The following is a 125,029-nucleotide window of genomic DNA, read 5'->3' as shown; positions in this document are numbered from 1 at the left end:
GTTCACTAGTGAGCAATGTCCTCTCTGGTGCTTTGTTGTGCCATTTAAGTGATCATCTGCCTGTTTTTTTTTTGTGTTTTTATTTTGTGTTAACATGTTCAATAGCTAGAAAGTGTCCAAGACCGAAATGTTGTATAGATGCATCAGCGACGGCATGATTAATTCATTTTGCCTACTTGTGTCTGATATAAACTGGGATGGTGCATAATATAAACAAAACCCGAGTCATGTATATGGCTTATTTTTTACGGAAGCTTCTCGATTGTTACCACTCATCACTTCCACTGCAGAAATTACAAAAGCACTAGAAGGGAAGAAAGCCTTGGATAACGAAGCACTCTATAAGCCGATTAGTGAGCGAAACAAATACGAAAGATATAATAAGAGCAGAAAAAAATGTGTTCTGGCGGAGTATAAAAAAGTGAGAAATAAAGTAAAACGAATGGAATATTACAAGCATAAGTTTTTTTTAGCATTTACAATTCAGCAACATTATAAATAGCAATTAGACTTATTAATTTCCACGGAGATGAGAACCAGCGGGTCTATAGAAATATACCCAAAGAAAAATATGATGAATAATTTCCGGCATGAGACACACACATGAATGAATCCACATTAATTACGGGTCACAGAAGTAGAGCTCTTTGATTCCGGAATTTTAAACAAGTTTTTATAGGATTTGGATTATAAATTTATCTTCTTCTTTGCAGAGTTTTAAAAATAAGATAAGGGAGTCCATTTGAATGCCCGAGGGTTGAATATTTAGGCTACTATTAATTCCTCCCAGACACTCAGTGGTTGACATTTTATGCACCTATTGATTTTAGACATATCACCCCACTATAAGTTTCATTTAAACTTAATCTGACATTGCAAAAATATTTTCGACTTGTGTAAAAAAGATATTGTGTTTTCAGGTGCATGATGTATATGTATGTACGTTTTGATCTATCTCTGATTTCAATATTACTGCTCAGGTAGCTTCGGCAACTTTTTGCCCCTTCCTTCCCGACACTTTTGGATGTCAAACTTCATTCATTCATATGACAAAAGCTTTGTTTTTTTATCTAGATGAAGAATCGAAATTTTATTACGATTTGGGAACTTAACGAAAACATCGATTTGTGTGCTCGAAATTATAATATTTAAACTATTTCAGTGGAATACACTATTTGGTTTACCTTTGATTTCGTGCCTAAAATTACAATGCAAAGTAGTTGGTATTACCCTTCACCATGCAAGCAGCATCTTGTTACCGTGCCTTGTGCTTCTACGCTCAATTAAACTGCTAGCTAGGGAATATACCTGGCATACTGTTGACAAAAGGTTTCACAGAAGTAGGAAGGCAAAGTAGACAAACGCGAAAATCTTAATACTATTTGCACTGGAATGAATGAAAATTAAATGTGTGCTTATGCCCAAAAAGTACTTTTTGCTGCTTTAAAAGGTGCTCGAAAATGACTCGGACCAATCAGGTCACTGCATGCCGGTGTCCGGGGAAATGGGCATCCTGGGAGTTGAGCGGAGTCCGGTGTAAATTCGAAACCTTCAAGCCCAGCCTCCCCCCTCCCCCCCCCCCCCCCCCCCCCCCCCCCCAACGAGGCAGTACACAACCTTGAGAAAACGGTTTATTGTTGAACCATTTTCGAATATAACAGGGAGATCCCGAAAATAGTTGACAACTGGCAATAAAAAAGTGTCACAAAGAAAAGAAAAAAAAAAAAGAAAAAGATATTTCCAGTTAAAAATTTACCTTTTTTCCGGTTAAAACCGATTCGTAAAATCGAATTTGGCATAGGTTATCGGTCGGGATCGATTTCAACCGAACACGCAAAATCCTACATACAACACATTCTGTATTGAAGGCGTGCGGTAATTCGAAGTTGAACCTCTGGAACCGGTTAATTTGAAGGATCTCTTTTTTTTTTTGGTGTGTGTGTGTGCGTTCGAGAATTCCCTGAACTCCGGGAGCATGAAAAACCCTGGCTGCAAGACGAAAAAAAAGTTAGGCAGAGGCACTTAAGACTGCTCACGTGTAGGAATGCAAAAGCATTCCTACACACAGCGCAGTCCTACAAGCAGCGCGCCACGTTTTTCTTTTTCACACGGCGCTCCGGCGGTGACGGGCGGCGGAGAAAAGCTCACCGGAGAAAAGCTCACCGCAAAACTGGCAGATGCAGAAAAAAGCTCACCGATATTTTTTTTTTTTTTTAACTTAGCGGATTCTGCGTCAAATGTGGCAATTTAACACAATTCGCATTCGCCACTTCATTAAAAAAAAGTTATATATATGTCCTCTTTCTTGTAATATTCTTGAAGGTCATTGGGCATATTTACTAATTCCTCAGAAATTAGTAATCACCCATTCTGTATATTAATGAAGCCGCAAAAATAATATCAGAACATCGTACACCGGTAAAAAAGACAATAATTTATTGACAACTGAGGGTGCGCCGTCGGTAGCTCTGTCAAATAAAGAGGTTTGTTCTTTGTGAGCTAATATGAATAGCGGTGTGGTGAGCCGTTCCAGCTCTAGATATTCTGTAGTGCCTAATAGTTAAGTATAGACATTTGTTGATGCAGTCAGTGTCGGCAACGCTGTTTTCTTTCTGTTAATTTCACTAACAAAACTTTAGTTGCGAGAACAGCTTCGTCCTGTCGTGTTTGTTGTCGTCACTCCGTCGTCGTCGTTTGAGCGGTTTTCATCATGTATAACGTTTACCAACTCGCTCTATTCGCTACCTTACAAAAGACTATTTCTTATATAGGTCGCGAGTAACAACGGTGCCAGTGTGCAGCTCTGAAAGTCATGAGTGGCTTACCTTAGAAGGGCACTATCACACAAAGGCAACGTGCGGAAACACTGCAGCACGAACGGCCAGAAAACTTGCATGTACGTGGAAGAAAGAAGCCTCGATCATCCTACTGACTGTTCTATCCTCTTTTCAAAGGTTAATAAAAGCTTCAAAGAGAATTTCGGGCACCGCATTGTTGCGCATGCGCTTTCGGATTTTCGGTGTTTACAGTTTTGATTTTTAGGTTTTAGGGAGACATAAGTTTTCGAACTCTTTCATGTTATTCAAGTTCATAAAATTTTCAGTTAGGCTTTTGTTCAAGCCGCAGAAAACACTGGCCCGCCATTATTAATTTGGGAGCAATATACTTAATAATCTTGGCAAATAATACAAAAAAGGACATTTTCTTTTTGACAAAGCTGACGAACTTTAATGATAATAAATTGATATATTTACGCATGATCCAACAGCCTCCATAAAAAAGAAAAAAAAAATCGGTGAGCTTTTCTCCGCATCCGCCGGTTTTGCGGTGAGCTTTTCTCCGGTGAGCTTTTCTCCGGTGAGCTTTTCTCCGGGATTCGGCGGTGACATCCACCTCCCCCACTGAAAAAGCGACGAACCCCGCCGGCTTCACGACGGCTTCCGCGACGAAGCATCCGCATTGGTGTGCTTTTCTTTGTGTTCTATTTTCTGAGGCGCGTCCGCCCTGCAGCCAATGGGAATTGGTGCCGTTTCCTCAACCAATCAGAATTAACGTGCAATTTCGCTCAGCCAATGGGAATTTAGATGCCGTTTCGCCCAGCCAATGGGTATTTAGGTGGCGTTTTTCGCTGCTACAGACATCAGATAACGCCGGCTTCGCTCCATGGAACAGTTAATGCTTTTGCATTAATAATGCGATGCCTCCTTCGGTGCGAGATGGGAACGGTTTACCCCTGTTCCGTGCAAAGGGGATGTGGATATACACATTTTTAAATGGTCGTCGACATCTTGAATGGCGGCACTTTCTGTACGAGAAAAAAATATGGTGGTGTACTTTTTAAGCCAATGGAAAAAGTTGACATTTTATCCGTAAATGCCATTCATTCTTGTTATGGCTCGCCTATTTGTTTCTATATTTTATTTGTTTTTACAGGTTGAAGCGCCTACTCCTTTGTCGTTCATACTTGACTGGGGACGCCAGTAAACAATAAATATTTCCACTTTTTCCGAAACGGTACTGACTAGGGTTTACTGACTAGACATCTCAAAAGCATTGACGACACTTCCTGTTTTGCTTTTGCCCCGTCAGTATTACCAGCTGATCAAAAACAACAATAAGTCATCGCATAAACAGTAGTTTATTTGAAACTTCTAGCTCGTTGATCACATTGAACAGCGCATTATTCGAACAACCGAGTGGCAGGGTACTCTTGACAGAAATGATCCCATAAATACAAAAGATATCAAAATAGCTTCACTGATCAAATCAGAGATCAGGGTGTTTCGAACGCGTACACTTGTCACAAATGCCTATTGTCACGGAACGTTCTTGAAACGATGCAAGCGATTAAGGCTGCGGTCCCACGGCAGCCATCTTGAACAAGGCGTTAGTTCAACCAATAGATGGCGACACGCACCCGTGGGGTGGCCGAAACATTGGTTCACAGTGGGATGGCTCGAGCACCATCACGTTCCCCTCGTGGCCTTGCTCGCGCCGCTCCCAGCTGTGCTCAGCTAGCTCAAGTAGCGTGGCCCAGCAAACGGATGTATGCGAGAATGTCAGGCTGGGTATAAATTGTTGTCTGATATAGGGAGATGCGGTCGGCGGTTGTAACGTGCTTTCGCAATAAATCTTACCAAGAAGGAATCAAATGTTGATTGACGTGTCAATATTGTATCAATGAAAACTTCCTCTGCAGGAATGCACGCTCAGTAGACTCAACCAGTGGAAGCGGACGTCAAGTAAACTGCTTCGCGATTTACGGTACTTACCTCACCATTTTAATGACGACTAAAACAACGTCACGAAATATTGTGTTTCACGGGGTCCGGAAGATGTTGTAAAGGTTGTTACATTATAGTTCCCTGAAAACAAACGCCGTTGCAATATTTTCGGAAGTACCGACACACATTATGTCGTAAGTACAGCTTAGGGAAACCATCAGAAGAAATAGGCAGACGTTTATTTGCAATGAAGACGCTATGAATGAACGGCGTTTAGCGACGGCAAGTTATGAGCGTTCGGGAATTTATAAGTTGACGTGATTGCTAACCATGGACATGCGGACAATGAAGACCAGTTTTGTCGGGATATGGTGTTGTGGTGATGACCGGATATCGGACGACTCATGGCAGACGAACAAGCAAGTTTCTTCTCAGCGATTGGTAAGTGTCCAGTTTCAAGCACAACACGTGACTACCGACGTTGTCGACGTTTCGAACACTTACCGCTTTCGACAAAAGTCCTGGCACCTGGGCTAACTTTGCGGAAAGACTCGAACAGTAACTGAAAACGATCCACTATTCAGTTGGTGGGTGGCGAAACGTATCCACATCTGCGGAGTCATGTACGATGCGTACTCTAAGTGGCTGGAAGTTTACACGATGTCTGCCACGACGTCCAAACACGTCATTGACGTTCTACGGTCTCTTTTACCTACTTTTGCCCTACCGAAAATACTTTTCTCTGATAACGCGCCAAATCTTGCTTCAAATAAAATAAACAAGTTTTTGAAGAAAAAAAAAAAAAAACGGCATCAGGCATCACATTAGTGCACCATACCATCCTGCAACTAACGGGCAAGCAGAACAGATGGTGTGCGAAACGAAAAAAAAAATCCCTTTTGAAGCTTACGGAAGAAGCAGTTCAGTGAAGAAGCGCCAGGTTCTTGTTCCGGCAGCACGCGTCGGTCTCATCTTACACGGAAAAAAACCCGCCGAAGCAATATTTGGCGGAAGAATAGCCACACCCCTCGATCTCATGATACTATCGCTTACGAACAAAGATCGAGAGATACCCACATCGGGAGTAATGGCAGTTTATTCGGTCGGACCACTCGTCTACGTGAGGAATTTTAGCGGAAGTCTGGCCTTCCATGTAAAGCTTGAGTAGAAAAGGCTCTATGTTGGTTGACCAGGAGGTGTCATCTTTCTGAATAGGTTGGATATCAATGCCCTTAAGTGTAAATATAACTAAATCACAAACCTTTCTTTGTGTATTGTGTAACTGCCCTTGTATTTGATAGTAGAAGCTACGGTGGTGATCTGGACCTTTCACACCAGACTCCTTTTTCTTATTTTTCGCCTCATACTCCTTTGCGGTTTAAGTATGCTTCAAGAATCTTTTGGAACGGGGACACTTTACGTCAACGAGGCCATTTGTTCCAAGTAGTCAATCAGGGAATGCTGCTAGAAATCCGTCCCTCATATTAACGAATAAGCCGCGCTTCTACACAGTGCAGTTTTCCTGTTCCACGTACAGTTGTAAAGCAACATCCTCATTGATTCTACCATATACTGTTGCGGGTGAAGAAAGTCTTTGGGTACACGATACTTGAAACAAGTCTGGCACTGTACGTTGTGGTTCAACACCCATTAATGTCGTCGTCCTTATAGAGCCTCATCATTTAATCATTACCTCGTCACCTCATATTGCTCTTCATCAACAGTAAGTACAATACGCTACCGCCACATTACAATCCAAGAATTGAAAAATTAAGTCGTTCAGTCCTTCAACCAGTTTATAATTTATATAATGTTATTACGTTACATTACCTTGAGACGATCGACGTCCATTGTCGATCTTCAAATACTTATACCTGTATATAAATTAGACGCACATGGGGGGGGGGGGGGGGGGGTTGGTTGCCGAGTGCATGGTCTAGCCTACACCAGCTCGGAGCACTGGGAGCGAAAGCTCGCGCTGCAGAACCCACCCCGCCCCTGCCCGTTTCGATCTGGAAGAGCATCGTACCGGCGTGCGGTCGTGCATCATTACTGCGTGGCGCACGTTGAAGACCCCAGGTTTTCGGTTGTACCGCACTGGCTAAATTGCTTATCTACAGCTGAGACACCAGACGCCCACTAAGGCAGACTAACTTCCGGCTGAATAAACATACACACAACAATTTGCAATTAGTCGCATAATAACAAAGAACACAGTGTGCCGCCTCTTTTCTTTGGATGCCTTTTTTTCTAAACCAGCGCAAGCTCGTGCGTTCTCTCTTTTGAGACGGTTAGAACGGTCGCGTATAAAACCCGCGTTTCTCCTACCCGCCCGCTTCCTCCTCTCATTATGTGTATTTGGTTATAACTAAATAAGCTATAATAATGGTGTATTATTCATATTTACTTTCAGTTTCAGTCAGGGAAAAGGAGGTTCGCGGCAACTAGAGCCAATAAATGAGCTGCGCTTAGAGTATCGGCACTCTCTTCCCCGACAGTGTTGTGAACGCCGCCATTTTGGTGCTTGTGCAGAGCAGGCGCAACTGCCGATCGTCATGATTCAAAAGTGCGACATCGTAAGCATTAGATTCGGTGTTAGGAAGCTCATGTAATGTTGCTTTGCTTTGCCGCAAACTGTTTAAAGGGGGGACGGAAAAGCGTTTCTTGTGATTTCAGATAAAGCTTCAAATAACTGGCAACCATAATTTTAAGCCATACTAAGGCCAAGCGTGGCTACTCTGAAGCGTAGCTTATTTAATAACACTATTCATGCTCTTGTTCAAGAGGCTTGTAATACCTAGAGTACTATATAGCTCCTTCGGAGCAGAGTAGCGCAATCTAGAACGCCGTCTCTCGGCGACTAGCGGCGAACGCCCGGAGGTTCCAACTGCGGTCAGAAATGCACGGAGAACGTGAGAAAATCGTTGTTTCTTCAGTTTTGTGGGGATGTGCGGAATGGAAATCATTTTTGACATAATAATGAAACATTTTAGAATAATATGCGATAAGTTTTATGCCATACAAGGACGTAACTTTTTTTTAAAAATTGCCTGAGTGGCATCATGCAGCGGACGACACGGCGACGTCACACCATTCACGTGAGCCGCTCCGGCCAACCCGAAAAGCCCATCTCCGCTGCGAGCAAAAATCGTCTGCTTCAAACGCCATTGCCTTGGAAATTGCCTTCTCAAAATTTGCACACGCATCTGATATTATTAAAACTTTGATAAAGTGTTTAGTGCTTTACTAACTTCACGGCAGACTAGTTTTGAAAAGTGTGAACTCGCCGTTCATTTTTTAATCAGCCGTGTTGTATCGATCTCCATGTATTCTCCCATAGGGCGGGCCGCCTCCTGGAACCCTGAGTACCACGTGACTCGCGCCGAGTCGCTCTGTCGGCCATGTTGTCGGCAAAACACGGGGTTCAAAGGATTGCGCTACTCTGCTCTGTAGGAGCTATATAGTGCTCTAGTAATACCTAGGGTGCCTCAATGTCCTTCTGTTTAGGGTGATGCCACCTAAAGCCCCTTGATATGTTTTCGTTTGTCTTTGCAAGTAGCGCCAAATGCGCGAGCGCACGTGGCCCAGGTCTCGAGCGGCCCTTGGAAGCGAATGGCGGCGGAGCGCCCGCTCGTGGCACGTGTCTTGCGCATTTCCACAACAATGGTTGGCGGTACTTGTGAAAACACCTTTATCAAGGGGCTTTAATGCCACCCTCTGTAGTACCCGATGCCGACAGCACGCGCTCACGGGGAAAATACAAAGAAATCGACGAAAACAAAATGTCGCCATAGCACAATCAGCACCACGAGCGCGTGCAGGGACACGCTCTTTCACGCGCTTCTGAACAAAAAATAAAAATAAAAGAGGGGGACAAAATGGCCAGATGTCGTGCTCCACCCTAAGCAAAGGGCACATGAAGTGCTCCACCCAGCAATACCTGGAGGGGTCATATCATAAGCCCCGTGGATTCCACAAGCCACTACCTTTTGACACCTGCCTCTTCTTCATTGTTCCCGCTTGTGCCAGTAAATTAGCTACGGTTCAGAGTAACGACACTTGGCCATATTGTGGCTTAAAATCATTGTTGCCAGTTATATGAAGCTTTATCTAAAATCACAGGAAACGCTTTTCTCTCCCTCACAAATGTTTAAACAACCCGCGACAGAGCATTGCATTATTGCATCAGCTTCCTAGCACCGCATCTAATGCTGAGGAAGTCGTACTTTTAGATCACGATGATCGGCAGTTGCGTTTGCTCTGAGCAAGACCCAAAATGGCGGCGCCCAAAACAATTTTGGGGGAACGGAGTGCCGATACTTTAAAGCTCATTTAGTGACTCTAGGCATAAAGTGAACTCGGGTGTATTCTTTTCCTCCTCGTCTTCATTGTTTATTGATTTCAATCATATCGAATAATGAACACATTATATCACGCTACGCTAGTGTAAATATTGGTCTTAGATTTATTAGCCTGACCCAGTACTTAAACGATTCAGTTATCGAAAGTAAATCTTCCAATATATTTTTTAAATGTGAGGGTAAAAAGACACGGAGATTGATGATGATACGGACGCCAACGCCGCCCTCGGAAATTTTTTGAACATTAGAATTCAGCAGTTCGTCTGCCATCCGCCAGGTAGCGCAACAAAACACCCAAACAGTTTTTGATTGTTTTTAAAATTAGCTAAGCTCTACACCTATTAAGAAACCAAAGCAATATCATTGTGAAAATTTAATACATCGCAATGTATATCTATTCCAAACTATAAATGTTATTAAATGCCAATAAATCTGTTTGATGTCCAAAACAGATATGCGTCAAAAACAGGTAAGTTTGAAGGGCTCCTGGAGCGTTATGACTTTGAAAATGAAAAAAAGCCATCGTCCACCTCTTGGGCAACCATTGTAGCTCTAAATGTTATAAAAGATTTTATCATAGTTTAATTATTTCTTCAGCGGCATTTGAACTACCATGACACGAAGCACAAAAAAGTGCTACGTTTGATATAAAATATCTAAACAAAAAAAATTTACACAACATTACATTTTTTTATGCATATTACCAATTATAAGCACTACATCTGTAGCTAATTTCATTGCCCTAGCTCTTGTCATTAAAAACATATTTGTGCGGAAAAATGTCAATTTTAGGGCAATATTTGGAGGGATGAAAAAAGTGAAAGCCGTTTACAACTTCCTGTAACGCCGAATTGGAGCGCAGCTCTTGAGGAGGAGGAGTGGAGGGTATATTCCTCCTCCTCCCTCGTGATCATGCCTGCTAGTCCTCCTTCCCTCCTGCTCCCCCTCCCTCTCCTTTACCACGTGACTTCGGGGGGGAGGGGAGGGGGTAGTCACGTGACCCTCCCGAGGCCACGTGACCCCCCGCTGAAGTCATGTGACCCCCTCCCCCCGAAGTCACGTGACCCCCCCGAACCATACTAGACAATGACGGGAGGAGGAGGAGGGCAGAGGTCCGGGGGTCACGTGACCTCGAGGGGACGGGATCACATGACCTTGGGCGGGCCGTCACGTGACTTCGGCGGGGGGAGGGGAGTCACCCCCCGGGGTCACGTGACCTTGGCGGGGGAGGAGGGGGGAGGAGGAGGAGCGGAGGGGGAGGAGGAGGGGGAGAAAGAGGAGGGGGAGGAGTGGAGGAGGAGGGGGAGGAGAAGGAGGGGAGGAGGAGGGGGAGGAGGAGGAGAGGGAGGGGCGCGGTTACGCCGACGCCGACGGCGACGGCGACGCCGACGCCGCTCAGGCTGGAAACGGGCCCCTAAGAGCTGCGCTCTAAAAAACAAAATAGTGCAAATATCAAAAAAGTGGATCGTTAGATTCTGCTCCGACATCATCTTAACAAAACTGCTATATTGGAACCGTGCTATCTTTAATGGATCGTTCATAAAACATGAACTAGCGGAGCAAGTGAGGGTCCGCGCCATCATATTCGCAACGCTACAAACGCGCATGAACAGTAAAAACCAACACATACATAATATCAAATGAAAGAGGATTGCATTGCCTTTCAAATGACATCAATCCCACAAAACAGTACTTAAAAGGAGATGAGTAATGGCCTGCCGAAAAGTACCTAAACTGCCACATTCAGTGGGACCGTGGCCTTAAAAGGGATGATTATGATCGCCAGACAATTAATACACAATGCCGCAGGAACGGATTAAGTTAAGTGTTCAAAGGAAGCTCCTCCGTACTTCTTTCCACCTTAGCAGATCTCAAGCTGGAGAGGAGGCGACCTCCTTTCCAGCGTTGGCACGTGCGTTCCAATTCATCATCGATGGTATTCGCAAACTAGGGTCAGCAACAAAACCTTGATAATAAAATTTAATGTAATAAAAAAAAAAAAAAAAAACCGGGGGGCTGGCGTTTCCAAACAAGAGTGATTTCTCCTCCCGCAAAGTTTGGCGTTCGAACGCCAGACTCGAACCGACGACGTTTTTGTTCGCTTTGATTGGAGAGAAGATAATGGGCAAACACGGCAGCTAGCCTTTGCGCCTACCCACTAATCCTTCCAATCAGAGCTCGGCGCTCTCAGGGGCGGATCCAAGGGGGGAGGGGGGGGGGGCGGGCGGCAAGGGCGCGCCCCTCCCCCCCCCCCCTAAAAGAAAATAAACAAAGTCGACCCCCTCTCCCCTTCTCAGATGGCAATTTGACAAGGGTGGACCCCCGGGTGCACAAGAAAGAATGGGAGAATAGTATCCTGACAAATTTTCCCGCCCCCCCCCCCCCCCAAAAAAAAACAACAAAAAAACAAAAACACGGAGTTTTGGATCCGCCTTTGGGCGCTCTGACGTCGCCGCACGCTCTCATCCCCTCAACCGGTCACCCAGATGCGTTGTTTCCCGACCGACTGAGACGAGACTAGTTTCGAAGCCTCTTGCGATGGCTTCCGACTGCCCGCATCGCTGTGCAACCGATCGTAAGCCGTCACGAGAGGCTTAAAAACCTGCCTCGTCTCAGTCGTTCGTAGTAAAACGCATGTGTGCAAACGGGCCTTTATAATTTCTCACCGTATTTTTTTATTATGAGACATCGCAGTGTCCACAAAACAGTTTGTCAATGAGCCATATAGTTCGATGAACGGATAGCCACAGGGAAACTGCCGTAGTAAGGGCATCAAAATGTGAAGACAGAAAAATAAATAAAAGAAGCAGACAGCTTGCGCACAGGTCCGTCTAATTCGGCAAGAGCCTGCCACATTGGGAAGTGTGTTTTCTGTTTCAAACCCCTTTGCTATACTGGTGAAATTTCTACAAAAAAATCACTTCCTTGTGTCGTTACTCGTATTAGAATTATTAACGTAGAATCACTTGACGAGGAACAAAAAATAGAAAGGAAACGCGATTCTTTTCTTGGTAGTTAGGTCCCTGAAAGCAAACTTTTCCTACGGAACCCTAGCTTTCAACCTTCTCGATATCTCACACACACACACACACACACACACACACACACACACACACACACACACACACAAAGAAAAGAAATACTTTCATGGCATTAAGGTAGTATACCGATGAAGGTTTTACAAGTCGTCTACTAAAATGGACGTCGCCATTCTGATGTGATGGGCCAAGGAAGCTACTAAAGGTGCCACCAGTGAAGAGTTGCTGACGAGGGCCTCTTTGACAGCTGTGAATCTCGTTCCCACGTTGACGTCGTTGGCACTGATTCCGAACACGACGTGCTTGCTCATTTGCGATGATTGGTTTCTGGAAAGAGAGAAAGACAAGTTCTCATACTATTAACTTCAAACTATTTCTCTTAACTTCAAACTACTTCTATAAATCATTAACTTGTGTTGGTCATTCTGGTAAACCTGGGGAGTACAAAATGTCTGTTGCATGCATTATGCTTGGGTTAGAATTTGTTATGCTTGGTTACAGGAAGGTCTGGGTTGATTGAGATACGTTGCACACACGGCGCACTCACGTGCTTCCCGGTTTTATGAAAATAACCGAGAGAATTTTAAATTTATTTAAGAACAGTGATGTCATGAGATTTACGCGGGGAATGTAAGCTTCATCATTCGAGAGCCAACTGCACGGATTGACGGTTGCCTGCTGCTGCAGGTTCCCGTGAGTCGTATACTTCGCCTAGAGCTGCTGGCTTTCCCGGTCGCCTAATTTGGCGCCGTGCCATAATAATAATAATAATAAAAAGCCTCATTTGGCGTTGAGTAGGTAATCCCGTCGTGCTGCGGATCGCATAGATCAGAGTCCGATTACCGTTGCGCCGTTTGGTAAATATAAGTAATTACAATTAATGATGTTTAAGTGTACATAATTATGACTAGCTATGCCTTATACTTATACATGCTTTCTTCAAACAATGCTGCCTTTAGTAGAGGAGACGGAGGCATCTTCGAAAGTATGCGTTTAGAACTCTGTATGCTTTTGCATTGCCTATGGAGTGTCTATGGTTCATGTTGTTTTGGCTTGTGTGTAACGGCTTTCCATAACACTCGAGCCTAACGCTTTTGCATGAAATCCACTCCGTGTTACAAAAAAAATTGTTTTTGTCTCTACTTTTTTTTTTAAAGCACGTTATGGCCCAATCACAGTGATCTACGGAGCGCGTCCAGTGAACGCCAAAGCTCGTAACATTGTTTGACTCATAAACACTATTTGTGATAGGACAATAGAACGTTTCAGTAGATTATACGCTGCGGGTTACAGGCCCAGAAGGCGCGTGCTCAATCCATGCTTCAAAAGGACTACACAAGCTCCTGACAGCAACGCAAAGCTCTAGCGTATGGTCGAAAAGTCTCTAATGAGAGTGACGTTTCGCTTAACTGTCCGCATACCTATAGGGTGTCTGAGTCCTAGCGCTATTCTAGCGCCACGTCATTCGCAGGGCGATCTCAGTGACACCGCATGTTCTGCGTGAAACTGTGCGTGCAGGAATCCTTTAAGGTGCCACTTCGCAATTAAACTTTAATATTATAAAACAGCGGATAGTCAATTGTTGGGACTGACGAAAAAATGCTAGCGAGTCAAAAAGACCATTGAACTGAATACAATGACCTGCACTGAGAGATTGAATGCAGCGTTGCCGGGTTCAGAATGCCGGAGCTGATCGCAATCTTCGCTCCCATCCGTGACCCGTGCTCGTTCTCTGGCTGGAATCTATTGAGAACTAATCACTTTCAAGTAGCACAGATGTCGGCCATTTCGTCGGCCATTGTCCGGCTATTGCTAGGCAAACGCTCGGATAACTCTGCCTTTGCTGTGCCCCGGTGGACGAGCAAAAACCAAGGGCCGGCAAATGCCAGGTCTTGGAGATCTTAGAAAAACTATAGTAAGGGTGCAGGCGTGCTGTTGAACAGTAACCATGTTGAATTAATCTGATACTGGGGTTGAAGAAAAACTTAAGAACGTTTTGATGTTTGTCTTGTACCCCAGTCTCAGGTCAATTCAACATGATGAAGACCTTGCTACCTGAAATCGTGCATCAAAAAAGGTTGAATATTTTATTTTTACAGAAACAATGTATGGCGGCACAATCGGCGCTAATTTGTTTATCTAGAAGAAAAGGATCGAGTTATGAAGCGTTCGTTCTTGACTGTCGAAGGTCGCATGTTTGACTCAGTGTTCCTCCGTAGTTTTTGCCTCTACGTTTGTACTAAATTAAAGTAATCTTATCCTAGACTCTGGTTCTCCTGAAATGACGTCCCTCTGATTGGTACACACAAAGACAATTATTCTGCCGTTCCTGCGTGAATTGATTGCCACGACATTTTCATTCGACGTACGCAAGCATTGCAATAACTCGCATCAATTTATTAGCGAGCTTAGAGAGCGCCGGAATGTTAGCACCAACGAGCAATTCGAGTTTCCTTTTCCTTTTATCTCGAATCTGAAATGCTGTCATCAAATTGAATAGGCAGCATTGCTGAAAATGCTCATGGTGGGGGTACTGGCCGCATCGGTGGCTCCGAGGCAAAAGCGCCGGCCGACGTGCCCTCAATCTGATGGAGGCTTATTGCGGAGAAGGAGCCGTGTATTTCAGCTTCATGCTGCACGCCAAAAGACCCCTAGGTGGTCCAAATGAATCCTGAGTCGTCCGCTGGGGCGTACCAGATGCCCGTCGTTGGTTTGGCAAGTAAACCCTTAAATTTGACTTTCATGTTGGGTACTATATTTCGTTTCACAGTAACTTGGCAAAACGTAAACGTTACGGCCCCCTCAAGCTAATCAAAGCCATAAAGGGCGAAGCACGTGAAAGCCCTTACCAAAAGTACAGGGGTGAGAGCGAAGCAGTTAACGAGGAGGGAAAAGAGAAAATTTCCTCTTACTACAACCATATTTTGCTTGTCCCAGACATACATACATAAGTTTATTGCATAATCAACTAGCAGATCAATTATCCAGGTCCGCAAAAGCACGTGTGTGCTTGTGGACGGGACACTGTTGCAATAGATAGGATGGTATTACTCTTACACAAAACAAAGTACCAGCATGCTTTCGGCCTAAAAAAAACAAAAGCACTTTGTTACATATTACAAGTCCCAACAAGTTACAAACTCTAACTTTGAAACTGAAAATCACAAGATGCAAACACACAAAACAGCGCACCAACTTAAAAAAAGAAAAAGGAAACAGACTAGAGGTTGCGAATTTGGTTAACCAGCAAAGTTATTGCACCACTCTCTCAGCTCAATCCTAAGTGACTGCAAATCCAAAAGTCGATCTGGCAACATGTTATAATAATGCGGAACATAAAGAAAGCCGTACCCTTTTACTGTAGTTTGTGAAAACCCTTGGCAGAACGAAACGTTCTATTTTCCACAGGACCCTTTGCTTTTTTTTTTTAGTGGGCTGCTTAAACGTGTATTTGTAGTAATTGTGTACATATATAGTGTAGGTATTCAATTTTTCAACTGGCAAGATCCGTAGCGAATGCATCTTTAAGTGAGTTTTGAGTTCAGCAAATTTGGTTCCATAAGCAATGTTTCGCAGAATAATATCTAATTTCTTTTTTTTTTTTTTTACTATACGGGCAGGAATTGTAAACCGTTATTCTGTGTCGTAGTATAGACTCTCGCAGTACCCGATATGACTTATATCTACTAGCAGATACCGTTCGTAGGTGTCCTGCCATGTAGTCCACATGCGCTCCCCCCTCACCCTCCCAACAAAAAAAGCAGCTTTCATCTTTCTCTTCAGCCCGTCGCGTCGACAGCATTGCACGCAACAAGTGAGATATAGAGATAGACTACAGTCACGTGACTCCCTCTGACACGCTGGTTGGATCACTGGGACCGTATATATATAATATGTAGCCTTTGCCGTTTGCCAAATTACGCTGAGGCGGAATATAATCAGGTGGAAGAATTTTGTTTTCGTCAATATCATTTATGAGCAATCTTCAGGAGAGCGCCGATGTCGCGTTCGCGCTGTGTTGCACACCGCACTCATGCATAATGCAAACGCCGGTGCAGGAACAAAAAGGAAAAAAAAAAAAGAAAGAAAAGATTACCTGAAGATGTTTCCCGCGAGGATTCCTGGGATGTCGATGAACGCTCTTTCGACCAACATCAGCTTATTGTTGATGTTCCTCGTCCTGGAAAGTGTCAGTGACATGAATATAGTAGCGTAAGGGAAAAAATAGCGTAAATTTTAAAGATAAAAAAATTGCAGTATGAAGGTGGCATGTGTAAATCAGTAACTAAATGATGCTTACTGTTAGGTAATTTACAAAAGAAAAAACGGTGTAGATAGGAATAAATACATTAATTAGGCGCTTTAAGTATACCGATCTGGTAGAAGCGACCAGGCTTCCAAAGTTAGGGAAATTCCTTTTAAGGGCGACATATTGCGACCTTTTTTTTTTCTTCTTTTTTTTCTTTGAAGACACTACACGTTATTGGAACCCCCTTCCGTCACGCAGTCACATCACCTCCAATGGCGTCTTTTTTTTTTAACGCACTAAATATGTGCCGCAAAATATTGAGCATCTGCCCATTACACAATTAACGCACACCCCTCAATTTTATAACATTCGGAAAATACACGAAGGAAATATCTTTACGTATTATTGGCCCAAGGAGCACCCGCTCCCCAGTTTTACGTGAGTACCTCCAAATTTTGAGAAGGCGCAGGCCCAGGAGTTTACGGTAGTCATTTTTGCGTCATGCTAGTTTTCTCGTCTGTACTCTCCCCCCCCCCCCCCCCTTTTTTTTTTTTGTACTGAAATTCCAGATGGCGAATTAGGTAATTGAACAAAGATAAAGATGTCCGAGTAATTCCAAACAATATATACAATGGTGCCTCGTTAATATGGAAACCTCCCCCACCCAAAAGAAAAAATCCATAATGCAAGTTGTTTATAATAACGAGACAAAATTGAATGCATATTCCCAGTTTGTGCCTCAAAATGGTCTCTATATAGTACGGTATCCCTCTCAAGTTAACGGGGTCCATATAAACGAGACAGGACTGTATCGGGTTGTGCACTTACCCCTCGCCAGTTTGCTGAAGTCGCTGCTGATCGATCGTATCGGCGGCCTTGGAAAACTCTCGAACTGCTTTCACCAGTGAATCTGGAAATGTCACGAGTTGTTGGTCTCCGGAAAAGATTACATCCAGTTTTTAAATGAGTGAAGGCGAGGTTTAATAAAGTAAATGTACTCGGGCGATTTCATTTCAAATCGTGCAGGAAGGAGGAGTCAGGTCTCAAAAACTTTCGAAAAAATAAATCTATATGCTGGGCAAATGTTTCACTAGGACAAAAGTGAAAACCGGTTTTGCGTCATAGTTTTAGTTTTAAAGTTTCTGACTTCTAAAGGATCAAAGTCAAATTTTTGGATTTAAGCGATCGTGACAGATCAGGTATATGAACTTCTCCAAACTCAAATACCGTTCGCAAAAAAAAGAAAAAAAGACTTCGGTATACGTGGCTTTTTAAACTACATTAAAAACAAAAGGTTTACGTAAATGTATTTTGTTGATTTTTTTTTTTTGTTTTGTAGAAAAATCCAGAACCTGGCCCATTTGACGACAATTTACCAAGTTTGGATGGTGTAAACTTTTGTTAAAATGGCAAATTACATATAAAATAAAGGCATAGACAAATACATATATTCAACAAGCACAATATTGTTAAAGGTAAATAAAGTCATCTTGGCGAAAAACGTCTTTGAGCACCAGAGGAAACTCTAAAAGTACAAATTTCTACATCAATAAAAAAACATTTTAAGTATTTTTGTATGCTCTATAAAACATCCAATAAAAATCAGATGTAATGTATAGTTTGAACTTATAAATTGGTACATTCGAAAACACGACATACATGAAGTTCTATTTTCAGATGCGAAGCTATGTTGTCACCGTTTGTTTCTGCCAGATTGTTAATTATTTGTTTGGACTTACTCATAGTGTTGGTAGGCTTCAATTTACAAATGATTAAACACATTATGTATAATATATGCAGGCTCTTATCGCACGTCCAGCTTGCTTACTTAAAAAATCGAAGAAATCGCAAGTAAAAACATTTGCCTAAATGGAGTAAATTCAGATCCCAGAGACAAAAACAAATCATACTGATGTGCTGAGAGACCTAGCTTAAAATTTCGCTTTTTTCCAACTGGCGCTTCTCCACGCACGCTAAGTCTAATGAGAAGCTGGGCTCGTTTAACTCTTTCTATCTTAGTTTATTTCTTTAAAAAAGTGTTCCCCAAATTTAACGTCATTTTGAGATTGTCAGTTTTGGTCACTTTTTGTGTTTCTTTTTCTTCCACCCCACCTGGTGGCGTTGTGATCCCCGATCACAACCTAGCATGATGAAGACATACCAGCTGCTGAAGTGACCAATTTAGCTTTAAAAGGCGGCGATAGATCAGTATTTGGGTAACCGAGTGGCAGTGTAAAATTTGAAGAACACTGTACATACAATTACATAAAATATATAATAACGCGAGTTCACAACAACGTTTATTTTGAGCACAAATCGACGTTAAACTAGGTTAAAGGTTCACTCGTAAAACTTAGTGAACCATTTTAACATAAAAACGGAATGTTGCAAGTTTTGTCAAGAGCATTCGGTCGTGTCACTTAAGGACGAGAGCTCAAAACAAGGACTGGTTTCTCAATGCTATGTTAAACGAATGGCTAAGCATCGAGAGTAATGTTGTAACCCACTTTAACTGTGCGTTTCGGTCACACATTAAACGTTCTCGTGAACTTGCGTTGCAAGATATTTTACGTCACTGTATTTACTTCCCCACACGATCTATGCAAAACTTTCTCTTCCTATAAAGAAGAAAAGAAACGAATATCAGTGGGTTTGAAGACTACCTTTTTACAATGCTTAGTGTGCCTGGAAAAGCGAGAGTTGGAAAAAGCAGAAATTTCGGGCTAGTGCTGTCGGCACATCGAAAATATTTTGTTTCACTCAATTAGTCTATCATTCTGCATAGAACACTTGGAGGGAAGTATCTATAACATTTTTATCCTAACAACCGAATTTAAAAAAAGTTAATTTTATTGGTGTTTCATTTTTAAGTTAATAAATTGGACATGCATTAGAAAGCCCATATGTATTAAACATAGCATCCCGTCTACGCATCACTTTACATCATTTAATTGTATGTTAAATCGAAGCCAACGAATACTCTAACAGGGTGCCAAGTATTAACTAATTAATAGGCAAACAAATGACGACGACCAAGCTTCGCATCTTAAACTGGAACTTCAGACATTTCTCCTTTTTAAATGTACGGATTTATAGGGTGTCTGAAATACCGAGGCTGGATCAAAAAATGGGCCGAAAGAATAGGCGCTAAAATTTTCGTCAAAGGTGTATTTCACAGGTGGGATTTACCTTGTATAATTACAAAGCGTAGCTGCCTTTCTGTAAAGAATAGGGCAAAAAACTAGGCAAAACCTAGAACCAAAAAACTCTAGTGGCCAAAAAACGGCCACTCAAGCCAGGACTAAGGACGTCATGAAGGAGGTTATTTTTTGCTTATTTTCGTAATATTAATTTGCCTATAACTTTTAAGATAAAGCGAAATTCGAGAAAAGAAAAGTTTCATAAAGTTACTACGTTCAGTGCGCTCAGGTTCGGTGCAAATTAAAAACCAGTCAAAAAGTCATTGCAGGGCCTCTAATTTTATTTGTGTTACTTCAAGTGTAGCTCTCGTTGTTCGCATTTATTTTTAAGCCAAAGGTACATCGCAACCATATTATGCCCATTTTAATAGACCACGGCCGTGGCGAACATTCTCGATAAGGGATAGCGCCATCTATGAATATCTGCGCCAAACTCGCTCCGCCACTCGACTCGGTCGTCTGCGTCGCCGTTCGCCATTGAACCTGGCTAGTTTTTTGGTAGTTTTTTTTTAGGAAAAGGGAGCTACGCTTTGCAATTTTCCAAAGTAAACTCGTCTGTGAAATACACATTTGACAAAAAATATTACAGTCGCACGTGCAGGTGCTGATTTTACGGCCCATTTTAGATTCGGCCTCAGTACTTCAAACACCATATATATTTCCAAACCATATATTACACTTTATTCTTATTGGATGTTTCAGTTCAAACCAAGGGCGCTTTATGCGAAAAAACGACAACATCTGTAAATGGTCTTTTTGAGAAAATTGATGCCGAAATGTGTACTTTTAGAGTTTTTTTAATATTCGAAGGCGTATTTTATTAAGCTAACCTTATTTGATTATACCAATATTGTGCTTACTGAATAGGTATTTGTTTAAGCTTTCAATTAATATATATTTTATGTCATAAAATTGATTTTTAAAAAAGCTATCTTCATCCAAACCTGGTAAATGATTGTCAAAAGGGCCAGGTTCTGAATTTTTCACACACCAAAAAAACAAAAACAAAAAAAAAAGGAATATCTCGGGCTTTTTATGTAGATATGAAGCCATGTAAAACGTTTCTTTGTTCTGTGGAAGGTATTTGAGCCTGGAGAAGCTATCAAATAAGCGGAAATGACGCAAAAACAGGTTTCAGTTTTATCCTTGTGGAGAATTTGCCCGGCATATTCATTTATTTCAAAATATTTTAAGGCATGACCCTTTTTTCTGCACCAATTGAAATGAAGTCGCCCATTGGCAATTCTAGTTGGTATATATGCATCATGATGATTTTGATTCTTTTCGGTTGTTTTCAGAAGTTTACTTGTCGTCTGTGTTCGAGGAGTTTGCAACGCTGCGGCACGTGCCGAGACAAGTATCTTCGCGAACGAAAGGAGTTTCTACGCGACGATGTTAATACAAAGATTAGGTTAAAATGCAAATATTATTTACACTGTATACAGTTTATAGACCAAGTCTCTGTTTACGTGTGATCCGCGCTTTCCTACACCAGGTTGGCACTGCGCACGCTCAGAAACAAGATTTCCGTGATGCTTCTGCGCATGCGCCGTGACGACACCAGCACCACCGCGGCAGTGCGACGTCACAGCCACATGTTGGTGCATATATCTTATAACAATTTCGGACAGGTTTACTCATTAGCCTTGGATCAGGAAACCACACAACTTTGGTGGTACGTACTGGTGCTCACTCTCTGTTCCTTTAGGTGCGTTCCGTAGAGACTTCGGAGTTCGCTGAGGCTCTGGTTGAGAGCTGCTGCGTACGGCCTCACCGTCATCGCCAACAGCGGCCGCACGGCCAACTCGTAAGCCGCCAGACTGAGGACTTGGGAGACCGCCCTCAGAAACTGCGCAGGCCGAAGAACACGGTAACAGACCAGCCGCCAAAATCTCGGACGGTAGCGCGCCGAGCGCGCAAGGAATTATGGGAACGTCCTATGTAGAGAGGAGGCTGATGTTGTTGAGCATAGGGTGACCACCCGTCCCGCGACTCGCGGGACTGTCCCGCATTGAGAGCGCGAGTCCCGCGTCCCGCAAGAAATACCAAAATTTTTAAAATGTCCCGCATTTGACACTGTCGTAGCATTCACTACGCAACTCATGGCGCTTCCGAAGAACGGGCCACGGGGTAGCGCGGAGGTCGCTGATGAACATGTGAATATCGATGGCATGCCATTTTCTATACAAGCACTGCGGGAAGCGACCGTCGTTCTTGCAGGAAAAAGACGCACATGTGCCGTTGTGCCTCTCCTCTTGATGGCAAATTATTGCGAGCGAAAATTGCTCGCCAAAAGTTGAAAAATAAACTATTGTAATTATTTTCAAATCATACTCTGTCATGCGAAAGGGTTGTTGTGGAAAGCTTTTTTTTAGTCTCAGAAGGGTTGAAAAAAGAGCATGTTAGTATTAGAGTAAGTATCGACAGGAAACAATAAGCCGAAAAAGATTTACGATTTCGTATTTCCCTTTCGTGCATTTTGGTCTGCTGCAGTCAATTTTTATGGTTTCAACTGAGACATCCATAATAAAATATTTACCATTACAATTACACAAAAATATATCACTGTGAATGAAAATTATTTTAGCTTAATTGCCGCCACACAATTTTCATGTGTATAATATGCTTACGGAGAGCACAGGATATCGGTGTGCGCGTGATGGTGACTTTTTTTAAATATTTTTTTTTCTTGAGTTATGATAATACCATCCTCTTTTTACCCTCCCCTCTCTCTCTCTCTCCCCCCCCCCCCCCCCCCTCCGTTTAGGGTGTCCCGCATATCGCCTGCCGGAAGGTGGTCACCCTAGTTGAGCACACAACCAACACCACCTAGAATCCTGCGAACGACCTCCTCTTCCTTCATGGAATCAGCTACAGCGGGTTCTGTACAGCCAGTTTCCATAATTCCTTTCGGCGCCGCGCAGGACGCTGCACATTTTGCAACAGATCTTTTGCCACCAACTCCCTAATCTCTGAGGAGGCCTTGAGTGTACACTTCCCAGCAATGTACCGCAAGACCAATAATCGGCCGCTTTTTAGTTAGTTGGGCCAATCAGAAGGAATGGCAATATCAAGCTCCAATGGTCACATGGTCTCAGTGGCAAAAGGAAGTCCATCTCTTTTGCCACAGAGACTCTACTGCCATTGAAGCATGATAACCGATCGCCCTTCTCATTGGCTGAACTGATGAAAGAAAGAAAGGAAGACCAATGATTTGTGCTTTGAGCGTATCGCGGTACAGTATACACTTATGGACACCTGAAAATGTAATGATGATATGTTTGATCGTGCAGATTGAGATGACGGAGTTATCAAATTTCTAACATCAGTAGTACATATCTCACTACATCGCTAACATCAATTTGGAGAAAATTAAAAAAAAAAAGAAAGAAAAACGACAATACAGACAAAAGGTACTTCTAGCTCGCCACGTAGAGCTCGGATTACAGTCACTGACAGTTTAAGAAATGCAGGGCGTGGCAAGGGTGAGATTATCAGACGATAATAATTACATAAAATAATTTTAGGGGAAGTCCACAAGGTGGAGAGGATTTGCATGAGAAAAAACTGAGTTACACCTGAAATGGAGCGCAACTTGCGCCCTCTAGGGGTGGAAGTCAATTTATTCTTGCATAAACCTTCCCCTTCTCCAATATAAAAGCAGATTAAAAACCGTCATTTATTTTGGAAACTTACCTTAAAGTTGTTGTCAATTAATTTGTAGGCCATTTCTGTCTCGTGGTTCGTGTGGTAGAGTGGTAAGCAAGAATCAAAACTCTGAAACAAAGACATGTCAATTTCACGTACTTGTTTCGAAGATATAGCACAAGTTTAGGTAGTTTATTATTGTATACTATATCAGCCGTATGCCTGCCAAATGTTACTGGTACTCAATGAGCAGACTGGAAAGTTTGGAACTAGATAATTTTCTTAAGCCCTTAGTGAACACAAATAACTTCAAAGAAATGTCCGTTTACCTTCCAAACATTATTTGCACGCCATTAAAAAACGACAACAACAACTACATTGGCTTAGTAGTTGAAAATCCGTCCGGTAGATTGAACGAGAGATGCGTGAAGGCAAGACCGGCGAGGCGTGCGAGACACTGATGGACCGACGATGGACCACCGCGAGAGGACGAGCCTAGCCGCTGAGCAGTTTGAGTAAACGAAAGTGTGTGGCGTTGCCGAGACCGAGATGGGACTTTGCAGTGTAAACGGCTGCAGAAACCTTCCGCGGCGAGTTTCGTTCACCGGCACGTTTCTGTTGGATTACATCCTGATCTTCCCAGTAATGTGAACTCATAAGCGGTTCTCTTAGATTTTCGAGAGCCACCGAGCTGCTCAAACGATGGATTTCGGAGCTTTGTTCCAACAGTGAGTGTACTTCATCGAAATGGAGTTTCGTTCGCTTTAAACCCGATGACTTCGACAGTCGTGCCAGGTGCGGCCCTGCCAAATCATATTGAGTTGATCCAACGTTGGTCACGAAACATATTTATAAAACGCCCTAGTCAAACACAACTGCATGGTTCAATGTTGGCTGCGATGCAAACCAAGATCACCCCGAACCGTATTGTGAACTTTTTTACGTGTGAACGCTCCACAAAATATTTCACACTGGCGTGCACAAAATAACCGCCGTCAAAATTCGTAAGTATTTAAATTTCTTTCGATGCAAAACACATTGCTTAAGTTGAATGAAGTTACGCATACCGTTGCAATGCTTGTATCCACTGGCACAATGGTAACGGAGTGTGAAAAAAACATAATTTCTTAAATTTATTGTTACACGACCAAATAAAAAGGCAGCAGGCGCAGTCAGCTGCCGCGATCCTGAACAGAACTACGGCAGAACCTGGTGCCACTCAGTTCGTAGACGTAACCATGTACCATCTGCAGTGGTAACGTGAGGTTCGTATTTAAAAGGGAAACTGGGGAGAAAAATGAGAAAGAGGCTAGCGACACGGGAGGATGTCTTGCGAAAGGTACTACGCGGCTGACGTCATGCCCTTTACGTGGAGTTAGCGGATGGCAATGAAACTTTTCACACTGATGTATTTATGTGGCGTATTTCTCATACTCAAGTTTCATGGTTCTAGGTCTTGACAACCCACAGCCACGAAATTTGAGCAAAATAAATAAAACAAACAATAAAATGCAAAAAAAAAAGAGAAACAATTCCTAAGTACAAAACATTTATCGGGTTTTTAAGTTGTTTTTTTTTGTGTGTGTGTGTGTTCTGTTGTAAGCGTAAAATAGCAGAGCAAGCCCCTCCCAGAAAATTCTCTGCTCGCCATGATTTTTTTTTCCTCTCCACTTGCCTCCTCTCCAGCGTTCTTTCTGCTAAAAAGGAAAGGGTGGAGGCTTCTGTAACAGCAGCCTGCCCTCCTTTTCTTAAAGGGGCATGAAATCAACTTTGGAAAAGGTCGTTTTTGATCTTATATTGTTTAAAATGTGTTAGTTCTCACAGTTACCAAGGACTCCTATATTACAAAACTGTGTGTTCACCTCAGGGCAAGAGAAAAACATGTGGACTCTTTTTTCTCGTGGATTTCACTGTATGAACCAATGAAAGCCCTACATTACGCGCAGATTCTGAATGATTTTATTATAACTGGTTTCGGAAAAAGTCTCATTGGTACACATTCAGACAAGACTCCTCTGTTTCACCGTGGGCGAAGCCATCGCTCGCATCGCGTCGACAAGCGCCGTCGTCGACCACTTCACTCGGAAGAAATTCTTCCCAGAAAGTGCGTGTCGCGATATTTGAACACGCTTTTAACGAGGAAATAAGCTACCCACGATTATGATTTTGGGCTTATTGGGATGCTTAGAGCGTCTAGATTGTGTGGTTAAAACAAAAGGACGATCTCAAAATCGACTTCACTGCCCCTTCAACCTGCAACAGACTATCCACTAGATTAGGTTGTGAAGCTGAACCCTGCAGCGTGAGTTGCAATTTGGTTTCCGTATTTTCGGGGTTTATTTTTCTTCAAATTCTGAGGTTTTTTTTTTTTTTTTTTTTTTTCGGGGTTTACTTTGTTTTTTTTTTTTTGTAGATTCGGTGTTTTCCGGTGATAATTTTTGGTGTCGGGGGAAAAAATATCGGCGTTTATCGGGGGTATTTCGGTCGCCCGAATACTTGAAAAGAAACGCCCCGGTACAGATATATGAAGGAAACGAGGAGAGTGGCGTGGTTTCGAAGAAGAAAGCAGACTTCAGTACAAGCTGTGTTTAAATCCCCCCCCCCCCCCAAAAAAAAAAAAAAAAAAAAAAAAAACTATAGCTAGTTTTGTCTTTCAAGCTTCGTTTTCTTTTCCTTGTTCAAGGGCAGTTTTAATTCGAGGTTTTTCGTTTTCTTTTTTTATAATTTTGGTAAAACAGGCTTGGAGGTGTATTTCCAAGATTTATCGATATTTGCGGAAAATGCGGAAGAATAACTACAATCCGTTCTCACGCCTCGCGGGAGAGGTACTCGCGGTCCTCACCAGGTTGGAGCAGGTGTAACGAAGGTCCACCGACGGAATCCCGAGTTCATGGAAGAAGGGGGCGTAGTCACTGTCAGACGGAAGGTCGAGAAACCTGATTGATAAAGGAAAAAAAAAATGTTATCTTTATTTACAAATAGCTCCCTTCAATAGATCGCACGTAAAAAGAAGCGTCATTAGTGTATACTTATGATCAATTGTCAAGTTTCCGCTATATTGTGGGTTGCCATAATGTTAGATTTGCTGTAGGTGACCCTGGTCCCAGCAAAACAGGAGTCGTAGATCTAAAACATGTTCACGTACGGCCACTCCAGCCAGAACACTTCGCAGAGCGTCCTCAATAAAGTCTGTTCCCTTACCTGAATGCCTCAGTTCACTGCCTTCATGACCAGTCTTGCTACCCCGTTGCGAACTATTCCTTTTCCACGATCTCGCGGCCGTCTTTCTGTTGTTCGGGGAACCGACACTAAATAGCAACCTATTGAATGTACGAATGCATTGTTCTATTAGCATGAAAGCCAGTTTGACTCAGGTGCGCCTCGTCCACAGACGGAATATGGCAAAACCCCTCCAATATGGCGGCTCCGAATGGCATGATGATAGGATGCAGGAATTTTGCATATGTCCCGTAGAAAAATCTCGTACTCTGCAACAATGCCCGAGCACCTGTATTCCCGTAGAGCACTCAAAAAAGGGTCAGGGGATCGCTTGATCTAAGGATGTCACAAACTTCTAGCAAATCTGAGATTCGACGGCGAACCTCCAGGTTCGTCTAATCTGTGGCGGACTTCGACCTTTTAGCGAAATTCGACGAAGTTGGACTTCTTGGACAGTTTCGTCCGACTTCAAAACAAAGCAATTTCATATTTTCGGCAAAAATAATTTGAACGGTAGTTTGTTACACGTTTTAGGGAATAATAACCAGTGTCTGCACGATACAGAGGCACGCACACACGCATTTAAGGATGGGGCTAACTTTTAATGCAAAAAAAAAAAAAAAAAGAATACACCCAGTAAATATTGCTCTTTTCGTCCGCCAGGCGGCATTCGTTCGTTTGCAATTTCTGTGAATGCGCATAATAGACGAATTTCTGTCGAACTTCGTATTAAAATTTTGAAAAAGGTTTCGAACTCGCCCACGCTTATTGTCCCAAAGAAGACACGTTTCTTGTGTTAGTTTTTCTTAGATATTATTTTTTAAATTATTAGTTTGTACTTTTACAAAAAGTCAGCGCTGTGTGTGTCAACTCCCTTAACTTGTTAATTTCCACTTGGCACTGTTTTTTTTTTTTTGGGGGGTAATACAGCAATTAGCCCAACCTTTTTACAGTGCACTTCACTTATAACGACAATGAGAAAACCCGAAAATTCAATCGTTAGAACCGATTATTGTATCTGGACTAGAAACTATGCGTTTCTAGTCTAGAAACTCTAGAAACTGACCGTTATAAGCAGTACATCGCTATATCTAATATCCTTATAAATGGATTACACTGTATACCTCGCTACGACTGGAGGATACTGGTCTAAAGTGGAAGTTTGGGCGAGATGCTTCAAGATGTTTCGACTTACGCTAAATCAGTACTGCGTTCTGCCGCGCTTGCCTCATATACAAAATAATGTACCATCACAATGTTGCACGGGACATAAGATAGAAATGCCAATGTGTCATGCCTGGCTTCCGACTCAGGGTTGTTGTACGAAGGGGAGTGAGAGAGCCAGGTGTCGAAGACGGTGGACCTGCCGCGATGGACCTCCGCTTGGTCTGGGTTCGCCACCTGCGAGGATAGCAGTCAATATCTCGCCTGTATGTCAGGGTAGTTTTGTTGTTATTTTTATGAAAAGAAACAAAAACAACCGAGACATTAACAGGCGAGATATTGTCGCGAATGACCATTGACGAGGAAGGAATAACAGAGAAAACGAAATGTTTAGTGTGGCAAACTTGTGCCAAAAACGAAAACACAAAAATGGTCTTCGCGGGCGTGGATGTCGGTGCATATACTGCAGGAATGTGCGCTAGCGTAAGACTGACTCTATTCTAAGGTGCCCTTTCTGACTCTATCTAAGGTGCCCTTTCTTGACACTCTATGGTCAGGAAGGTTCCAAACAAGAGCAGACGGTAACTGTCGAGACGCTGCCCAAAGAAATGCTGTTGTACTTGGAATCCCAGAGACGAGCCATTATTTTTTACTAATACACCTTCGGAGGATCGAAGGACTCTAAAATCACGGAGCATAAATTAACCACCCAAAGAATGAGGCCACGCATAAGGTCGATTTACCATAATTAGTAAATACCATAGTCACATCTGCTGGTGCATGCGAGCACTATTTCTCCCGGTCCTTTTTGTGCTAAGGAGTTCCCACCTTTTTCGTAGTGTCCCACATTAGCTGTCCAAGCAAAGGAGTGCTGGCAACCTCCAGCGTCCCGTTTCCTTGCACCGAAATGTCCACGTTGAGGTAGGCGACAGCCTGGTGACTCAGCTGTACGCGATGCTCCTTGAAAACAAAAAAATAAACAACGTTGCAGGCATGGGCGTAGCAACCGGGGGGGGGGGGGGGGGGGGGGAAGGAGGGGCACTTGCCCCCCCCCCCCCCAGTTCTCAAAGTGGGGGGGAAAGGCATGTGTTCCGCCCCGCCCCCCCCCCCCCCCCCCCCCCTGAAACAGCCACCGCTGGGCAGAGCAAACACTGGCCGGCGGCGGCCAAGGGATACCAAGGGCACCGCCGCCCCCCGGCCCTGGGGGGGGGGGGGGGGGGAGGGGGGGTCTGTTTTGCCCCCCCACTCAAAAACAAGTTGGTACGCCACTGGTTGCAGGAGACGGTAACTATGCTTAAGAAATTGCAAGGACCCACTTTGCACTTTATACGTTGAAAAAGAAAAAAGAATGAAATATAAAGTCAACGTTTATATTCTTATGCCAATGACTCAATAGACCCTTTTCCAAACCCCTTCAAGTACCATTGGCCGGTGCCATTTGATTTGTCTTTTTTAGACTTGGGCTAGGTGGCGCAAGCCACCGCCCATTACAAATGGTATAGCCATTAACATCCATCCATCCATCCATGAACATGTAATGTGTGATTGATGAGATCCGAGTCCTCTCCGGACACTGACGGAGGCCCCATGTTCAATGCACGCCCAGGGTACGTGCCCAAACAATGGCGGACTTGGATAGTTGGCGCAGCGGCTACCAGATGGCGCGCACTTTTGAAAAGTGTATATTAGTAGATCTATAAAGGCTTTTGGTTTATGAGTGACTTGATTGCGTGATTCACGAATTAGACTCTATCACGAACCAGAAAGGAGAAAATCATTGGGCATATTATATAAGGACGGAATTCCTCCGCTGATTAGTGTTTTATAGGTAATGAACACTTGTAGGCCGGGAGGCATAAAACTAAGATATTTCAAAAACAACAAACACTATACTCGATGTCACCTCAAGAAAAAAAGCAGGTTTTGCGTATTGTTCAAACGCCGGGCGAAGTATAGTTCGTACAAGAGTTGGTTGTCAAAGGAATGAGCGACGCTCTTAACGCTTGAAAACTGTGTACGTCATAAGATCGACAACATATTTCTAATTTAAAATACACCTTCATAGATATCGTAATTCTCCACACAGAGAGGGAAATTAGTAGTGCTCCGCTTGGAGCCGGAACTCTTTTTTACTATACGTTTATTTGGGGTGAAAACGAGTATAGCGGGCAAATAACATTCTTCGCTCTTTTGTGCGTCGCCAGGTTTAGCGGACAGTCAGGCTTGTAATTTATTAAATGCTGAAAACGAAAGCATCATGAACTCATACGCACACCATAATTATATACAATGTGATGCTTCATATACAATGTCTATGTATATACTATATGCCCTACGTAAAGCGATCTTCAACGAAGATTACTGTTTGCACCTCTACGCATGCATCAAGCAAAGTTTTCCCGAAAAATAAATTGGGCAAGTTGATGGCATGGTTATCAACGGCATCTCACGTTGATACACGTTTTGTTGTCGGTTGGCAAGATCACTCGGACATCATGGGAACAAATCTGCCAGGTATTCATGCGCCGTCTGCGAGCATAGCTGGCCGGGTGCGTGCATGCGTGATCCGGTCGCAAGAATGCAATAATCATGCAGGTACCTCGACCCACTCTTGTGACCCGACAAGAGCAAACTCTTCGGATCCCCAACTGCAGAAGACCAGAGTGCGTCGTGGTTTCCAACCTGCGGGAACAAAGACACGCACGATTGCAGAGAGGCAACAGATCTTTACGCGTCACTAAAAATAGCGAAGTAAAGTATACTGTTCTCTCGCTACTCAATTGCAGCCTTCTCTCAATATTTTCGAGATGTAACAAGTGGGGGCCGATGTTGAATAAAACAAACAATGCGGATGCGGCAAGAAAAATGAAGCGTGTGCTGCTAACGGAACAAACCCTCGCTTATTTTGGTGATTCTCCGACTTGCGAGGGGCGATTGTAGGCTGGAGGCCGGCCCGTTCGATAAACACGCCCTGCTTTTCTTATTCTGTAAGTGATTATAGGTGGGGTAAGGACATGGGCTGATGTAAGTACAAGCTTCTAAATAATAATTTCCTAAATTATGTTACGCTTTACTCCGACAAGAGAAACTAAAAATTCCGCGTTTTCAACGTTTTTTTTTTGTTTTTTTTTGCAAAATTTGGTGGGCGTTTTTTAAAGCTTGATTTTTTTGCTGAAAATTCAGGGTTTATCGACATTTACTTTTTCAGTGATTCGCGATTCTCCGAAGTTCGAAGTTTAATTTTGATACGTTCCCAATTTTTCAAAATATAAAGCAAAAATAAATAATGTCCAAACGCAAAACACACTAGTATTAAATTCACCTGTACCGAATATTTCTTTAGTTGGGTGTGGCATTGGCGCCCTTGCCATTGGAATTACTAACTGTCCCGCGACAAGACTTGCAAGCAAGCGTTGCTTGAATACGCGTCGATGCTTTGAAACCACTAAACACCTGGACTGGTTGCTGGGACAAATCAAAGCTTTATTTGGTTTTTGTTTGGCAATTTAGGGTCGTGAAAAGCGCAAAAAAAAGCCAAGGTACAACCTAAGTTGATATTCTCCAGCCAGGGTCCGAATAATTCGAACCTAAATTTAAAAAAAAAGAAAAGAAAGGGGTTTTAGAGTAAGCTTTTACTGCCTGGAGGTTCCGTTGTTACCTGGCTCTTGGGGGCCTCAGTCCACGAGGAAAAGCTAGAATTAGATTTCATTCTTGCTAGTTCAGTTTCCACCTGGCAACTTTGGACCTAAGTTGCCAAGAAAGGGCCAAAATTTGGCTCCCCTGCTGGTTGTTTGGTTGACACGTGACATTTCGGGCTATTTGGCACTTTGGCAGTCACGTGGTGAACCAGAGACGAGCCACGGCTAATAGCGAATGAAAACTACTGTGGCACTAACACCCTGGAACGAAACCCTCGTTAGGCCCTCGTTAGGCCGGCCCCTAGGACTGCCGAACATGTGCCAAGTTTTGGCGTTTCCCCGATGTGCTGCCCGGCATTAGTCGTACCTTGCTGCGCTAACCTTCCGTAGGCTTCGGCCATCGCAAGAACCGCCACGGTACCACTGACGGGATCGAAGGCGCCCGGTGACCAGGCATCCCTGTGGTTGCCCACGATGACCAGTTTTTCTGCGAGTCATCAGAACGGTCTGGGGACTCGTATCTCTCTACTCCTCTCCCCACAAAGTCTGCGCGCAGACGACGGTACGACACGGAGCAGCCAATCGGGCGGCGCCACAAGCGCACCGTCAGGGCGCTCGTTCTCTTTATGCTTTTGCTATTCGCCGTATCAAGTATCAAGGGACTTTAGGTTGTCTCCATGCGTCGGATTGGCCGCGTCGGCTGCGCTCAAACTTTGTGTTGAATTGAGTATGGCATTTCCTAAAACATGAAACATTACCTGCGCGTCAGCTCTGGATGAATGCGAGGAAAAGAAAGAGGCATACGGAACAATTAGAGGACGTCGATTATAGCTAAGGTTCTTAGTAGGGGTGTGCGAATACTGTTTCAAATGGATTAGCTCGGAATCATCCCTCAACACTTCAAAAAGAGCAAGGGCCCTAAACTCGTGAAACACAAAGTTTGAGCCGAAAGTTCGCGGTGTGCACCGATTGGACGTCGGCGAAAAAAGCGCGAAGTCATCATCGTGATAAGCCAATCGCTGCGTTCCGTCAACTTCGGCCCCAACTTTGTGTTTGACGAGTTTAGCGACCCAGGGCCCCTAAACTCGTCAAACACAAAGTTGGGGCCGAAGTTGATGGAGCACACCGATTGGTCTATCATGACGATGACTTCGCGCTTTTTTCGCCAACGTCCAATCAGCGCGCTCTGTGAACTTTGGGTTGCAACTTTGTGTTTGACGAGTTTAGGGCCCCAGGTCTGTCTCAGATCTCCCTAAGGCTGCGAAGGATGTGAATGACGCAGTCTTGTTCGATTAGAACCACTATTCGCACATTCTTAGTTCTTAGATGGGGAGGTTGTTTACAAGAGGTAATCCATTTACAGTCAAAATACTATATCCCGTGAGTTCAAGATGTGTGACGTATGCAAACGAACGACTCAGTTTTTAACTTGAAAAGCGTACTGCCACCATTCAGTTTGGATTTTTTTCTGTACTCATGGTCGTATAGTGCACTAGTGAAACACTTCGCGCATGTGTTCACACTTGATAATGGTAAATTTGTGTATTTTTCATTATTTAGAAATAATTCACAAACGCAGCTGTAGCCAGACTAGCTCGCAAGTTACTGCAGAAATGCACCTAAGAATAGATCACATTAGTTCAAATGTCACGGTAGTTTGTGAAATATTTAGTTAGTCCATTTACAGCAGATAACGTTAGCGCAGCTAATTATTTCCTTTAGCCCCGCCTAGACTCGCGCGCTCAATATCTACGGAGTAAATTATGCATACGAACCTGGCTCTTGAACTCCAGGAATCTTCCCTATGACGTTGTAGGTCGTCGCTAAACCGTTTCTTAAATTGACTTCGAGTTTGAGACTCCTGAAATGAGAGCCGAAAACCACGTACCCAACATTTGTTATAGGATCGTTGGTCATATATATATATATATATATATATATATATATATATATAAACGGTTTATCTCTTTTACTTTGAAATAAAAAAATAGTAATAAAAAATTAAACCAAGTCCATATTTGTTTAAATTTTCAATATTTTATGTTTCAAGTTTGTTCATTAGTAGTTACATATAAAGTGCGGGGAAAGGGAATTTCACACTGTACATAATCATAATTGTCCTTCGACAGAGTCTGCACATATATTTATTCAGATATAAAACTGATATTTCGCGAATATTTTTGTCAAAAGGCCAAAAGCTCATCCTGATAGTTTTGTTTACATTTTACATACAAGCTTGTAATTTTTGGCGAAATTAGGCGAAATGTATGGCTACCAGAAAACTTGTGCAGGATGGTTTTTACGTACTTTTCTTTAATGAACCCGGGTCCGAGGCGATATTCGCTGATGTTCAAATCGCCTTTCCAGTCTTGAGGAGCCGGTGGACCCTTCATTCGTCTAATAAATAGTAAAAACAAATTAAAAAAAAAAAGAAAAATAAATAAACGCAGCGCTTCGGTTCTAGCGATGTCAGCCTAAAGGCTGGTTCACGCTCTTGCGTTTGCTTACAACTGAGCTCTTGGAATCTCTTATTACGAGAGAAAACACTGGCACACTGGTACGCTAGCTTCACATATCAGGTGACCCTGGAACTTTATTCCACTAGGGCGAAGGTTTTCCAGTATTTTCGAAATCAGATCTGCGTGCTGCCTATGCGAAATGGCTGTTTATAAAGGCCCTTTCACACTCTTCCAACCGAGTACGACCTGGAGAGACCAGACCGGTTCTTAAGCGCCTTGCGATCTCTTAGGACCAGCTCCGCGCTGCAGCGCAACCGGTCCTAAGAAGTCGCAACTTCTTAGGACGGGATGCGCTGAGCGGAGCTGGTCCTAAGAGATCTCAAGAGGCTTAAAAACCGGTCTGGTCTCCCTCAGTCTTACTCGGTCGCAAGAGTGTGAACGGCGCTTAACATTGCAAAGAGTTTTTCAAGACAATAAACTAAAATTATGCGCGAAAAAAAAAATAAATAAAAAAGGAAGTACACGGAAATTGCAAGTGTCTCACGGTTTCCCGATAGGTGGCGCCAGTGTGTTCTCTCGTCGTAATGGATGCCTAGAGGTTGGAAGGCAATCGGTCGCAAGCAGTCGCAAGTGAGTGATCCAACCACCAGGGTGCCCGCATCAGATATAAGCCTTTATTTCCCCCAAAAAATAGAAAACAAAAAGCTGCCGTTTTACCAACTCGGTTTTTCACTATGTGAGGAAACCCAGCGAAATAATTAAATTTCAAAAGTATTTTATGGTAACGAGAAAGTTGCTGAATATGAGCTTTTATTCATTATACAGGGTGTTTTTTTAAGCTCAACAGATTTGACTTAAAAAGGCCGTGAAAGCTACACTTATGCGGTTTGGGCAGGTGACTTATACTGCCAGGAGAGTGCAGTATAAAGGGCTAATCGTAACGACCAGTCGGCTAAGTAAGTAAAATATTTTAATAAACTTTTCAATTTGGAAAAAAAAAAAGATATGGAAGTTTTAATTAGGAACTTCCTGACCGTCATCGAAAACCACTAAATCAGTAATTTTTAGAAATACTTTGAGCACGTGAGAAGCGCAGTAGTGCGCTAATTTTACCACTCGTGCCGCAGACGCAAGCTTGCTACCGGGGCTATAAGACGCCCGCCCAATTTTTCCGTGTGTTATCAGAGCCCCAGCCTTGTACCTGCTATACGGGTGGTAGCTTTAGCTCACTACTTCGCTTCCCACGCACCAAGTATATCTAAAAAGTATTGATATAGTGGTTTTGGATGACGCTGTGCAAGTTTCTAATGGAAGTCATGTCTCGTTTGATTCATTAAAATTTCTAATTTTTAATTAAAACATTCCTTAATTGGAGCTGTATGTCCCTATTGAAAATTCTCATTTGTATGAAAAATTTCTGTTTCCAATCAACACATATCAATCATACAAGATATATAAGGACATATAAGAACCATATACAAACTGTACAAGAACTATATCAGAACTATATAGGATGTATAAGAACATACAAGCATTATATAAGAAACTTGGGAGAAGTTTTTATAAGTTTCTTTTGTGGTTCTTATATAGTTATTATATGATTCTTATATGTTCTTATATATCTTGTATGATTTATATGTGTTTATTGGACACGAGAAATATCTCATACAAATGACTTTTTTCACTAGCGGTCTGGTTTCACTAACAAATTTTACTTAATAAACCGACGGATCATTACGATTATCCCCATATGCCCGGTATTTATTTAATTATTATACCTCAAATGCCCCAGACGTGGGGCATTACATAAGGATGGCTCTTCAGTGGATGACGTACTCAATGGCAATCTTAAAATGAACGGGGTTAGAATACTGCACGGCGTCGGCGGGCAGATCATCCCAGTTCCATCCTGTCTAACCGTACAACTCATCTGCACAAACTGCATAAGTGAAACTTCCACTGCGTTTTTTACACAAATCTCTAAAGCTTAAAAAAACTGAAACACCCTGCATTAATAACGTATGAATGATTATTTGTTAATAAAAAAAAAACACGCTATGTTGGAAGACCAAACGTTTTCCGTGATTTCAGATAAAGCTTCAGGTAACTGGCAACCATGATTTTAAGCCTCAAGATTGGTAAGTGTCGTTACTCTGAAGCGTAGCTTACTTAGTGGATCTAGTTTGGATTATACGAATGGCGCCTGGAACACATCTCCGACTGGTGTGTTTACCGCGTCCAAAAACGGTGGTCTCTCGATTTCCGCCTGATGACGTCACAAAAGTGTCGTGCTGCCGCCGTCCGCGATCCTGGCGGTGTCAGAGCAGCGCTGGTGGATGTGGAAGACGCCTGTTCTGCTGCAGGTCTTCCTCTAGTTTGGTAGTCCGCGGAAGCTTCATCAGCCATGCCGGAGTTGGGACGCCGCGACGACAACGAGACTTGCGTTCGCTCGGGGTGTTTTCCCCCCCGAAACTTGTACGCCCAACCGCCAGGGTCGCGACATCTGACAGCATGACACTCCGGCTTTTCGGACGTCATTTGTGGCCACTCCAGAACCACTCTTCATGCATGAGTAAAATAAGACGCTGAACACATCAGTGGGACACGCGTTTCAGGCACTATGCGGAGAGCACGTCGTCTGCTTTTTGCGCAGGAGTTGTGGTGACGTCAGAACGACGCCAAGTTCTGATTGGCCTTGATTGGGAGGATAGTGGATAGATTTCGAGGCTAGATGTCTTGATGTCTACCCACTATTTTTTTTTTCAATCAGCCAATAAGAGCTCGGCTTCGTTCTGACGTCACCGTAACTCTTGCGCAAGAGCCAGACGACTTGCTGTCCGCATAAAGACGACCTGCACACACCAGAAGCAAGATGGCGGCGCCCGGAGGCCGCTGTCGAACGCGTTTGGAGCATGCGCAGTCACACTGTTCTGCTGCACATTAAACACTGCGCGCGCGTCCAGGACCTGCCGCCGACGCATCGATACACCGGATTCACCAAGAGAGCAGAAACCGCTGTATCTGCCGTCTCGAAGGCTATTCAGGACGATAGATGACGGTAGATGCCGCTAGCCAACCCCTCTCAAAGAAACTCCCAATTCAAAGGGGAAAACACCGTGACTGTGCGCGTCCAACCGTTCTAACTACGCAAAAGCTGTCGGCTCCAATGCCATTGAATTTCCGCGGAGTAATATGTATGTAGTAAAGTATTTGGGTGTACGCATGCAAAAGCTTCTGAGATTGCAGAACATTAGCCAAAGTTGCAGCAATCAATCACCTCAATATTTCTGCAGCCTCGTCGAAAGATGCAGTGAAGGCAGGAATGTTGGGCAGGTCTGCTGTCTTCACGGGAATCCTGAAAGCGTCATCTGGGACAACGGGACGAAAAGATATCCTATGGTGAGAGCTGAAATCCTGACGTAATCGTCCGATGCGAAAGAAGCTATATCTTTGTTGGATACTCTATTGCCTAGAATGCGCCTCTGAGTAGTGGTTTTACCGTGCCCTAAGATGTAGTCCCTCGATTTATGCCTGATGACGTCACAGATGTGCCATACTGTCGCCGACCGCGGTCCTGGCGCTATCGCGACAGCGGTATAGTGGATGTGGCAGATGTCTCTTGTGCCGCAAGTTGCTCTCTAGCCTGACAGTCCACAGAAGCTTCGGCAGTCAGGTGTCAGGACACCGTGACGGCAGAGACACTTGCTTTTTCTTCTGCTTTTTCCAGAAGTCCTAGGCGCAAGCGTGAGCCAAGATTCCGACATCCGACATCGTGACACTCCGGCCTTTGTGACATTGTTTGTTGCAACCTCGGGGTCCCTCTCTTTATGCATTGGCGGAATAGGATCAGTTGGATACGCGTTCCAGGCACCGTATAGCGAATTCTATAACATCGTGGCTTTCTAAGCAAACAACAAAGCTACGCAGTAGTGGGCGCGACACGTGATATACCAACGTGGTTCCGCCCATAGAAAACTACGTAAAAAAGCTCTGTACTAATGGAACTTGGGTTTTGTATTGAGTCTTTACTCACCGGTAGCAGGGTAGATGGGAGTCAGGGGATCTCCGTTCACAAGAGCGAGGGTCCCAGAGCTGACGGCGTCGCCCGGGAGGGACATGGATTCTGGGAAAGGTCTTCTGGGCTCCAGCGCGTAATCCGCTGGGTCTGGGTACAGGATGACCGCGGCGGCACCCTGCTTTTCCGCCTGCTTTATCTGAGACCAACCCAACAGGCAGTTGCAAAAACAAAGAAGGAGGCAAATTAGTCGTTCTCGTTTACGCAGCTATGGTCGATCTACCTTTGAGGTGTGGCGACACTAGTTAATTTATACGCTAGATGAGAAATTTAGGCAGTGCTGTACCACCGCTAGGCTGGGGTCTCGAGCATCAGGCAGTAGTGATTCATGACCGCATGCCGGTACGATGCTCATCAAGATCAAAATGGGTGGGGGTGAGGATTGAACTCAGGATCTTAGGGTTCTACAGTGCGAGCTTTCGCTCTACGTGCTCCAAGCTGCGGTGCGCTAACGCACTTGGCCACCGATGTAAAACGTCATAATAAAACGCGGAAATGGAGGATCATCTGGATCCCTGCATGTTGCAAGCTTTTGTTTCAAGGTTTCATTGAACTGAATCTAGCTGAAAGTCGTTATTCTCTGCTCACCTTGTTGCCGCGGAAGACGCGTCCAAAGCGGATGATGACGACATTACCCGCAACTTGGACGCCAGCTCCCTGGAGATGCTCAAAGTCTTCGGGACGGCCGTAGTTCGCAAACACGACATCCGCCTAATAAAACGAGAAAGCAACAAACAGACGCTGCTGCAACGCCGATCAACATCGAAGTTGATGGGAGTGGGGAATATAAGGTGTTAGAAATTGAGGGTCTCATTAAAATCAGTCACAAAAATCGGCTCTTGAACGTGACGCATTCCAAATTTTATTGGAAATATATTTTAGTGCATGCTAGACTTTACTTTGTGAAATCTTAAGACGTAACCTCGTTTCTGTGGAAAGTTAGAATAACACCATGCACACTTTCAGCGGTAGGCTCCGATGCAAACGACCCAGTCAAACTAGGGTTCCGCCTATGGCGCCATCTCTTGAGTGGCGCAGCAAGGAGATGACGGCGGCGTTTGTTACTGACCCACTGATCTGACCTATTGCAGCATGGCCTCTGAGATTCGATTGCCTATCAAGAGATGGCGCCCAAATCCAAACCCCTGGTTAACCTTGTCATCCACGTCGAAGCCCGCTACTGGAAATATCAAGGATGCTCTTTTAATTTTGCACGGAAACAAAGCAATTCTTTGAAATTTCCGATGGTAACATCCACGCTAAAATAAACGCTCAATTAAAGTTCGAGATCGTAAGCGTGAACCAATTTTTCCGACTGATTTTAGATTGAGCTTCTCGTAATTTAGCGTATAAAATAATACATGGAAGTTCTCGCACTTAACCACAATTAAATAGACTTACAACAACGGGTGAATCTCCGGTGCTTGAAGAATAGGCAAGGTAAGGTTCTATCGTGCCGACTTTTTTTCGTACGATAGAAAATACTTCTGAGCCGTCACTGTCGATGATGGATACCTGTAATGAAAATCGAGAAAGTTAATCCTCAAAGTAAACAAACTTTCGTACGCTACAAAATAAAAAAGAAAAAAGAAATTAAGCACTATCATGCTTTTTAGCATTGTTTTGCTGCGCTTCAGTCTTCCCTGAGCGAGGAAAATAAGTGATGAGTATTAAGCTAATGGTTTATTATGGTTTCCAGATTTTACACGTACTGAAGCGTCAGAAATTTTTGGCGTACCAAAATAACGAAGGTACACATTTTCAAGTACAAGTTCAGGATATATTTTATGTTTACTTAGAGGAGTAGATAGAGGCAGCTAAGCATTGCATTTATTTTTTCCGTGTATGAGGACACTGTTGCAACCGCAAGTAATTATTTTTAAGAAACGGTGCACTAAATTATTGACCCTAAGGTGTTGCTTATAAGCACAAGGCTGTCAGATACTTAAGAATACTTCCGTTCGTGCTATTTTGTACAATAATGCAATCGCTAGCAAAGGTGTGCCATAAACAAGGTTTCTTAGGTGTATACAAAAGTGTAACTTAAGTGTAACAAAAGTGCCACTTAAGTACTTCACGGAAGAGTTGTGAACTAGCCGAAATTCCTACGGGATAGTTTGAAGCCGCACGTGAAAAACTAAAAGAATTGGTGTTGCGGTTGTTGATTTGCAGGTGGGCTCGCTACGTCACAGCTATCGCTTTGTTATCTACCCAAAGTTTCTGATTGACAGAGAGCAAAACAAGTCTTCGCGCTACGAAAAGTTACCGTTTTCTGGTTGGTCTCGCAAAAAGCTAGCCTTGGCATCTATCCTATTCACCTCGATAACGGTATCCGTAGAGAAAGTCCGGCTACTCGCGCAACGCGACTAATTTTCCCCTTCTCGTGTCGAATCAAGATGTATGTAGATGCATCTTAGATTAGCTTTATATGTTATCAGAGAGTTTTTCAAGCGCTGTATGTTTCCGTAAGCGTTGCGTGCTTCAGGTTGCGCATGCGCGCATAGTTGCCATTCGCCAATGCAGGACGCAGTTTGGGGCTCCGCGCACGCTCAGTCTGGAACACGCAACGCTAACGCAAACGCGCAGTTTTGCGTTTTCTCGTATACGCGCAATACTAAAACTCGCCATTTTATCGAGACGTATACACGTTTCAAACGACAAAAGCATTCTTTCCTTCTTCGGCAAAACCAAAACCTGAAAAAAAAAAAAAAAACCTACTTTGGGCAACGCGTTAATAATGCTCAAACTTTCATTTTTTTTTCTATTTTTTTTTTGTGTGTGTACGTCTGTGATGCGACAACGAATATATGAGATGTTGGTAAAGCCTCGTGGTCATCGAGCAATTTGCGAGGGACGCGGGTAGTGACGTCACTATCGTTTTTTTTTTCTAATTTTTTTTTTTTGTCAGTCGGGTGTTTGCACTATGCACCTCGGAGGTACTGATGGTGTTCGTCGCGTTTCCATCTCGGTACCCTCCCTACTCCGTTTCGCACTGGGCGCAGCCGACACGCAAAAACAACGAGTGCAATGACGATGCACTTTTGGCGCTGTTTGATTGACTCCGTCTGATTGTATAGACCGACACGTTGTTTACAAACAAGCCGGCGTTTGCCCACACCAGGTGTGGGCACTGCGCGTGCGCAGAAACCGAATTCGCGTGAAGGGAAGCGTCTGCGCATGCGCAGTGCCGTCGACAGCGCCACCGCAGCTGCGTGACGTCAGGGCCGCGTGTTGGTCTTTACGGAGCGCAAGTTCGTCTGCTTCTTTCGCAGGGGTTGTTGTGACGTCACAAAGACGCCGAGCCCTGATTGGCTCTGATTGAAGCATAGTGGATAGACCTCGAGGCATCTAGCGTCGAGGTCTGCCCACCATCCTTCCAATCGAGCCAATCAGGGCTCGGCGTCTTTGTGACGTCACCGCAACTCCTGGACAAGAAGCAGACGAGTTGCCCTCCGCACTGGTTCATCCCCTATGCGGGGCGCGCGTGATTTCGTCTGCTTCAGAAGGGTTTGGATTTGGGCTAATTGGTTGAACATGTTTAGGGGTTAAAAGCGCTAAAAACGACGGACGAGTAGGAGAGACGCACACCACAGAGCGCTACTTCACTCTCAAGAAGAAAGGGTGTCAAAAGGTGTATCTTTACACCCTTTGTCCCATATAATACACCCCAAAATTTCAATTCGACGTACAGCGCCCTACAGTCAAACAGGCGGCCCGAAAATTTACGAGGGGCTTGATAGCCGTGTGGTACAGCATTTTAAATAGCTAAACTACGCATCAAAGATCACATAAAGAAAACACCGATATTTTACAGTAGGGCCAAGAAAACCCCGATTACTTTTCTTGTTGTCAGAAAAACGTACGTTAGCTATTTTAATAAGTTGTACCACACGGCTATCAAGCCCCTCGTAAAATTTCGGGCCGTCTGTTCGACTGTAGGGCGCTGTGTGTCGAATTGAAGTTTTGGGGTGTATTATATGGGACAAAGGGTGTAAGAATACACCTTTTGACACCCTTTTTTCTTGAGAGTGTTGCAACTGGTTTATTATTGGAAAAAACACACGTACCGAGAAACCAACAAGACACACATACGATTCATTTTCAACCGCCGCTAATCACATTTCGTACTCTTACACCGTGCATAGCGCTCTGTGGTGTGTGTCTCTCCTACTCGTCCATCGTTTTTAGCGCTTTTAACCCCTAAACTCGTCTGCTTCTTTTGCAGGTTTTGTACTCACGTCAGTCAGAAAGACGCCGGGTCCTAATTGGCTCCGATTGAAGGATAGTGCGTAGACCTCGAGGCAGCTTGCTTCGGGGTCTACCCATATATCCTTTCAAGCGGAGCCCATATCGGAGCCCGGCGTCTTTTTGACGTCACCGCAACCCCTCCGCGAAAGAAGCAGACGAAATTGCGCCCGGAGACCATTGACTCCGTAAGTGTGACGTCATGGGTCCAAACAAACTGTTGCTAGGATCGTTGTTATGGACAAATACATGTGGCTAGGTTTCGTTACGAAAACCCGAGCGTTCAAAAATCAGGAGTAGGGTTTAAACTTCTAAAAATCACAGATATAGAAAGCTTGAATGTCATATATGTTTCGACAGAAGTGTGCCAGTAATCGCTTGTTTCTGAATTAGTTACGACTGCAACTTCCGGTCTTCAAGATGCCTGCAGCAGACGACGAATGCAAGCATGCCGTCTGCCACACGCCGGCAGGCCAAGCCGGCGCCGTCGTTTGATTCGTGTGAGTAAGGACGATATTCTGACATTGCATTTGTTTTAAATATAATAATTTTCAGTAACTTAAAAGAATTCATAGTGGGGTGCGATGCAAAATGTGGCTTATCGAAAGTCCGGGCGTCAATCGAGATGATCGTCCGCTAAATGATCGCATTGGGCCAATACCACCCGTGAGAAAAGCACTTAGGCGATCGGTCGAGATCCCAAATTTTGTTTACGGACTCGCGCTATGGGAGGGTGCTTCGTACCTGGTTGTAACCATCGCGTGGAGAAAGGTTCTTGGAGTTTCTTCAGAATCCCGCAAGACCCCAGAACAGAAAAGAACTAAATTAAAAAGACAAAAAAAAAAAAAAAAAAAAAACATTAGGTGCCTTTATTACAGATTGTACTCGCATCGGCGGGTTCGATAGAGATCTTCACCAAAAGAGCACATCCACAAAATTTGATGTACATCAAGGAAAAAAAGATACTGTGAAATGGCGATAGACATGCGATTCTTTATTAACCTGACAACCTCAATTATAATAATAACAAACGACTTACCTCGACGGCGCACGATTTGTTTCTCATGCCGGTCGGCCTGCACTACGCCGGTAATGAACTTCAGGTCGTCGTCGTAACTGATCTGCATGGGGTGGTTTGATTTTACGGCATTTTCATCCCTCTGAACTAAGCTGGGTTCTTCACAGGAAAAAAAAAAAAAAAAAAAACACATTGCGGAGGCCTCTACGGCCACGGAAATGCACTTGTTTTTGTCGCTCGTTTACCGATGCAATTCAGTGAAGACGCCCGCTGCAACAGAGGCCAGCGAACCTATCGTGTCGTCTGCTCCCAAAGCAAAGCGGAGTGGAATACTTCAGAAATGGCTTTCATCGTTGCAATACGACACTGAGACGACAAGAACATCTTCGTAATTAGATATCAAGAAGTTAGGTTGCTTACAAAAATGTATTTACTTACTTGTAAGCAAAAATCTAGCCTTATGTGGAGTCTCCATGCATTAGTCCATAGCAACGCCCCTAGCAACGGTTTGTTTGGACCCAGACGCCGTGTTGTGACTTCATCACTTACGGGGTCAATTCCATTTAGCGCTGTCTGGGCGGCACCATTTTGTTCGACAGCAGCGCCCTCTCCATACATCCGGGAAATTCAGCTGGTTCGGTGGGGTAAAACGAGAGAGAGGGCACGCGCCCCACTCCGCTAGCAGACGACAAACCGGGAGGTTGCCATTCTCCATCTTTGGACTGTACCGGCGGGCTGTACGGAACATCGAACTCTCGCTCGTGGCTGCCGTTGTGAAGTGGTTCGCGTTCTTAGAATAGTTATGGCTACTCCAAAATCAGCCTATAGCTCTCTGTTGTTCTATTTCGCTAAATGATCAACTAGCATATCCTTTTTCCGCTTCTTAAATAGCAGTTGAGTCAGCCGGCAGTACTACCCTCAGCTACTGCGTGTATTGCGGCAGGAGAGCACGTTTTTATTTAGTATGTCAGACTTCCACTCATGGTAGCTAAAGGCTTACACCAGTACAAACTTTGTATAGTAAAAAAGGTACAGTAACCGGATTTACTTTTCGCCGGAGAGACCGGCCAATCTGACACAGTTTTCTCTATTTTTGTTTTTTATTTGCACGCAGGTAACAACGCAAAAGAGCAACCTTGTTGCTCTTTTTATCTAGCATAATACTACACGATAACTGGCAAACCAAAATCTGCGCATCTGCGCTTGAAATTTCCAAAATGACGCGATTTTAAACAGAGTTTGTACGCCAGCCGGGTGCTAGGTACAGCCCACTCGGCGGAGCAGAGGACATAGGGGTGAGAGGGGGAGGGCATTTTTTTTTCTCTTTTTACCCTCTCTGCTATGACCTTAATGGAACGGTCGACTGCGGTCGGATTGAAGGTAAAGCGGAGTAGCATTCAAAGGTGCACCGACCTTACTGTGTCGCACAGGGTCGGGATGGGAGAGGTAGGCTTTGTAGGACTTCAGGTGAACGCCGTGCAGCCCCTGCCTGGTCCAGAGTTTCTCGATGAACTCGGCCGACGTCTTGTCCGCCTCCGTGCCGCCCAGTTTTGGCATCGATGTCAGCTTGCTGCACGACATATTCGGCGCAATCAGTGCAGACGCCGCGTGCGATAAGAATAAATCAAACAAGCTATGAAGCTAGATATACCAGGTGTTTCAGCGAACACTGACAAAAAGTCCTGAAATTAGTGTATTCGAGGTAAAAATATAATTTTCGGAGCCGATGGAGTGCATTTTGTGAACTGGGGAGCACAACAACTGTCTCGGCAGTGAATCATTAGATGGCCAGACACAGCTGTTGTTCGTGTCGTTATTTGTTTTTCGAATCGAAGTTTCGATGATCGAATCAAGCGGTTCGAAGGTTCGAAAGATTTCGATTTTTCGAATTGTCTACATCGTAAAATTCGACGGAAGTCGAATTTTCGACCTTGTTAAGCTAAGAAGTTCGACGGTTTTCGAACCTTCAAACTTATTACGCAAAAAAATTCGATATTTTTCGAACTTTCGACCTTATTGCGCTGCAAAGTTCGATGCTTGTCGAACTTCCGAACTTGACTGACCAAAAAATACGATGAATTTCGAACTTTCGAACTTATTTATGAAGAGAATTCGAAAATTTTCGAACTTTAGAATCTTCAAAAGTCAGAAGTTCGATGAACTTCGAACTTTTAGGGTAAAAGTTCGACGTTCGTCGAACTTCGAAAGTCCAGTGGACGGTTTCATTTGAATTCAAGTAGTGAGGTACATTCGTAATTTTTTTTCTCGAACCTTTACACGCGGTGCTGCGTTCCTTGCGAAAGACAATGCCGTTCATTTCAATGTTCTGGCATGCTTAGTTTTAAAGAAATAAACTCCCAAAGGGGCGAGGAAGGACTACGGGTTTTTGACGACTATCGTTTGTGCCAGATTTGAAGCGCGCTGTAGCGGAAGCTATTTGTGGTAAAGTTGTTATACTTTTTTAAGAATGATCTATGTATATATCCTAGGTAAGTGCCGTCTTAAGATGTAATTATTGTTATTCAACGTGAGTTTCGAAGAAATGTCCAAACATGTACCTACATGCAATTATGCCCTAAACTTGATATTTATTTTCGTCTAAGTTGTTTGAGCTACCGCATTTATATTAACACCACAGACAGTACATATCATTGCCATTTGCAGAATACAAAATAATGTATTTATTGTTTTTTCACGCTAAGGAATAAATTAACTCATGGGAGAAGATTTCTAATAGTGTTCAAGTTCAGCACGTCATTAAAAGAAAACTTTTTTTTTGTCGCTTCACGTTCCTGGGACGTGTTTCTTTTAGCCTGTACACATTTTGGTAAAAGAAACTTGTTTCGAAGTTCTGAACCACTGAATATGCAAGAATACAACACTTCCGGCGAATTCTTGACAGTTTTTTTTTCTCCAGCTTTTTATCCCCGCATTTATTTTATTTTTTTATTATTGGCACAGGTATTTAGGTCAAAAAGACATAGAATTTGAACTACCGAACCACTAAGCATGTGACGAGTAGTGCCTTCTGAAAACGAGTTTCTAACAATGACCATCTATGCAATCTTTTATGCAGTGAAGAGCGACAGTATAGCTATACATATGCATAAATAATTTCAGATTAAAATAAGCTCGATCACGCCCTCTTTCCCCGTAATGTTTTCTTTAACAGTCCGAAATATCTGGAAGGGGGGAAGAAAACTAAAGCCCCCCCCCCCTTCCCGCTACCCTCTTACCCCCCGTTTTTCCTTTTCCGACGCCACTCGTATGGTAGAACACTCCTCGACCTCGAGTTGTGTCGGTTTTTTGCGAGGCGATTCCTCCGTCCCAGAAAATAAACCTCCAGGACAATTACAAACTTAAATTACTATATGCCAGCGTCTCTCGGGCGGCGTTCGATCGGATTACTACCAGCGTGCAAGGGGTGGCGAGGTATAGTTTGCCAGGTCGCATCAAGGTTTTTCTGAGCCTCAACCTCCTGCTCGTCCCTGGCCGTTTCGAACTGGACGAGTCTCGTAAAACAGTGTATTCGTGTGATCACGACTGCGTGATGCAGGTTAAAGACCCCCCCCCCCCCCCCCCCCCCCCCCGGGGGTTGGCAGTCACAATTACTGATCCATGGTCACACGTCACTCTGCACTGGCAAATATTCCAGCACATCCGGGACACTCGTCGTCTCATTTAATTGCCTGACCAACTTCGCAGAATCTAGATATCACACCCTAACTTTTCTAAACTTGATTTTTTGAAAACCAGTGAGTCGTGAAAACGTTATTTGAAACAAACTGTGGAGGAACTTGAAAACCGGACTTCGAACTTCGAAAGCTTCGACTAGAAAGGAATTAAAAATCTTCGAAGCTTTTTTTCTTTTTTTTTTTCCAATTTAGCGTTAAAAGAGAATCGAAACCTTCGAACTTTTCGAACTTCATGCAGAAAGAAAATCGAAATCTTCGATTTGTTCGAACTTCATGTCTATAAAAATTCGAAACGTTCGAAGTTTTCGAATTTATTTCCAAAGAATTTCGAAATCTTCGAATTTATCGAACTTGAAGTAAAAAAATATTCGAAATATTCGAATCCGAAATTTTAGAAACCGTGAAAGCTTCGAACTTTTCGAATTCGAAGCTCCACTGTGATCGAAAGTTGCGAATTTTTCGAATTCGAACCTCGGTCGGTACGAAAATATCGAAATTTTTCGAAATCGACCTTGGGGTGGTTCGCGACATCCCTGGTCGTTATGAAGCCCTCGCAGCCGATCGTGAGCCATCTGCCAGTTTGTCCGACATATACACCTCGGGTGTCTCTGGGGAGGAGCTCCATGTTGGTAAAGACGGGAACTGCAAAGGCCATGACATCACGATGAGTGGCTGTAGTGTCTTGTTACGTCAAAGGTTTCGTCGAGTGGCGAAATCTTAGCTGCTGGAATTATTTTCCCGATGAAATCTTAGTTATTTTAATTTGATAATTTAGCAGCGTAATTGAACGTACGTAAGCTTACCCGAAGCGTGAAGGCTTACGATCGCTATTTTTAGGCCTGAGATGTACTTTAAGGTCAGCACTGTAAAGGGAGTCAGAGTATCGCAGGTTTCCTTAGCACTATGAAGGCTATGAATGACGCGTAGCTGTTCGCTGGCTTTGCTCCGTGACGCCGAACACGTACCGATGAAGTTTACGAAGGCTTCCTGTCTGCCCGAGTGACTTGTGTTTCTTCTTTTTGTTTCTGTATGTTTACGTTGTGATCGACGTTGAATAGAATGTTGGTTCAAAGCTGCTATACTTGGATTTTATTGCAGACAGTAATCACTAGCATGACAAAACGTTGAGAAATAAGACATATACGGGGGTGACGACCCCGATAAGCGGCGACAACGACAAACAACTACATTTCATCCCCGTGTGAAAAGAGTATAGACCTTCCCGAAAATCGCCTTCTGGTCGCTGCCATCTTTGTCTGCTGGGTTGTGGAACGCCTTCTGAGCATGCGCTGTTGCCCTGCTGTACGGTATATCAGACGCTGTGCATGCCTCCACAGCTCAGTGACTCAGCATTTCTCGCCTGGGTGATAAGCGATAGAAAGGTCTATTATGGGCAGTTCGTACCTTAGTGTGCGCTTGTGAGGGACGACGCCTGAAATGTTTTGTGCCGGTGTGTTGGGGATCTATGCGCGGGAACCGAAGGTCCAGACTCCACCCTTCCAAGACGAGTAATGGCGCTGCATATGTATGACACTGATTTCTTAAGAAGGCATTCAAGTCACGAGCTCTTCAAAGAGATGTGATGCTTTGTCACAGCTCGGCCGGCACACCGCCGGCGCTACGTCGCCAAGCCGACCGGCCGCTCGTGGCGCTGGCCTAACGTACCGTGACGTCAAGAATCAAATCAACTCATTCATCGCACCTGAAAATAGCGAGCGCGTCGGTTTCATTATTGCGGGATATGTTGGTTGATCCCCGAAAAATCGAATTCTGCGATAATTTTTTTGATTTATTTTGCAATTTCGCTGTGTAGGGGGAAGAGTTAAAGGCACGATGCCTGACAGAATCTTTGCGTTCTAAACTTCAGTCAAAACATATATATGCGTCCAAGAAACAGAAGATATCATATACGATCTTATCAGAAGTCACATGCGCCTTATACTCAAGTTATATACTTTATTAAGTTCTCATATCTTCATTAAACAAACAAGATATGATTTTTTTTTTTTCGATAGGAAGACAATTTGATGTGTTGGGAGTTGCGAACGACCCAAGAACAGAATACTTATGCCATTACGTTGATGGCACCAGAAACAGCAGATGAGCTGTATATTGAAGACTATCATTAGGCACCTAAGGAGATGGTCATGACCTCACCTCAGCATTCCCTCGTAGTCATAGGTCTCCAGAAACGCCGTGATGTCCCGTTCAGCGCCTTCGGCTGATTGCTGAAGACCAGGGTCAGCGGCTTCCCGCTCGTCCCTGACGGCGGTCTTCATGGCGAAGTGTCCTAGCAGCACTCCGCAGATGACGCCCAGGACGGAAATGGCCAGTCCGGAAGCGCAGCAGTACTTCCGGCTCACCATGGAGCCGAACCGGACGTCGTCGTGGAAGTCGGAGCTCATCGGAAGCGACCGCATGTCTTGCGACGCAAGGCTGCGAACGCGGCCAGGGGCGCTTTTTGAGTTCGGTCATTTTGTAGAGAGAGATACACTTCATCTTTGAGACCGAGTCACTTTGTGGATGAAGCGGGAACTGGAGCCAATAAATAAGCTACACTTATACCCAGCGGCGTAGACTTTCCATTTTCCCAGGGGGGGGGGGGGGGGGGGGGGGGGGTTGCGGCGTTATCTTTTTGCCAGAACTGGAAATTGAAGCTAACGAAAGCACGCTGGGATTCCATTTCCCATGTATTTTGTCAATAAAGGCAACGTGGGCAATGTTTTAGTTACATGCCACTACTAGAAGCTCGTTACATGGTACGTAAACAGCGTCTCGGTAAGGATGATGGCCCAGGCACGGGGGGGGGGGGGGGGGGGCACGAGCCCTGATGCTTTTCCGAAGTCTACGCCTATGCTTATACCCTAGTTACACGGGCGTGCATGCAGTACAGGCGAAGACAACACCAGGCGAAGGGCAAGCACTAGAAAGGCTGGGAAGGAGGAGAGAAACATCCTCTCCTCTCTAACGTTCCTGGTGCTCTTTTTTTCTTCCCCCTTCCTCCTCTCCAGTCCCGCCTTCCTAGTGCTTGCCCTTTCTCTCTTCGCCTGGCGTTGCCTTTGCCTGCACTGAACACAACGAGTGACATGGAGTAGAGTCTCACGGGCGCCCACTAACTGCGTACGTTTAGGACGCCGATGGGCGTCCTAAACGTACGCTTAAGTATACTTAGCAGTTACTACCAACTATACCTATTTACACGGGTACCCTTAACCGCAGACTGAGATCAGACTGAACTGCAGGCAATGGTGCCCGACGGGCATCCTAAACCGCAGTTACGCTTAAGTATGCTTAGCAGTTATTGCGAACTATATCTAGTTACACGTGTACCTTAACCGCAGTTAAGTGAGACTGAAATCCGTCAGACTTAACTGCCGTTAAGTGTGTCCGACGGGAATCCTAAACCGTATACGCTTATGCATGCTTAGCGGTTACTGTCAACTATACCTATTGGAGGCGTGCGCGAACTACAGGGGGCGCTTCTCTAGCTATCATCATCATCGTTTATGACTAACTAACATCTAGTGCAGATCATGTGCCTAACTTTATTGTTAAAGGTTGCTCGAATCTTTTTGAGCCTATCTTAGAGCATATATTTAATATTTCATTGAGTAAGGGTACATTTCCATCTCTGTGGAAAGAGTCTATTGTTGTTCCTATCCATAAGACGGGGGATACTTCGCAAGTTGGGAACTATCGCCCTGTATCATTGCTATGTTCTTTTTCAAAGGTATTTGAGATAGTGATGCACACCCGTCTGTCTTTTTATTTCAAGCGCTGTATCAGTTCCTTTCAGCACGGTTTTATCAAGGGGCGCTCAGTCGAGACAAACCTCTGTACCTTCCTTGATTATTCAGTGCCTTTTGTTTGTAATCGCGGTCAAGTTGACGTTGTTTATTTTGACCTCTCGAAAGCCTTTGACAAGGTGAACCACGCTTTGCTGTTGCACAAATTGTCACGTAATGGCGTTTCTCCTGTGCTTTTATTGTGGCTTGAAACTACCTGACTGACCGTCGTTGTGTCGTACGCATTTTAAATAACTTCTCTGATCCTTTTTATCCGTCATCGGGAGTACCACAGGGCTCCAATTTGGGTCCACTATTGTTTTTGATCTTTGTCAATGAGATATCTACTTGCGTAGTAAACTCAAACGTGCTGTTATTCGCAGACGACATCAAGCTCTTTTTAAGTATTAGTTTGATCGATGACTGTGACCTTCTTCAGAGTGACGCACCGCATATTTTAGACTGGTGTTGGGAAAATTGCTTAATCATCAATCCAGAAAAAACTAAGGTCATGTCTTTCAGGAAAAAACGTGAAATTATACACTATTCATACTCAATTGATGATAAGTGCATTTTAAGAGTATCATCGATTCGTGATCTCGGAGTGTACTTTGACACTACTCTATCATTTGGCTGCCATGTCGCCCATATTGCCTGTTCTGCATTTAGATTACTTGGAATGATTACTCGATTAACTAGAAAGTTTGCGAACTATGCTTGTTTCCTTCGTTTATTTTGTTCTAGTACCAGATCGAGACTAGACTTTGGCTCTGTGGTGCGGAATTCACTGACACTACGTGATGCAGCTTAAATAGAGTCAGTTCTGAGACGTTTTGTGCGCATAATCCATGACAAATACCTTGGCCGAAGGCATTTTTACAACTATCAACTCCTGCTCGACAAATTTGACCTACAGTGTCTATCCCTCAGAAGATTATCGCGCGATGTTGCCTTCTTGTATAAAATAGTTCACGGGGACATTGACTCAACACTTTTGTTCACAGTGAACTTTAACGTACCGACTCGCTCAAATGGGACAGCTCTCACTTTTTATCCCCACAATCAACACATGACATCACCAACAACAAGTGCAGACAAGTGTAAACAATCTTGGGCATGAAAAGTTTGATATTTTTGATAGCTACGTAAATCTCGGTTGACAATTAGATAAGATTATTTTCCGTCGCTAAAAATGTACTGTCGCGTTTTGATGCATGCTAGTTTTATGAGTTGAGCATGTTTTAGAGTTTTGCAATTTTTTTTTCACTGTGCCACATTGTAGACCTTTGTTGGTTGTTAATTGGCACAAATAAAGGCATTATGATGATGATGACGATGATGATGACTAAGACTCCGTGTTTTCGGAGTTTATGTTTCGTCAAAATCGGAGGGTGTTTTTCGGAGTTTATATTTTTTTGATTCCCTATTCTCCGAAATTCGGAGTTTAATTTCGCTGGGTTTCCTATTAAAATAAATAAATAAATAATAACAGAATGTAAACGTATGCCAGATAAAAAATAAAACGCGCTTGTATCAATTGAAATATCTTCCGTTGAATTTGGCGTTGGTGCAATACTAATTTATCCACGACAAAAGTCGCACACAAGTGGCGCTTCGGTAAACGCCGATACCTTAAAATCAATAAACTCCCGGAGGTAGTCGCTAGGAAGCTCGTAGTCACCCCATCCTATTCCATCAATCCAGCCCGCGGCCGCGCGAGGTGGTAATAGAGAGTTTGATCTGCCCGTCTTCCCAATTTTATACAATCCCTGGTTCATAGCTTTCACTGTTTCTAAAACGTATACCCTTTCGTTTCTCTAAATCAGAAATCGCATGGCTCAAACCGGAAACCAAAAGAGTGTCTTTTGTCGTGACCCGAATGTACAACGAACGACCTGTTGCCCTGAATCAACCTTGAAGAGACAAGCGACAAGAACTCTTTTGACAACGGTCCGAGATTTGAAAGATAATTATGGTGGAATTTTCCCAGGATCATTGGCTCTGTGCTAATCAAACTGTTAAAAAAAAAACATTTTTTTTTGTCTTGGGGGGGGGGGGGGGGAAGGGGGGGGGGTGGCATTGACACATAAATATTCGGAGTTTATCGGATAAATCCGAATTGACCAAAATTTTACCGGCGGGTGTTTTTTTGGAGTTTTTCGGTTTTATCCGAAAACACGGAGCCCTATTTATGACGTGTGTGGTCCATCGCGGGTACGATGGACCGCACGAATCTAGGATCCGTCAGCTCGTCAGCTCGCTTCATGCGCTGTATGGGTAACGCGCGGCAAAGCCTGTTTCACACTTTTGGCGCCGAGTGGTCGAAGCGCTCGGATGGCGGGACGCTACTCTCTACCCCGGTACAAGAAGCTGGATAATGTAAATAGAATATCCAGCGCTTTACTATCATTATTTGGACAAAACAAAACTGAGAGAAGAGTGTCTCATCAAACTGAAAATAGGAAAGAGAAATTCGAGAATCTCTCGCGTGTGTTGTAAACACGCAGTGAACCACGTTGAATTAACCTGAAACTGGGGGTAGAAGAGAAACATCAAAACGTAGAAGAGACCGAAAATAGACAGGACGACATTCCTTCTACGTTTTGATGTTTCTTTTGTACCTCAGTCTCAGGTTATTCAACGTGGTTAATATTCACCAGCTCGCCTGCACCCTTGCTATATCTTCTACTTCAGTGAAAGCGACTCCGTGTATCGTGCGTCCTGTTTGCTCCAATGTGTTTTGTGAGTGCTGGTCTCCTATTAAATCCAAGTTGATTCCTTTTTAAATTTTGTAAACCAGTGAACAAACATTTCCTCAAAATAACTGGCAGGAAGAAGCGGCAGCTGGAGTCGTTTCAATTAAATCCCTGCTAATTCACCCATTCGGCGCGAAACGTGCAAGACCCCCTCGCGATCGAAGTCTTAAGTCGGTTACGCTGCAACTTCCCCAAAAAATGAGCCTACTATGAATTAGTACCATTTAAATTTTTCTTTTTGCAAAAAAAAAAAAAAAAAAAAAAAAATGATCTCAACGAATTTTGCGTAATGCGTGATGCGCTTCTCAGCGACCGATTTTAAATTTGTAAACTATTCTTACTAAAAATTAGATAGGACGAATTAATCAACCGTCTGAATTTGCCAGGCCATGTCCGACAATTTAAGAATTTATGAAAATGTCTGCTTTTCATTCGAGCAGAAGTCGCGATGTGACAAACTTCTTTGCCACTTGTTGGATGGGGGAGGAGCTATAAGCGTGAGTTGTTGACGAGCATTTGTTCGTCAGCAACTGTCGAGTCACACTTGGATAGAAGCGTCGGTATCGTCAAGCTCCGATATCGCGTGCACAGTTAAGGTGAGAGCACGGCATTTACTCTGGTGAATACAAAACCCTTTTCTATACAAAAGCCGCCACAGATCCGAAAAAAAAAAAAAAAAGAAGCAAAAATCAGAAAGACTGGCACACGCCGCGCGAGCTGTTATGTGAGGTTCCAGGCTTGTTTTTGAACATTTTCAGGTTTATTTTAATATAAAAAGCAACTCCAAGGCGCTGTTATTAATTAGAAAGATGACTCCCCAAAACATCATACACGTTTCTTTATTAAATAAACCGTTTTTAATCGGGACAGATTCGAACTAACATAGCCATTCCATGCTATTACATAGCGCGTCGTCTGCTCGCATCGTGCCAGTTCCGTCGAAGGAGAGCGCCCGCAAGGTGGCGTCACCAAAACATATAGTCTCCAATAGTCGGTGACAGGTTAGGAGTTCAGTGGAAGCTCCTCCAATCTCTTTCCACTTAAGCCGATCGAATTCTGGAGAGGAAGTCGATAGCTACCAGGCAGACGTGTGCCTATCTTAAATACTCTACTCAATACACTGTATTTCAAATGCTTTCGGTAGTATTTTGGTATCCTGCAAATACATTTCGTCTATAGTACCTGCTTCTCTATCTTAATTACCTTTGTCACTATCTTGTACTCAGTATCTGAAATACATTTTGCAACCTTGGAAAAAAATTGTCGCCGGAACAATTCACGGAACTTGGGATCGTCAGGATCCAAGACAAAGCCGAACTGATAGCAAACTTGCAGCCAAACGACCGAACACAGAACAGAAAACAATCACGACAAAAACGCTGTCTCCAAGTGCCAACAAAATATAAAATGGTTAGAAACTGAAGATGTGGGGTTCTGCTGGGCACTGTTAGTGTATTAGTAGGATTAGTAGGGATATTAAGGGAAAAAAAGTGCCCCCACGCCCCCCCCCCCCCCCCCCCGAAAAAAAAGAAAAAAAAGAAAAGAGAAGGGGAACGACGTTTCGACCAAACGGTCTTCTTCAGGTATACCTACCTGATGAAGACCGTTTGGTCGAGACGTCGTTCCCCTACTTTCCTTTGGCACTTCTTTTTCCCTTCATATCCCTACTAATAAAAAATGAATAAAAAAATAAATAAAAAAATTGGGGGGGTGTCAGTCTCCCTTGACCTCTATGCGTCAAGAATGATTTGAACTGGTGTAAAAGGGGGCAGGGAAGGGGGGTTTCGAAGCGGTTTTCGTGGGCACTCTCCTCTGTTTCCTGTGTTTCCCTCTTAACCCCCTCAACCTTTTATTATTTTTTTTTGAGTCTTGTCTGTTCCTAAAACATTTCGGTACCCATTTTGTTGCATATACCGAATTATTTCAAAGTAAACTTCAATTACAGCCGCTAGGGTGCTTCTCGAAAGTCATATCAAAATGAAATGCGATTTTCAGCAAGGCCGTCACAAATACAGCACCCTTTTCTGGCTTTTTTATTCTCACTTTACCAGCTTCAAACATACTTGCCAAGTACCTTCGACTGTGATTCACTAACCTTTTCAAAGTATTTATACTCTTCTCAAGATAGCTGGTACTGAAAGTGACTTGTATACTACTCTAAATACATTTTCAAATGGGTATTTAGTATCTTATCTTAAATACTTTTGCTAAGTATTTGGCACAAGTCACACTGAACTGTTGTAACTAAGGTTTTAGAGTACGAAAACCTCATTCTCCGACTCTGTTGTGGCAGTGCAGAGTATGCGCCACTGGCGATACTGAAGGCTTGTTCACACAATCGTAGTTTATATCAAATTATGTTTTCCGTGATTCCTTTTATCTTCTGATACTTCCAGTGAACTCAGTCTTGCGGAGTTTTGACTTCACCCTGAGTTACTAATTAGCCGCACAATAAATAATAATCAGGTGACGCCGAGACAATAGTAAGTAAACTTTTTCTTCCAATTTTGAAGTCGCACAAATCTCGAATGAGCCTTCCAATTTCCTACAGTTCAGTTTAATTTAAATGGTAATGAATGTGCCTTAATAATCATAACTATACACCTTTTTCCAGACTCCATCTTTTTCTGACGACTAAGCACGCCTAGTCCATCCTAAGAACCGTTCAAATAGCGCGCCTCGCGCGATTGCAACGCCCTAGCGACAAAACATTGAACTAATTAACCAGCCCGGCAGGTGTGGGTTAGTCGCTTTCCGTGTCAAGAGATCTGCCCAAGTAAACGCTTATTACGAACGAGATAGAGTCCCACAGTCGCTACACGCTTGGTGCACTCACCGTGGAGTACTCCGTCGATGCAGCCGTTGTTCTTCCATCAAATGTTAGCAGTATCAACAACGGCGAAACGCCAGTCAGGGCTACCGAATGCGTGAACGGGGCGACGCCGGCGTCGCGATTGCCGACCTCGGGGGGGGCAACTAGCCGCGACGACGGCACACGGCACTCCGCCGTTGCGCTGTTCGCTATCTCGCCGCGGGAGAGAGGCCTCCATGTGTCAGCTGTTGTGGGTTCGTTTTATTTTGTTTACAGCTGGCGGACGGCAGCTTGTAGCCAACTCCCACCTCCCGTTGCCGTTCGCAGTCGATGTCGATACTCATAGAGAGCCCAGGTTTAAGAGAGGGAGCAACTGAAGCCACGGAAAGCCATTTGCAGTTTAATGGCGGACGTATAGGTCGCAGATGTGCATGCGTTGCGTTGTTCCATGACGAGGAAAAACACCGGTGGAAAGGCCGAGATGCATGCAGACGATCAACGGCTTCGCACCTCCTCGCAGCTCGTATCGCAATCGAGTTGTGGGAACCACTCTGTGATCTAGGCACTCAGATATTCGGCGGTGTCGTGCGGCCATCTTTTGGTGACTCGATGAAGCTGGCAGGCACTGTTCGCTACTTTTCTTGCTTGAAAGCCGTCAAGTGCATTTAGTCCGAAATATAAATAATAAATCCGGGTAAAAAAAAACAATGTAAAAATAGAAAAAAAAAATTACTCGGGCTGAATTAGGAATATAAATATGCAACAAAAGCATTAGTTAAACTTTTTGCGCCCATCATTGTTAAAAAGCACATATTTTATCCTCTCCCATCACCGGTAGCGTGGCCGAGCGGTCTAAGGCGCTGGTTTAAGGCACCAGTCTCTTCGGAGGCGTGGGTTCGAATCCCACCGCTGCCAACTAATTTTTTTTTTTTGTGTGTGTTGATGTTTCCGAGTTTTATTTTTAATCGAATTTTGACGGCGTTTTTCTACTTTATTTTTTTACCGTGTGTATGACATCTATGCCGCCTTGGTCGTTCCCTATATCTATATAATTCCCAGATGGTTTAGCACAAACCCGATATGAACGTGGCCACTGACCCCTTACTTATTTATCATTTATTTACCTCGCGATATGGTATTTTTATTTCTTCAGTGTTTATTTTGCTTGCCATAAAGTGCAATTTATTTTGTTATTTAACCTTAAATAGACCTCTGTGACTATTTGTTTTTCTCTTCGGATTTGTGCAGAGTGTGAGAATTCGTTTTCTTGGTAAACCCGTAGGCCAAAACCTTGAAAACGTGTCTTTATCAGCTTCTAACAACGTGATCATGGGGGCCATTACATCTCAGAGGGTCAGAAGCAGATTTATGTAGCCTTAAAATGAAGTAAAAATCTAAGGAAAAAATCTTCCTGAGATCCTCTGTTTTGCTGTCTGCAATTCGGTTTTTCCCTACCAATTCTACAAAAGTTGCCGACGCTCTGAAGCTTGCAACTTACCCGGCTGATTTGCTGGATCTGACATGTTAAGTACATTGAAATATATATTCGTGGTCACGTTTTGTTCGCATGACAAATTCCGAAAATTTTAGGGACACGCAACTTGAAGCTAATAGAACTGATCCCTTGAACCTTCTTCACAGTATATGAAGTAGTATATTGTACTACTTCATAGTATATGAAGTAGTACATGTCTTTATAGTATATATATATATATATATATTCATTTTTATGTATCTAAATACCTTTAAAGGCAAGGAAGGGACATTACATAGAGAGGGCGTCATAAAGAATAGAGTGTGCTAATAAAAAAAATGACGCACACAGAAGGTTACGTTGAACAGAACTAAAATAGAAGTTTGCATGAATACAAAAAGTCACGAATGCAAACAAATACAGATACTATATGGAACAAAAAAAGGAACGCTAAATAAATGTGACTCACGCTGCCGGCAAAGTTTATAAAAGTGTGTTCTAAGACATGACGAACGCAAAGACTTATTCCTATTGTCGACAGTATTTACAAAGTTGCATTGTCGTCAACTTGCGACAAACGAGTGTGCTCTGCTCACGTGTGGTGCGACAAAGCACAATCGGCGCACGTACTGTTCATTTGAAGAGGTTCGGCTGGTGGAACCAAAATCGTATACAACACCCAGAAGATGCAACAGAAACAAGAAATCAAAAATGGTATTAATCATAAAGAAACACCGAGCGTAAATTACGCCAGCTGAAATCGAAAGCGAACTCAGCACTGCTGCGACTCGTTCAGTCAACCGTGTTTTGGTAGAGTTGGCGAACTTGTGTATGTCTGAGCTCGTTGAGGTGAATTTTAAAGAAACAAAAACAAAAACAACAGCGAACGACATAACAGCTTCGGAGCCGACTAATTTATGACAGACGGTGTACGTCACTGCGTCCCCCGAGGTAGAAAATGGGGGGCAATAGGCGAAAGTTCCACTCACCCGCTTTAGTTGAGGAAGCGAGGTGTTGTTCCGTTTCGTTGAATCCTGCCTACCCAAACGCTTTTCGCGAAAGAGTTGGGGGGACAACACGGGAAGTCTATAGTGGTGGACGCTCGACTTGCTGCAACGAGCTTGCTCTGACGAAGTCTCGAAGAGTCGATCCCCTAGTCTCGCACCAAGCGAGTGACAAATCGGACAAAATGTGGCGTAGACAAGGAACGAGAAAGAAAAACTCTCCCTAAACACCCAGCCCTTCACGCTCCGAGTCTTCGCAAACGAAGAGTGTGACAGTCTCGAAAGCAGAAAAAAAAGTTTCCAAGGCGGCTTTCGAAGACTGGGAGGGGTGTGTGTGGTGTGGCGGTTCCAGAAATAGCGACCGTTCTTTGCTGTGCGAAAAAAGAAAAGGAGACAAAACTGCGCGGTGTTGGTTCTTGTTTGTTTGTTCTTGATGTTATGGTGCTATTGTAGGGATAAAGTCGGGAGAACGCTCTGTAAGGTTCGGTTGGCATCTCTGGTGTGAAGGTTGCTCGTTCAGTTCTCTTGCGTTATGTTTGTTATCGTTTTATTGCTTCTCCATCGTTCCTCTTCTTGCCAACTTTTGGGGGTGTTAATGAGGCAGGCCATATGAAATAGCCGGATTTAATTAGTCGTTAACACAGCTAGTTAAAGTAACGCACTTGTGACTAGTTAGTTTTTCCTTACATCAGTGTAACGGCCTTAATTTTCGCGAAAAGGGACGAGACATTTATCTTCGTTGCTTCTTGACTTAGGAACAAGTAGTGGTTAAAGCTACGAAATGAATCAGATGACTTCTCGATCGTTCGATTAATTGATTAATCGCCGATTGCTTTATTAGCGGAGTGATTGGTCGAATTGAATGGAATGTATGTATGTAATACTGCTATTTATTATGATGGGTGGGAAAAGTGAGTGAAGTGTAGATACTTTGACTTTGTCAGTCTGTCGGTAAAACTTAATCTCATAAGCTTGTCATTTTCTGCATTATTTAAGAAATAGTGTTCTATTGGTAACTTGTACAAAAATACGTATAAATAAATTGTCTAAAAGAGACACTGTAGTTTCTGCTTAGGTTGTTTCTGGATAGTATTTGTTTTTCATTAACTCTCCGCTCCGTTTTCTATCTTTCTTCAGTAAAAATAATAATAATAAAAAAAAGGATCAGTGAAACACCTTAGCGCTTTTTTTTAGCACTAAGGTGTTTTTATCATTAAATACCGCACATCTAACGTTTTTTTTTTTTTTAGTTACATAACTACTTCGTGAAGTTACCAGTAAAACGCTGCTTTCGCTCCCATAATTTGACACCACCAATCGCATAAAAAGACAAAAATAAAGAATTGTCTAAAACTTACTCCATTCTATACCTATAAGAGAATTGGGAATTGCATTTCCCGAATGTATATTTCTATATTTAGGGTTTGGAAATAGTTTAACAATGTCGCCAACCTACAGACCAGACCAATGAATGGTAATAATCAATCGAATGAAGTTCAGCGATTACTCGGGTCAAAATTCTTATTTTGTGCAACACTTTAGTAACGTCATTTATAGTTTCGTTGTGAGTATCGTGTACACCAACCACCCAGTTCCCACCTTAAACTCGGGTTACATTTGCGACACGAATTAGAAACAGAAAAAGGATAAACCACCCCTTGTATAGACCCTCGCAAGAAACAGTTTCTGCACGCTGCCATCTTTATTGGGATCTATACGTGCGCAATGGCCCAGGTAGCCTATACCTGGAAAAAGCCCAATTTGACACAAGCTTGGCAATCCTAGGAGCCTAGCTTGAGTCTAAAACGGTTTTTCTCAAAGGCTTTAGTGTTCCAGAGTACCTTTGAATGCTAAAGCATTAACTGTCCCATAGAGCGAAGGTGGCGTTGTCTCTACCCGTTGTCCGCAACCGTCTGCAGCAGAAAAACGGCCCCTGAATTCCCATTCCCAATAAAACACAAAGAAAAGCACAGCAACGCAATGCTTCGTCACGGAAACCGTCGTGAAGCTGGCAGCGTTCGCCGCGCATGCGCAGTGGGGGAGCGTGATGATATTACCGCCGGTGCGCCGTGTGCGAAAGGACGTGGCGTGTTGCTTGTAGGAATGCGCTCCGTGTAGGAAGGCTTTCGCATTCCTACACGTAAGCAGCCTTAAGTGTCTCTGCCGAATTTGTTTTGTGGCGTTTCTCTGGTTTGACACATAGTTGCTTAAGTGCCAGACTTGGTGCCACGTATGAAGCGAAGAACTAGCAGGGAAGTCTAGATCTGGCACTCAGTGCTTAAACCAAAATTAACAGATAAAGAAAACAAAGAAAAAAAAAACTGAACAACTGAAAGTGAAGCTTAACTCTTTCATTTGTTTGGCGAATTAGGGCCAAGATACCTGCAGACTCTGGCTAAAGAAGGTCAAGTTTGGCTCTACCACGTCTTCTGTTGGCTTTCTGAGGCCCTCACTTCCCAGACGGAAGCCAAAGTTCGGCCCAAAACACTGTGCCAATTGTGGGAGCACTCTTGTGTAGCATATCATATGCCGTGCATGCGTCAACAGTCCAGTGACTCGTCACTTTTGGCATGGATGATAATCGCTGGGAAGGCGCTTATAGCCGCGTTGATCGCTCAACACGTCAGCTCTAAATAATTGTTTTCTGTGCTCGCCCAACTTAAGACTGGGAAGGAACCCATTTACCGAGATTTATTAGGTCGACCCGTTAGAACTTCGCTTCTGCTTGTATACTGCAACTGCATTTTCTAACTTCACCTGGAAAGTAATGAAACAAGTAATATATCATTTAGTTTTGACTCGCAGTACAACTTTCGCAGCATATTTGTAGACATTCTTAGCCGATCATAAAATAATTTCTTTCACAATCCTTTCGTTGTTATCTGACTCATCAAACAGTGCAACATTCCTCACAACTCATAACTCACGCGGCAACAAAAAAAAAAAAAAAAAAAAAAAAAAAAGAATGATTGCACCGTTTTGTATTTAGGGCATCACAGGTATTGTAAATAGCACTGCATAAACCCATTGGGGAATATATTAAGCTACATGAAAAATACTTCGCAAAAGTTCATCAAGCAACATTGGCAAGAAGAGTTTGAAAACCTGGAGGAAATTATCTAGGGTGAACTGAATGACGTACAACTAGACCAGGTGGCGCAAGCTGCCGCCCGATATAAAGGGCACAGCCGTTAGCATCCATCAACCCTTGGGCACGAAGCGCGTGATTGGATCCGAGTCCTTGCCGAGCGCTGACGTCAGCACTCGTGCCCAATATATGCTCAAAGCACGTGATCAAGCAATGGGGAACAGGTGTTGGTGCGGACTTTCCAAAAGCCTTTATTGTTTTCTATATTTCATAGCTTCAATATAATTATCATTATAAGCGCACGTAGACCACCTGGGTTTTTCACGTGGTGTTGACGATATGATTTAATTAATCCTCACGTTTCCGAACATTCAGGTGTACTAAACATGAAAGCATTCTCTTGCGAGTAAAACTCAGCTTATTTGCATTTATTTTTTTTAAAATAATTTTTGGTTCCTTGAGCAGCGTCTAAAACGTGCTCACCTGATGATTGTGCAGTGTGCAGATGAAGTTGCTTTGGCGAATCCCAGATCACTTGTTGCAACAAAATAAACGAACCCTCGCTCAATTTTTTCTCTAAAAATTTAAGTGGCTCCGACTAAAGCGTGCTTAGCAATGGCGAATTAACTGCCTCGGCGAATGGGCCTTTCGTATTGTCAGAGACTGTACTTCGTGAAACTATATATAAAACTTTGGACCTTTAGGTTTTAAGAAGACCCACGACTGCTTCAAAGGCTTTTTGACCCTTTCGGTGTAGTTTCATTTCAGATGATATCCTGTTTGTTTCTTTTCCGTGTCGATTGTAGTAACGAATTTGAAACGCACTTTTAACGGTAATCCGTAACAAATTACGAGTCATTTTCGGCCCGTATTACTGCTCCGCGATGTCCTTGAAACACGCTTGTATGAATCTTCCTCGAATCCCTTCAGTTAATGGCAGCGGTAATTGCCATGATTCATCATCATCATCTTTATCATCTGTTTATTTTGTGCGCTCACAATTTAAGATGACTGAAAATATATGCCCCTCTAAGATGAAATTGCGGCATTGACCGGTAAGAAACTTTAACATAATAACTGAATAAGCCACGCCTCGCATTTCCTAACCTGTCAGTGACTGTAGTCACTGACAGGTTAGGAAATGCGGGGTGTGGCTTATTATGTTAACGATTCTCACCGGTCAGTGTCGCAATTTCATTGGTTGAGGAGCGATAATGAGATTCGCGGGAATTTCCGAGAGTTTGCACCCAGAAATGAAGCTCTCGTCGTGAACGCTCTATGCTGCTAAAGACGGAAGTGGAACTCGACGTTCGCGATATCGCGAACTGTCTACGTCATATCCGGGAAGCGGAGGTACAGTGCGTCGTGAAGACTAGGAGAAGAACAAAACAACAACAGCACACGGCGGGGTTGCAGATGAGAGCAAAAAGCTCGTACGAAAGATGCAGTCTGTGTTTGGATTTCTGGAGCTTAGGACCGGCAACATCCTCATTGGATTACTCTCGGTGGTAAGTCTTTTTGCCACTCTCTGCTACTATCGAACCCTGCAATAAAAACAAAACAAAAAAAGGATCCTGTGGGCATATTTTTCCGCAGAGAACTTTGGACAGACGGTCGCTCCAATCTACGGAAGGAGTGCTCGGCGATTGACGGAGCTGAAATGATGTTTAGAACTTTAGACCAAAAAAGGGGGGTGGGTGCAGTCTGCGCTGACACCGAGCATAACGTTTGTGGGATTTCCCTTGCTGCTACCCGTCTCGGGGAATGACACAGCACACTGGTTCACCAACACGTAAACATTCAATGACCACTATCGCCTGCGCCGCGATCCCAACAGCCTCCGCGCATACGCTGCGACGGCCCTTTATCAGGGGCCGAGCCCCCTTGACCCCCTCGTGGTGAAGATGACCACTCATGATTTTTGGAGGGGCAACCTCCTGGGCCAAACCCTTGGAATCCCCAGGTTGCCCACACGTTTCAGGTGTTTACGTCACACAGTGCAGACACCGTTTTTCTGAGTAATGCGGATTCTTGGGCGAGTTGGTACTGAAACTTGGAGAACATAATAGCGCTTCACGGCAGGGACGAAGGGTAGGAACGAGACAACACAATGCGCTAACTTCAACTGGTTTAATCGTCAGAAAATCAAAGGTATAAATACTCTGCATCATCGCGCCATTCAACCAATCCCAAGCCACGCCACTGATCGCAAGAACTGTATCTCTTTGTCTGCCAAATCGATCGACGCCACGCTGACACATCGATCCCCGTAGTTTCTTATCAGGTCCGCCTCTATAATTTCCCTTACCGTCTTATCTCTATGTTTTCTAATAACAGTGCACAAACTAAATTCAGGTTTGCACCCACAGTCATGGCAGTGCATCGACAAATGACCGTCACGCTGTCCGCTCACAACCTAAAAGTGAGCGGACAGCGTGACGGTCATTTGTCGATGCACTGCCATGACTGTGGGTGCAAACCTGAATTTAATTTGTGCACTGTCATTAGAAAACATAGAGATAAGACGGTAAGGGAAATTATAGAGGCGGACCTGATAAGAAACTACGGGGATCGATGTGTCAGCGTGGCGTCGATCGATTTGGCAGACAAAGAGATACAGTTCTTGCGATCAGTGGCGTGGCTTGGGATTGGTTGAATGGCGCGATGATGCAGAGTATTTATACCTTTGATTTTCTGACGATTAAACCAGTTGAAGTTAGCGCATTGTGTTGTCTCGTTCCTACCCTTCGTCCCTGCCGTGAAGCGCTATTATGTTCTCCAAACTGTTTTTCTGTTTCTAAACATTATGTTCAGGTCCATCAGTCGCCGAGCTCTCTCCGTAGGTTGCAGTGATTGGCTGATTGGCAAACACATATCTTAGAGTGTGTATATGGCTGGTCCTTTTTTTTTCAATTTGATTTTTAGAATTATCTTAGGGTCGGCAAGCATCAAAGCTTACATCAAAGATATGGTTCTAGTTCATATATTACTCGGATCTTAATATGTCAATGAAACGATGACGCCTCCTTGAAAAGGAAGTTGTACGCATTAAAACAAAGCAAAAGATTTGTTTTGCGATGTAGACAATCTTTGCTGATTTTCGCCACCTTGTTTTGTACACTCTCAGAACCTCCACCTCATTCCATGGTGCTTGGAACTGGGCTAGTTGGTTTTTCATGCCTTGTTTGAACTGCGATGCGAAGAACTACATTTAACGTATTACGTGTGACGTTGTGCACTCGAAAAACCAACCGTGCCTTAAATTCCGATCAGACGATTTTGTGGTACCCAGTACGGTCGTATAATGTCAGTGCGCTGAGACGCCCACTCCTTTTGCCGGTGAAATCGCGCGGCCATTGCAGCACGCTACAACTCGTTTTTCGGTATGTTTTCAAATGTTTCCAAAGAATGCCATTAACGGGCGTTCAGAGCATATCGCAGGACAGTACATACACCGTCAAGCTCCTGAGAGTGCGAAATGCTAAATCGCTAGAAGGGATAGATAGGAGTGTAGGCGAATTGACTGGGTTCATGAGAATGCGGAAGTTTGAACCGTGCTCACAAACACGAGCCCAAACCTTTCCAGAACACCTTTACCTGATGCTTGTTTTCGTCTCTTTCAAGGTTCCCTCGCAGGAGGTCCAAGATGCGCGATTTTTTAAAATATTATATTAAGGGGTTCTTGGGGTTCACGCAGAGTCTTGAAGTAGAGCATTCCACGCACTGGGCAAATTCTTTTTATGGTTTGAGAAGTCGGTCAGATAATGTTTGGGAAGGCAACATCTGATAGCTGTCGTGCGTTTTTGTTTCAGATTCAATCAATCGCGATTATCCTGGCCGGATCTGCCTCGTACGCCGAATCCGGTAAGAAATATGCAATACTTGATACAGTCATGGATAATGTAAGAAACGCAGGGCTTGGCTTAGTATGTTCGCTCTTCTTGCTTCCTGATTTCCACTGTTGGAGTTTGTATCGCCCCATGTACATCATTATTATTATTATTACTATAGTACTATTAATATTATTTTAGAACCTGCGTTGTGTTTCAACGCGGCAAGTTTTGAAAACGTGAAATCTTGAGTATGTATATTTCCCAGCTCGTGTTTTGTGTGAAGATTCGACAACTTTAGTACATTGCGTGAATGTGTCCCAACCATTTGTTGTCTCATGGTAAGGTATTTGTTCAAAGAAGTGAATTGATACTATTCTACTTTTGTAAGTTGAGTCACGCAATGCATATCGAATTTTTAGCGATTGAGAAGCAAAATGAGCAACGCTAGGTGTTGGAGGTATCATCTTCACTAAACGGTCCTGCACCACTGTGAATCTTTATGTGAGACGGATGAAGAGTATTTTGCTCTGATCGACGTCTGATATTTCGTCCTCTGGTTGGCAAAAAACTTTTTTTGTTTTGCAACCTTATAGGTGACGTTTCGTTATAGCCGACGTTTCGCTATAAGACGTGACTTCATCAGCGCTAGGTCTGTAAATGTAATGGACCCTATGTGTGACCCTGAAGTCGCCAAGTATCATTGGGAAACGTGTGCAGTTCTCTGTGTTGTTTCTAAAGAAAAGCGAATATGTAAGATGCGCTCAATATAGTTTCCGAGAAAAAAAAAAAAAAAAAAAAAAAGCAGATGAGAAGAGATTGACTAACTCCGCAATTAAATAGTACAGAAAGATGTGGTCTTAATCACATTTTCAGCACCTATACGCAGTTTGAATGTTTTTGTTTTACATTTCGGATTTTGTGTTCTTCAGGAATAGGCGCATACAATTTGCTATTTTAATTGTTTCATAATGTTTGTGTTTAGATGTCATCACGGTTTGTGATCTTTAATTTGCATGTGCTGTCGATAAAAAAAAAAAAAAGCTTTTTGTTTTATTATAAGATTTCCTGAATTCGATGACAATTGTAGACTCCTCACAACATTTCCAACAAAGTAACTGTATCTTATGTCTTTTCAGAGTTTTCCGATTTCCACCTGACATGGATTGGCATGTCCTCGATGCTTCTGATTGCGTCTCTGCTTTTCCTGAAAGGAGTCGGCGATGTAAGCGATCAGTGCATTTCCTTGCTTCCCTTTTTGGCGGGTACCGTACGAGTTATGGTAGCAGAGGTTTAATGGAATTACGATTATCTATTGCATATTGGTAGAACCTACGAAAGCTTAAATAGCATAAAAATATAATATTTTATATTATCTTATAATATCGTTCACACAAATTCACGTAAGGCTTTGATGTCATGAGTCCAATTAAATATTGAAGAATCGATACAAAAAATGTAACACCTTGCGAAGTCTTCGAGAAACATCTTCTAATGTTCAGAGGTGAGTGTGCTTTAGTGCATAAAAATAAGTTAATATTGCCAAAGTTACTGACAACTGTAGAAATGCCCGGCGTGGCGAGTTCCTGGCATTTTATTATCACTCTGTCCTCATCCAATGAAAGTGCGATGAATAATAAGTCACACCCTGTGGTTCTTCAGTTTCAATCACTATGCTAATAATAATTTCAATGCTAAACACAAATTATTAGTATTGACATTAAGAACATTTATTAAACGTTACGCTATTGATAAACTTTAGTGAGTAGATGTTTGTTCTTGATTGACCTGACTCATGGCAAACGAAAAAGAAATAGTTGATCTGTAAAGTCACTGAAGCTAGATTTGTTAGATTTCTGCGTACAGTTGACCAACCTTGCATCGCGGAATAAACATTTCCCGTTATGCTCGGTTTGTTACCATTCCTCGTTAGTGAAACAGCGTTTGTAATACTTATATTTACCTTAAGTAGTCTATTCTCTTACAATGTGGGCATATTTTTTCCCTCGAATAACTTTTTTTTTATATTTTTCGAATTTGTATGCGTTTCTATACCAATGAACATTTAAAAATTTACTTTATGCGGCTTGTGTTTATGTTGCTTTTTATGTTTTTCCTGCACGCTCGTAGCTAATTATCGTAGGGGCACGTGGACTGGCATGGACTCTGCGCACCGCAGCTTTTACGCACAACCCCGTTCATATCTGAAAAAAAAAAAAATTATTTGATTATTGCAATTTACGAAGCCCTCACCAATTTACGAAGCCTCACCCACCAGTATAAACGACGCAGAAACTAAATGAGTACTGAGAAACTAAGCCGCTAAGTATCTTGTTTGCTGCGCAAAAGTAATAAACTTCGCTGAGAAAAAAGCAAGATAATTCATACAAAAAAAAAAAAAAATAGCCTTTGATAGGTGTTAAATACGGTGATTATCAAGTACTTGTAAGCAATATAAAGGTGTATTAATTCTAGAATACAGGCAATAAAACGTCTGGCAGCGGTGGGATTCGAACCCACGCCTCCGGGGAGACTGGTGCCTAAAACCAGCGCCTTAGACCACTCGGCCACGCTACCGGTTGGAAGGACAACATATAAAGTAAAAGCCAGACGCTGATTCTTTCGACTAAATACTTTGCTTTCGCAATTGGATTGACTTCATGTACGTAAAACGGATATTTGTTGCCTGCATCACATAGCCTGTCTTCTTTTTATTTTGACGAGCCTCGAAGTTTTTCTTCCCCCTCCAACGCCAAATACCAGCGAATAAATTTAGTACGCTTGAACAATTCGGTAATTTAACATTCATAAAGAAAAAAAAAATTTGACAAAAAAAAAAAAAAAAAGAAAAAAAAGATGAACTTCTTCGTGGAAGTTTGCGACAGAAAAATAGTTACACATTGTCTTTTCTTTCATTGTTAAAAGCTACATGTCTGTCTGTAAAAAGAAAAACACCAATCTGGAGCATTTTTATATTATTATGGAACGCCATTTTTATTTATCACTGCGTTCATTCCTTGAAAGTCTTAGAAAGAAATTTGTCATTAAGTTGTATTTTTGTTTTGTGTTGCAGTTCGCAAGGTTCACTGGTAAATTATATTTAAATTTACAAAACAAGAAACGCTTGCCCCGTTAAATGCCATTTTTGTTGTGTTCAATTTAACAGAAGCTGTCCACCTTGATGATTCCCTGGATGATCGTGATGGTGCCATATATTTTATGGCTTGTCGGAGCTGCGGTCTGGACGGCTGTAAACCCACGCGTAAGACAACATTTTTCGGTTAAATTTATATTTAGGACAGGCAATGTATGAGCATTTGTTGAATATGCCATACATCGGTTATTATAAAAAAAATATATATATATAAATTTTTTTTTGTAGGTCATGGAATTTTAACGTTTTTCCTCTCGTTGAAATAATATTAAAAAATGGCAACAACAGCTCGTGGCTATGATAAATCTGAACGTTTGATTTATCGAAACCATAGAAGGGACAGATTCGAACGAATTTCTCTGACTGTTTCTTTTTGTGCCATTTATATTAACCCACTTAGCAAGCATCAATTTTACTTTTTTTGTCACTAGGTGGAACGTTTTTTTGATTCAGTAAATGCTTTATTCAATAATTTCGCAAAACAGATGATTCACCACCTATACCTCATTACTGGGCTTAAAGTATAGGGTCACGCATTACCAAACCGGTTTTTGCGATTCCTTTGAGTGAATTCTTCGTAGCCGACGCAGGCGGAAAGATCGTGTAGAAGCTCGCGCTCTGAAAACGTGTTCGCCGTCGGCGTTGACGTAATGGCCACTTGGGATCATTCGACCTTTCAAAACTTAACTTCTTTTTTTTTTTTTTTGGTATTTATTAAGAAATTTTTTTTTTATTTCCATTATTTACGAGTCTATTCCCATACTGTATTTTTGTGCAGGCTTACGACGTCTGCTCAAAGAAGCTAACCTTGTGTTTCACAACGCGGAAAAATAGCAAAACTTGGCGAGAAAATTGGCGAGGAATCCGGCGGCCGTGATTGGCCGGCGCCGCGCTTGAACCTTGGCGCCGGCCAATCACGGTGGTCGAATCCCTCGCCGACATTTTTTTTCCAAAAGAGTCCGGATTAGAGACCCTCTGCGAATCCAGAGTGCAGTCATTACGTAGTCAGCGACAGCTTATCGAACTCTAATAATGTATCCTCATGTGTCTTTCACACATGTACACCTAGCGCCCTGCGTGGAGGGTGACGCACACATTTATATCTGCTAGATAGATGAGGTCAGACGAGCGTTGTCACCTGACATGTTGATGTCATATGCCACCGGGATGTCTCGTGTCGTCTCGCTACATCGTTACGTCACGTGACACGACGTGTCCGTGACGTCACGGTTTCACGTGATGATAATACATCATTTCGAAAAAAAGAGGGAAGGGGGGAGGAGAACTGATATCTATCCTTAAGTTATCGTTGTAAACACAAAGAAACTTCGCCTCATCATGGTTCCCAAATTTGATGAAGTTGGGCTTAGATTCCAAAGTTGTGAAAGGGTCAACAGCCTGGAAACCCGAGAACGGAGAACGGCACACTTTTGTTCCTCGAACTCTGATTTCCAAGATGTTGAGATATCACCAGGTCGCCCGTCTGTTCTCTCTCATTTCTTTCCTTTAGAACTTTATCGCTCGCTAATCCTAAAAGCGATTTTTTGAAAATTTCCCATAAAGTTATGTAGCATATTGTGTATGTCTGTGTGTGTGTTTTTTTTTTTATTTTGTTGATTAAAACATGGTTAGCTCATCCCGGAAGACAGCATTTACTTTGTGTCGAATGCAGTGAGCTCTTTGAAAACTGTATACCTGGACAAAGCGAACGACATAACATCCATCTGATAACTGTCGTACAGCTAGGCATCAGAACGGTTGCATATATGATTGCTTTTCTCTTTCAGATGATGGATCCGGTAACATCAACCCTAATGTTTGCTTTTGCTCTCATTGAGGTGAGTGTTTATCGAAGGAAAGTTTATTGAATTTTTTTTTTTTTTAATATTTGGTACAATTTTACGTTGATTACTCGGTAATCAAGTATGAATCACTGAAATGGCATGATTCGAAGAAAGTTCCTCTTTATGTGTGTGTGTTGTGTGTGCAGGTAAGGAGTTGAAAGCCAAATGGCATTGTTATCATGCTCTAATTCGGGTGCCATAACAGTGGCAAAAATGGTAAACGCCCTTTTTTGATTGAGACCACATGACGATTTGGGAGCGATACTGCCCACCCTTCTCAATGAGTAACCCAAAAAAGGTTAAAAAAACACCGTTTGTATTAACCGAGAAAGGGAAAGCTATCAGATGATACTATGTACAACCCCCAGATTTTTTACCAATATTACGCGAACGCCGACCGGCCGGTAGATAGCGCCATCTCGCGGCGTGAAAGAGCAGTTCAGAGAGACTACGCGCGTATGGCAGAAGACATATAGCCTCGCTGAGTTGCTGTTTCACGCCGCGGTAAGGCGCTGATCTGTCGAGCGGTCGGCGTCTGCGCGATATTGTTAAAAAATCTAGAGGCCGTACATAGATGGTACAATAAACTTCTATTACAAATATTAGCAACCTTAATGTGCTCAATGTGAAGGGCATTAACAAGTGCGTTCAGCAATATGGTTATGTGAAAGGAACGAGGAACAATAATAAGGGGAGCGGGAAAGGAAGAGATAAAAATGGTATATGTGTTGTTCTTGTGGAAACACTATGTTAACGAGTCGGTTGAATCTTCGATGCAATATATAGAATAAAAGTATAAGTAAAATCGCATAATCCGACGAGGTATATATATATATCTATCTATATATATATATATATATATATATATATATATATGCTTCACGAGTGGTAACTTTGGTGCGCCCCTGCGTTTGCCACGAGCTTCAAGTCGTTCTAAAAATGTTTAAAGATTTAGTGGTTTTCGATGACGCTCAGTAAGATTCTAATTGGAACCATATGTATATTTTCAATAAATAAAATTTTAATTAACACATATTAATTATTTAGCCGACTTATTACAAAAATGTGCCACCCACATAATGTCTCCCTGGCCGTATAACTCACCTGAACAAACCGCACAAATGTAATTTTCACGGCTTTAAAAAAAAAAAAAAAATCTGAAAAGCTAAAAAAAGAAACTATATATATATATATGTATATACAAATCGTACAGGGAGCGGTTAAAGAGAAAATAGGGAAATGACATGTGCATACTGTCTCCTTTATTTTGACTTGGGAGAGGCCTGTGGTACAATATATATGTATTTTGAAACTAAATATGACGATGCACTGTCGCGACACTACGCTTATGCAGGGATTTATACCTGTATGTATCTGTTACTAACTAAAATTGATTGATCAAAACGGAAAAAAAGGTAGAGCATTTATCGGTGTTCGCAGTGTAACCATATCAATGCTCTGTTTCTAGAATCTCATTAACGCTTTTCCTCATCTCCTATTCTTTTCACCGGTACCTGATGATAACCCCAAAGCGAAGGATGATTAATGATTAACAATAACGTTTGTTTTGTTGCTTTGTTTTTTTCAGGTATACTTTCTTGTTTGCGGGTTCTTTTACCACAGACTCTTGGTGCGAGAGCACTGAAGAAATAACCGCATCGTCTGATAACACTCTCAATAAAAACGTATTACCACGAACGCCATCGTAGCATTTCATTGATAAAAAACTGTCGCCGAGACGCGACATATTGAATGTTTCCTCGTACCGGGTTCCACCAGTCACACACAGATGGCGCGGGCAGTCCGTGTTCGACGCGCGATTTTAAAGTTACCGCTACAGCTGGAATTGATGCGGAAACATTTCGGCGTAAACGTAAATTACTCGAAACATTTAACAGAAAAATGAGACCACCAATTTTTTTTTTCATTCGCATTTGCATCTTTAGATATTAAGTTGATAATGAATGAACTTGGGTATTAACATTGATTGACTAACTTGAAAAAAAAATTAAAAATAGGGCTGCTATAAGTTCGTCCTTGAAAAAGTGTGGTAGAAAATATGTAGTTTTATATTAGCATAGAAATGTTAACTAAAAGTACTTTGCGCTCACCGGAAAAAAGAAAAAAAAAAAAAGAATGCGATTACAGTTTTAGATTTAATAATAATAAAAAATGAAACGGGAATTAACAGCGAGACATATACTTAAAAGAACGGTATTATGTACAGCGCCAAAACAAACATGTATGTGGAGTCTTTTTTTCTTTTTGTTAAAACCATTGGAGAGTGGAACTGGTCGTCGCAAGTGCAAATGTGCTGCCATAACAAGGACTTTTTTTCTTTTTTTTTCCAATCATGCTTTTGCGCGCTACGGGGTAATGTAAAAATAAAGAATACAAAATAAAGAATGACTAGGCTGGGAATAAAAAGTATTTGACGTGACGCTGAACACACCGTTTCATCATGATCGGTGTCACAGAGCAACTTGTTGGCTATCCCAAGTGCTTTGCGCGGAAGTAGACGCAGCGGATTTCTTAGGCTGCATGCGTCTTTAATAACAGACTGTGCAAAATATGGCGCGAACTCTTGGCGGCGCCACACAGAAAGACGCCGATATACAAAGACCATGAATCTCATACCACAGCGCGACATTGTTCATCCGGAGAGGACGCAATATTCTCGGACGCAGACATATGTCGCAACTGGCAACCTTGTGAAACGGGGAGATTGACCAAACCATCCAGCGTGAAAAATCCTACCTATACTTTCTCGCAGCGCCTTCGAAACAATACGAAACCCTCTCAGTGTCTCCGGCAGCGGTGGTATACGGTCACCGATATGCCTCTGGGGACAACGTTCGGAGGAATTGCCCAATGGAGTCTAGACGATATTGTTCGTTCCACCTTAGGATATGCTCCAGAGGCGTGAACACTCCCGTACCAGCAAATCGAGAAACTAGGGAGTTTTCGTACACCGCGTTGCCCCCTCCGCTAAGCGTTCCGCAACGAAGAAGTTGCTACTGCGCCTGCGCGCCGATAGCCTTGACTGTGGAGTTCCCGCTATCGTAGCGGGTTGCGGAGGGCCTTGCGGGACGGCGAAAACGATCTACAAAAACTCCCTACTGTCAGCTCAGTTCAACGCGCTTCAATTGAAACCAACTTGACGAGGAAAGGGGAGAAGCAACATGTCGCACATTCTCAGACTAATTAGTACATATAAATGTCCGGAGAACTTTCTGACGCAGTGCACTATTCTTACTAGTACAAGCAGAGTCCTTCAATATGCTACTGATCACGAAACTTCTCCACAACGCTATGGGAGAGTTTGGTATACGCGACCACACGGCGGCGCTAGCGTCGGCAAGGGGGCGAAACGCCGCCATTCTAGCCAGCACCACTAGGAGTCTGGCAACCAGAAAGTGGTATCAGAATGGACCTTTTCCGAGAAGCGTTCTGCGCACGCGCGAGCGCCCGATGCCAAGCGGTGGAACTCGGCACGAAAAATCGACGAAATTCGGAATGAGGCTGTAGATCGACGAGTAGAACACGTAATTGCAGCATATATGTAATTGTGTTACACAAAAAAAAAAAGTGGGCAGAGAGAAAAACACGACGTTTTGGTGGACGCTACGGATTTCCCTCTTTAAAGTCGCGTTGGGCACGCGACGCAGCTCAGAGAGCGAAGCAACTGGTAGCGCAGCTCCCATTGTCGATTGGTAGCGCAGGTAGGTCACTTCCTCGATTTTTAGTTCGTGCAGCCACCGCCTGGTGCCATCGGTATTTGGAAAAGGTCCATTTGGAACTCAGTCTGAACGAGCCACCAATAGATGGTGGCGACCCGTCATCACACTGACAGCGTTTTTTGTTAATGTAAGCGTCTTCAGTGCTGTTCACACAGTGAACTGATCAAACTTCTTTTTTTTTCTGCAACATTCTCCATAATAATATCATTCTTCGTTCGTCTCTTTGCCTCAAAATGAATTCTCAATGCCGCTATTGCCGTCAATCTTCAGCGCCGGGAGTAGCACAATAAGACCGAGGCAATGAAAACCCGTACGCTCAATTACATAGCTCTTTGACATTTGCTAAAACGCCGTTTTGTTTGAAAAAAAAAACAACAACAACAAAAAAATCTTGTTTCTAAGTTGTTGTTGTTAGACATCAATAAAGAATGGTCAATGCTTGCATGGAGTGATCAGGTATATGCCTAAAACATGTCGGTGTACGGGAAATTATTATTATTTTTTTAAGACACTTTGTAATTATGAATTTGAGATGGCTCACAGAGAGCGGGGTGGCCAAACGAAAATGCCCCACTCTTATTACCCCTTTCCGGGATAGTGGCGCTCCTGACGGTTGTTTTTGGCCCTGTTGTAGTGCCCATGTTTTATTTTGTTTTATTGTTCCCCGGTTACTTGGTCTACTCTATACCTTTCAATAGAGTGTCAATACAATTTTATATATAAGACCCTTTTACTGCTTATAAATATAAACTTTCTCTTGCGTCCCAAGCGACTTCCGGTCGCGCAGTCTTTGCAAGCCTGTCGAGTCTGCTTATGCCACCAGTGCTAGAAAGCATAAATTCTACACGGACAGAAAAGTTGGAGATTTAGCGAAGGCCTTCGGCTATACGATTTAACGTCTTTCAGGAGTCAAGTTGGTTTACAAGAATATTCGAAACATTTGAACATATCTCGCTCTTCTTGGTCGTTTTGGCGTTTGCCTGGAGAACTGTTAGTTAAATGGTTCATCGACGTTTCAAGTAGCGGTTTTATAGTGGGCTTTGTTGATTATTTTTATGAACCGGAAGTTCGCTGGGACGTCAGTGACTGGAACACCGCCTCGTGGCGTTTGCAAAGAGAAGGGTCTATTAGCCTGGAGAAATTAGCGTGGCGCCCCCTTACGGCGAACCGGGGTGACGTCACGCCGGGGCCAGAATTTTTCCCTGACTCCCCCCCTTGCCTTGTGGAGGCTGTGACGAACGTTAGCTGTCGGCGCGCTAGTTTCTATTTACTTTTACAGCGGAGCTGTTAAGGGTTAGTTTCCCCAGAATCGTGTCCGTCAGCAAACAAAGGATGACACGAAACTCTGGACAGCTGCCGCCATCTATAAGCGTCGGTGTCAAACCGGCTTGCCGTTTGTCTGGTTTCCGCCGTCGTTCATAGGTGGCGGCAGCTGTCCAGCCTTTCCAGTCTGGCTTGCCGACTTGCGGCCGGCCATTACTTCATTTCCACCATAGTACAGCTTCGCTGGTCTTCCTTCTTCAACAGAGTGGCAAGGCTGAAAGTTCTTTTGTGCGCGTTTATCGTAGGAAGTGTCAACTTTCATATGGGCTTTTATTGAGGTATGTCCACAGGTGAAACGTCGACTAACATTTCAGGCATGAATGGCAAGGCAGGCAGCGCACGAATCACAGTTGGTGTATGAAATGAAAGAAATATGGTCACACCTGCGGAAGCATCACGATAAATTTACACCTCATACAATCAATGCTGCTGATGGTCTGGATGAATTGACGAGTTATGTATACTATTTCGTTTTATTTTTTTAATTGTATCTCTTCTTCTAAACAAAAACGCCGAAGCATAAAAGCTGCACGCTGCTCGAGCAACATGTTAAATATAGTTTGGGACATAGAGAGAGAATCACAATTTAGACAGCCCAGGCACAGGGGCAAAGTAAAGGAAGAAGGAACACAGGCATCTATCAGTTATTTATTTATATCTGCTAACACTGCTCGCATTTGGCCTTTGCTGGATTCGGATAGTATTTTAGCAAACACAACTGATGGTACCTGTGGACTTGTTTATAATACCACTCAAGTAATGTACAACTAACGTAAGTGAGGTCTCTTTGTGAGAAAACATGATTGAACTTTAAGACAAGGACAGAGGAAGAACAGACACCACAGAGCGCTTGAGGTGTCTAGCCCGTTATTAGTTCCTTGTCGACAATTTACGTTTTACAGGCTCTAAAATTGAGATTTTGGCTAAATCGAATTGACTGCAAGCTAAAATGCATGAAGTTTTTTCTCACTCTAACGGTCACCCTCCGCAGTTTCGACATTTTCAGCAACTAGTGCAGCATCTTCCGCATAACACGTTCGAATGCTTGCTGTTCGTCCTGTTCTCCTCTGTTGTCAGAAAGTCCAGCTGTAGAGAGTCTGGAAGCTGAAGAAGCTTTTGGAGACCTGGATTCAGCGTCTATTTCACCTGGAAATGAGAGAGAGAGAGAGGGAAAGAGTGAGAAAACATATTTAATGACCCTTCGTTCAATGTTTCAAGGGGATTCAGGAGGAGGCATGTAAAAGAGGGTGCGGAAAAGGGTATCACAGAGGGCTGGCAGCATCATCTAATGCTTTCAAATCCTCTTCGATCGTCAAATATGGCGTCGAAGATGGCGGAAGCCTGTTGATTATTCATCCGTTGGAGATAGCCACCCTTGCCACGTGGTGGGTCGTAGCCTGGAAGGGTGTGTGGAAAGTGTACAGCGGATGGATGACTGTGCATGCAGGCAGTGCCAGTAGGTATATTTGTTGGGGTAGCCAGGACATAAGGGCTGTCCCTTGAGCGTCTCGGAAGAGGTGAGTATATTGTGGGGAGTGTGGAGCCTAGGTATGAGCTTGATGTAGGTTGGTGGCCTGCTGTCGGGAGAGGGTGAGTGGCGATGTTATGAGGGTGAACCTGGTTTCGCGGAGTTGTAAGAGAATGTCGGCGCGTTGTTGCTGGTTTTGGTATGTTTTAGTTGGGGCTCATAGGATTTAGGCCAGTTGAACACAAGTCTTAGAATAGACATGACTCGGGAGAGCAAAGGGGCTTGTTCGTTGACTTAGATCAAAGCATGGCCAGAAATCCAGTGGATGTAGAAGTGCACTGTGGGAGCATGGAAATGACAATTCAAACCAAACGTTGTATTTTTCGGATACACAAGGCTTGAACAAAGAAAGACCCAATTGAAAAAAATTCATTTGTATGGGAAAATTCTGTGTCCAAGAAACACGCATTAATCATACAATATATATAAGGACATATAAGAACGTTATCAAAACTATATATATCTTTGTGAGATATATAAGAGCATATAAGAACCATATAAGATACTTGGAAGAAGTTGCCTATGAGTTTCTTATATGGTTCTTATATGTTCTTATATATTTCTTCCATAGCTCCTTATATGTTTTTTATATGTTCTTATACAGGGTGTTTCAGAAAACGCAGGTCAAATCGCTCCTGCGAAAACTACTCACCGCAACGAAAATGGCGTGTGGCGTTTCGGTCCTGGGCCAGAGGCCCATTTAGGAAAGTTATTAAAGTCAGGAATAATTAAGCTGTTAATTATTTTAATATTGTGCTTAAGCGCATGGTATAAATTAGAAAATTGCCCAGCAGCATCGAAAAACACTAAATCAAGAAATTTCACAACGATAGAAGCACGCGAAGCATTTTACGGCTTTCTGACAAACCGTACAAATTCGACGGGTTTTTAAGTTTCGGTTTGCTATCGGAGCGCCTCTCGGCCCCGGCGGCACCGCGCCCCGTGGAGAGATAGCGCAACCAACCTCTGCTGCGCTGTCATCGCGCGACGCAGCAGAGGCTGCGTCGCGCGATGTTTCAAACAGTCGGTGACTATTTCATAGTCACCGGCTGTCTGAAAAACGCAGGGCGTGACCCAATGTATTTGTGGTTCGTACTTCGACGTTCTTTTCGACTAACGCAGCGATCTTAACTCGTCTTCGGAGCTATAAATAGATCCTCGGAACTCTCCACGCCTGGAATTTCTTACGTTGTCAGTGATCCGCGGTATTATGCATACTTCGTGAAGTATTTCAGAGAAAAAAAATACAAAATTAGCTTACTTTTTTTTAAGTCTGATGTCGAAATTTGGTAGGACTCAGTCATCATTGAATCAATCATCAACGGTACTACGTTTACAACCCTGTCACTGCTTGAATATTGAATCAAAGAGAATTTACGCATAAGAAAATGCACCCAAGCGGCCCGAAGCTCCGACGCAATTCCCTAAAAACCATTACTCCAAAAACGAAACTGTCTGTAACGTAGCAGCGACGAAGAGCGCCAGATATGCAAGTTGAATTAAACTTGTTAATTAACCCAGGAGCGTCTCGCGATAACAGGAACCGACTTCAAAAGGTACTCTATTCTGATTTAGGATTTTCACGGAATCAATAACGAGTAGACAGCCGAGCTAACATCATTAAATCACGAAATGGCGTACGTCTTTCGCGCATACCAACAAGCTCAAACGCATTCGGCGGAAATATTCAAATTTTTAATAACAAGTTTTCAGTTTAGCCTGCGCAGTGAATTAATGACTCTGCAGCGCTTGTTGAATTTGTGCTTTGAAGTAGGGGGCACCTTGGTAAAAAAGGAAGTCAATTAAAGCTCTTTAACAAGTTCTAACAAATATCGTGTATGCATGCGTAGACGTACTAAGATGGATCTGAAGTATGAACAGTCTAAATATTCCCTTTCAGGAATATCGGAGATGCTAACGAATTTATTTATGATTCGGTCTAGGAAAATTGAACACGTCCGTAAATTGCTGCGGTTCATTTTATGAAGGCGACTCGGCGACTGAAAACGGTTAAAAATAAATGGTGTCCTGATATGTGGAGTCTCAGCTTAGGCCAAAATAGAAGAGGATCGCTGAATGTTTTCAGAACAACCCGATCATATTAAAGAATAAAGCAAGACTTTTAATCACACTCCTTATTTTAGAAAGAAACAAAAAAACGTATACATGAATTGCACGTGGTGCCATTCAAAGATCGCTCCGATGACCACCAGAGAAGAGGGGAAGAACGAGCTCCCTTCTTATCAGGATCCACTTTTTTGTGCCTCCCGGATTTGCACAGGCGTCGCTATTCTCCTCCCAGAAGATTATCGAAGATCAAACCGTCACTCAAAATTCTTACAAAAAACAGCTTTCCTCTCCTCCTTCTACATGGTGGTCAAAAGTATGCGATGTGACGTTGTGCCACCCATGTATAATATCGGACTCACAAAATCAGTAAACAAAAAAGAAACATGACCGAACTTCCGAGGGGATTATGTTGCTTCCGCTTGGATATATATATATATATATATATATATATATATATATATATATATATATATATATATATATATATATATATATATATATATATATATATATATATATATATATATATATATATATTGTTTTGCTTGTTTATGAGAACCCACAGTGAGTAGTGCGTACCTGTAAAGTCACAGCGCTGAGGACTAACGCCGCATTCACAGTGGCCACTCAACCGTATCTGCAAAGCGGTTGCGATTCGAACGCCGGTGGGAATGCATACCTCCTCAAATATACGAGATCGACATGCTTTCCTGATCCCATGGGTGAAAAGAAAGAGCACTCTTTCCCCAAAAGAAATGACAAATCTGCCGAACATATCGTGGGCGCATCTTTACGACTACCTACTTGAGCAACCTGCGTGCCTATGCTGGGGAAAGCGACGGCGAAACTCCATCATGACGTCACCGGTGGGAGGAGCCTAATCTCAATCGCCGGCGAACTTAACTGGCAGGCAGGGAACTCCGTCGCGGTTCGTTGATGACGTCAATGAAGAGTGGCGATTGAGTTGAAACTTCATCGGGGTTTTGAGCCCAAAAATGTCCCTAAAGGAAAATGCGAAGCCCCAAAGCGGAAAGTCTTCTAAAATCAACATTTTTTAGTCCTCAAAATGTAGACTTCGGTACAATGTAAATAAAAGTACCGGTGTTAAGTTTAAGTTGCCTCAATTATGTATTTTTACATAAGTAATACCATTTAGGTGATCGCAACGCGTGAACTACATGAGATGCATAGCGATCGGAATGAATCGTTATGGCCGACGGCGTGATGTTTCGCGTAAAGTGCTTGTGTGTCTGTACGGAGATTTGCCTTACTTTGGAATTTTTGCTGTCCAAATAGGCTTTTGTAAAGGCTGTCACGTATCGGTTGCGTATCGGTAAACCGAGTGTCGTCGCTGAACTCGAGGATTAGGGCAGACTCCTGGCGCCGAGGAGAAGATTCCTCGCATAGGAAGCGGAAGAAGGCGCGCCGTCCGTTGCCACACGCCATTTCGGCTGCACTTTCGGTAAGTGCTGGGAATCACAATAGGGAGTTTTCGTAGATCGTTTTCGCCGTCCCGCAAGGCCCTCCGCAACCCGCTACGATAGCGGGAACTCCACAGTCAAGGCTATCGGCGCGCAGGCGCAGTTGCCACTTCTTCGTTGCGGAACGCTTAGCGGAAGGGGCAGCGCGGTCTACGAAAACTCCCTAATATGCACTTTTAGGTAGCGTTGTCGTGCGCAGCAGAATTGCTAGCGGGAGCTAGCGCTGTGACTTTGAAGCATGCTCTTCAGCGCGGGCCTAAAGCAGTACCGTGGCCACTGTAGAACATGGTAACGTTCTGCTAAAACTGCCTACTGGTAGGGAGCAGGCACCGCATTGTTTTTGATCGTATTGACTTTGCAAGAGTGCATGCTACATCGTAATGTTTCTTCGAAAACTGGGATCGTAGCGTTCAAGCTCGCGGGTTAATTTCTCTAGACCTGCGCATCCCGTCTAAGGCGCAGGAAATAGTGCATTACATGAACGCATAACTAGAAAGGCTGTCCATTTGCTTTGCATTAACTCGTGTTTAATTGGATTATGCAGGATTCATCTGCTGTCACCAAAGGTGCTAGTGAGGACCCAGCACAAGTGACAGCTCCACCACCACCAAATGGTAGGTAGGAAAACAATATGGATTCATCTCCATGATTCATGGCTTGCACCTATGTCGCGTCATTGACATATATCACGCATGAGCGCTGTCGCAAGTGTCATTCTGGTGGCCACTCATGGTCCGTGGTTGCAGCTTTGCCATACTGTAATCATGGTGAACTGTGCTGGATCCTGTGGCCCAAAGTGACACTGTGAGAACATGATACCGCTTTAAGACAGGGAAGAGAGTAAGACAACACAATGCGCTAACTTCAAATGTAAATCCTCACTAAAGCAGGGGTCTAAATACTCTGCGTCATCGCGCCATTCAACCAATCCCATTCCACGCCAATTCTCACAAGAACTGCGTCTCTTTGCCGGCCAAATCGATTGGTGCCACGCTGACACATCGATTCCCGTAGTTTTTTTTAATCATGTCTGCCTCTATAATTTCACTTACCTTCTTATCTCTTTGTTTTCTAACAACAGCGCACAAATTAAATTCAGGCTTGCACGCACAGTCATGGCAGTGCATTGACAAATGACCGTCGCGCCGCCCCCTCACTTTTTGGCTGTGCTGCCATGACTGTGGGTGCAAACCTGAATTTAATTTGTGCACTATTATTAGAAAACATAGAGATAAGACGGTAAGGAAAATCATAGAGGCAGGCCTGATGAAAAAACTACGGGGATCGATGTGTTCGATGTGTCAGCGTGGTGTCGATCGATTTGGGTGAAAAAAAGACATAGTTCTTGCGAGCATTGGCGTGGCATGAAATTGGTTGAATGGCTCGATGTTGCAGAGTATTTATACCCTTTACTTTTCTTAGGATTAAACAGTTAAAGTTAGCGCATTGTGTTGTCTCGTTCTTACTCTCGTCCCTTTCTTGAAGCGCCGTCATGTTCTCAAAATTTCAGTACCAACTCGCCCAAGAATCGGCTTTACCCAAAGTGACCGCTTTTCTGAACATTTCAACAATTTCCTAAAACTGTGAACGCTATCTGCACTGTGCATATATAAGGAAGGTCGAAGAATTTGACGTAAAAATTATTGTGCCTGGTCGGTAGCTCCCGAGGTGGCTGTTCTAGGTCCGTTCGTGTTGATGTTTCTAGCAAGCGGACATCTCATCGAGACTCACAAAAACTTAAGTGTACATATGGTGCAGAGGCAGTCCACACGTGCTTAGTCGAGTTTTGTGTCGAACAAGAAACGAGACCCAATATTACCTTGCGAAAAGACTGCATGTGTCTGCAGTCATGTATTCCAACGGTGGCCAGTTTCCGGCAAACATTCCCGGCAACACCACAGCCACCCACAACTTCAAAATTGACACAGGAATGACACTAAGACAGATCTGGCTCGCCAGTTCCAGAATAGATGTCTGGAATGTATATAGAATGTCCACTTCCAAAAACCTTTTGTGCAAAAGGCTGTGGGAGCAGGACGCACCTAGCTGGGCATTGCCTGTTGAACAGGGCGAAATCGTTGGCGTGCACCTTTTGCATATTTTCCTTCATATTCTGCACTCGGGTATCCAAGTCCTCCACCTTCGGCTTGAGATCCCAGTCTGTCAGGGTTTAGTCCAATTGCCGCAACCAATGGCAATTGGAAGACCCACAACAAGATCAGTGGGAGTGAGCCAGTTTCCTTCCCTGGGCTTCCATTAACCACCCGCGACAAACAGCCATCCACAGAGAAGACCCCAAACAACAGGTTAGGAGGACCTAAGACCAGTTCCAGGGTCTGGGCTTCTCACCAGGCATAATGAGATTATCAATAGTGTTATCTATTTTCCACTACGGACCCAGCACGCCGCGCCACCAATGCCGCTGCCACAGGCGCGCTACTTTTACTCTTAATTGGACCATGACAGACTGTGATAAAAAAAAAAAAAAAGACCTCAGCCTTTCCACTTTGGTGAAGAAGGAAGAGCAGCGGAGCTGTAGCTTCTGTTTTCGGCGGTAACTTTCCAGGCGTGCGATCTGCACCTTTTTTGCAAGGGAATCTGAAGCGCACGACACAGTAGAACATCAGGCGATAGCGGCTTCGCGGCGGTTGTGGAACCATTCGCGCTGCTGCGCACATCTTCCTTCGAAGATGTGCGCCTTTCTTCATTCGGAGGTTGCCGCCATATATGAGCGACGGCGGCAATCAGTTGTCTGGTTGCCGACATCGCTCATTGATGGCGGTAGCTGTCCACAGTTCAATGTCATCATTTTTGTTTGCTGGTAGAGACGATTCTGGGGAGCCTAGCCCTTAACAGCTCCGCTGTAAAAGTTAGTCGTTAGTTGTTTATACAGCAAGAGTTTAGTATACCAGAACACGTCGACATTGTTACCCACTGTAGATGAGCAATTTAGCCAGTGCAGTACGACGGCTAGCCTGGGGTCTTTTAGCATGCACCACGCAGAAGAGATACACGACCTCACGCTGGTACGATGGTCATCCAGATCGAAACGGGCAGGGGTGGGGATTCAACCCAAGATCCCTGGGTTCTGCAGGGCGAGCTTTCGCTCAACGTGCTCCGAGATGGTGTGCGCTAGCCCACTCGGCCACCGATTCCCCCGACAGAATCAATTACTCAATCTTTAAGTGAGAGTTAAAAATAAAGGAAATAAACTGTTTCTCTCGACCTGCACCACCAGACGGTATTACAGTTTTAATCCGATATAAAATAAAAAATGAGGGCCGTAATTGGCCAAAAGTTTCTTTAGTTCTTCAAGCCAATTAAAAAGTAAAACAGAGAGGCAGCTCAACCTTGGCATTGGAATGAACTTGAAAAAATCTTGCGGGCATTTATGATTAATTGTGTTTCGTTTTTTTTTTTGGTATTAAATTATTAATTGCTGTTCCGCTTAGTCTTGCCTCTTGTCTTCGGTGTTCTTGACGACGAGGAAGTTGCCTTGTTCTTGTTTAGAATTTTCGTACTGGTATACAGGAAAATGAATTGAAAACAGAAATGACGAATCTTATTCTCTTTTCATGATTTATTTACCTAATTATGTATATCTGCGTATCCCTGTATTCTCATGTAGGTTTTCATTTTATTTATTATTTGTCTTTGTCCTTATTTTTACGTTTGCTTTTTTTTTTTGGGGGGGGGGGGGGTGGGGTGGAGGGATTACTTTATCTCTTCGTTGCTTTTAATTATTTCAATGATCATTTATATTTTTACAAAAGATTATCTTTTCGTAGCTATACATACTCTGGTATTTACATATTTACATTTTCCCCCGAAGGAGAACTTATATGTTTTCGTCTCATGTGTTTCTATAATTTTTTTTTTCTTTTAGATTGGAAGATATGAGGTTGTGTTCTGAAACCGACGCTAAACATCTAACCGTTTTCATCAGCATTACTTTTCTCTTCGTACGTTGTTAGTTGTTGGTGATTGGTCTTGAGGTGCTGTAAAAAGAGATCAACCTCATTTTCTTTTTCTTTTTTTACTGTCTGTCTTTGTTGTCCATTCCTGAAAACTTGATTTGAGAGTACAGGATTTTTCGTTCCAGTTTTGTTATTATTATAACGCTTCCTAAGCCCGTCTATCAAAAAAAAAAAAAAAAAAAAAGAGTGGTTTGGGGGGGGGGGGGGGGGGAGAAAGGGAAACGTAAAAAGAAAAAAAAATGAAAACAAAACATTTTGGATTAGTAATTTAGATTAACCTAAAGTACTAAAATAAAGGAACATTCAATTTTTAAGAAACCCAATATTACATATTTGTCTTCTTTTATATTACAGATAAAAAAAAAAAAAAGAAACAAGCAAAAGAAGCCACAAGGAAACCTCGTCGTCGTCTGAACCTAGAAGCAGGATCAAGAGGCACGAAACTAAATGGACAATGTTTTAAACTATACCATTATTACCCTAGTTTTATACCCGAAAAAAGCCTGCTGACAAAACGCAAGCCCGTTCCCGATCTAGTAGCTTCGCTGCCTCCCTGTTTTTCTTTGTTGATTGGCTTTTATATCAAAATTTTGTTTTTGGGTCATGTTAGACTTTATTTATTTATTTTTAATTAGTTTAAAGCTGTTACATCGTTTGGTGGTGCAGGTAGAGAAGCAAATATTTTTAAAATTCATTTTAGCTCTCAGTTAGAAATTGTCTCGTGGTCCAATTAAGAGTAAGTAGCAGATGGTTCTTGCCACTACACAAGGTAGTATTTTCTGCGTACTGAACTAGACAGACACGGGCACACATTGTCGTGATCACTTATTGGTCAAAACTGCCTAGGCTAGGCAAGACAAAGGTAAGAGCCCAAGTGCCCGCAGTAGCACATATAAGCAGCCTTTGCCATTAGTCGCATGTGACATGTACCGAGTGGTGGCCACCAGCGCGGCACGGCGCCCATGGAAGTGCCCAAAAGCCGTGTCTCTTATACTGATATGACATCACATTCAAACAGTGTAGGCATGCTGCGAAAATTGTTTCATGTTGTCAGCTGTGCACCATTCATCCCGTACACTACCGCCCTGGATGGTGAGGGCCTGCACTTCCCCCAACTGCACATGCTGCTGGGCGCCCACCAGTGAAGCATGAATACTCTAGTGGTACAGAAGTGCCGTAAAGGTCCCATATTTGCTGGCAAGCGTTGTTTAGAGAACTGTGGAAAAAAACACCTTTTTAATATGGCACTAATGAGTTATTTTAGGCCGAGTTTCTTCATCCTAGCTTTATTCAGTTACATCCAGAGCAGCAGAGCAATGCGGAAGAGCAGGACTCCCACAGCACCAAAATCATTAACGGGAACACTAGTTAACTTGCCATTGGAAATTAGCTATGACAGACAGGTGTAGCTGTTCAATTTTAGCTCTTCTGCATTGTGTATAGCAAGCCGCAAAGGCTCCGAACATAATGAAAAACAGTGAGTGCGCAGGCGAGCTGGTAGATGTTGATCATGATATAGAATACCCGAGACGTTCTTTTCCCCTGTCTTTTTCTTCGACCAAGTTTCCCCGCTTTTACTACAATCTCGGGTAGTTTACATCAAGATCCGAACATAAGCTGTTATTTCTGGAAAGTTTCTACTGCATGCGTGCTTCCAAAGCACGTTGAGCTCTCGTCTTTCTAAGTGGAAGAGAGTACATCAGTAAACAAGCCATTTGCTACAGTTAAAGAGCATATGAAACCCTAGACATCAGAGCAGAAATCGAAAAGTGAACGCCGAACTCTTCTCTTTTCCTTCCTTTTCATTTTCTGACCGTCTGTTGAGTTTCGTCTGTTTTTTTTTTTCATTTTTTTTTGATGCGATTGACAAAGCATGTACTTTTATTTTTAACGACGTAGTCGATGATATAATAATAAGTACTATTACTAATATGTTTTTTTCAGGCACACATGTGTCCATGTCGTTGTCAATGTCCTCCCATAACCTTTGTCCCACTGAATTTCGGTGCGTACCTATAGCCACCGTACCCATGGCACCATTTCACTTGAACGACTATGGGATGGTTATGGTAATTCGAGCTCAAGTTTCACTCTTCTTTATTCCTCGCGGATGAAATCAGTTACTAGAACAAACTTCTTCAGAAAGAGTATAATTCCTACTCACAATTAAGGTGCGTGTTTTTTTTTTTTTTTTTTTAAAGTCATTTTATTTTTATTTGTTTGCTAAGTATGATATGGGGGGGACTTGTGTGATCTAACCTTTCTAGATTAATCACGTGGGTTTTATTCGTACTGATGTAGAATCTCGTGTAATATTAACGCATGTTTTTCGGTGGACATCATACTTCAGCGCGATTTACACATTGCATATTTGCCTGCCAAGAACACAGTTACATGGCATATAATACACGTTGTGCAAAGCGAAGTTACGAATAGCGGGAAAATAGTCAAAGTGCAGGCGACCTGTTTCGTCTTATTCATAATGTTTAAAAAAGGCCTTCGAGTGGGAAGGAAATTTCAAGATAAATTAGAAGGAACAAAAAAAAGGTTTGGAGACGCTTGTCTGTCACCTTTCTGTGCCCCTTCTAATTTATCATCACGTTTTCTTCCCAATCTCAGTGTTTTAACATCGTGATTAAGTTACGATCCTCCGAATTAACGAAATCTCCCCGGAGAGTAAACCAATCTATCCTTTTCGCTTCGACGGATCTGCAAAAAAAAACCAAAAACGTTCTTCAATTAACGCACATCAAATTCTCTTCGCTCGCCTCGTTATAGTAGCAGTGTTCGAGGAGAAGCGAATGCAGGTAAATAATTTCGCGGTGCCCACAGCAACGCTCATTGATAAACAAACGCACCAGTACACACCCTCTCGACGCCTGTAGACCCATAGCACGGGGAACGCCGGAAATATGATCGACGTTAATGGCGTCTCAGGACGAAGATGCTGAAGGCTTCTTTTGGTTCCATGTTTAAGGCTGATCGTACCCCGCGGCGCGCACATCGACGCACCATTCACCTCTAAGCCGATCGTGTGATGGAAGCTACCTGGTCGCCGCTCAAATCGGATTGCCTCCCTTTCATGACTTGACCTCGCTTTCTACGCGCGGGTATGGACGGAAGCGCGATCACGTGGCGAGAAGTCGACGTATGATTGGTCGAATGCGCACGTAGCTCACACCGCACTGTCAGCTTAGGGTATAAGCACCGACAGAACAGGGAGTGGGAGAGGGGGGAGAGGAAATCGCATTTGTCACTGCGGAAGACGCCTCGCGAAAGCAGCTATAGTGGGTCGTCGGACGCATTCTCTTGAGGGTATACGGTAAACAATGTGAATTGATGCGTTTATGGAAAGCACGGTGAAAGCACGTTGTTCCGAAGGCAATGTGGGAGTGCATTTAGGAGACTATATTTATGTTCTCCTGCATCGTCGTGTTTTTTTTTTTTATGATTTGTTTTTCTCCGCCCATTCTTCGTCTACTGGGATTCGCGAGTGGAATAATATATGGAAGGATCAGAACATGTGATCATTTATTATGCGATGCGTCCCAAGAAAGACGCATTGTTTTGGATATTGATGTGTGTAGTATAAAAGGAGTGGTCGACCGATCGCTTTCCTTTTGTTTTAATTCGTTGTTGCGTAAACTTTTTTTTTAGAGGCAACTCTGTAAGCATGGTGCGATTTATGACGCGTGGTGGGGGGTGCTTTATCTGCCAGGAACACCCGGCGTCTTGAAATATTAAACTTGGGCTGCGGCGGATTAAGCACGTGGGCTTTGATCAATGTTCCGCTGAGATAGACTTGTATGGGCCAGAGAAACCGCCGTCCAAAGATTTAGTTATTGTCTCGTGGCGTTTTGGCATCTTGAACATAATAATTGAGTGCGTGTACATAAACTGAATCAACAAACGCATAAACGAAACGCGCATTACAGCACCACTTGTAGATACTGCTTAAAGGTACCCTGAAATGAACTTCGAACTGGGAGAAATTATTTTGGATTGGGGTTTTACAAATCGCATATCGTTTGGTCGACCCAAAGGAAACTAGAACACGAGGGTTGAAAGCCAAAAGCCCGCTTCAATGTACGAACGTTTCAAAATGTGGCGGACTATATTTTTTAACTCCTGTCCTTCCATACTTTTCCGCCTTTTGACTGTGATGCGTCTGCGGTAGCCAACCACGTCAGCCTACCCCAGCTCACGCATTGGACAAGAGCACTACGTCACTCGGACGTATGCGCTCGTCAACAATCAATCCGTCAACGAATATTTGAAAATCGCGTTCGTGGCCACTGAGTGCCGTGACGGCACTTATCATCACTCGAGAATGACAACTTTTAAGCTGTGCTTAAAAAGCACGGTGGAAGGTTGGAGTCATCGCATCCGGCGAAATACTACGTAACGGCCAAGCAATTTCTCATTTCGCTTTTAAGTTGAGGAGGAAAGCTAAAGAGGAATAATTTGAAAAATCTTTTCATCCCCCCTTTAACTATTCGAGCCCTTTCTTGCACTTTCTTTGCAGGCGGGGAGCTTAGTACGGGCATGTGTTAATCAAAATGATAAACTACGGCATTTAGCGAACGGACGCATGCAGTATAAGATATTCCGTCCATGTCAAGTCAGCGTCACCAACTGCTTGAACAAATCAACGGTATCTTAAAGTCGAGGTCACATTGCTACAACATCGTATGGAAAACACTGTGCGGAAGCTTTTACGATGCATGTTTCTATATTGTACGACGGTCCTGCCAGAGTGGTCATGCGAAATCTGTTAGGAGACATGTTTGATGCATGCGTATATATAAAACAGACATACTTCAAACATGCATGAGGCGAGGCATGTTCGCTGGTAAGTCTGTCATCACGTCAGCGAGCAAAAACCGCGTCTCTCCTATGACGTATAAGCAGAGTGGCTTCGGCTTTAGAGCACAGGCTGAGTAAGACAACGCGCTTTTTTAAATCAAGCTTGTTGCGCTAAAGGTTTAGACAGCGGAAACATACTCGGCCTTGAAATGTCGCAAGTTGTCTTAATTCTGCACTGAAAAAATTAAAGGCGTTTACAAATCTCCCTAACACGAAATTAGAGCGCAGCTCTAAAGGGCGAGGAGGGGAGGGTACAAAGAAGAGGGTATGGCCCTCCTCCCTCTTTCTTGCTCCTCCTGTTCTCTTCATCCTCTCCCCTTCTCCTCCTCCCTCCACCCTCCTCCTCTCTCTTATCCTCCTCCTCCTCAGTACCTTCCCTCCTCCTCTGCACGTGACGTCAATTTTCCCGCTAAATTAGTGGAGAAACCGAATTTGTTCATAGGTGACGTAAGAAGTCATGTGACGTCATTTTCCCTGCTAAATTTAGCGGGAAAACTGAATTGGCGTTGAGGTCACGTGACGTCAATTTTCTCGCTAAATTTAGCGGGGAATTGAATTGCTGTTGGTGCCACGTGACGTCAATTTTACCGCTAAATCTAGCGGAGTAACTGAATTTGTTCATAGGTGACGGAACACCAAGTCATCTGACGTCATTTTTCTCGCTAAATTTAGCGGGGAGACTTAATTGGTGTTGAGGTCACGTGGCGTCGATTCTCCCGCTAAATTTAGCGGGAAATTGAATTGCAGTTGAGGTCACGTGACGTCAATTTTTCTGCTAAAACTTGCGGAGAAACTGAATTTGTTCATGGGTGACATGACACGAAGTCATGTGACTTCATTTTCCCCGCTCAGGGATGGGCAAAGTACATGCAAATATGTATCAAAATACAAATACAAAATACTTCGTCAAAAATGTATTTAATTACAAATCTAATTACATTTCCAAAAAAAGTATTTAAATACACGATACAAATACAACCAAATGTATTTGGTCTCCCTCCAAATACTTTTCCAAATACATTCCTCAAATTCTGCGTCAGCGACTTCACGGCACCTGCAACGGGTTTCTGGGTATCTCATTATATTTTGCATCGCACACTCGGGAGTTAGTGTGCGAGGCTCTAGTAACGTAATAGAAATATAATTAAAAAAATGTAATCAGCTTGGACGTAATAGGTGAAAAAAGTACAGAGCTTCAAGCAGCTTCTTTTGTCGATTACATTTTGGTATAGACCAGAGGTGGCCAAACCGCGGCTCGCGATCCACATGCGGCTCTTCGCTGGTCCAAGTGCGGCTCGCAGATCCCTCATAAAGGAACCCCCCCCCCCCTCCCCCTCCACCCCCCCCCCCCTCCCTTTCCGCCCTTTCCGCGTTTCCAAAGGATTTCAGAATGAAGAACAGCTTGGGGTTTGGCAGCCTTGTGCCCCCATACGTGCAGTCCAACCTCTTTTCACTCGTATGTTTCCACAGATCCTGTTTCTTTCATTGTTCGAGGGAGTTTGCCGGACCCTAGGGGGAAAGGCATAAAGGACAGGGACTGTCAAACCATGCATGCACTTTGGCTTGGGGTTGAGGAAATGTCCAGCCTCGCGGCCTTGGTCACTCGCTGGTGATACTTGTCCCCTTTATATAACGGATGTTACCTATCGTTTCATGTTGAAGGTCGAGGAAGCCCGAGTTGACGTCATTCATATCCACCCCCCCCCCCCCCCCCCCCCCCCACCGCGGCTCTCACAATTTTGTTTTGGTTTTATTTGCAGCTCATAGTCCGGGTCAGCCTGGCCACCCCTGGTACAGACCAACAAAGAACCGAGACGACCAAGACGCGCAGCACTAGCTAGAGAATTTTTGTTGTTGCAACTCGCACCATGCAGTTACAAAAATCTGGACGTCCCGCGCATTCAGAATGTTCCAGGCAAAAATATGAATGGAAATCAGGCTGGAAAGCATTACAAGTTGTCACAGGCACTTATTTAGCCAGTCTGCCTGTGAACGTCGATTTCGTCCCTATTCTTGCCCTGGATTAATACCGTAATCGCAAAGTCCCCAAACGCTTGTGCTTGATTGAGGGAGACTGCATTCGGCGCAGGACGTAGTTTTCTTCCTGCTCTGGACAGTGACAATAAACTTGAGGGATGTATTTTCGCCCACAAAATTGTATTTAATTACAATTGTATTTGAAATACCCACGTTTTAGTATTTAAATACACACGTCAAATACACTACCCAATTTGTAATTAAATACAAATGCGAAATACACAAAGTATTTGAAATACGTATTTCGAGTACTTGTATTTGAAATACTGCCCATCCCTGTCCCCGCTAATTTAGCGGGGAAACTGAATTGGTGTTGTCTCGTGACGTCAGTTTGCCTGCTAAATTTAGCGGGGAATTGAATTAATGTTAAAATCAGGTGACGTCAATTTTCTCGCTAATTTTAGCGCGGTTACACCGACGCCGACGCCGACGCCGGGAAACCCGGAAACGGGCGCCTAAGAGTTGCGCTCTAAAAAAAACGGACAGCTTGTAGTTTAGGGACACTTCCTTCAATAAAAACCATCGTAACCCTAAAATCGAGAATATATACCGGAGTTAAACAACGTAGGAGCAGAAAGTAGACCATTTTTCTGTGACGACCGCCATGTTGAATTTTGACGTGGCTGTATTGGAGTTGAATAAAAAATTACTTCTCCCACCGCTTGGAAGACGGTGGAATTCAAGGGAGCCGAACCACAAATTTTATTTCTCTCGGTCATGCTGTATTTATTAAAGTTAAATAATTTCTTTATTCTTAATCTTAAACTGTATAAACTCTTTACTTCAATATAAGTATGAAACACGCGCTGCACTAACTCGCCTTGTCAGCGTAAACTATTGAAAGTAAATACCCAAAATAGCACGTTGACCAACGTATGTTCAAAGAGACGTCTCTTCTATTTTTGCTGTAGAATAGATATAGTGCAGACCAAAGTACGTGCAGCGCGTGCAACTGCACTTGCTCCATGCTACAATACTTCGTTTCACGCAACGTTACTAAAACACTCATCTGGAAACTCACGCTTGGAACCCGGACCGATCGCGTCCACCGAGACCGAACTAAATACGATAACAGCGCCCTCCTTTAGCGGCTAGTCCAAACATGAAAGTTCATTTATATCGCTACTTCGAAATGACACTGCGAGATGGCGCCACCGGCCCTTGCGCGACTCGACCTGAACCGGTACGTGCAGACGTGCAGTTCCCGGAGTGGCCGCTGCAGGAGAAACGGCGGCGTTGCGATCGCCATTAGTTCGGTTTTCGAGTGCGGATCGAAGCCACTTTTTCAAAGCAGGCTTTATGGCAGTTTTCCAAGTGAGTTGTTCAAGTAACGTTTTTTTCACGTTAACGTTAAGTCCAGGTGCAGCCGACGCTACGAGTTGATGTCACCTTCAAAGTCACCTTCAAAAGCGCACTATGTTTATGTACGTACTCTATCACCTCTAAACCAATCATATACAAAAAAAAAAAAATGTAACTCGCGCTTGAGACACTGTTTGCGTGGTCCCACTGCCCGTCGGCTGTGTCTGGACTTATTAAGCTGAAACGAAGTATACGTACTTGGGTAATTTAGCAAAATATCCATTTAGTCAGAGAAGTTGGACTGAACAGAGCGCATTCTTAGCGTGTATAACGAAGTAGCGATTACACGACCGCACACCGGTATTATTCTCATGTTCGTTTTCCTGTCTACAAATATAGCTTTAGCCGGGGACAACTTTCTGTAGCTCAAGGGCCTGGGAGCGCGTGCTTGAGCGCATGCTATCGTTGCGGCATGCGCACGCGCGTCCTCCCCCCGTCGAAAATGCCACACAAAGTTGTCCCCGCGTATGATTACGTTGGCCTAGTAGGAAACCCTCATCCAACGAACCAACTTGTTGTGGGACATTTGGACAAGCAGAGCCCATTCACCGGAACATGGGCCTCCAACTCCCTTCGCCGGGCGCATACACGCCAACGAGTCGTACATCCCTAACGAGCTTCCCCCTCTTTGATATCAAAAGAGTTTCCAGCAGGATACGCCACAACCATCTCGCAAAAGGAAACGGCTGCTACTGTAGATGATGAGGACGAAGCTCACGAGGAGTCGCCCAAAGTATACCGACTGCGGCGCGGGTAATGTTGCGAAGACGACCCAATCGCATTACCCGTTCCGCGCTTACACGACGGGTGGGATAATGAAGGCAGGCCGTCCCCTGCGCCGCTAAAACTCCCGCGTCAGGTACACAACACTCGGTCGTGCTCCGGAGCTCTTATGACTGTTAGTTTGTCGCCGAGACGACGTTCGTGTAAAAGAGCGCGAGTGTGCGCGCCGGGAGCCTCGAGGGCGCGCTGTGGGTGAACAATGATGTAATTAATGGGTCCCCATAAACCGGCGGTGGCGAGTAAAGTTTTGTTTGTGTGTGGGCTTGAGTCGTCGCAACCGCTGCCGTCATCGTTGCAAGTTCGGGATCGCTTCCCGGGTTAGTGCGGAGGAGGCTGTGACTTTTCTGTGTGTTTTCTTTCTGCGACTTTGTTGGGGACGTGCCCTTGGGACCGGTTACGTTGGGGAAGCTTCCGGTGATTGTGCGCGTGGCTTCGAGAAAAGTGCGCGCGGGACTTTTGGCAATCACGGAAGAATGTGCGGTGCGTTGCTGCGTGGAGGAGTTGTTGTGTGGCAGAACGGAGAAAACTTGCTTCCTCCCGTTGTTGTCGCTTGTCCGCTTTATTTGGGACGAAACGGCGCCTGCAGAAAGCACGCTCTCGTTTCGGAAGCCCCAAAGGGCAAACGGTGAGATTTGGTGTACACAGTGGTTTCTGCACCGGGATGAGTAAGGCGTGAAACACATGTAAGTAGATTATTGTAAAAGCTTGATCATGTCAACAAGAACCGGGGGGGGGGGGGGGGGGGGGGCGGAGAGTGTGTATAGCAAAATCTACCACATCGCAGAAATTGCCGTCACGTTACTTGAGGTCACGTGACGTAGTCACGCCAGATGACATCAATTTCGCCGCTAAATTTAGTGGAAAAAATGACGCCGCATGACTTAAGGTCACATGACGGGTTCGCGTGACGTATGTTTCCTGCTAAACTTAGCCGGGAAATTGACATCAAGGTAATTGAGTCAAATTGATATCAATTTTACACCAAATTTAGCGAGGAAATTGACGTGACCGTCTTTTATGACGCTCCCTCGTGACGGTTCCTCGTGGAATTCGGTTGATAAAACACATTTTGTGTTAGGATTGCTTCGTATCGCGGCGCCGAGTGGCGTGACCATAGCCACAGTCACTGGCGCTATTTCGTGGCGGCGCTGCAATCGGTCACGACATGACGCCAGCGGCTATGGCTACGGCGCTCGACCGCGCGGCTCAGCGCGGTTTTTGCTCGCCTATATTTCACGGTTTAGGTTTCCTTTGAAATGACATAAGGTGTATTTTCACTACGGCCAGAGAGCGGGAGGGGGAAGAGAGAGGAAGGGGCACTTTGGTTTATGTGTTGTGCCATATCCTCCTTTATACTATACTCTGTTTCACCTTATGATGTACCGCAGGAAAGGCTACAAGCGCGAGCTCCTTGCTGTGGGGCACATCTCGGCGGCACAAGCTCCGGCTGCCAACGCTATGAGCTCGCGCTTCTAGCCTTCGCTGCGGTACAACATAAGGTGAAACGAAGTATAACAAAGATCGCCACGAGAAGCGGCCGCCGAAAGTGAATAGGTAGAGCGGCAGACAAGAGGCATGTAACGGGCGCCCCGCTGCGGCGAGACGTCGAAACACACTTGTCCCGAGCGATGGAATCTCCGCTCGTGCTTCTCACGTTATCAGCCCCAATGGTTGTCTGATGTCTCCGCTGTAGGCAAGAAATATAGCCAGTGCAGTACGACCTCCAACTCGGGGTCTTTAACGTGCATCACGCAGTAGCATAGCTGTAGTAATACACGACAACACGCCGGTACGCAGCTCATCCAGATCGAAACGGGCTGGAGTGAGGATTAGGATGGAGGTTACGGTCAAAAACATTTCGCTGCTGTGTGCGTTTTTTTTCTTCTTCTTTTCTTCTCTTTGTTTTGTTTGATGAGTTAGCGCGCGAAGGTCCACTTCACCTTCACAGTAGGCTCGGTTAGTGCCACTAAATAAGCTACGCTTCAGAGTAACGACACTTGGCCATATTGTGTCTTAAAATCATGGTTGCCAGTTATCTGAAGCATTATCTGAAATCACAGGAAACGCTTTTCTGTCCTCCACAAATGTTTAGACAGTTCGCGGCAGAGCAAAGCAATATTACGTGACCTTCCTAACACCGAATCTAATGCTGAGGAAGTCGCACTTTCGAATCGTGACGATCGGCAGTTGCGTCTGCTCTGCATACGAGCCAAAATGGCGGCGCCCACAACAATGTAGGGGAACGGAGTGCCGATACTCTAAGCGCAGCTTATTTAGTGGCTCTAGGCTCGGTGGCCGAGTGGGCTTGCAGCACCAGCTTGGAGCACATGGAGTGAAAGCTCGCGCTGAAGAACCTGGGGATCCTGTGTTCAATCCAAACCTATCTGCCCGTTTTAATCTGGATGAACATCGTACCGGCGTGCGGTCGTGCATCCCTACTACGTTGTGCACGTTAAAGACTCCAGGCTAGCGGTTGTACTGCACTGACTAAATTGCTCATCTACAGCTGAGGCACCAGACGCCTATTGGGGCTGAATAACTTCCAAATGTATAAACATACACACAACACACTTACAGTAAGCTCTTATAAAGTGAGAAACATCCCTACTTAATATCATTGCACGGCCCCTTGAAAAAAGACACTGACACGCCAAAAACATTTCTTTGATATTTCTTTGGCAGGCAATTAGTTCCGAAGTAAAGGTCCCACGTCCGTCGCAACTCGGAACGTTGGTTCGTCGTGTGCCGTCATTGCATCGTCCAGCCCGTGTTACGTCGCTACATTGAGAATGACGTAGAATTTATACATGTACTTCCTGTGGTCTGTGCGACATTTTTTTTTTTTGTTTCTTTGTTTGTTTGTAATCAACGCATTTGGAGCTTTTTGGAAGTCACAGAGGTTTGAGTTCATATTCCTCTATTTTTAATATTGAATATGTGCTTTAAATGACCCACGACTTTGAATATATTTGGTGAGGATCAGTTTGAACGCCACGTGACCATGGAAAAAGAGAGTGAGCGCGCCTAAAACCGGCTAATTCTCGACCGGCGGTTTTCGGGCGGAAAGAAAACGAATCTTGAAGCGCAAATTGTGTTCTGGGTAGTTGGCCTCTTCCAGGTCGTATTCAAATAAAAACTTCGGCGATCATAAATACCGTGTCAGTGTCCCTTTAAGAGCCAGTAATCGAAGTGCGCCGGCAGTATTTGTGAAAACATTATTCATTATGCAACCTGGACGGCGAGGGAGAGGAGGAGTGCAGAACAGAAATGTACGTGGCTTTTGATAATAAAAGATAGAGAGGAATAGTGGTTGTAGGCGTTACCGATAAAATAAAAGAAGTAACGAAATAAGTTACTCGGTATTTGAAATTAAAAGGAACGCGTTACAGACCTATGCTGCCTCCAAATGACAGGAATGCGTTACCGTTACCGTTACAGATAAAGAAGTAAAGCACGTTACTTTTTACGTTACATTTTATTTACGAAACGATAGCGTTTTTCGACACTGCGTTGAAGTTCCTAGGTATGGGACGGCCTTTTAAGTGGGAATGTTTGCGTGGGGAAAAGAAAAACAAAATTTTGAAGATATCGAGGAGTCCAAGAATTGAAAACTTGGCACCTAAAACGCAAAAAAAATAAGCAGTAATTTTTTAAAAATTTTGTTGGGACAATGATGTGACGAAAAACCTAACTACCTTACACGTCACTCGAAATAAGTAACGTAAGTGCGTTACGCGTTACTGTTTTGAAAATGTAACGAGAACGCTACAACGTCACCGAAAATATTTTACGCGTTACCGGTAACACCATTATTTCTAACACGTTACCACTAACACTGGGAAGAAGGCGCGGACTTTAAAAAAAAAAATCATGTTCTTCGAGTAAGTTCTGCGTGGGTCACTACTTAGTCGTGCGTTAACTTCAACAGTGTTTTTTTTTTTTTTTTGAACAACTATGAGGGAGACGTTGGCATGCTGTCCTCCTTTTCACAGTAAAAGCACTTCATATTCCCGAGTGCTTCCTCAGACTAAACATTCCGCCAAGCCAGACTCTTGTGCCTGTTCATTTGTCAGCTCAGGAGAGAACTTATGAGCATGCAGCGCGGCCTCATCGCAGTGGACGTCCAATTTAGTGGCGCAGTAAAACTGTAAATCTGTAGTTTTCAACGTGCGCCACTACTTAGGAACAGACGTGTAAGGCGTTTCAGCTAACGCGTTACTTGTACCTAGTTCCTTTTCGACAACAAAGTAACTACCTAGTTACTTTTTTAAAAGAAAGAACGGGTAACAAATTTTCGGTACTTTTTGATGAATTAGCGAGTCAATTACTTATGAAAGGAAGCTTTTACAACACAATTACCCAACCTAGTTCTCACCCCATCTCGCACCTGAAATATGCACGACGAAAAAAAAAAACGGTAGGTAGACCATAAAAAAAAAAAAAAAAAAGATGTGCACGCGGTTTGTCAGCCATAGTTATCCCCGAATCAATGCGTTAAAAAGCGAGGAATGATTAACGACGAGAAATTACTGGAAGCGGCTACTGCGTCATAAAAACGACACGTTCAGAGTAACGAGAAAATAACGCGTTTCTTTCAAGCTGATGTAACGCGTCCCATAGGATCGTAGCAACGAGTAACCTACTAAGTTACTTTTTGAGTGAGTAGCCAATAACGGCATTTAGTTACTTTATTTCCGTAACATATACATGTCTGCTTATCAATTACACGATCCCACTACCGGTACGGTTCTCAGTTTGGTTTTGTTTTGTTTAAGGAGATAGTAAACTTGGCCTAGCGGGCAAACTTCTTATAACGAACAGACTGTGAAACATTTGGACAAGCAGGGACCATTAACCGGAGCGTCAACATCTCACTCCCTCCGCGAGGAAGCACGTAAACTGCGTACATATATTCCTAACGAGCCCTCTTCCTTGATGTCGACAGAGATTCCAGCACGATGAGCCACGACCACCTCGCAAAGGACACGACTCCTGCCGGTTGATGAGGACGGAGATCACGAGGGGTTGCCGAGAGTAGTCGAAGCACAGCGCGGGTAACGCCGCAAAAGCGGCCTGATCGCATTACCCGTTCTACGCTTACACGACGCCTGTGCTAATAAAATGGGCCGTTTCCTTGCCCGAAAACTCCAGCGTCAGGTACACACACCATTCGGTCGTGCTCTGCTCTACGACTGTAAGTTTGTTGTCGAGACATCGTTCGCGAAGAAGAGCGCGAGTGCAAGCGTTGCTGGGAGCCTTGGGTGTGTCCTCTGGGTAAACAATCATATAATTAATGGGTTTACGACCGGCGGTTCCGAGCACGTTTTTGTGTATAAGATTTAGTTGTCGCCGGTGCTGCTGCCACCATCATTATTATAGAAGTAATGCATCACTATACAAAGGTGTATAGCTGTTTGTGGGGTACTGAAGATAAAGCACATGAATGAATAAATCATTGCGAGTTCAGCCTCATTCCCCGTGGTAATGAGGAGGAGGCTGTGACTTCCGATTTTTCTAGTTCTTCGTTTGCGCGACTTCGTTGCATAGATATCCTCTTGGGACAAGTTACTTTGGGGGGAGTTTCGGTGATTGTGCGAGGCCTCGAGTAAAGCGCTCGCGGGGCTTCGGTAATCGCGGCGGAACGTTCGGTGCGATGCTGCATGAAGGAATTGTGCCGTTGCGTAGCGAACAAACGTTTTAAAGCGCTTGCTTTATAGGGCCAACCTACCTCAGAAGCCGCGCTTATGGACTAACCGAAATCGGTTAGCCCATAACCGCTAAGCGATATTGATAAAAGCGGCGACCGATGCGAGCGATCGAAACCCGTTCACCGGCTTGAAAGCTGAGTGCGCTGTTGTTCACTGAGAACGGGACCCAGCACGCGGGAACGGGAGGAGCAGAGACAGGTGCTGTGGGAAAGCGCGGGGAAGGGGAGAGGGGTGGGAAGGGCAGGAAGGAGAGGAGCAGAAACAGGTGGCGTAGAAAGAGGGCGCGGAACGAGGAATAGAAAGGTGAGGAGAGTGTGTTCCTCCTCGCTTGGTGACCCGGAAAATTCAACGCAAAGACTTTGTATCTGGGTGGTGCTGAAGGGAAGCGCTTGCAGCGTCACGAAGAGACAATGGTGTGACGTAATGGACCTTTTTCCAGTAAGGAGTGCCTCATGACGGTTTCGCCGCCAACTACAAATGGAGGGCAACCGGACTCGCCTTCTCCCATAGGAACAGATTAGTGTCGCAAGAAATAGTGCCCCCCAAGAATGGCGAAAGGGCGGTCAAGGTCAAGAGAAAAGGGTGTGAGCGTGCGCAGACGCTTACTGGAAAAAGGTCCATTTGTTTCCATAGCAAATCCTGCCCTAGCCCTAGTGAAAAGTTTTATTTGCATAACAGATTTCTTGGTTCAATAAGCGCATATGATCAAATAAGATCATGTATGAGCATATAAGACCCTTATAAGAAGATTTAAGAAGATACAAAAAACATATAAGGGGTTTCTTATAACGTCTTATATAATCTTATATTGTTCTTATATGTTTTACACGGTTCCTATATGTTCTTACATGATTATTTGACCATATGCGCTTACTGGACCAAGACATTTGTTTTTCAAATGAGATCTTTCACTAGCGAGGCACCACCTGAACTAAGAGCACCACCCACCCCAGGCACTAAAATACTAAGAGTCATCTTGCCCTAGGCACCACCCGAAGTAATAGCACCACCCAGCTTATATAGCTACCGCATTAAAACGCTTTTGACAGAATGACCAAACAAGTAGCCAGTTTTGTAGTTTTGTAGTTAGGTTGTCGCTTTCCCGATTCTTATTTGTGACGCAGTAACACCTGGAGTAAGCGTGTTCCTGTTTAAGGATCTATTCGCACAATAGTGCTTTATCTGTGGAGAGAACCGACCACGTACCCTTCACCGCCCCTCCTCCTGTAATCTCCTCCTCCCGAAAAATAAAATGTTCGTTTTGGTGACACTGCAGAAATCGAGGTATGAACCTCTGCGCAGTGTTAGGGATGAAAAGCAAATTTAAATCCGTAATTTAAATTTTGTTCACCACACACCTCGCTCTAACGGCATGCTAAAAGTCACTGACAGCGTAAAGCCCGACGAGCAGCCAGAAAGGAGGCAACTCCCTTTCAATTCCTCCTTTCCATTCGACAAAGAAGGAGATTCCCCTCCTTTCTGCTGGGGTGTAGGTAAGACACCTGCTCTTGCAGGGAGAGGAAGAGAAAAGAGTGAGAGGGAAGGAAAGGAAAAAAACTGGGAACTGGTTTTCTTCCCATCAGAAGACGATTCTGCTGCAGGTTAATCTTTAAGAAACACTTGCTCCGTGTTTCTTAATTCGGCGTCCTTATTGGTAAATGCCTCAATCTTATTGGCTACGAAGTGGTAAGGAAATGCTCAAGACTCGGAACGCCCAAAGTTTCTTAAGATATTCCCGTCACTGTACACTTCTGGTTTCTGCTGTTCTTCTCATTGTGAAACTCCGGGCCGGAATTTTACGACTCTATTCCGTTTTCTGGCGATAGTTGCAACCGTGTTAGGGAAGGAACCATCAGAAAACGTCTTTGGTTTCGAATGGCGAGACATGGACGATTTGTCAAGAACGTTGTTCCGGAGGGGTCCCTCAGGCTTTCGGAGAACTGAGTAGTAGTAGCACCACTTTGAAAGACGCAATTAATAAAGCAGTTTAACAAGCTGGCGTTACAGGCTTTGTTGCTCGTGCTACTGATGATGGGAAAACAGTACGGGTCGTCATTTAGTTATTTTACAACTCTTATTTTACAATGATTTATTTATTTATTTGATAAAAAAACCCGATGTTCATCAACAAGCATCCAGACATTTACCCATCATCGAAAGTCTCTGCAATGCCATTTACGTGACAAGGAATAAAAAATGAGCTAGGGAACACCCAAGGTGACCGCGAAGGGTCCCGAAGTGTGATGATTGATTACTACAAATCGGGAGCAATTTCTGAGATTCGAGTTGTTGAATTCAGCAATGTTGCTTTTAACGCGATTACGTTTAAGAGCTCGCATTGGAAAAAAATCCAGCGTCAGCGTCGGCGTCGGTGGGACCGAAATTTTCCATAATGCAACACGCACAGTCCCGCTTGACGTCACATGTGGCTGTAACGCCATGGCCCTATCGACCCCCTAAATTTGGCTTGAAACTTTACCGCTAAATTTATCGGAAACCTTTCTGGCCAAATTCGATGGAAAAATTTAATAAAACCACGTAACGTCATGTGACGTCCCGTGACGCGTTACGCACCGACTAGACCGCGCACACACGCTTATACGGCTTAGGAACGAGCGTGGGTTTAATAAGAAGGCTTTGTGAACGGGGCCCGATAACGCTGTCACGTTCCACTTTTAAAGGCGAAGCTTAAGCGTCCCCCAAGTGTTTTATTCCAATTTCAATTTGTTCACAAACAAGCCGCCACCCTTGTTAAATTTGGTTCAGTTAGCAACGGAAGCATTCGCAGCCCAAGGGATTTCTGAAAGCGTTGAACCATTTAAGCTACTGGTCATAGTGCTGGTCCCAGATGAATCTACCCGTGGTAAGCAGTGCTGAACAACCTGGAAAGAAAAGACTTGCCGGTTAGGATGTTGAATTGATGGGTCACTGGTCTTGGCGGGGGGGAAACTTACCAGCTGATGGCTGGAGGTGGCGCTGGAGGCTTACCGGCGGGTGGTGGTACTGGAACCTGCACCTGTGGTACTCAGTGTAATTGCAGCTGCAAAAAAAAGTAAAAAAAAAGAAAACATTTGTTGATTAGGATTTTGAATTACTTGGGTAAACCAGCTTTTTTCTGGTTCTAGAAAACTTACTAGTCGGCGGAGTTGTTGATGCTGTTGTAGTTTCCATAGTAGTAGATATTGTACCTGTAGTTGAAGCTGGGAAAAATATTGTTGGTTAGGATCAGACTTGCATGGTACTCATTGCAAGTAATCAAATTACTTGTGGTCGACTACTTCTTGAAGAAATTTGGTAACTATTTTACTACTTTTATTTGGTAGTACTCGCAAGATTATGATTACTTTTAGAAGTAATACAATTACTTGTAACCATTCGTATTTTTTCAACCATCCATCACCCCTCGGTTTCCGAGTTTATGACTGCATTGTCCCCCCAGTGGGTATAAACCGCTGCGTCCAGGTTTATCATGATTCTCATTGATCATGTACTAACGTGGACATGATCATGATCACGACCAGGTTATCAGCTTATAAATCCGAGGAACAAGAAATAATAAAACGATTGTTACTCAGCTGTTCGAATGGAGGTCAGGCTCTTTGTCTGGTCAGTTTATATAGTGATCTTTTGCATTTGAACCTGGCATGGTGAAGTCTTAGTACTCGACAAAACCCATCCTGTACAAGGGTTGATGGTTAATGCAGCATTTGCGTATATTCACCCTTCAAACTGCTTCTCCCCCTCCTTAAAAAAAGAACTAATTTCGATTTAAAGCATTTCTACAATCTGGTGCCCCTCCCCCGAGATATTTAATGACAGGTAATGTCACAGCTAAGGTGGGTCAAAATACATTAAACATTCCAAAAGGGTGCACCATTTTTTGCATTCAAGTTTAGGTTTTTCAAAGACTTGAGCGTGTTGGTGATCTACATTGACTTAAAACGAAAGAAACATACAAAAAAAAAAACGAAACAGACGACACAGACGTTGTCTGTTGCGTCCTCTTGTGTGTTTCTTTCGTTTTAAGCCAAAGTTTTGAGTGTTTTTCCGTGTAAAGTTCTGTGGGCATGGAACAAGGGAGTGCGAACCCTCTTTGGAGCGACGAAGCTAGATAATGTTTAATCTTTTTAGCTACTATGACCTATGTGGCGCTCCCAAAACATCGCCAAAACATCGTTCTGGAAAGCTTACTAGTTGGCGATTCGTTGATACAGGGGTGGTTTCCGTTGAAGTACTAGAAGTTGTACCGGTGGTACTCTGTGTAGTTGTAGCTAAGGAAACATATTTATTGGTTAGGAATTTTAGGGTGTTTCATTACATCGACAAATTAGCTTCGTTTTGGTTCTGAAAAGCTTACCGGTTGGCGGATTTGTTGATACAGGAGTGGTTTCCGTTGAACTACTAGAAGTTGTACCGGTGGAACTCTGTGTAGTTGTAGCTAAGAAAACACATTTTGTTGGTTAGGAATTTCAGGCTGTTTAATTACATGGACAAATAGCTTCGTTGTAATTCTGAAAAGCTTACCGGTTGGCGGATTTGTTGATACAGGAGTGATTTCCGTTGAAGGACTAGAAGTTGTACCGGTGGAACTCTGTGTAGTTGTAGCTAAGAAAACACATTTTGTTGGTTAGGAATTGTAGGTTGTTTAATTACATGGACAAATAGCTTCGTTGTAATTCTGGAAAGCTTACCGGTTGGCGGATTTGTTGATACAGGAGTGGTTTCCGCTGAAGTACTAGAAGTTGTACCGGTGGAACTCTGTGTAGTTGAAGCTAAGAAAACACATTTGTTGGTTAGGAATTGTAGGTTGTTTAATTACATGGACAAATTAGCTTCGTTGTGGTTCTGGAAAGCTCACCGGTTGGCGGATTTGTTGACACAGGTGTGGTTTCCGTTGAAGTACTTGAAGTTGCACCGGTGGAACTCTGTGTAGTTGAAGCTAAGAAAACACATTTTGTTGGTTAGGAATTTTAGGTTGTTTAATTACATGGACAAATAGCTTCGTTGTAAATCTGGAAAGCTTACCGGTTGGCGGATTTGTTGATACAGGAGTGGTTTCCATTGAAGTACTTGAAGTTGTACCGGTGGAACTCTGTGTAGTTGAAGCTAAGAAAACACATTTGTTGGTTAGGAATTGTAGGTTGTTTAATTACATGGACAAATTAGCTTCGTTATGGTTCTGAAAAGCTCACCGGTTGGCGGATTTGTTGATACAGGTGTGGTTTCCGTTGAAGTACTTGAAGTTGTACCGGTGGAACTCTGTGTAGTTGAAGCTAAGAAAACACATTTGTTGGTTAGGAATTTTAGGGTGTTTCATTACATCGACAAATTAGCTTCGTTTTGGTTCTGAAGAGCTTACCGGTTGGCGGATTTGTTGATACAGGAGTGGTTTCCGTTGAAGTGCTAGAAGCTGTACCGGTGGAGCTCTGTGTAATTGTAGCTGAGAAAACACATTTGCTGGTTAGGAATTTTCGGGTGCTTAATTTCATGAACAAATTAGCTTCGTAATGGTTCTGGAAAGTTTACTGGTTGGCGGATTTGTGGATACAGGGGTGGTTTCCGTTGAAGTACTAGAAGTTGTACCGGTGGAACTCTGTGTAGTTGGAGCTAAGAAAATACATTTTTGGTTAGGAATTTTAAGGTGTTTAATTACAATTACAAATTAGCTTCGTTTTGTTTCTAGAAAGATTGCTGGTTGGCAGATTTGTTGATACAGGGGTGTTTTCTGTAGAAGTAGTAGAAATTGCACCTGTGGTACTCTGTGCACTTGTAGATAAGAAAACAAATTCGTTGGTTAAGAATTTTAGGTTGTTTAATTACATGCAAGAGTGCGTTTTGGTAAGGGTCCCTAAAGCTTACTGGTTGGCGGATTCGTTGACACAGTAAGGATTTCCGTTGAATTAACAGAAGTTGTACCGGTGGTACTCTGCATAGTTGTAGCCATGAAAACATTTGTTGGTTAGGAATTTTAGGACGTTAATTACTTGAACAAAGTTGTTTCGATATGGTTCTGGAAAGCTTACTGGTTGGCGGATTCGTTGCTACAGGGGTGGTTTCCCTTGAAGTACTAGAAGTGGTACCGGTGGTACTCTGTGGTGTTGTAGCTAAGAAAACATATGTTGGTTAGGAATCTTTGTGTGTTTAATTCCATGGACAAAATTAGCGTTTGTATGGTTCTGGAAAGCTTACTGGTTGGCGTATTAATTGATACAGGGGTGGTTTCCGTTGAAGTACTAGAAGTTGTACCGGTGGTACTCTGTGTAGTTGTAGCTAAGAAAACACATTTGTTGGTTAGGAATTTTTGAATGTTTAATTCTATGGACCAAATTAGCTTCGGTATGGATATGGAAATCTTACTGGTTGGGGGATTCGTTGATACAGGGGTGGTATCCGTTGAAGCACTAGAAGTTGTACCGGTAGTACTCTGTGTAGTTGTAGCTATGAAAACATTTGTTGGTTAGGAATTTTAGGATGCTAATTACTTGAACAAAGTTGCTTCGATATGGTTCTGGAAAGCTTACTGGTTGGCGGATTCGTTGATACAGGGGTGGATTCCCTTGAAGCACTAGAAGTGGTACCGGTGGTACTCTGTGTTGTTGTAGCTAAGAAAACACAATTGTTGGTTAGGAATTTTAGTGTTTGATTACATGGACAAATTAGCTTCGTTATGGTTCTGGAAAGCTTACTGGTTGGCGGATTCGTTGATACAGGGATGGTTTCCGTTGAAGTACTAGAAGTTGTACCGGTGGTACTTTGTGTAGTTGTAGCTAAGAAAAGACATATGTTGGTTAGGACTTTTATAGTGTTTACTTCCATGGACAAAATTAGCTTCGGTATGGTTCTGGAAAGCTTACTGGTTGGCGGATGCGTCGATACAGGGGTGGTTTCCGTTGAAGTACTAGAAGTTGTACCGGTGGTACTCTGTGTAGTTGTAGCTTTGAAAACATTTGTTGGTCAGGAATTTTAGGATGTTAATTACTTGAACAAAGTTGCTTCGTTATGGTTCTGGAAAGCTTACTGGTAGGTGGATTCGTTGATACAGGGGTGGTTTCCGTTGAGGTACTAGAAGTTGTACCGGTGGTACTCTGTGTTGTTGTAGCTAGGAAAACCCATTTGTTGGTAAGGAATGTTTAGGATGTTGAATTACTTGGACACATTGGCTTCATTATGGTTCAGGAAAACTTACTGGTTGGCGGGTTTCTGGTTTTTATTGTTGTGCTAGGAGCTGCAACTGTGATACTCGGCATGGGGCCAACAATCGAAAAGTTTTTATGATACAGTTATACAATAATTTTGTTCTAAATTGGACTTCCGGTCGGGGTGGCGGTGTATCTTTCATGGTAACACAGAATTTTTCTTGCGGAATGCTGCTTAATTAGTTGTGTGTAAACCAAGATTATGAAGTTCTGTCTTTGTGCATAAATCGAAACGTGGTAGCCGTCGTGTATCGGCTTTCATATGGAAAACTTCAAACCTTTTTTTACTTTCTTGAGAGAATTTTGAGTTTTGCAAATTAAAATAAATTCAACTTCATTATGGGCGGTGATTTTAATATTAACATACTTGCAGCGACCCCTGCAAAAAGAAACCTGTAACAACCTTTACAACAATTCGGATGTATGAACGTGATCTCCTCACCTACCCGAATTACTCCTACATGTTTTTCGCCTGATTTGTTTATAAATAACCTACACACCTCTCATATTTTGGCTGAAATAATGAGTACAGACATAAGAGACCACCATGGTATCTATTTCTGTTTAAGAAAAAACACGTCGAACGCGATAGAATCTGAGTCACTTTGTTTTTTAAAAATTTTACTGAACTTCTTAAACACTTTCAGGCAAAAAGTGCTCTCCCTTAATTGGAGTGATATATTCCAAGAAAAAGACGAAGATCGTGCATATAATATATTTTTAACTAAGTTTCAAAAATTGTATGGCGAATGCTTTTTATAGGCTACTCCGTCTGTCAAAAAGCCGCGAACCTTGAATAACCCAGGGTAGCTGGTCAAATTTCAAGCAAAAAATAGATTATATAAAAAAAGTTTTTGGAAACGCGTGATCGTGAGTTGCTAAAACGTTCAAGCAATATCACAACAAATTAGCGAAAGCGTTTAGAAATGCAAAAGCAAACAATTTTGCGACACTCTTTCCAAGTGCGCAAATAAGGCAGATGCAACGTGGAGAACAATTATCACAGCATTGAGTCGCTCTTGTTAACCAAAACCAATCGCAAAAAGTTGGTTGAACAATCAAGAATTGAGTGGAACCCGCTTAGATAATTAATTTAATAACTTCTTTGTCAACCTCGACAGAGGCAATTTTGACAGTGATGCTTTAAATTATATGAAAGGAATAAATGACAAGTCTTCATTTCTAAGCCCGGTAATAGAAACTGAGGTGACATCTGTATTTCTAGGATTAAATAGCATGGAAGCTGCGATGCAGATGGTATCGAAATTACGCCCGTAAACTATGTTTTAGAAATGGTATCGCCATATCTTGCTGACATTTTTAACCTTTATCTACTAGAAGGCGTCTATCCTAAACGAATTCAAATAGGAAGAGTCACCGTCTTGTATAAAAAAGGAAACAAAAACGATATGGGGGGCTATCGGCCTATGTCAATATTGCCTGTTTTTTCGGAAGGACTGGAAGTGATGATTTATCTAGGATGTCTAATTTCTGCAACAAGCGTTCTATATTGAGTGACGCGCCATTCAGTTTCAAGAATCATCGTTGAACAAAACTAGCCCTTTTAGACCAGAAAGAGTTTATCCTAAATTGTTTCGAAGAGAAAACATCTCGCAATTTTTGTGGATTACGCTTTTCATTATTTGAATTATGACTTGCTAATAAAAAAGCTGGAGATTTATGGTTTTTGCGTAGACGCTTTAGGGCTCTTAACATCGTATCTACGTAGTCGAAAGCAATTTGTACAACTGGATGGCCACTTCTCCAATATAAAGCCAATTTTATCTGATGTACCGCAAGGTAGTATCCTGGGTTCGTTTTTATTTAACATATACTTGAACGAGTAATACTTAAACATTGATAACGTCACAGACTTCGTTATTTTTGCAGGTGATACGACATTGTTGTTTTACTCAAAGTGTCCCTCTAAACTAATTTCCCGAGCAAATGTTACACTTGTAACATTGGAAAGATGGACTCTGAGTAACGTGCTCAAAATAAATACAAGAAATCTATAACCGTCCTATTTTGCCCCCAAAAAACAAGAATATGTGCGTTTATGAAGATATGAATTTGTTCGATTCAATAATAGAATTAGTCAGCGCCTTCAAAACCCTTGACGTATTCTTAACGAAGCGGATGGCTTAGGAAGAAGATACAAACTACGTCGTGTCGAAATTATCAAGCATCATAGGTTTAACTTATACTCATTGACAGATTTTACCTACTAGTGTCAAACTTCCCGTACACGACACATTACTCTATTCGCATGTATATTACTGTCATCTGGTATGGAGAAACAGGACCCTCCAAAATTTGCAGATTTACTTAGTGCAGAAGAAAATGTTAAGCAATACATAAAATGTTCCGAAAGATCACCCTTCTGCACCACTTTTTTCAAAAACATGGCATAATGAACATGCATAACATGTATATGCATTTTGTTTGAATATGATATATTTATTTATTTATTTGTTTTCAGTGCCTACCAACGGCCACAAGCCTATAGGACGGTAGAGCAGCAAGTCATATTACGAAGGTTAAAACGACAAAAGCAATACATCCAGAAAACGACCCGACGACAACGCACTAAATCAGATTGTCAACGGTTTTCTTGAATGATGTGATGTCATCATTAAAAAATTCAAGGCGCGTATGTATATGATTAAAATAGTTCTGTATGCGAACTAAAGGAGAGAAACAATGCATGAGATTATTGGCAAACGTGCGGTTGTTGCGAAAATGTCTAACAGGCACATTTAGATTGATGCAAGACACAATAAGAGGACAGTCATAATACCCATGCAGACACTTGAACAAAGATGGGAGATCATATCTGCCGCGTCTTGTTTTCAACTCCACCAATCCTAAGCGATTGAGCACATTCACATATGAGTAGGGCTCGGATAGGTCTTGTCTTGCGTGAAACGTACGTGCAAATCGTTTTTGGACACGCTCTAACGTGGCTGCAGCAGTGGCACTAAGGTTGTTTCAAACAACTGAAGCCAAGTATGATTCGGGCAAAATAAGGCTTCTGTACAATACGAAAAAACATAAAGGGTCGCGAAACACAGAACTAAGGCGAGTGACAATGCCCAACACTTTAAAAGTGGCTGACAGGATCATCTTAACATGACTGCTGAAGTTTAGCTTTTCATCTAGCAAAACGCCGAGAGCCCGCACAACCGACACACGTTTAATAAGAGCGTTGTCTAGACAGTAATCAAAAAGAACAGGAAGGGTTTTGCCTGTGAAAGAAATGACCTGCATTTTGCGAAGGTTTGGGTCAAGCTGATTATCTACACACATTATCTACAACGTAAAGCAAAAAACAACACGATTATTCTTACTCAGTTAGCTTGTTTATGTAAACGAACAGTCACATATCCGACACGCAGCATTGACTAATGGAACATTTATTTGTGAAATTTGGGGAGCAAACGATGAAACGCAAACTTCCAGAATTGCTCAATTTCTGTAATAATTGCAATATACATCTAGAATGTTCATAAAACAGATTTGAAGTTTTTCTCTTCTAGCATGAGTATAAAGTCATGAGTATCGAGGTGCTATGATTGTGGGGTGTTTATAATCAGTCTCATGAAAAAAAAAATTTTGTTGTTATGATTGAAAAAGTGTTTCTGTGCGATGTGCTGCACTGTCTTCCTTTTTGTTTTCTACATGATATAACTTTAGGGCGGGGGGGCGGGGCGGGGGGGGGGGGGGGGGGGAAGGGAGCTCGTCAAGCTAATTTCTTCAGCTTTTTTCCTCCAAACTCCCCCATTGCTCGGATGGAAAATAAAGTCATTATTATTATTATTATTATTATTATTATTATTATTATTATTATAACTTTAAATTATATAGGTCACTCATTTTTGGAGCTTTTATTGCGGGGTACCTACTTGTTTCTTTTGTTGTTGTTTCAAGGGATGGGTCATCGGCCTTAAGGCATATGCATTTTCCACTCCTGCAGACACCGAGTCTCCAGACTGGGCACTTGTAGGACTGAAAATAAAATTCAAGAACTTGACACAACATGCTGTACCAAGAGTTTCCCGATGCATTGTTTATTTCTATAAAAGATTGGACCATGATTTTTTAGATTTATCCTGCCATATTTACGAATCCAGCACGCTATATATATATATATATATATGCTTCCTGATATATAACTATATAGCTTATATATAAGGAAGCTATATATATAGCTTCCTGACGAAGGCCGGACTCCGGCCGAAACGTCGAAGATTCAATCGTCCGTTGTTGCTGTTTTTCACTAAGGGTTTTTTTCTTCTCAGTTATATATATATATATATATATATATATATATATATATATATATATATATATATATATATGTATATATAACTTTCAAATTTAGATCCTATATTCCGTGTCACTAGTTGCGTGCAGTACAGGCGAAGTCAACGCCAGGCGTGGGGAGAAAAACTAAGCACTAGAAAGGCAGGGGAAGAGGAGAGAAACCTCCTCTCCTTTCTAACGTTCCTAGTGCTCTCCCTTTCTCCCCTCGCCCCCCTCTTCCGTCCCGTCTTCCTATTGCTCGCCCTTTCTTTCTTCGCCTGGCGTTTCCTTTTCCTGCACTGCACGCAACTAGTGACACGAAGTATAACTTTTTTCCCTCTCGCAATTTTCGCTCGGCAAAGGAACGTGTGACTGTGGGACATGCAGAGGGCCAAAAGTTTGTCATACCACACAGAGATGCCCATCCCAAAACTCTCCATAGAAGCAGTAAAGCGTCCGCTGCAAAAATAGACCAAAAAATTAAACAATTATACAACGTTAAGACTTTCATTTAATTTGTTTTAAGGTTTGAAGGCATTACAGAGAAGACTGGTACACTAAATATACATGTAAAAGTAGATATAATAAAAAAGGCAAACATGCAAGATTAGTACGAACAAAACATCATTTAACAAATTAGTAATTGCAATTTTAAAATCAGCGGTGTTAGTAACTGAAACTATGATTGCGGAAAGGCGATTCCAATAAATGAAGGCTTGGGACAAGAAGAAGGCATTAAAAGCAGATTTGCTGCAACGGCAGATTCTATCAAAGGACATTTCCGGGGCAAACACAAACAAAAATATTATTCCTGGCCTATTTGAGTGATCCATTGAATAGGTGTTTTTATTTACATAGAGACCTGCATCGCCTTTCGCCATTAAGACTTTCCTTTAAAGTGTTGTCATGTTTCAAAGGTATATAGACAGTTGCGTATAGAGTTTTGAAACTAAATGTGCATTGTTGTGTGCTCATTACTAAACTCTAGGAGCAAGCGAGTGCAACTTTGAATTATGTTTACCTTGTTTAACCCTTTGCACTGTATATAATTTACACCTCTGTCCCGTATAAACACTCACCTGTCCTCATATATGTTCAATTGTTCATTTACTCATATCTTGTGTTTCTTCTGCGGATGTAAAGGGGAGGCGGGGGCGTCGACAAGTAGGGACATGCTGCTTTTTCCCCTGCCTTCTCCTCTCAGATGGAGAGGAAATGAAATTGATTGATTGGTTATACTTGATGATTGGTGCGTAATGATATGTAAGATGGATCTGAAAATAGCTCTTGGCTAAGTTTTGGGTTTGAGTGAAAAGTTTTGTGAAACAAACATACGCGATATATACTTCTACTAAGGGAGAGATTATAGGCAAGGATAGTTATGCTTCACAATGCCAACTTTTTTTGCGGGTCGTGCAAGAATACATTGAGGTAAATAAATACAGTGATGGAAGTGCTGTGTCATTTTTTCCAAATTGTGCCATGAAAGACAGTCTGCTATTCTTGCGCCATAATGCCAGTTATGCTAAGACGTTTGCCACACCTGCGCCGAGATGGGTTGAAAGCAAAAAAAAAAGTTTTATTATTGGTCGACCCTAATGTTAAGAGAAGTAGAAGGAAAAATAATTGTACAAATATGAATTCTACAGCGTCTCTACTCCTCACGGTATAGCTTTTCTTGTCTTAGGTCAGAGCACAGTGGAAGACTCGAACACACACAACCACAAACACACGTACTAAAAGCTCAAGTTACGGGTCATTCGCTGCACTTGATTTGCTTAGACGATAAGAGAACACGCACAACGAGATGACGAATGCCACGATGTCGCCCTTTGATGCTGCGAATCAACTGGCCAGAACCGCTGATGCTGGACGTCAACCGCTCTGGCCGGTTGATGTGTCGTCATTATCGCGGCCGGCTACACTTGCTTAGGCGAGCCGGCCGCGATAATGACGAATCGCAAGCCCGGAAGGGCAGAGCGATAACTTTACCGGCGCTCTTTCCTGTTTAGTTTCGGTTTGACACCATTTACCAAAGTGACATTTCTCAACCCCGGAGCACCTACTAGGAATTTTTGTTTATCCAAATTTGATGACACGGCTAGACTGTGGTCGGTCTTCAGTCCTCGAAATACATTATGTGCCCTCAAGTGAAAAATAAAAAAGTTAGTTAAAACATTTTAGTTAATTAGTTCAATAAATTACCTAATTTCACCTTTTTTCTAGAGGTCGCCATGGCCACTAACACTTCCCCAGGGCTCAAATTACTCTATCTCACGTTCCTTTTTTTGAAAATTTGGTGCAACTAAAGAAAACAGCTTGTATATGAATAAATACGCTAGTAACGGTAGTTCCCGTGCAGCTATCAAACGAAAAAGCAGTGGACTTTGACGTAACTCTGGTTCCTACGCCGCCAAGGAGCAGTGTAACATTTAAAGCACAAGTGTAGGCTTTATAATATGTTTGGGTGGTTGTTTTTGTCGTTTATGATATTAGAGTCTCGACTTTGGTATATTCATTAAATTTACTGGACGCATTTTTATTGGAAAATGTGTTAGTGGATATGATGATCCTTGGCGACATTTCACGGAAGTTATATTTACAGGCTAAACGAACTACCAAGTGCGAAATAGAGAATGAAGAGAGGATTCATCGCAATTAAGTGTAGGGCTAAAATGTGATTTTCAAACATTTTTAATGCTTATTGTAAAGGAAAACTACTCTGACTAAAACCTTATTTAAGAATGCTGTGTTCTTTTTATGCCGTATCTATTTTTATCACAGACGGTAATGAGTAATATGCTCGAGTATGAAAGAGGAACCATTGATCACTATCATAAAGGAATTCGCTTAGAGATTCAATCACTTTTTCATTCTCAAGTGATCCGCTACCAAATGTTGGCATCTGCTCCAATAACGTCAGTGGTTGCACCAAACCAACATTTTGCCCGCTTTAAAACCTACTAAAAAAAGGTAAAAGTGCCACCTCCATCACTGCAAATATAGTCCTTGCATGCTACTCCCTTGCATGAGACCATTTTTCCTATGAAAGATGCATTGATTCGGGGAATGAATAAATAAATTATTGCCTTCTTTTTATGTTTGCCTCCCGATCGAATAATGAATTGTCGGAGTTTCGCGAGTACAGTTCACCCTTAGTAGGATGTGAGTTGTAGAGGTGAGGAACATCTCATGATAGCTCCACGGCCAATGAGATTGCATCATTAGCTGATAACAACTCCGAAGGACCAATCACAAAGCAAGAAGCGCGAAGATAAGAAGCCACGCCCTACGTTTCTTGAGGTGCCATGGGAGTGACTGTAGACCGACACACCGTTTACAAACCGATGCCCGCTTTGCCAGGTGCAGACACTGCGCGTGCGATTTCCGCGAGAGGAATCATCTGCGCATGCGCAGTGGAGACAGCAGTGCCACCGCAGCGGAGTGTCGTCAGAGAGTTTTGAATTGGTGTACAGGCGCCCTTTGTGGATCAGTGCGAGATATGCTCACAGCGTGCTTTTGGCGGCGGGTAAACTCGTAGAAATTAAGAAAAAAAAAAAAAGGTATTTGGTTTTACAATAAATTTAAGCAGGGTAAAGGAAATTAGTTTATCAACTTTTTAAAGCTGCACCGTCATTTTTAACGAAAAGCGTGAAGTTATCTCAGAGTGCCTCAAACATCTTGTTGCTCTTCATTTTTGAATACTGCGCGACTTTGAGAATGGTGCAATATATATTTGGGTTATAAAAATTTGTTATCTTAACATCGAAGTTTGTGAAGGCATCTGATTTGCTTTTTCCTGAGATATTTGAAGCTAAATTAGTTCAAATATTTGTGCTTACTACCGCTTTTTTATATTTTGCGATACCCAGTTGTTTTGTCTCCGGTGAGTTTCAATATTAAAAAAGCTAGCGCTCAAAAAAAAAAAAAAAAACTTAATTGTTTAGCGCGGTTGTTTATTCAACAGTATTTTTTGCTTTCACACGACTTTATCTCAAGGCCGAAGGCAAGAGCGCGCTCAGCGCCCTGCTGTTTCGTCATACACTCTAAGAAATGCCTGCACGTCTACTTATCCGCAAGACACTCAAAGAGTCAATCACTGCGATCTACGAAATTAGCTCAGCGAAGGATGAGGCGGAACATCCGATTAGACGTAAAAATAAAGTTTGCACTGAGGCATTACGCAATGCAAAGCGTCCTGCTTGCATTGCGTAGTGCCACAGCGCAGACTTCATTTTGAGGTCTAAACGGATGTTCCGCCTCATCATTCGCTGACCTGATTTCGTACATCGCTGAGATTGGCTCTTCGGGTGTTTTGCGGGTAAGTAGACGCTCAGGCATTTCTTAGAGTGCAGGGAGAACTGGACGACGGGAGGCGTCGATAAGGGACTCATGGGGCATAAGCAGAAGTAATCTTAATACAAGAAACGATATCCAACATACTGTATTCACTCACAGTTTGTCTCAACGATGGAGGATCGATGTTAGCGCCGTATGACAACCACAGTGGCCCTGTAGAAAAGTCAGTACTACTTATCTTTATGCAAATTAAAAGCGTCTTGCATATTGTGAACAATTTTATATCTGACGGGTAAAATATTATGTTTTTAATGAGAGTAAAAATAACTCTATCTTCATTTAATCACCACGGAATGACGGATGAATAAAGAAGATCGCTATATTGTTGCGACTGAACTGAACTGAATTTGATTTGACTATATAAACTGAACACTGTATTTAGAAATAATCTGCACTCCACAACACTGATTAATGGCTTATATTTCTCGTATACCCCTCGTTTTATTATTTCGTGGAGTTGCGTGGCAGATTTTGTTTTAAATAATGTTTTTTTTTTAATTGTAAGTTTCGAAATTTAAGAATTGTTTAAATTATTGTGAAAGGTAGCTCTTTATAAAGGGTCTTCAGGGTCACGCGTCTAATTAAGAGCACCTTCTACATATTCGTGCTCCGAAGCTCCTGCGTGCATTCTATCCCGCACTGCACTCGGAATTCCGACCATTGATATTTCTTTAACCCGTTGAGCCAACGGGAGGCGCGGTCGGCGCTCCAAAGGTCAGGCATTCTCATGGCCAAAAATCTTTTTTTCAAAACCTTTCCTTCTGAAACTGCATTAGGATCGAACTGAGGCAACGATAGTGATTTTCAGTGGCTGAACTGATTATAGTAAGGAAAATGATTCGCCTTTCTCGGCGCTTCGAGGGCACACATGAATGCGGGCACCTCTGAGGACGTAACGATAGCTGCAGCTGCAAGAATATGACGGTGACATATCGCAGCAAGAGGGAAATCCTACGAATGGGTGACACCCCGTGCATCTCATTATTGTTCCGCAGCCAATGAAAATGTGGCATCGGTGAATACGAATGCGGAAAAACAAATCATAAGGCAAAAGGCACAAAAATATTAAGCCATTCTTTGAGTTTATTAAACTGTCGGAACTATAGTCAGACTTGTGCCCGTTACTTAAAAAAATGTAACGGATTAGAACTACAAATTACCGAGGCTCAAACGCAATGTATTACCGTTAATACATTCGCTGAAAAGTAACAGATTGTGTCGTTACAAATTACTTTCACGTTACTTTTCCCGTGCACTTATCAGAAAAACAATGCAGAGAGCGAGTCGTCTGCTCCTTGCATAGGGGTTTCGGTTCTAGATCGTGCGCTGTTTCTAAGATACCTTTGTTTAGTAAGTCTAATCTCTTTGGTCCATGTTCATAAGCAACAGTATCCAGGTAGCTCGAGTCGCGCAGACGTTCGTCGACACCGATGAGGGCAGCATGTACGCTTCGACAGTGAACACGTACGACTTGCTCTGCTGGCGAGACGACGTCGCTGTCTATGCGCGCAAGTTTCCGAACGTGTAATCAGAAAGAACATTTAAAGCTTCTAAAATTGTTTGCCACATGCTATAAGTCCGACGTCGAAAAATGCCTTCGGTGCGCCCTTCCTACTGTGGGCTACAAGGTGGATACACGCGCGCGGCTCTCCGGCTCTCCGAGTTCGAAAGAAAAAGATGTCCGATCGGATGTACGCGCTCAGTGTTGCCAGACGTCCAAACAATTTGGCATATTTTGCGAGGCGCAGAAGACCGTTTGGGTTGGAAAAATGATCAGCGGGGATACAATGACAAAGCGAAGCGTCATTGTCATTGTACCTGAACCAACTAGGTTTTCGTGAGGTCACGCTCTAAGGTAAAATGTAAAAGCAAGGATAGAAATAACGGAGAAGATATGCAGGCGAGCTGGTGAACTTTCGACACCTTGAACACGCGAGACTAGGAACAATAGGTGGACAACACACACACAGGCCTCAATCAGATGCAGTGTGAAGCAACGTTTACCGTATCTTCGACGCTTCCCTGCGATTGTTGCAGTAGCGTTTCGTAGCAAACAATTCATCTTTACAGCCCATAATTTTCCAAGCTCCTCTTATTTGAGTTTACGCCACAACACACATACACATCTGTGTGCGTTTTTCTCACTATTTGTTTGAAGTCTCGTGTGTTCAAGATATATAAAAACAAATGCATTTTTTTTTTAAGTGTGCACTTTCTTTTCGAACAATGTATTCAGACTTTGCTTTCACTTATCGAGACACATAAAAAATGCATCGTGATCTTTGTTCGTGCCATTTTAGAACTCCAACGTACAGCTGCTGCTGTATTTGAAGAAAGCCAGTGAGCGCTTAAGAAACGTAGAGTGTGGCGAGTCCTCATCAGTCCGCAGCCAATGAAATTGCAGCATTTTCCGATAAGAACGCCGAAGAGCCAATCATGAAACAGAAAGCGTGAACTTAAGAAGTCACGTACTTAGCGTTTCTTGAGATTTTGGCGACTAAAGTCTTGGTTGCTGTTAGATACCTACTTCAAACGATGGCATAGAAAAAGCTTGTATGAGCGATTAACAGTCACCCATAATATATTTGATAACTTCGAAGTGAACTTACCGAAAAGGCCGATAATGAAAATGTAACGCAGCATGGCGCGACGCAACTATACGTTTGGCCCTTTCACCAAAACCAGGAATGAATGTGCGAAACGTGATGATCCAAACGGATGGCAACGTTTTTTTTTTCCCCTTCGTGTGGCTAAACGTGATTGATTCGATATCCCATCTTCGCACTAACGTTCAATGTTCAGAACCGCTCGGTGGAGGGCTTGACCCACTTGGACACCTGCCGCAGACGTGCGTATCTTATTCGTGCTGACTGCGCACCTTCCTCTTGGATCGCGTTCGCACCTGGCCGTCCCAGGTCAGGAAGTCAAAATTGAACCGAGGCGGGGCTCAAGCGAAGAAAAGATGTGTGCCTGACGTTTCTTGAAGACCGACGTCCAGTTCGCGCTTTCCACTCTTTTCCCGCTGCCTGTTTCCCCCTCCCCCACGGTGAGGAGGATCTTCTGCCTTGCAGAATCTCGAGTCTGGTCGTCGGCCTTTAAGATATCGGCGACTATTGTACGTAATACGCGCATTTAAATATTTATACGCTTTTGTCTTTTTATACTTCGCGTTCGAGGAGGGTTCGTCCTCCGTTCTGTCCATGGTTTCCAAAGTTTCCAATTTTGAGCGGCTGGTGATTACGAGAGTGTGTTTGAGCTCGGACAACTTGAAAGCGACGGAAAGCTTCACGCGTCGATGGCGGTGACACATTTCTATGCGGAAGTCGGCGGCCACTGGCCTTCAATACGAGGCGCGCTGGTCATAATTATCCCGTGGGAAACGGTTCCCTGTCGTTCTCGCCGCACCTGGAATCAGTCTGAAATGGATCCGCTCCGAAGTTAATTATAGCTCACCCCACGCGTGTTCATAATTGCGCACTGGGAGCACGCTGCAGCCACGCGTTGGGAGTTCATAATCGGCGAGCTCGGGAAATATTAATTAGTCAACTTTGACGGGAGAAGGGGAATGAACAGGAAGAGGGGAACAGAGAGGATAGGAAGGGGGGATTTTGTGACATTTTTTTTAAATATCCGTCCTCACTCAGAGCTGTAGATTACCGATGTCCTGCAATCCTTGCGTTTACTTTTTGGGTTCCGTGTTATTTGCAGTCATAAGTTATGATATATACTTATTTAACCTTATAGAATCAACATGAGCAATTATTAAGATTAGCCTTTTCAGATGGATAGATTTGATAAGATGGAGTGTTATCTTATGCGGTGCGTGAGTTTGTCTGCTACTTGCGCAGGGGTTGCGGTGACGTGGTAGCGCCGAGGTCTGGTTGGCTCTGATTGAAAGGATGCTGGGCAGACCTCAACGCTAGCGGCCTTAAGGTCTACCCACTATACTTTTAATCAGGGCCAACCACAGCTCGACGTTCTGACGTCAACGCAACTCCTGCGCAAAAAGCAGACGAACTCGCGCTCCACAAGGTCACTGACCGCGTGGAAAGCGCACGGCGTGGCTTATTATGGTCACGCCGCTTTGTGATTGGTCCTCCGGCGTTTTTTAATGGCCGACGCCGCAGTCTGATTGGCTGCGGAGTGATAATGAGATGTTAGGGACGTGCCACGTCCCACGTTTCTTAAGTTGTCCGTTACTTTGTATATTTATAGGCGATAAAATGGTAAAAAATGAAAACATAGTTGACAATGTTCGTCCTTTGTCCCCCTTGTTCCCCTTCTCCAGGGATTATTTTCATCAATGAAAACCTTGTTTACCATAAAAACTGCGATGCTGTTTATTGCTGTGTATGTCTGCCATATAAGCGTTCGGTGTGTTTGTTTAACTAAATTGCACAGGAAGACTACAATGAAATTGTTTTTTTACCTATTTTATTTTATTCCGGATTAACTGCTTCGTAATCAACCCTTTAAGAATACCACTCAGGCAGTATTGGTGGTCGCCAAGTTCTGGGCACGCTTTCAGTGGGAAGTGTGCATGCCGAGCGCGGGTGCAGAACTCGCGTTTAATACATGCTTAGGAAGGAGGAAGAGTCGAACACGAAGGAGATATGAATCAGGGGTAAATATTTGCCGTTGTGTACTCAGAGACATCGCCCAGCATATGGTTGCCTCTATAGCGAGCGCACCATCTACTAGTGATGCCACTGCCGGTTTTATGGAACCACTGGTGCGCAAGTTATCGCCCCAACCAAAAAGGGCTAAGCCGTACCCCTTTAGAAAATCTACAATATATTTTTTCCGTCCATTCATTCATGTATCAATCCATGCACCCATCTAATCATTCATTCATCCCTCCTTTCATGCTTCCTACATCCATCCGTCGATCTATCTGGCATTTGGTGTTTCGTAGGTCACCCACGCTCAACGTTGCTTCTGCTGTGTTTTAGCATGCTATTATCGATATCCCGAAGGTGAGAGAACAACCGAGAATCGTATGTGTGACATGTCAATCGTAAACATGGTTTTGTTAAATGCATATGTGGGGTTTATGGCCGATAAATACCCACGAGGGACTTGTTTCTCATTTAAACGGCGTGAAGAGATTTTGTCGCGTTCAAATTTGTGTGCGATTTTCGGTGGCGTTTTTGCATGTTCGTTCCTGCGTTTAGTTATTATTAGTTCTGACTTATATTTTAAACCAACCCCGCAACGTGTGCTGCAGTCACAGACCACATACTAACTTCAGGGTGTGCGGTCACCAATCGTCTCGTTGTCGCTGAGTTCGCTTGTTCACAACGGGCGTTGCCGGACAGAAACAATAGTGAGCCAATCGCGAAGTCGCAACGTACACTAAGCCAGTCAATCCCTGCAGTAGTATAGTCGAAGACAATGCACCAATTTATCATTTTAACGTCACACGAAGGTCGTAACATCACATCATTTCGTTGCTCAGGTTATAGAATCATTGTCTCACTAAAAACAAGAACCCACCCGTGAGATACGATTTAGAAGTGTAATCTAGATATAGGTATAAACAACTTTATTGCCATGCGGCGAGTTACTGTTGTTAACGATGTCTGGTTTCCAGGTGAGTTGATTCAGTAGTTATTACTGCTTTAGAAGTTCATATGTCACTGTTAAGTTACATAGATAAGGACTTTCCCCCAAGATCTTGCTTTCCGTTACAAATTGCTGTGGTCAAGACATCAATTGAAGATGTTTCATCAGCCATCTTTTACGTTTCAAGTGTTGCAACACGCAGTATTATGTGTGATCTTTTGTTATATGAAGGTATTTGTCATGAAGGTCTCAAAAGATTTGTGAAAGATTTGTGTCAGCTGCGGGAGCGCTCGTTTGTAATCTGTTTTACAATTGCGAATTAGAGGCGCCGACACACGTACTGAGAAATAAACAAGATTCGGTTTATTCATTCGCATGCTGCGGGTTTCGGCATTGAAAAATTCACTTTGGGTCCTCATGGTCGCGCAGCAGAAGATGGTCTCGTTGGTAAATGTGTTGAACAACCTCATATCCTCCTCGTAGTACCTCTCCTAGTTCTGAATCCGTGGAACTCTGCAAAGACTCATTGATTGGGACGCTGAATTGCTCAAGGTGAGGCATGCTTCTTCCTTGTGAGATGGCCCTGTCACATTGGTCATACAAAAACTGTCTGCAAACGTGTTTGGAGCATAGATAATAATGAAACAGACATGCTTTCTAATATGCTTCAGGCATATGATCGTAGATAATTCTCTAATCATGCCTGCAGCAAACACTGTCTTTTCTTAGGATGTATGAGCAGTATGACTGCGGCCTTAGGCTTTTCGTCTTGTACAGGGGCTAAGAAACTCACTGGATAGCAGCTTTTTTTGTCCAGGAGTGGCTCCCATTGTGGGAGCCACTCCTGGACAAAAAGCAAGCTAAAGAAAAGGACAATACTATTGCATGGGATAATTACAACGCGTCTGCTAAGGAATATAAAAGAGAAGTGAAAAATGCAAAGAACAAATTTTTTAACTTCGACCTTCTTAACATTTTAAAGAATAAGCCTAATAAGTTCTGGGAGATCATTCATCCTAAAGAGCATAAATCCATCCACCTGACTAATATGAATGGAACTCCCGCGTCTGATTGCGAAAGCGCCTCACTAATAATTACCTACTTTAGCTCAGTATTTACACTAGAAAACAATGACAATATTCCTCTCCTAAATCACCTCTCTCATTCTGCTATGCCTTCTATCGAAATAACATATTTGGGTATAGTGAAAGCAATAGAAAATCTAAAAAATTCTGCCAGCTCCGGTGATGACCAAATAAATTCTAAATTGCTGAAAAACACAAAACATATCTCATCCCAATTTTTAACCCTTATTTTTCAACAGTCACTTGATGTCGGCAAGCTTCCGTTTGATTGGAAAATTGGTAGAGTCATCCCTATTTTTAAAAGTGGGGATCGTAATGTTGTATCCAACTATCGCCCAATATCTCTCACCAGCATCTCATGTAAATTACTAGAGCACGTCATTTTCTCTTCTATCATGAAATATCTGGAAAATTACGATCTGCTTTTTAAAAATCAGCATGGTTTTCGTAAGACATATTCGTGTGATACCCAGCTAATACATTTCATTCATGAGCTTCACAGTAACCTTGACAAGAGATTACAGACCGATGTCATTTTCATAGACTTTTCTAAAGCATTCGATAAAGTTCCCCACCAACGTCTGCTACAAAAACTAACCCAACTGCGTATTCATAATTCAGTAATCACTTGGATAAAAAATTTCCTAACCGATCGTACACAATATACTGTTGTAAACGAGTCCCGTTCACCTCTTTCTCGTGTAACGTCCGGCGTACCCCAAGGTAGTGTTCTTGGCCCCTTGCTGTTTTTAATATACATTAACGACCTTCCTGCTAACTTAACGTCTGAAATTCGCCTCTTTGCTGACGATTGTGCTCTATACAGACCGATAAGTAATAATAATGATCACCTACACTTACAGGCTGACTTACTAATAATAGAAGAATGGTGTCAAACATGGCAAATGCCAGTTAATGCAAATAAAACGAAACTAGTGTCTTTCACCAGATCACAGTCCCCGTCACTCTTTCCATATCAACTCAACGACACAATAATTGACCCCTGTACATCTTATAAATACCTCGGCGTTCATTTAACCTGTGATCTATCTTGGGCAACTCACATTAATTTTATTTTATCTAAGGCTAATTCATCATTAGGATATCTTCGGCGGAACCTCAAACTGGCTTCACCTGAAATTAAACAACTATCATACATAACATTTGTTAGATCTCGTCTAGAGTATGCGTCTTCTGTATGGTCCCCATGGCAGCATTACCTAGTTATGAAATTAGAGGCAATTCAAAACCGAGCTTTAAGGTTCATTTTTTCAGACTACTCTCGTTTCACTAGCGTAACAGGCCTAAGAAGCAAAGCTAACCTTCACGCACTCTCATTCAGGCGCATTCTTTCTCGACTAGCCCTGTTTCATAAATTATACTATAACAATGCCTCTATTAGAACAACCCTCTTCCTTCCACCCCACAGCATATCTCTCCGCCATGATAACTCCCGCAAAGTTCGCCCGATTTTTAGTTCAACTGTATCATTTTATAATTCCTATCTGCCCATGACAATCAAGGACTGGAATAAATTACCCGATAGCGTTGTAACCGAAACTAACTCTGATAGATTTGCCGAAGAACTGATCAATTACCTGGAACTTACAAACATGTCTATCTGCTAATTTTTTTTCTTCCTTTTTACTTTTTACAGTGCATACGGTTAAAATATTAATAATATTGTGTAATGTTGATAACTTCTTGTATTTGTTGTTCTTTGATTCATCTGTATTGCTGACTTCCTCTCTTTGAGTGTTAATTTATTTTAATCTATGATTATTAGTGTGTTATTGACCCCCCTTGTATAATGCCCTAACGGGCCCTCAAGGAATAATAAATGAATGAATGAATGAATGAATGACTGGAGGTTACACCCTCAGAATTCAGAGTAACTCCAGTTGGAGAAAACGTGTAGCTTAATTTCCGAATTACTTGGGCTAATAATGTTGGAGCTTCGTAAAGAAGGAACCTACTTGCTCCTATAAGCGTCGTTTCCGAAAATGTTTCATCAATCTGAGTACAGAGGCATTTTCCACGCTGGAAAACACCGAGCCTCCAGAAGGCGTACTTGTCAGACTTGAAGATAAAAGCAAACAATTTACGTACAATGATTTCGAGCATCGGGTCTCTCGAAGAATTTTTTGTCTCTATTATATGTTATAACCTTCATGGTAGTGCCGATAAATTTACAGCGCGCTGCTTGAACCATGTGCAGCAAATCGACGAAGAAAGTGCTTGACATAAGCTAATAGCAAAACCTTCCGCTGTTTGACTGAGAAAGCGTAGCTCTGAAATTCTCCTACACGTTGTGCTATAATAAATGTAATGCTGAGGAAAAGGAGGTGTATGTAACGGTCACGAAAAGAGGCGATCAACACCTGCTTATACCTCACAAAAGCTTCCTTCCAGAAATTGTTCCCAATAACAGATGAAGTCATCTGAAAAGGAAAAACAAAATTGAAACGAATATGCTACATTGAACTTTTTTGGTAATGCTAACTCATTTGCGGCATGACAAGTATACGTAATTAGCATCTTCTCAGAAAGTCGGTATCGCCGAATCCCTAGAATTTTATAATGTGAACCGCCCACTTGAAAACCTTCCAAGGCGTCGACGTTGTTAGTTGAGTTGCTCTTGTTGTGGTAATAGACCCCTGTCGAAATACTGCCCTCTGTTCGCAAATGTGAAATCCCTGCACAATGGCGGACAAAAACCTCAATGTCACGGCACACTGGCGAAAACACACCCACAAAACAGGTGACGAGCGCAGTGACGTTGCACTTTTGACGCTGTTTGATTGGCTCGTCAGCTCATAGTGTTGGCCGCGATCCGACATTTGCTATCTTATGAAATGACTTGCACCTTCCTCGATGCAGTTGTCCCGCCATTGTGCAGGGGTTCCGAACTTCTAATAATCGGCCCGTGACCTTTGAAAGGGGTCTATGGCAACAGGTGGGACAAAAACTTCACGGTTATGCTTTGGAAACCTTGGACCTATGGTAGTTGTAATTCTGCTGAGAAACTCACTGGGCGTTGGCGATGTTAGTTCAGGAGTTGTTCCTTTTGGGGTGACAAAGAGCACCATCGTGGTACTCGGTGTGGTGCCTGCCAGGAAGAAACTTCTCGGTTATGCTTTTGAAATGTTTGGACCTTGTTATGA

At 43.2% G+C, this 125,029-nt stretch overlaps 2 protein-coding genes, 1 long non-coding RNA gene and 2 other non-coding genes across 5 annotated transcripts; 2 read left to right on the top strand and 3 right to left on the bottom strand.

The window, feature by feature from the left end:
- Positions 1–11,506: 11,506 nt before the first annotated feature.
- LOC115316804 (N-acetylated-alpha-linked acidic dipeptidase 2) lies at positions 11,507–56,316 on the bottom strand. The gene is made up of 19 exons (XM_029976300.3): positions 56,111–56,316; positions 48,891–49,169; positions 44,452–44,608; positions 39,177–39,290; positions 38,364–38,486; positions 37,734–37,914; positions 36,978–37,068; positions 33,549–33,638; positions 33,017–33,102; positions 31,609–31,728; positions 30,203–30,285; positions 28,432–28,563; positions 27,737–27,840; positions 26,063–26,156; positions 23,269–23,349; positions 21,256–21,421; positions 17,201–17,282; positions 16,220–16,303; positions 11,507–12,450 (listed from the first exon to the last, which is right to left on the bottom strand). The coding sequence occupies exons 1-19, from the start codon at positions 56,146–56,148 to the stop codon at positions 12,264–12,266; spliced, it is 2,292 nt and encodes a 763-aa protein (XP_029832160.2). The 5' UTR covers positions 56,149–56,316; the 3' UTR covers positions 11,507–12,263.
- A 603-nt stretch (positions 56,317–56,919) lies between these two features.
- Trnal-aag lies at positions 56,920–57,001 on the top strand. Its single transcript has one exon. It is a non-coding gene; the product is annotated as a tRNA-Leu (tRNA).
- Positions 57,002–62,869: 5,868 nt separating this feature from the next.
- On the top strand, positions 62,870–72,134 carry LOC115316805. The gene is made up of 6 exons (XM_029976301.4): positions 62,870–63,160; positions 65,465–65,516; positions 66,622–66,707; positions 68,649–68,744; positions 70,424–70,474; positions 72,069–72,134. Exons 1-6 carry the CDS (start codon positions 63,095–63,097, stop codon positions 72,123–72,125), a joined length of 408 nt encoding a protein of 135 aa, XP_029832161.2. The 5' UTR covers positions 62,870–63,094; the 3' UTR covers positions 72,126–72,134.
- Positions 67,978–68,059, bottom strand: Trnal-uag. Its single transcript has one exon. It is a non-coding gene; the product is annotated as a tRNA-Leu (tRNA).
- A 32,415-nt stretch (positions 72,135–104,549) lies between the features above and the next one.
- LOC120840704 lies at positions 104,550–110,544 on the bottom strand. The gene is made up of 3 exons (XR_006077365.1): positions 110,457–110,544; positions 104,715–104,795; positions 104,550–104,628 (listed from the first exon to the last, which is right to left on the bottom strand). It is a non-coding gene; the product is annotated as an uncharacterized LOC120840704 (long non-coding RNA).
- Positions 110,545–125,029: the final 14,485 nt, after the last annotated feature.

The sequence above is a fragment of the Ixodes scapularis genome, unplaced genomic scaffold, assembly GCF_016920785.2.
Source record: "Ixodes scapularis isolate PalLabHiFi unplaced genomic scaffold, ASM1692078v2 PGA_scaffold10__122_contigs__length_95168666, whole genome shotgun sequence".
Lineage (NCBI taxonomy): Eukaryota > Metazoa > Arthropoda > Arachnida > Ixodida > Ixodidae > Ixodes > Ixodes scapularis.
The sequence above is the reverse complement of the archived record's forward strand: the minus strand, read 5'-3'. Positions and strand labels throughout refer to the sequence as shown.

Excerpts from the sequence above, each read along its gene's own strand:
- LOC115316805 (XM_029976301.4), top strand. The coding sequence starts at position 63,095 with ATGCAGTCTGTGTTTGGATTTCTGGAGCTTAGGACCGGCAACATCCTC. Across the intron at positions 63,161-65,464 it reads TCATTGGATTACTCTCGGTG|ATTCAATCAATCGCGATTAT; the intron begins GTAAGTCTTTTT and ends TTTTTGTTTCAG. Across the intron at positions 66,708-68,648 it reads TCCTGAAAGGAGTCGGCGAT|AAGCTGTCCACCTTGATGAT; the intron begins GTAAGCGATCAG and ends TCAATTTAACAG.
- LOC115316804 (XM_029976300.3), bottom strand. The coding sequence starts at position 56,148 with ATGGAAGAACAACGGCTGCATCGACGGAGTACTCCACG. Across the intron at positions 44,609-48,890 it reads GACTACGAGGGAATGCTGAG|CAAGCTGACATCGATGCCAA; the intron begins GTGAGGTCATGA and ends TATGTCGTGCAG. Across the intron at positions 17,283-21,255 it reads GGAACAGAGAGTGAGCACCA|ATTCACTGGTGAAAGCAGTT; the intron begins GTACGTACCACC and ends TGACATTTCCAG.